Source organism: Danio aesculapii, chromosome 8 (genome assembly GCF_903798145.1).
Source record: "Danio aesculapii chromosome 8, fDanAes4.1, whole genome shotgun sequence".
Lineage (NCBI taxonomy): Eukaryota > Metazoa > Chordata > Actinopteri > Cypriniformes > Danionidae > Danio > Danio aesculapii.
Genome location: NC_079442.1, coordinates 31,626,139 through 31,770,317, shown reverse-complemented (window position 1 = coordinate 31,770,317; position 144,179 = coordinate 31,626,139). Strand labels below are relative to the sequence as shown.

At 35.0% G+C, this 144,179-nt stretch overlaps 1 protein-coding gene across 1 annotated transcript; it reads left to right on the top strand.

The window, feature by feature from the left end:
* Positions 1-42,826: 42,826 nt before the first annotated feature.
* On the top strand, positions 42,827-136,576 carry ajap1 (adherens junctions associated protein 1). Its single transcript, XM_056463721.1, has 6 exons — positions 42,827-43,561; positions 83,636-84,357; positions 126,377-126,464; positions 128,296-128,538; positions 133,018-133,140; positions 134,555-136,576. Exons 1-5 carry the CDS (start codon positions 43,533-43,535, stop codon positions 133,088-133,090), a joined length of 1,155 nt encoding a protein of 384 aa, XP_056319696.1. The 5' UTR covers positions 42,827-43,532; the 3' UTR covers positions 133,091-133,140; positions 134,555-136,576.
* The last annotated feature ends 7,603 nt before the right edge of the window (positions 136,577-144,179 follow it).

Genomic DNA, 144,179 nt, shown 5'->3' with positions numbered 1-144,179 from the left:
ATTTTAAAAATTTCAGTACCAAGACAACACCATTACATACAACACAACGGTGTGCTAAAGAGGACTGCATTGTTTTATCACTCACCGGGTTACATAGACTGAAGCAGGGAAGCCCCCCACAGTGTTTACCTGGTTCCATGAACTGAAGCTTAGGAGGACGCATTACTCTTAAAGAGATTGTGATTTTGTTTGATGCCTAATATGCTTTTATTTGTTTAAAATAAACTTTACTGAATGATAATAAAGTGATGTTTACACCATATCTGCACTTTGAAATCATACCAACATCTAGAGGTTTGTAGTCCACAGCAAGTTGCTGCAATGTTTACAGTGCTTATCCTATACTCCCAGGTTTCTTCTCTCCGCAGCCTTGCTTTTATTTTTTTAAATGATGGCTGCATGAAATGAAAGGTCCGAAAATGGACGATAATTGAATCTACATATGTGCCGGGGTGCATGATACATGTAACAATTGTTTAAAAAGAAATTATTCCCACCAAATAAACACATAAAATAGACATCCCTGCTAAAGCTACAGTGCTTCAGCATCAGTAAGCTGCCTGTGAAGTCTCTTATGTGAGCAGGTGATCTGGCAGATGATAAAATGTGAGCTGAAGGAGATGTACAGCCATCTGATGTAGTCTCCGAGTGAGGATTCTGGGCCCTGGGCCACTGTGGAGTGTGAATCTATGGTCTGCGCTGACAATTTTTGATTGCCTTGGGTAGAAACAGAGCGATGGCTCTCATACAGCGCCTGTGTAAAACACCACAACTCTTCAGTTTAGAACCACTCTGTTATATGCTTTATCTATTTTTTTTAGACCCCCCAAAAATGTTCTCCTTTCTTCTGCTTATCCCAATCTCGCTCTGACACCCGTGTGATTAATGTTTTTCATTTGATGTCCTCTTCTTGCTTCCACCAAGTACCAACAAATAAAACTCGCAGCCAGAGCGTGCAAATGATCTCTCAAAAGAGCTGTAAAAGAGGAGAGATAAACAGAGGAGGTGGGAGAACAGATGAGCGAGTGCGTGTTCGGCAACATAGGACAAATCGCTAGTTGCAGTCTGGCCTTTGGAAAGGAAAACATTCGCGGAGGAATGTGACGAAGGTGTTTCTCTGTGTACAGCACTCTTCCCTAGAGAAATTCCCTGGTTGCTAATCTGCAGTTATTGCGATTGCCAGAGGCACTTTCCAAATTAAAGCAGGAACTCAGGGAGCACTTTGAACCCCCTCCCCAATCCCACAATCCCACAAAATCGTCATTTCCACTCAGCTGTAACTCTCTCCAGCCTGTTGTTACGGGTAGATGAACAGTTCTTTGCTCCGTGGTCTGAGGTTTTTTAATAGATGCATTGATATGTTCCTCAGGATAAACAAAGATAATGAAGTGTTACTGATACAGACTCGTGGGCTGAGGACTGAGCTGATGATGTGCTGGTGTTCAAATTTAAAGGGATAGTGAATCCAAAAAATGAATCATTTACTCACTCTCATGTCATTCCAAAACAGCATGCAAATCACAAAAATGATGATTAACTTTTACTCCACACAACAAAAATTGTTGTTTTAGTAGAAAACAGGTAATATTGGTCTCAAATAAAAATACATTTGTTTTGTTCATATTTTGCATGATATCTTAAAGATGTACTGTAATTTAGGCCTTGGCTAAAAAACAAACAAACAAAAAGATGATAAATGTTGATTGATTTGATATTGATTGTGTAGGAATGCAGATTATTATATGCATTTGTTTGAATTGCAAAACATGTCTTTTTTACCAAGAAGGTCCATACAGATTCCAAAAGAAGATACTGATAAAATCAGGGGCTGGTTACTCTCCTGTTCTGAATTCTATCTTCTCTCACTCTACTGGTATCAGGCTCTCTTTGAGGCCTACTACCTGGGCTTTGACTCTCTCTCTAATTATGTGTATTGGCATGGAAAATCCAGCCTGATCTCACAAGAAAACGTAAGTATTTTACGTTTTGTCAGTTTACTGGCTAATTCGTATGAGATCAGTCGTATGAAAATGTACGATTTTAAAAAGGAGGCGTGACACCCAACCCCAATCCTAAACCCAACCGTCATTGGGCGATGAGAAAATCGTACTACATTGTACGAATTTGATTGTAAGAATTGATATGAATTAGCCACTAAATCAAAAAGTTACGAATTGCCGTGAGATTGTGTTGGAAAATATTTACCTGACAAATAAAATATTGGGTCACACTTTATTTTGATGGTCTGTTTGTTGAATTAAGTTACATTGCATCTACATGCCAACTAATTCACATTAGATTATAAGTAGACCACACCTGTCAACCCTCTTGTTTTTCCGTGATTCTCCCATATTTCATAGTTCTATCCCACAAAGGTATTTTCCCATATTTTCAGTCTTTCTCTGAAATAATAACACTAACTTTCCCTCACACTTCAGAGCACAGTGTCTTCGCGACTTGATTCAACCGGGATCTAATAGTGTTTGTCTTCCTGTTTTTCTTTCAACAGTGTTTGTGGCCGAGGGTTTCAATTTTCCCGGATCTGTACGCGCAACAAATGGATGGGGATTGAGTTCCGTAATGACATCACACCGACACGGCTAAAGACTCATTACTTCTAGAAAATGTAGAAAATCTAGAAAATGCGGGGAGGAGTAGGGGATTCTTCAAGACAAATATAACTAAGTTAAGAAAATCTTGTTATTTATAGTTAGTTTGGATTCATCTCATTGGTAAATCATGTGTATCAACTCAACAAATCAACTAATTCGGGACCAGCCGTGGTCAATCATTAGCATGTGCTAATCTCGAAATTAGTTTACAAATAAACTTCACTTATTAATTGTTGCAGAGTTGAATACTCTGCAAATCTGTGTCATCAATATATTTATAAGCAATAAAAAAAATATGCAGAAATAAAATTTTCCTGTAGTATTTTCTCTTTTTTATTTTTACATAAAAATGTAGCATTTTTACCCTGTAGGATTTAAGGAAAAGGCCCAGCACTGCCTTTCATAGTCCGCTGGTGCATGTTTGCCACAGAAGTAATTTCTTTTTGGATTATACACTTGTAAGCATAAAACTAAATATCCTCACATTCACAGTGATGGGTTGTTCAGAAGTGGAACTGGGAGAGAAAACTTACACTTATATATAACATATATAAAGTAGCTTAGTTTATAGTTGATCTCAAAACATGAAAACTCATCATGAGGCGAGTTGAAAGTCTAATAATAAAGTAAAATGACTAAAAACAGCATGAAGATGACAATGATTAAAAGGCAGTAAGAATAAAACAGTCTGAATTCTTGTTTCATGGGATGACCCATTAAAAGCAACTTGTATTCGTTTTTTTATCAAATCAAAATGCAGGTTGTCAGTTGGTATTTGCTAGGCATTCTCTCAGATGCGCTTACAGACAACAAAAATCAAGTATTTGAGATGTGCATCCAAGCATCAGAAGAAACACGCCCAGAACCAGTTCATAAACACGTCTGAGCAGATGTTTATATGCGACTTCTCTTGCACATCAATGCGTAACTTTCCAGCAGATGTTTACAGTCAGCTCTTGAAGGTTGTTACCAAACCAAGACTGTACAGTACTGTAATTTCCCTACCATGCTGGTATGAAGCTAGATCAGTCTCAAAAATAACACATTAATGAAATACAATTCACACATCCACAGCCCAATTCACAAAATGTACAATTCACAAAACACAATTCATTTATACAACACACAATTTGTGAATTCACAAGTAAAAAATTATAAATATTTTCACCTAATGAATTGGATTTGTTTACTGATGAATTGTGTTGAATTTATGAATTGGACTTGTGTGTTTTTGAATTGTGTTGAATTTACGAACTGCATTGTGTATTTATGAATCATGTTTTGAATTTACGAAGTGGATTTGTGTATTTTTGAATCGTGTTTTGATATTATGAATTGGATTTGTGTATTTATGAATCATGTTTTGAATTTACAAATTGGATTTGTGTATTTATGAATCATGTTGAATTTACGAATTGCATTGTGTATTTATGAATCGTGTTTTGAATTTACGAATTGGATTTGTGTATTTTTTAATTGTGTTTTGAATTTATGAATTGGATTTGTGTATTTTTGAATCGTGTTTTGAATTTATAAATTGGATTTGTGTATTTTTGAATCGTGTTTTGAATTTATAAATTGGATTTGTGTATTTTTGAATCGTTTTTTGAATTTATAAATTGGATTTGTGTATTTTTGAATCGTTTTTTGAATTTATAAATTGGATTTGTGTATTTTTGAATCGTGTTTTGAATTTATAAATTGGATTTGTGTATTTTTGAATCGTTTTTTGAATTTATAAATTGGATTTGTGTATTTTTGAATCGTGTTTTGAATTTATGAATTGGATTTGTGTATTTTTGAATCGTGTTTTAAATTTATAAATTGGATTTGTGTATTTTTGAATCGTGTTTTGAATTTATGAATTGGATTTGTGTACTTTTGAATCGTGTTTTGAATTTATAAATTGGATTTGTGTATTTATGAATAGTGTTTTAAATTTACGAATTGGCTTTGTTTATTTTTGAAAAGTGTGATGAATTTATGAATTGGATTTGTGTATTCATGAATCGAGATTTGAATTTATGAATTGGATTTCTGTATTTTTGAATCGAGTTTTGAATTTATGAATTGGATTTGTGTATTTATGAATAGTGTTTTAAATTTACGAATTGGCTTTGTTTATTTTTGAAAAGTGTGATGAATTTATGAATTGGATTTGTGTATTTTTGAATCGTTTTTTGAATTTACGAATTGGATTTGTGTATTTTTGAATCGTGTTTTGATATTATGAGTTGGATTTGTGTATTTTTGAATCGTTTTTTGAATTTATGAATTGGATTTGTGTATTCATGAATTGTGTTTTGAATTTACAAATTGGATTTGTGTATTTTTGAATCATGTTTTGATATTATGAATTGGATTTTGTAAATGTGAATTGTGTTGTGGATGTATGAATTATATTTTCTTAATTTATTATTTTTGAGACTGATCTGGCTCCATATGCTGATGCATATTATGCTTACAGCATTGTTTTTTCTCATCTCTAACCAGAACCATTCTTTCTGTTATTTTTAGACTACATGTGGTTAGGTGTAAATATGATTTGTTTTTACCCTTTCTTTAATGTCACTAAAGAATATTTATAAGCTTTGCGTTATACTGTAACTTAGAGTGGGCTATTTTTATAAGAGCCTCTGACTCATTACTTTGACAGTAATTTGGTTTATCAGGACACATATTATTGTCCACACAGTGTAAATCTTTTATCAGTCATGAATAATCAGCTTGGTTACTTTAACTAGATAGAGACAGATTAATAAGATAGAAACAAATTAATCTTTGTACAGAAATGGAGTAATCCCTTTTATCACTTTATACTTGTACTCGTAACCAGTAAGTTTCAGAATACCAACTACCAATCGCCTGATAGCAAAATAAGTTGTATTTCAGTCGGAAATTCTCCCAGGTTCAGATTAAGATCAGCACTAATCTAGTTTTCCAGTGATCCTAAAGGAAAAGAGTCTCTTTTTGAATCGGACACACTTGCCTTCTGTATTTCCACTCATATCAGGAAGCTGAGGTGATCATCTGGCAGTTCAAAGTCTTCTGCTCAGGCTTTAGATGTTCTCCAAGTGGCTTCATTCTGTTCTCAGTCTGTGCGGATGAAAAAATGCTGTGCTCATGCTCAGAAACTGCACTCGGCAGCACATCAGCCTGTCATCCCTCCATGGCAACAGCAGTGAAAGAGAGCTTAGAGAGTGTGATTAAACACTGCTTCTCATGTGGATGTTTCAAAAGCCACCGCTGCCCCACGTCTGCAGAAAGTCTGGCCCATTTAAGCTTATTATGGGCAAAAACGACAGCCTGCTCTAATAGGAAACGTCCATCCGGTGGTCTTGTCAAATATAGTTGGCTTTTTTGTATGACATTTACAGGTCAATTCTAAATTCTTTTGTGTGTAAAACAAAGTAGAAACGTTTACATGCGTTCAATACAACATTGAATATGCATACACATATATACCACATCAATGCTGTGAATGAAAAGATTTTTCCTATTGTCTTCTGGAAAACAGATGACAACATTGTTGAATTGATCCGGGTTGGATTGATCCGATGTCTCTTTGTAAAGTAAATCACCATAAAATCTCTCTCTCTCTCTTTCACACACACACGCACACACGCACACGCACACACGCACACACACACACATGCTCTTTTCAAAAGTTTGTAGTTTGAGTTGCATTTTTATTTTCCCCAAAATGTTGAGTTACGTAATTGAACTGGAAAAAGGCACATACATTTTCAATTTTTATTGGGTTTTATGTTAATTCCCTCTCTTTAAACAAAAATGTTCTCTTTAAACAAACAAACAAACAAATAAACAATTGTTTACTTTGCATATTATTGTATTGGCAAACATATCAGTTTCTTTGATAAATGTAATGCTTATGCTATTGTCAAGCTATATGGGGGATTTTGCGGTACAATTTCCATCAGCAACATATACCTTATATTACTTTTCAAAAACAAAACTTTAGTGGAGCAAGTTATCTCTAAAAATAATGTTTGTGTGTGTATTATTTATAAATGAATGAAGTTTAATTGTCCTAATTTTTGTGTTAACTCTACTAAGTTAAATAAACACTCATTCATTCATTTTCCTTCGTCTTAGTTGCTTATTTTATAAGGGGTCACCACAACGGAATAACTGCCAACTGTTCTGGCATATGTTTTATGCAGCGGATGGCCATTTAGTTGCAACCCAGTACTGGTAAACACCCATACACTCTCACATTCAAACATACACTCATGCACTATGATCAATTTAGTTCACCCAATTCACCTATAGCGCCTGTCTTTGGACTGTGGGGGAAACTGAAGCACCTGGAGGAAACCCACATGAACACGGGTAGAACATGCAGACTTCACAACAAAAATTCCAACTGGCCCAGCCGGGACTCAAACCAGCAACCTTCCTGCTGAGAGGCAACAGTGCTAACTACTGAGCCATTGTGTTGCCCCGTTAATTAAACACTTGCATAAAATGCTTATTTTCTGTATTATTTGTAATTTCAGTGATAAAAATGCACTACCTGACAAAAATCCTGTCACCTATCCAAGTTTTAGGAACAACAAATAATAACTTGATTTCTAGTTGATCATTTGGTATCAGAAATGGCTTATATAAAAGGCAAAGGCCTCTAGATTACACTTATTTTACCAAAATAAAATATATAACATGATTTTAATTATTTAATTTGGACAGTAAGGTCTGACTTTGTTTTGGCGAAAGTTTTGTCACATAACAGAAATAATGTACAGTATAGAATATAAAGTCATGGTGCAGTGGAAAAAGAATTAATATTGTGTTTGACTCCCATGAGTTTGGAGGACTGCATCTATACAGCTCTGCAATGACTCATATAACTGAAATGACTGAAATAACTTTGGATTCATCTTCAATGCCTCCTCCTCCATCTTATGCCAGAAATGTTCAATAATGTTCATGTCTGGTGACTGGACTGGCCAATCTTGTAGCACCTTGACCTACTTTGCTTTCAGGAACTTTGATGTTGAAGTATGTGAAGGAGCGCTATCCTGCTGAAGAATTTGCCCTCTCCTGTGGTTTGTAATGTAATGGGCAGCACAAATAGCTTAATACCTCAGGTTGTTGATGTTGCCATTCACTCTGCAGACCTCTCCAAACCACTGATTTCTATGAGAATCTTGGGTCCATGTGGGTTAAAACAGGTCTTCTGCAGTATTTGTGATGATTGGGATGCAGTTCAACTGTTGATTAATCTGAAAAATCTAACTTCTGCCACTTTTCCAAATGATCAACTAGAAATCAAGTTATTATTTGCTGCTCTTACAACTGGGATTGACGACAAGACTTTTGTCAGGTAGTGTACATTTTGTGTCTGTCTTCATTCTGGTCAACTCTTACATTGCTTACAATAAGGTATAGAAATTTTTAAAGCAGTAAGAGAAAAAGCATGTGACTTGCTCCAAATGATGCCACTTCTTCTGGCGGGAAACTCTGGAAAGCATTGAGGCATGTAATTTTTTTATTCTCCCATTAATTTGTACAAAATATTCAGGATACGACCAATACTAGATTAATTATTTTGTCAACTTCGTTACTGTGAAATTTCTGCGGATTTCTTATTTGCTTTTTTAAAACAATAATAGGATGAAAATACATACAATTCTGTTTTAGGCATGGCATTAATACCTGGTTTGAGGTAGAAAAATTGGTAAAAATGTCAACTCTGTAAGCAGTTTAAAAAGTTTAACAATAAGTTAACTTATGTAATTCCAGTTTGAGGAAAATGAATGGAAAATGCTTACCTGCACTTGTGGAACGAGCCATGTATACGAGTATGAACATGAACTAAGGCTTGAATGTAAGGTACAGAGATAAAGAACAGAATATACTTCTGTTTTCTGGATGGCATAGCAAGTACAAGAAGTGCAGCCTAATGGGATGTTGAAGTAATGATGCATAAAGACTGAACTTGCAGTTCAGTGAGCGAATCATACTGTACAGTATGTTGATGCAGTAGCTGCTCTGACTGATTAAGAAAAGGTCATTCAGTGAAGGATTCATCAGAAAGATTAGGAATTATTCTTTTTCATCTATTAATCAGGAGACCAACTTGTTGAAGTCTAGTTCTGAATCAGACTACATGCCCTGATGAACTTACAGTAAAGTTTTTAGTTTTTTGCACTTCATTTAGTGGTTGAAAGAAGTTTGATATATCTAAGCATGCAGTGATGTATGGTCAGTGAACTTTACATCTCTGCCCAGATTTACGAGAGCACCTTTTAGACAAATATGTAAATACAGATGAAGTCAGAATTATTAGCCCCCCTAAATTATTAGCCCCCCTGTTTATTTTTTCCCCAATTTCTGTTTAACAGAGAGCAGTTTTTTTTCAACACATTTCTAAACATAATAGTTTTAATAACTCATTTCTAATAACTGCTATATTTTATCTTTGCCAGGATGACAGTACATAATATTTTACTAGATATTTTTTCAAGATACTTCAATACAGCTTAAAGTGACATTTAAAAGCTTAAATTGGTTAAGTTAACTAGGCAAGTTAGGGCAATTAGGCAAGTTATTGTATAACAATGGTTTGTTCTGTAGTAAATAAATATATTAATAATTAAAATATAATAAAAATATAATAAAAAATATAATTAAAAATATATTAAAAATAAAGCTTGAAGGGGCTAATAATTTTGACATTAAAATGTTTTTGAATTTTTTTTTAATAAAAACTGCTTTTATAACAAAAACAAATACCAGATACAATAGCACTTAATAGTTTTGAAAGTTTTCTTGCTAACACAACAAATGCTGTTCGTTTTATTTCTAGATTTTATTCTTTTCTATACTCTAATATCTTTGTACTTTTGAACACAGTGGCCCATAAGTGGGAGGAAGACCTGTGTAATGTTTATATAGATGATGACTGGCAAGAGGCTTTGAGGTGTATTAGATCCACTTTTATTTGTAATCGACTTAGAGAGACTCAATATAAGATTTTACATAGGCTGCATATAACGCCAGTTTTATTGAATAAAATGGATCATACAGGGTCATACAGAGCTTGGAACATACGTTAATTGTTTCTGGAAGTGCAAACTCATTTCAAGATTCTGGAATTTTGTTGCGTATGAAATTTGCATAATTTTTAACATCAAATTAAAAAAAGATCTTTTTCTTTTGGGACTCCCTTCAATGTCATTGACCCTTGACACAAAAGGTTAGAAATTGTTAGATAAACTGCTACTTGTGGCAAGAAAATGCATCCTTATTAGATTGATAAAAAACACTCCCCCGACTGTGACACAATGCACTGAAAAAAGTGTTGCATGCAAAACTGTTGCAAACAATTTATTTGTGTTGAATTTAAACAAACAAATTAAATTGAGCAATGTTCAACTTAATTTGATTGTTTAAATTCAGCCAAAATAATTTGTTTACAACCACTCAACGTAAAAAAAATTGAGTAAATCCAAGGAATCATCTTTGAATAATTTTTTTCAGTGTGGTACAGAGAGATTTTTGCAGTTTTGCCCCATGAGAGGCTTGCAGCTGTGCTTAATGACAACATACAGAGTTTTTAAAATATATGGTCTCCTTTTATAGATCACCTGCCCTCACATGTGAGAGAAATGGTTTTGTGTGTTAATTAGGTTTTTTTTGTGTGGTGAAGAGTTATCGGAGGCTCAGGGAATGGTCTTTTGTTGTTTGTTTGTTACTTTTGTTGTTGTTTTTTATTTTCTTTTGTTCTGTTCTAATATTCTTTTTTCAAATGACATGTCTATAATATAGGAATGTGCTATGATGAGGAAAATATATATTTAGGTATATTTGCCTTTTCCAGAAACTGTATGACTAATTGGTTGCCAATATTGATACAGATGGTATGATGTTTACCTTTTATTCCCCTTCCCTCCATCTATCTGCTGGCTTACTTTTAAGGTTTACTATAATTTTTACAACTGAATGTACATTTTTTTTGTAAAACTTGCCTTTGACTATGTCTGTAAAAGCACATTGTACAATCATTTTGACACAATCAAACAATCAAAAACTGCTTTTATTCTAGCCAAAATAAAACAAATAAGACTTTCTCCAGAAGAAAAAATATTATCAAAAATACTGTGAAAATTTCCTTGCTTTGTTAAACATCATTTAGGAAATATTTAAAAAAGAAAAATAAATTCTAAGGGGGGCTAATAATTCTGACTTTAATTGTATGTGTTCCACATTTTCCTCTCAATAACAAAATAAACATGCAGAACAACAAATCATATCAAATATACAGCTAAACCAACCAACCAACCAACCAACCAACTAACCAACCAACCAACCAACCAACCAACCAACCAACCAACCAACCAACCAACCAACCAACCAACCAACCAACCAACCAACCAACCAACCAACCAACCAACCAACCAACCAACCAACCAACCAACCAACCAACCAACCAACCAACCAACCAACCAACCAAACAAACAAACAAACAAACAAACAGCACACTTCACCTGAAACACTTCCTACAGTCTAAATCCTAATCAAACAAAAAATTAGAATCAAAAGTACAAACAATTTGATTTACAAATAAATAATACGCATTTAAATTGGAATATTTAAATATTAACTTTGGTTAATAACATTTACAAGGTGTTTCCAAAAAAGAAGATAAATTAGTCCTGAAAAGACTAAATGTCTTAATTGATCTAAATCTCGGTCCTGGAGGGCCGGTGTCCAGAAAAGTTTAGTTCCAACCCCAATCAGAAACACCTGGGCTAGCTAATCAAGCTCTTACTAGGTTTTCTAGAAACAACCGTGCAGGTGTGTTGAGGAAAGTTGGAGCTCAACAGGACACCGGCCCTCCAGGGCTGAGTTTGTGCACCCCTGATCTAAAATGAGGAAGATTATTCCAGTCAAAAGGAGCTTAGCATTGAAAAGACCTACTTTACGGAAAAGTAATTCTGTTGCATATGTCGAAGAGAATATGTAGAGGTATATGGAACAACTGCTTTAAATAAGAGGGGAAACTAAAATGAACACATTTAAAAAGAAACAAATACCATTGATATTGTCTACGGAAATTTGTTTGAAGCAAACCAAGAGATTGGCATAATATGCAATGATGGGTTCTATCCGGACATCTTAAAACAAACCTACATAAAGAGTTGAAGACAGTATATGAAAGGTTTTAAATTATTTTCAGATGTATTGTTATAAATACTATCAGCATAATCAATATTATGGAAATTAAATGAGAAATATATATTTTTTTCTCACTTGAAATAAAAACAATTAATAGAATGATAGAGAGAACCTAAGCATCGATATGACTTTTTAATTATAAAATCAATATGGGGTTTAAATGATAATTCCCTATCGAGCCAAAGACCTATATATTTAAATTCGTCAACATTAATATTGGACCTTGATTGAAGAGTGAAAAGTAAGCTGGAGAAGACTTCTAAGTTAAAAAAAGCAGAGCCACACATTCTACAGTGGACACATTTGACCACTGTTTACTTAAGCAAACTTTTCTGGAAGTGAACAAAATTTTAAGTGATAAATGGTTTTTAATACTATTCTAAAATTTGAAAGGTGATGGGTGATTTGATTATAAAGGTGAAATGATATACAGTAGAGCTGCACAATGCTGGAAATACTGTAAATGACAGCAATATTTATTTTTCTGCCATACGAATACAATATTGAAATATAAAAACAATTTCAGCAGATGACTCAAAAAGCTCTGTTTGGAAAGAATTAATTATTTTAAAATGATTGGGATGAACTTTGTAGAAGGTGCATATATTATTATAAACAAATTACAAGCATAAATAAATCCATTTTATTTAAAGAAAGTCATTTATGATTTTCTGGGGAGACTAGCAGTATGCAGATATAGAACTTAATAATAAAATATAGGCTTCACTGCATAAATTAAACACTGTTTAATCTTTGTTAAAGCTCGAAGCATTATTTTTTCTTCCACCTGAAGGCTTTGCAACTCATTTGGAATGTTTACACAGTAGCAGGATTTACAGTAAAAACAAAAGCGAGTTAAACTTTTAGTTTTACAGTTTGACTTAATCATTTAATCCAACAATCACATGAATTTTAAACTGTTGTGCCTGGTCAACTAGGATCCTAGCTTGACAGTGCACATACACATGCACTTAGTACACTTCATTAAGCATGTACACATTGACATCACCTATATACTACAGAATATATTACTGCAGGTTAGCTATGTTTTTATATCTCAACTTGGTAATAGTTTATAATAACTACACACTATGAATAATTTATTAAGCATTAGCAAATAGTTATTCCATTATTTGTTAAGCATTAGCTCTACATTAACAAGATATTAGTAAGCAGTTTATAACTGCAGATACAAATGCTCTATTTTTGACTAAAAACACATATGCAATGTGTTTAATGACTGTGTTTTCATACTTTGTGAATTATTGTTTTTTCATTACAAAATGAAGTATTGCATTATTCACAAACTAGTAATATTAGAGAAGTTGCTGGTTTTTAATGATTATTTAGGATGCATAAGTAAAAGGTTATTGAACTATTCAAATTAACATTTATATCTGATTATTCGAGCATATATCAGTTAATTTGGTATGTTAAAAATTGATTTATTAACTTAACTTCATCCAGTTTTGTGACCTAATCTAGCGAGGACTATTTATCCTTTATAAATCACTTATAAATGACAATTAAAGGCTCAGTTATATTTTAAACAGAAACAAATATATAAACAACTTTATTTATTTTTATTCATTTGAAGATACACAAATGAATCTGTATCAAATGAAAAATAAATCTTTGCAATCTTAACTAAAATAAAATGACTGTGCAGTTTGAACATCGCTAGCATAATAACATTGAAATGTTGTATCATAATATACTGTTAAATTATTATATTGTTGTTGTTTTATCCAACTTTGTTATATTTTGACACTCCTGTTATTCTGCAATGTTTAAACTACATATATTTGACTTTTAGATAAGGTTGCAACGATGTATTGTTCAGTTAATACATAGCCTTTAATTGTCATTTATTAGGGATTTATAAAGCATAGTCCTCACTTTAGGTCACAAAACTGGATGAAGTTGACTTAATAAAGCATTTATTAATATACAAATCAATTGTTAGTATACGCCTGAATGATAATATATAAATGTTGATTTGATTTGAGTTTATTAATCATTTACTAACTCATTCTGAATGATCTTTAAACCCCCCAACTAAATACAAATGATTTGTAAATAATGCGATACTTAATTTAGTCATGAAAAATTAATAAGTAACAAATCATGAAAGTACAACAATTAAGCACATTTAAATGCATATAAATCAAGATTAAAGATTTATATCTGCACTTATAAACTGCTTACTAACGTCTATTAATGTAGAGTTAATGCATAACAAATAATGATTTCCCTATTTGCGAATGTTTAATAGATGATTCATAGTGTGTAGTTATTATAAAGTGTTACCTGCACGGTAAAAAAAAAATATTTTTTTTTCCATCAGCTGGGGTGTTGGAAAAAAAAAAGTAAAATAATGGCCATGAAGTTACAGAAATTGACCGTAAAACAACAGATGGTAAATTACAGAAATTTACCAGAAATTTTAATTTAAGGACATTTCTGTAATTTAACATTCGTTATTTTATGTTAAATGTCTGTAATTTAATGACCGATATTTTACTTTTTTTTTTTTTGCAGCACCCCAGCTGCCGGAAAAAAAAGTAAAAAGCCTAACAGAATTTTTTTTACAGACTAGATTGGTTAGCCTTAAAATTACAATTTTCTCATCATCCTTTGGTCATTAAAAAGAGTAAAAGAACAGAATTTATAGAAATAATCAGCATATTTTGTCTCTAATTTTTTTTTCAATAAATGTATCCCTAAAAATGTAAGTATTAATATATATATATATATATATATATATATATATATATATATATATATATATATATATATATATATATATATATATATATATATATACATCTCATGAACACTTGATGATAATAATTGCAGAACCAACATCACTACTTGCTATACACTTTTATACACATATACACTTATTTAACAACACACTTTACATGCCAATTTGCACATAACAGCTGCACATATAATGTTGTATATAGTAATAAACATGTACATACACTTGTCAATCTGTATATTTGCACTCACTACTTACTTCTATTTATTTAAAAATATATTTATTATCTGTTTTTTGTCCTGTCTCTGTTATCCTGTTGCACTGTAGAAGCTCTGTCACGAAAACAAATTCCTCGTATGTGTGAACATACCTGGCAAAAAAGCTCTTTCTGATTCTGATATATATATATATATATAAAATTTAAATGTAATGTATTTTCCTTCTCCTATTTTTGTAGCATCAGGTGGTGCTGAATGGAGTAATGAAAATTCAGCTTTAACATCACAGAAATGTACCACATAAAAAAAAAATCCATTCCAAAATCTTCTGGCTGGTAGTGTATGTGTGATTCTCTCATGGTGCATCATGTACATCAAGTTCTATCCACTGAGGAACTTGTTAATTGAATTTGAGAACTTATATTTTTCAAATTCCTGTCATGGCTTGGGCACACTACCGTTTTCACAATTTGCACGACCCACTTATTCCCACAGTGGGAGAATGGCAGTATTAGACAGTCTGTGAACAGCCCATTGGCGGTCTGTGGGTGGGCTGTGGGCGTGCAGAGACTACAACCTGCAAGACACTTCCTAAATATATTACCACACAATGACCAGAGCACACATTTCCTAAAGCCACAGAGCTGAAAACAGATTCGAACTAAAGCATAGCTGGACCATTGTTAAGAAATGAATCACTAAGGTGCAAATTTATGTTTAAACTTTACAACATTTAATACTCATTTATAAAATTTAAGAACTGTGCCTGATGAGGATGTTGCATTTTTTGGTTTCAAAGACCTGGGAGCATTTATGGAAAGTATACAGTAGATTCTTAATCAGGGAAGTGCTGGCAAGAGAAGCTGGTTTTATTTTAACAAGCCGTGAACCAATACATAGAGCACATTATAAATCAGCACCGTCAGTCAGCGTGCACTCTGAGGCCAATCCATCACCTCAATGATACTTCAGTCCATAAGCATAACACTGTAGAATCCAAGGGCGCTGTTCTGAGATCAGATTCCTGTCACTTTAATCATTAGAATGTTGGAAATGAGCTGATTTCATATCAGCAAAGGTACTGTAAGAAGTTCAGCGCAATTGTTTCTCTTGTGTCACTTCTAACTCCTTAAGCTTATCTAGTAATGTATACTGACATTTTGTTGACATAGAAGTGGCAAGGTTCTCTTCTCTCTCTCTTTTAAATTTTCCTTTTCAATTTTCCTTCACCTTAGTCCCTTTTTTATCAGGGGTAGGCACAGTGGAATGAACTGCAAACTATTCCAGCATCTGTTTAACACAGTGAATGCCCATCCAGCCACAACTCAGTACTTTGAAACACCCACACACTCATTCAAACACAGTCATACACTACGGCCAATTTAGTTTATCCAATTCGCTTACAGCGTATGTCTTTGGACTGTGGGGGAAACCGGAGCGCCTGAAGGAAACCCACACAAACACGGGGAGAACATGCAAACTCCACACAGAAATGCCAACTGGCCCAAGCAGGACTTGAACCAGTGACCTTCTTGCTGTGAGGCGACAGTGCTAACCACTAAGCCACGTGCCACCCCTCTTTTTTATTTTATTATCATTATTATTTTAATTAACACACTATGCTGTCAACCTCAACTTTCAGTTCTGACCTGTGTACACTCTCAGAAAAAGGTACACGGTGGTACAAATAATGTTCCTTAGGGAACAATTTTGTACCTTTGTAAAAGTTGTACCATATATGGTACAGAAAAGACTTCTTATGATACTGTTCTGTACCTTTCATGGTGCAATTGAAATGAAGGTACACAATTGTTCTCAAAAAAAGTGTTGGACAACTCCTTCTTTATTACAATATCTATAAAAATAAATATGTCTGGAAAGGCAAAGTGATTTTATGATTAATATCCATATTCATTCATTCATTTTCTTTTCGGCTTAGTCCCTTTATTAATCAGGGGTCACCACAGTGGAATGAACCGCCAACTTATCCAGCAGATGTTTTACGCAACGGATGGACTTTCAGCTGCAACCCATCACTGGAAAACACCCAAACACTCTCATTCACACCTAATATCCGTATTAAAACATGAATCATCACTTATATATTTAAATAAACTCATAAACATTAATTATTAAGTTCTATAAAACAAAACAACTGGTAAAACAAAACTATAGGTATTGTAAACTAAACATTTAAGGCTTTTTTAATGAACATTTGGGAAGCATTTTCTGATTAATACATTTTCATTATTCTTTGAGCTGGCAAAAGTCCTGCATAAGTAAAGTGTTCATGCAGACATTTTAGTATTGTAAAGCTAATCAAACATTGTGCATATCTCGTTACAATACTTTTGCATAATTCTATTTCTATTTTAAAATTAAGTACATTAAATGAACTTTCAAGTGACTGTAAAGGTATTGTGTGTACATTGAAGAAAAGATGTTTTATATTGTACATGGAAGAATGTGATTCTGTAACATTTTTGTATAAAGTGTTGTGAAATGTTTAGCAAAAAAAAAAGATCTTTTGATTTATGTTAAAGTATTTTTTATTCTTTATTGTAAATGGAAAAGGGGCATTTACACCAAAAGAAACTTTTTTTTTAAAAAACATTGTTTAAAAATGTATTTGATGTTTTATATTTACTGAAAATTAACTGACGCATTTCAGATATAGCAAATTGCCTTTAAATAGTTCTTGAAGGAACACATTTGACCCTGTTAAGGTACTAAGTGTCTTGTCGTAGTGGAACCTTCATGGATCAGATTTGTCCTTTTGATGAAGGTACAATATTGTATCTGCAGGTTTTAAAAACCAAAAGGTACATTTTGGTTTCCCATGGTACAAATCATGTCCTTAAAGGTAAACTACAATGGTACAAATTTGTTTCTTTGTCTTAAGGTACAATTCTGTCTAATGTACAAAAAGAAACTGCCTCAGTGACAAGGGTTTGTACCTTCTTTGGTACAACATTGTACCATTTTTTTCTGAGAGTGTATATGTTTAATTTGTCACACTTACTACTGTGTACTGTACTACTTTTTTTTAAATCATAAATTTTTATTTGTACTTTTATTTTCTCTTGTACTCTTGTTTGTTTAACTGTCATAAAAAATCTGATAAATAAATCTTTTATATATAAAAAGAAGTGGCAAGCTTGTCAATACAATCCCTGTTCACACAGATCCATTAAAACAATTTAAAAAGCTGTAATTTGCAAGCATGCTGTCCTGTAGTTCACCAGTTTTTTTTTTAAAGTTGTAAAATACTCACACATTCCAAATAAACATGTACAAAAAAACTAGTTAACACAAAAAATCCTCAATGCAAGAGTACAGATTTTTAAAGATAACCTCATCTTTTCATCTAACTCAAATTAAACAATACCGATTGAGCTGTAGATGTTGGACTGAAGCAGCTTATAATAATTTGCGATGACAAAGGGCAGAGGGTTGCTTTCTAACTACTCAGAGATTGCAGTTGCTGTCAGGGCTTTCCACCCTTTGCCACTATCCATTTCTTTATGTGTTTAATACTATATATATATATATATATATATATATATATATATATATATATATATATATATATATACATACAACAGTTCTGTCAAGTTCTTGAATCTGATCTAGTTCTTGAATTATTCTGCAAGTAACAGCATGCAGCCTTTTCACCCTTCACCCTAGTGTATTACTCCACGCACATACATTGACAAGCAGTGGACCCTCTGCAGTTTGACAAATATTTCTTTTTTGGTTGTTTAGATTGTAATTATGCAGTTTATTTATAAGAATAGTGCCTATTTTAAATATTTATAATTGCAGTGCTTCGGTGGCCATTTCCTTGTTATTAAGCAGAGCAAAGATGGTTGACGTTGTCTATTCACAAGATGGCACCAGAGACCACATTATAAGCCCTTAAAAGAGAAAAACAGCGTAATTTATAACTACAGTTGATCAAATGATTATTAGGGAGGTAAGTGACTTTCTAGGTTGATCTCTCTCTTTTGTATGTTGTAGTGCTGTATTTATACCATAATTGTAGTGTATTGAGTGTGAGATGGAACTCGCAAATCAGGAATGTGTGTTAAGTTGACAGAAAGAAGAAATGCCTGCATGTGTTTATTGTTTTTACTTATCATAAACACAACTGTAATCAGGTAGTATTTTCGCTGCTTTGGTTTTTTCGTGGTAATTATTGTGATCTCCCGACTGTAACAGAGAAATACTGGGAAATCTCTGTAGACAGATGGCATTTCATGCTGTTCAGCCTTAAAATCCTAAAATGTGAGCAAAATCACCCGTTTTGTCATCACTATAGTCATTACGATAGAGAATCATTCCAATATGAGCTCTAAAGTGACGTTTGTGAAGTAGCAATGGTTTCTGCTGTTCTGACGTCAGCTACAGATGTGAAGTAATGGAAGGAGAAAGTAGTTCCTCATACAAAAGGATTTTTAGATTCTCATGTTTGATTTTCTTTTTTTATATACACGATTATGCCGTCGAACTGTTATATATACGCAATATCACACTCGTAGCAGTGCGATATGGCTGTATATCATCACTGATGGGTCACTGAGGCATTCAACGGATGCTCCCACCAGTGCCGAGATACAGCCATATCACATTGCTATGTGATATTGCTCATATATATATATATATATATATATATATATATATATATATATATATATATATATATAAAATGCTCAATTGTCCAATAAAGTAAACCTGCTAAGTAGTAGTAGTTGTTGGTTTAGTCCTGCAAAACATGGTTTGACACTAAAATGCCATGCTTGATTAGTTTTGGTCAAACTTTTCAGTTCATGCCAGTATTTTATAAAATTCTGGCACCTCTCGGGAAGTGAGGATTCTGACTTAATCAACTATTATGTATCATGTTCTGCTTGAGCTCAGTGGAGAATATTTGAAGGCGGCTACAAAGAAACTCGTATGAGTCAAAGAAAATCTTTTTCTACACTCACTCTCAGTAAAGCACAGCGAAACAGCTTTATGACCAGCAGGAGAAGCACAGTGTAGTTTCTAATAAATACAGCCCTTAGGAGTTTTGCGCATATTTAACATTCAGCTAATTAAAGCCCTTCAAAGTTGTATGAAATGGCATGATGCAAAGCAAGTTTCAGAATTCAAAGTTACAGTTTTAAAAGAAAAACACCTTTAGGTGCTTCTAAGCATAGTTAGAAATGTAGATCATTTAGTGGGAGATTCATACGAGCAAACGAGGAAGGATTTTTGTCGATATATATCTCGGAGCGTGAACCTCACATACAGACTAAATGTCAATGTTTTGCCTCAACAAATTTCAGTTACGTTGAAAGGCAGTTTGTTAATTGAGTCAGGCGCTCACAGAAAACAGATGATGTAGAAACAAATTGACATTTCCGTTGCAGGACCTCCTAAGGGATCTCTCCCTCTTTCTCTGCCCATGGAATTGGGTTGTGTCAAAGTGTATTCTTAAGACAGGCACAGGCTTTGTTAGATAATCTAATAAATGTTAAGCTATTTGCATGTAGAGATAATCTTTCCTGATTTATTGGAGTGGCAACAGAAAACATGCATCAAATAAATCTAAATTATATGGTTGATTAGTGGCCATCACTGCTGAAAAGTCTATTGGAAGTCTGGGTTTAATACAAAGTACTGTAGCTGGAAAAACTTGTGAATATACTGGAGCTCATTGCCATCCTGTTTGAGATATTTAAAAATATAGTCTGTGCCATAATTCTGTCATAAAAATGCCATAACCCATTTCACCAATATGAACACATTTGGATAAACAACTCCTTATAAGCAGGCAATGCTAACTAACTGAATGTGTTTGTGTTTTCAGTTTTTTTTACTGGTTGTTATTGGGAAGTAACACACCATTAGCACTTTATTTTAAAGCATGTAAATACTGTATTGACGTTAAAAACAGAATTATTAGCCCTCCTAAGAAACTTCAATTCTTTTTCAAAGTAATGTTTAACAAAGACAATGTTTTTATTCTTGCAAAATAACTAGTATCATGCAGTCTTACCATATCAAAGACAAAAGAAATTAGTTATTAGAATTTAGTTTATTATTTTTAAATGTGTATTTTTAAACTACTATTATATTATATTATATTATATTATATTATATTATATTATATTATATTATATTATATTATATTATATTATATTATATTATATTATATTATATTATATTATATTTTAAATGAGTTGAAAAATCTTTGAACAGCACTTGGGTAAATTGGAAAAATAAATTATTTTGTAATAAATAAAATAATTAAATGACTAAAGTCCCTTTGATATATGAATCATGGAATTTTGTCTATATGTTTATCTAATTTAATTATGATTATTCATTTAATTATGATTTTGTATTTTATTTTGCACATTACATAATATTTTTAATGATTTATTTAAAAAGTGTGTTATTTATCAAATATTGTGTATATTTAATACTTGAATGATTTCATATCTGTACTCAATTTTATTAAGTGTCATGTAATTATTATAACAATTTATTTACACTCACCGGCCACTTTATTAGGTACACCTTACTAGTATCAGGTTGGACCCACTTTTGCCTACAGAACTGCCTTAATCCTTTGTGGCATAGATTCAATAAGGTACTGGAAATATTTCTCAAAGATTGTGGTCCATATTGACATGATAGCATCACACGGTTGCTTCAGATTTGTTGGCTGCACATCCATGATACGAATCTCCCGTTCCACCACATCCCAAAGGTGCTCTATTGGATTGACAACTGGTGACTGTGGAGGCCGTTTGAGTACAGTGAACTCATTGTCATGCTCAAGAAACCAGTCTAAGTTGATTCACACTTCAAGACATGGGCCGTTATTCTGCTGGAAGTAGCCATCAAAAGATGTGTACACTGTGGTCATAAAGGGATGACATGGTCAGAAACAATACCCAGGTAGGCTGTGGCATTGTCATGAATTGGCACTAATGGGCCCAAAGTGTGCCAAGCAAATATCCCCACACCATTAAAACACCACCAGCAGCCTGACCCATTGGTACAAGGCAGGATGGATCCATGCTTTCATGTTGTTGATGCCAAATTCTACAATCCGAATGTTGCAGCAGAAATCGAGACTCCACAGACCATTCAACGTTTTTCCAGTCTTCTATTGTCCAATTTTGGTGAGCCTGTGTGAAGTGTAGCCCCAGTTTCCTGTTCTTAGCTGACAGGAGTGGCACCTGGTGTGGTCTTTTGCTGCTGTAGCCCATCCAACTCAAGGTTGGATGTGTTGTGCTTTCAGAGATGCTCTTCTGCATACCTCTGTTTAACTTTATATGGTTGATTAGTGGCCATCACTGCTGAAAAGTCTATTGGAAGTCTGGGTTTAATACAAAGTACTGTAGCTGGAAAAACTTGTGAATATACTGGAGCTCATTGCCATCCTGTTTGAGATATTTAAAAATATAGTCTGTGCCATAATTCTGTCATAAAAATGCCATAACCCATTTCACCAATATGAACACATTTGGATAAACAACTCCTTATAAGCAGGCAATGCTAACTAACTGAATGTGTTTGTGTTTTCAGTTTTTTTTACTGGTTGTTATTGGGAAGTAACACACCATTAGCACTTTATTTTAAAGCATGTAAATACTGTATTGACGTTAAAAACAGAATTATTAGCCCTCCTAAGAAACTTCAATTCTTTTTCAAAGTAATGTTTAACAAAGACAATGTTTTTATTCTTGCAAAATAACTAGTATCATGCAGTCTTACCATATCAAAGACAAAAGAAATTAGTTATTAGAATTTAGTTTATTATTTTTAAATGTGTATTTTTAAACTACTATTATATTATATTATATTATATTATATTATATTATATTATATTATATTATATTATATTATATTATATTATATTATATTATATTATATTATATTATATTATATTATATTATATTATATTATATTATATTTTAAATGAGTTGAAAAATCTTTGAACAGCACTTGGGTAAATTGGAAAAATAAATTATTTTGTAATAAATAAAATAATTAAATGACTAACAAAATACTAAATAAATAAAGTATTAATAACTAATACTTTTTGTCTTTTATTGTATGCATCATAACTAACAAGCAAACCAGTTTATATAATATCTATCATAAACTGGGGAATGAAATTCATATTGTAGTTCTCTAAGTTGAAAACTGAATAAATAATAATAATAGTAATAATAATAATAATAGTAGTAGTAGTATTAATAATAATAATAATAATAATAATAATAATAATAATAATAATAATAATAATAATAGTAGTAGTAGTAGTGATAATAATAGAATTAATTAATAATAATAATAATAATAATAATAATAATAATAATAATAATAATAATAATAATAATAATAATAATAGTGATAATAATAGTATTATTGTTAATAATAATAATAATAATAATAATAATAATAATAATAATAATAATAATAATAATAATAATAATAATAATAATAATAATAATAATAATAAGTTGGCTCATTGATATTGATTAACCATATAAATTACATCCATTGTTTGTCCACCCATCCACTTTTTGCTTGTAAAAAGTGTCCTTTCATAGTCATAATTTTAGGTGAACAATTCCTTTACGCATCCTTCCCAGGACACCAAAACACCATCATACCATGCTGCGCATCAACGTATATGTCTTTTTCAGCATGCATTGATATAAACAAGTCCTGCATACATTTAAACAGATCTACAGCCCATAGCACTGCCAAACTAACCTCAATCTGTTCATTAAGATGAGGTGGAGAGTCAGTGAGCGAGACTGAATTAATTTCAATTCATATAGTCCACAGGTCATCCTGTTAGGCTGGACTAAATCATTCCCCCGAAAAGCTATAAAAAATGTCACAGCACAGATTTAAGGCACTCTTAGCATGAACTTTCCCTTTTAATTCTCTCTCTCTCATTCGGTCTTTTCTTCTCATTCGTTTTCCATACCATCCCGCCCGACTCATTTTCACTCTTTCTCTAACCCCATCCTTTCTGAGGTTGACATTTAGAAAGGAGCCTGTCAGTGTGTGTATGTGTGTGTGTGTCAGAGCGGGAAAGAGAGTGATCATCTCTGCTTTATAACTTTAGCCATGCACCTCATTCACCATTGCCTGTCAGAGAGAAAGATCTGGACCGCTCTGCTAAACATGGGCTGCTTTAAACAGCTTTTATCTGAGATTCGGAGGAGGGATTTTCATCTCAATGCTGTTCAACAGAATCCTGAACAATCTCCTTGGCATTTTTGCATTCATCTTCCCTCCTTTGATACTTCCTTCATGCCTTGAGAACAATGGCGCTCGCCGTGTGTGTGCTGCGCTCTGGAGTCACTGAGCTAAATTTAATAAATTGCTGTTTTGACGTAAATCAGCATCACAGTTTCTGTGCTTCTCTGACGTGCTTGCGGTGGCCGTTTATAATAAGCTTAAAGGAACTTGACTTTGAGTTGTGTATTTCAAAGATTATCCAGTCTTGTTTATCTTCATTCTTTATAATTTATTATTATCATTAATAATAATAATAATAATGATAGAGATAAGAAGTTTTCTCAAGTTTTGAGTATGTTTTTGCAAACAAATAAACCAATTACTTTTTTTACCTAAAGTCCCTTTAATATATGAATCATGGAATTTTGTCTATATGTTTATCTAATTTAATTATGATTATTCATTTAATTATGATTTTGTATTTTATTTTGCACATTACATAATATTTTTAATGATTTATTTAAAAAGTGTGTTATTTATCAAATATTGTGTATATTTAATACTTGAATGATTTCATATCTGTACTCAATTTTATTAAGTGTCATGTAATTATTATAACAATTTATTTACACTCACCGGCCACTTTATTAGGTACACCTTACTAGTATCAGGTTGGACCCACTTTTGCCTACAGAACTGCCTTAATCCTTTGTGGCATAGATTCAATAAGGTACTGGAAATATTTCTCAAAGATTGTGGTCCATATTGACATGATAGCATCACACGGTTGCTTCAGATTTGTTGGCTGCACATCCATGATACGAATCTCCCGTTCCACCACATCCCAAAGGTGCTCTATTGGATTGACAACTGGTGACTGTGGAGGCCGTTTGAGTACAGTGAACTCATTGTCATGCTCAAGAAACCAGTCTAAGTTGATTCACACTTCAAGACATGGGCCGTTATTCTGCTGGAAGTAGCCATCAAAAGATGTGTACACTGTGGTCATAAAGGGATGACATGGTCAGAAACAATACCCAGGTAGGCTGTGGCATTGTCATGAATTGGCACTAATGGGCCCAAAGTGTGCCAAGCAAATATCCCCACACCATTAAAACACCACCAGCAGCCTGACCCATTGGTACAAGGCAGGATGGATCCATGCTTTCATGTTGTTGATGCCAAATTCTACAATCCGAATGTTGCAGCAGAAATCGAGACTCCACAGACCATTCAACGTTTTTCCAGTCTTCTATTGTCCAATTTTGGTGAGCCTGTGTGAAGTGTAGCCCCAGTTTCCTGTTCTTAGCTGACAGGAGTGGCACCTGGTGTGGTCTTTTGCTGCTGTAGCCCATCCAACTCAAGGTTGGATGTGTTGTGCTTTCAGAGATGCTCTTCTGCATACCTCTGTTTAACGAGGGGTTATTTAAGTTAATGTTGCCTTTCTATTAGCTCAAACCAGTCTGGCCATTCTCCTCTGACCTCTGGCATCAACATTTGTGCCCACAGAACTGCTGCTCACTGGATATTTTCTCTTTTTTGAACCATTCTTTGTAAACCCTAGAGATGGTTGTGGTTGAAAATCCCAGTAGATCAGCAGTTTCTGATATACTCAGGCCAGCCTTTCTGGCACCAACAACTATGTCACGTTCAAAGTCACTTAAATCACCTTTCTTCAGCATTCTGATGCTCAGTTTGAACTGCAGCAGATTGTCTTGACCATGTCTACATGCCTAAATGCATTGAGTTGCTGCCATGTGATTGGCTGATCAGAAATTTGCGTTAAAGAACAGTTGGACAGGTGTACCCAATAAAGTGGCCGGTTAGTATATATGTATATTGTTATTTCATACATTTTATTATTCACAAGTTATTTATTTATTATGATAACTCCTTAAATATCTAAATGACAGACTGTACCCCATATTAATATTTCATGTCAAGATTATATAAGTAATAAATCATAATAATATTTGTCATGATATTGCCTTTTTCGCATTTGAGTGATTGAATATAGCACAGATCTGTTTTTTATTATGATTTATTATTTTATTATTATAACATTATTAACAATATCTAATCAAAACCTTATTATACTTCATTAAACTGCACTATACTGTTTCAGAAGTTGTACAGACTTTCTCTGCCTTATGCAGTTTTAATATGAATGTCTATAGTTCAACTCAAAACTAAAAACATTAACATCTTAATTGGCAAACTCTTGCATACAGAATTCTTTACTTCCAAGAAAGCCTCAATATGTATGAACTTAGTGTCAGGCTGCTTTGAAAATGTAGCTGATTTTGTGGAACTGCTGTGAAACTTCAGGTGCTTTTTGCATTAGAGAGATACAGCTTGATGAGCTTCAAGATGCCCAAAGCAGCTGCTATTTATTATATATGAAGGGAACTCAGCAAGAGCTGCTTGATTTTTGGGACTGGATTTGCTTTTCATGCTATTTAAAGGTGATATGCATACTTTCCCCCTCAGGCTTTCATGAAATTGGCCTCTGTTTTTGAAAAAATAACATTATACACCTGAAATATTTTAAAGGTTGCGATTTTAGTTTTGAAGGTCTCCTATTATTAGTTTTACAGTATATCTACGGTTGAAAGACCTTCATTTTCTCACAATATGCACAGCAGTCTTTTCTCACAGTGTCTGAAACAGTTCATTCAGTGATCTGCTCTTACTAAACACCACCTTTCTTTTCACCTTTCTGAAATAATTATTTTTCTTTTTTTAATTATTTCGCAAACTATGTTTAACATAGCAAGGAAATTTTCACAGTATGTCTGATAATATTTTTTCTTCTGGAGAAAGTCTTATTTGTTTAATTTCGGCAAGAATAAAAGCAGTTTATGATTTTTTAAAAAACATTTTAAGGTCAAAATTATCAGCCGCTTTAAGCTATATTTTTGTTCTGTAGCTATACAGTCTACAGAACAAACCATCATTATATAATAACTTGCTTAATTACCCTAACCTGCATAGTTAACCTAATTACCCTAGTTAAGCCTTTAAATGTCACTCTAAGCTGTATAAAAGTATTGAAAAATATCTAGTAAAATGTTATTTACTGTCATCATGGCATAAATAAAATAAATAAATTATTAGAAATTAGTTATTAAAACTATTATGTTTAGAAATGGGTCGAAGTAATCTTCTCTGCGTTAAACAGAAATTGGGGTGAAAAAAACAGCGGCTAATAATTCAGGGGGGCTAATAATTCTGAGTTCAACTGTAATCGCCTATGATTAATCATTGAGCCCTTTGTCAAAATAGATTTTTTCTTCTATAAAGAAAATATCTACATTTATCATGCACTTACAACTTTAAAGATTTGGAGACCTTTTACATTCACAAATGGCTAAATAGCACACTACATGAGAAGTGGTATATCGGAAAAACACTCTCTTCTGGCACCTTCCATAGCAAAACACACATTGAGGTGTGCTGAAATTGGTAAGGAGAGAGCTGAAAGGGACAGGGGTAGACTTAGGGTCATTTGGAAAAAGGGCTGGTGTTTTCGCACTCAGATCTCCTAAAGTATCAGGACAGGAAAAAGACTGAGGTCTCACAGGTGACAGTCTTTCCAGAGCTCAGCGCTAAAGTACAGCTGCCGCCAGCATGTTGAACCTGACCTACAGGGTCACCGCAGGGGTAAGAAGAAGCACCATACAACCCATTAACCACACCGATGCTGGAACATGAGTTCAGGAAAACACACGTGTCGATCTCTGCCTCTCTCTTACTTTAATGCATCCATTCTGTCAATGTCTGGATGAAAAGGTCACTAATGATCTATTTAAATGCACAAATACATCTAATAACCGTGTGCGATTCTCACCGCAGGCACTCCGATGAGTGTGTTTATTGCTTGCATTCATCAGGGAAGCTCTTGTTAGCACTGTCAGTGTGTTTTTAGTTTGTGAGCACTCTTAAATTGCAATTTTTTAAAATGATAATGGACAAGTGAGCTGTCAGATGGAGAAGAAGAAAGGATGTGGCATTATTTTCCACCCAAATGTGAATTACAAATTAATTTCCTTTGATTTTATTTGCATTCAGTTATAATCAGCTAACAGATATAGTAAATACAATTCTAAAAACTACTTCAGTATGCTTCTACAGACTTTTTGAAGGCAGCATTTCTGTGAGGAGAGTCATAATAAGCTGAAATGTGTGATTCGTGTGTGAAAATCAATCATCATTTATTGCACCCCAAGCACAAGTTTGAAAGTCTGTTTACTATAATTAATGGGCATAAGGTGGAAGAAAATGTAAAAATGCAATGAGTACACTGTAAAAATGTTGGGTTTACACAATCAATTTATGTTGGGACAACATGAAAAAATACAGTTAACTTATTGATTTTTACAAATTTAAGTGGATTGAACATTAAACAATTAAGTTGTCCCCCCCCAAAAACTCAACGATTGTGTTGTTTCAGCTCATTTTAAATAAGTAGTTTGAACAAACAGCAAATGTCATTTACAGTAAAAAATGTTGGGTTCCACACAATCGATTTGTGTTGGGACAACACGAACGGTTTAAGTTAACTTATTAGTTTTACAAATTTAAGTGTATTGAACATAAAACAATTAAGTTGCCCCCCCCCCAAAAAAAACCTCAAAAATTGTGTTGTTTCAGTCTATTTTAAACATGTAGTTTGAGCAAACAACAAACATCATTTTTGAGTGTTTTCTGAGTGTTTTTTCAGAGTTTAAATAAAATTGCAAGGAGTGCAATGGTTTTTTGGTTTCTTGTGAAATGGATTCAAGTACAAGTAGTCAGTTAAATTGTATTGTTGTTTTTTTTCAGTTTATTTATGACAATTTGCATTTGTATAATGTTGTTATTAGTAGCAGTATTATTTATTATACGCATATTAATATTTGTTTTAATAAAAGCAAGTTTAGATTTTTCCACCTGTCTGGTTTTGAAGACGTATGCGTCACCATATGGAGCATAAGAATAGGACGTGTGTTTGCATATAACTTTTTTTGACCACACTTCGTTTATTTGTTTGCTGGAAAAAAATCTTTGCGCTTAACAAACGAAAATAAATATGTAGGCTAATGGATGTCATTAGTGGAGTGCATACAACACCATTTCCTTAACCATGTAAGTAAAGGAGTAAAGTAAAGAGTAAAAGTAAAGAGAAGGTAAAGAGGCCGAATGGAGGAGACTCGTTCGTTATCCTCACGTTGTTTTCTCGCTAGCGAAGCATTCAATTTTTTCACTTACAAAGTCTGTCATGTAAATAGCAAATGCGCCATGGCACAAAGCATCTGACTCTTAAAGGGAATGGGAGATGAGATTCTGATTGGTTTAATACTCAAAACACACCCAGAACTCATTAAGAGAATAAGCACAACCCTGTTAGACTATGCACCAGGGCGCAGAACATATTTTTCCATTCTTAAAATTGCAAAAGTGGATTCGGATATGCCCTCAATGCTTTTACACCACAGACTTTGCGCCTAGATTGTTAAAAAAGAGCCAAAAGAGTAAGCACTGTTTGCAAGCAGCCGATGTCCATGGGCTGACATGATGCTAATATGAGCGTGTTTATTGCTTGCATACATCAAGAAAGCTCCTATTGTCGCTGTGAGTGTATTTTGAGTTCTTCATCACACACTTCACTTACAATTTTTTTTGAGGTGATAAAGGACAAGTGAGCTGTCAGATGGAGAAGAAGAGAGGATGTGACAAGACATGGGGTTAATGGGTGTTTCCCCTTTAGCTGAATTAAAATAGATGCACAGATTTTTTCCTCCCATTTCTGGCTCGAGTCCATGAAACTCACACATACAGGCTGGTAATATCAGCTCCTGTCCATCATTTGCTGTAACGCATTTCTGAGATTTGGATGTAAATATTCAATTTCACCTTTGTACCGATAAAGAAATTGCACGGAATACGCATAATTTTCTATTAAAGATTAGAAAGCGTTGAGTGTTTACTTTGTATTTTTGTGTGATTATGAAGTATTTGCGAGGTCAGAGAGCTTAAATATTTGCTGCGCTGTGGGTTAAAGCAGCCACCGTACATATATAATAAAATGATAGTTCATGATAAATTAAAAGAATGATGTGTAATTAAGTATTTTGCAGACCATAACTAAAAACAAACGCCTAAACTCTAATATTTGCCCATGCATTGTCATAAAAAACAATAGTACATTCTTAACAACATTCATATAGTGACATTAAGTGTCAGAAAATGACAAAATAACATACTGCATATGTAATTTGGGCTGAGGCTAAGAAATGTGAGAATAGCCCAATGCTAAAATAAACACATGAGAAAATCTAAAATAATTAAATCCATGCTTAAATAAATAAAAATAGAAATATTTTGTGTTTATATCTTCTTCATAATAATTTAGATTCTTTTAAGGATGTCTAAACGATTATACTGGAGATAAACAGTGTGTACGTTTTTAATGGTTGTTGTTGTTTTAATGATTTACTGTATATAGATTAATCAGATTAATACGGCATATAAAAGTGTGAACTGCACATTGATCACAAACAGATCGAGGTTAACGGTAATCCATTTTGTCAGTTATTCCGAATGACCTCACAGATCAAGCAGAACTATGAACAGTCTGTTTGCATATGTTTTATTCCTAAAGACTGACCCGAGTGCACCCTGTAATCTGCCTCCTTGTGTTATTTTTTTTCAACTGAATTTCTTCTCTTTCACTATTATCCCTGTTTCCATAGCAATGACTTTTTCTACACTTCAGCATTCAGACTCTTCCCAGGTGAGAACTGTGTTACACTACAGACTCCAGAGGCCTTGTCAGGAATCTTAATCAAACACAACATCAGATGTCGGACAATTTTGACATATGCCTTCACAGCCTGGAAATAAGCTATTAAAATGATCTGGGCTAAGACGGGCACTTAAAAACCACTGGAGGTGATCTGTAATATGTGTTCATATCTACTTCTTGTTTATGAGATTTCAGATCTGCTTGCAAATCAGATTTACACATTCGACCTGGTGTGTGCTGAAATGCAAAATGCAGCAGACAACGCTATTTTTTCAACAAAGTTTTGAGATTTTGAGCTGCTGCGCTTTCCACAAAGTATTTTTTTTAGCCTTATATAAAGAAAACATGCAAAGCACACATTTAGGTGTTTTGTTTGTTGCACGTTATCAGTTTATGTCTGTAAACTTAAATAGCAATACACATTTTAAAGACCAAACATTAAAATATTCAGCACTGACTCTGGTTTCAAAATAATATTCCAAAAATACGGTGGCTGAGAGCTTAACATGCTGCAATTTAAGAAAACATGTGCAATTACAAAAACGCCAACAAATTGAGAAAAGATCTTCATCTGTTTCACAGCACACATGCTGCAAATCCTCACAATGCAAACAGATTTTTAAAATGCTCTACATTTTCTCACAACACTTTCAAATAGTTCGGAACACAATGGAAATGTTTCAAGAAGACCCTAAAACATGACAGACCCGGCTATTTAGGTTATGGTTATTTAGGCTAATAAATACTGAAGACAAGGTAATCGGGATGTTACAATAAACAAACGAAAACTCACCTTTCAAAGATCACCTACAACTTCACTGAGCAATAGTACTAGCACAGAGGCATCCATCACGCTTTTGGGTTCACTAGAAACTTTCCTGTTGTGTTCCGTTCTTTTTGTGTTGTAAGAAAATCCAGCGCATTTTTGTAAATTGTTTGTATTGTGAGAAAATGCATCATATTTTATTAATTAGTTTGAGTTGTGTGAAAATGCAGCGCATTTTTTAATGTGTTTGCATAGTGAGGATTTGCTGCACATGCACTGTCAAACGGATGAAGATCTTTTCTTAATTTGCTGGTATTTTTTGTAATTACATGTGTTTTCTTAAACTGCAGCATGTTAAACTCTCTCGGTCATAAAAAAAAAATCAATAAACCCCCCCCCCTGGAGAAAATCCATGTAAACACTGGGAGAACATGCAAACTCTGTACAGAAATGCCAACTGGCCTAGCCGGGAGTCGAACCAGTGATCTTCTTACTGTGGGGCAACAGTGGTAACCACTGAGCCACTGTGCCCTTACATAAATCATAAAAAAAGAAAACGATAAATTCTAACCTGACTTTATCAAATGTTCAGATTTTTTGGTGATAGAAATGTATGCAAATTTGTGCATAATTAATGAAACAATGCCTCATTTACACATGTAAACATACCGATTTTACAAAATTGGTACTTCCCAAAAATTTTTGCAATTCTTAATGTAATCAATCTTGGTAAGTATGGTAATAACTGTTTCATTTTTACGCTATTCAGCTGTAATGTTTTGCGTTATAAGTCAATACTCAGAGTGTGTGTGCGTGTGTGTAGATGGGAGTGGTAATACGTCATGTCTTGCCCTTCAGAGTATAAATGAGCACAGAATTAATGCTCAAGGCCAGGGCTCACACCTCCTCATTTGGCTCATCTTTCTCGCTCGCTCACTCTGTCCCCACCTTTCAGTTTCATTCCCTCTTACACCGCCTTATCACCTGTGACTCTTCCCATCATCCTCTTAAAGGAGATTCAAAGCACCTGAGCGAGAGCTGTGAGCATCAAATATCAGTTCTGTGTGTTTTTGTCTGGAGGGTAAGGCCCAAGTTGGGGCTTATTGCGGGCCTGATACTCTTAAGAGGTTTGTAAGATAAGTGGCTGTTGAACCACTCACTATTCGCAGAACGACTGATGTAAAATGAGCTTTCTTTGAGTTCAAGCAGCCGAGACTTTCAAACATGAAAAAAAGAGCTTTATATTCTTCACCATAAACACCTGAAATAGAAAATGGATTCTCTGATGTGTACTAAATAGTACCATCTGTTGCTCAAGTTCCTATTCGAGGCTACTCTACTGGTGTGCATATTGATATTTCTTTATGATTTCTGTAGTCACTGCTTTTAATTAATCCAAGGTGATGTGGAAAAGAACCCAGCAAGTATTTTTTGTTTCTAAAAGATGTCTAATAAATGTCTAAACATAGCTGTCTTGGCTAAAACAAGGCTAAATTTGGGCTGTCAGTGTAAATCTAACAGATGTCTAAGAATAGGCCAAAACTAGACAGGTCATCATATAAACAGAAATGAATGACTACACATATAAAGTCTGTCTAATCTGTCTATTTGACGACTAGTCTAGTTTTAGGCTAGCCTTGTTTTAGCCAAGCTGTCTACATTTAGATGTCAATTAGATGTCTATTAAACACAAAACTGTTGCTGTGAAGTGTTTTCTGAAATGTGGTTTCTTTTGTGGAATGTGAAAGATGTTTTGGATTTTTTTAAATTAATATACAGGGTGATTCAAAAAGAATACCACAACTTTGAAATTCGAGAACTCTGCAAAGAAGAAAGGGAGAGCTAAGCTCATTCTGTTATCGATTTAAAGAAGCTCTAATATTTGTTAAGTACTCTTCACAGCGATTAATTACCTGATTTTATCATGTTTCTTTGATTAAAATACAGATTATCAAAGTTGTGGTATTCTTTTTAAATCACCCTGTAAAGCAAGTCAGTGTGGATCCAGTGGCAATTTGGATCCAGCTGACTTCACTGAATAGACAAACAATCAATCAATCAATCAATCAATCAATCAATCAATCAATCAATCAATCAATCAATCAATCAATAAATTAATAAATAAAATAAATAAATGTCAAATTTTGTTTGCCACATTCATTCTGAAACTTAATTAATTTTCATTTTTATAAAAGCTACTTTAGAAAAATATATATATTTTAACTGCCTTACAATATAGTTATTTAACTTAATTTGATTGTAATGCAATAATGTAGACCTTTTGTAAAGCTGCTTTGAAATAATAATTCTTTTAAAAAGCTCTATAAACTTGAACAGAAATGAACTTACAATACGAATATTACATATATACGAATATAATATAATGTGATTTTACAAAACAAAATATATGATATATGATATAATACTTGAATTGAATTGAACTTACAATACAAATATTGAAAGCGATTTAATGATGTGAAGTGAAATTATACGATTTCATGTGTAATTCAATGTCATTTTAAATAGTAAAATTTGTTTATACACCAACTTTTTATTATAGCTCTATGTTGATAGTATTTTTCTGTGTGTTTTTGTGCTAATATCTTAGCTCTTTTTTATGTTTTTCCTTGTTAAATAAATAAAGATGCAACTACAACTGTCACTATGTGGTGTAAAGTCAAGTCCCAAGACTTAATGAGAGATTCACTTAATCATTCTTTCAAATGAATCATTTAAAATGGCCGATTCACTTAGAAACATAGGTATAGTGACAAGATAAATAAGCATAAATTATTGAAACACTGATTCATTTAAAAACTATTTAATTTGAGAATAATACACTGCAGTGTTATTCTTGGAAATACAGACTATGGGCGATACTTAAAAATAAGATGGTTAAAAATTTATTTAGGTAAGCCTACAAAGTCTCTTTAATAACTAGTGCAGGAATAGGCAAACTCAGTCCTGGAAAAGTTTAGCTCCAGACCAAATTAAACACATCTGCCTATAGTTTTGTAGTGATCTTGAAGACACTGATGAGCATGTCAAGGTGTGTTTGATTAGTGTTGGAGCAAAACTCTGGCTGTTTCTCAATTCCGAGAACGCAGAGAATGGACTTGCATTCATGTGGAGAGCAATCTTGCCAGGTTACCTCGGAAGAATGAACTTGAGAGACCGCGATAACACAAAACGCATCCGTTGAGAAATGAGATGCTGCGTTCTTCCCGATGGTCACGACCTTCACGTATTTTTAACGGAAATTATTTAAACATAACAACATTCATACAACGATTTATTGTTTTCCCCTTGTCAATATATGCACAAAAACCTTACAAATATACTTTCCACAATACAAATAAAACCGATGTTAATGCAAATTCCAGCAGATAAAAACCCTTGTTTTTGTGTTTATGCCTTTATTAAGATTTTTATTGTGAATGTTTACTTTCACTATTTCATTTAGGGAAACTCCTGAGATAATTAAGTTATATCTTTGAATTTTAATAATAAACAAGTACACTCTCAAGGTACTCGAGCTGTCACTGGGGTGATACCGTTTTAAAAGGTACACATTTGTACTTAAAGTGTCCATATTAGTACCTTAAAAGTATATATTAGTACCTAAAAATTTTAAGAGGAACACTTTTGTACTTTTTAAGTACTAATATGTACCTTTGAGGTATTAATATGAAAAATATGGAAAAGGTACCACTCCAGTGACATCTCCCGTACCTTTATTTCTGAGAGTGTATAGAATGCTGCGCTTCCACCTCCTTTATTCAGTCGCAATGATTTCTGAAATTTCTCGAGCGAGATTTGCACTTAAGTCTGAATCCATGCATCCTCGATATCAAGAACGCATCCAGGAACTTTCACGCATCCTCCATTCTTGAGTTTTGGAACTGAACTTTAGTGGTTGACGATGATGTTACAAGATCGCTGAAGAACGCATACTGAGAAACAGCCTCTGTTTGGACAGAGTTTCCCTGGTCATTACCTGCCTATTATTCAGATATAGTAGTTTAATACATCTTATTTTACATCTGTTATCCAACCCAATAATCCTAACAGTCACCTTAATAACTGTTTACTAGTAGCAAATTAAGAGTTTATTGAGCTAAAATACAAAGTTTATGGTTTGTTAATAGTGAAAATTGTACCTTAAAATTAAGTTTGACAAAACAGACAATAAAACTTAAACAATGAAATCTTCAACAAAATCAATCTCCTTTTGCGTTAAAGCTCATTTGTATATACTTGAAAAAATAAGCTATAATGAAATAGCATATAAAGAAATATAGAAGAGAAACACCTCTAAGTTAACCCATTTAAAATTAATTGGAGCAATAATATATTTAGTTGCAATATAACATGCAACTAAGTGCTCAAAAGCAGTATATTGAGTTATATTCTTGTAGGTATATTCTTTTGAACTAAGTAGTACCCTTTTAAAAGTATGCTTAAGTGTACTTGTTTTTTAAAAAGAGTCTTTAGTATCTCCAGCACATTCGGGAGATTAATTCATCAAACCTAATGCTCAAAGAGTTTATGTACTGCCTGAGTAATGATTAAAACTAGCAAATAAGCTCTTTTGGGTGTCCATTGTCCTGTTAACTATCTTGGTCTCACAGCTCATTGTGTTCAAATAGGTCCTCTTGTTTCTCTCATCGGCAGCGTTTCACTATCAGATAGAAGAGATGTCGTCTCTTCAGTCCGGTTGTCATGGTCACTGTCTTATTGTTGTGCCAGCTATTTGTGTCTCATTCTGTGTTCAAAGTGAATTGCAATTATTCCACCTTTCAAGGGGTTATTAACAGCTGTGAATATTGAGAACATACAAAACAGAGCGTTCCTTGAAATACCAGAGGCCTGCGCTTCTCTTCTGTTTGATGAGGGAAACAATTGTAGTAGTAGGAATATGAAAGGAAAAAATAGAGCTGTTATGTATTCGAGAATGAGGAATGACCAGGCACATTGCTTTTGAATTATAAGTGTTCTGCTTGTGATTCTTTATTCATCTACTTTTTTGAAAGCAGGATTGTCATCTTGCACTGGATTATTGATTCGACCCTGACCGAAAACTTTGTTGGTTTCAAGGTGCTCCTCTAATAATTTACTGCATTGTGGTTTCAACTGAAGGATCAATAAACCATGCTTTTTCAGTTCTAAATAAGAGGCATTGATTAACCCCTAAAAATCTAAATAGATTGTGATTTATTGAGTATCTCATTAATGACAGTCACAGTTGGCAAACTGAAGTCTGGCATACTGTATGCTATACTGTAGGTGATGCTAAATAATGTATAAGGATTAAAGTAATGTACATGTAGCTGAAGTCAGAATTATTAGCCCCCCTTTTAATCTTTTTTCTTTTTCAGATATTTCCCAAATGATGTTTAGCAGAGCAAGGACATTTTCACAGTATCTCTGATAATATTTTTTCTTCTGGAGAAAGTCTTATTTGTTTTATTATGGCTAGAATAAAAGCAGGTTTTAATTTTTTAAAACCATTTCAAAGTTATTAGCCCCTTTAAGCTAGATATTTTTGAGAGTCTACAGAACAAACTATTATTATACAATAACTTGCCTAGTTAACCTAATTAACCTAGTTAAGCCTTTAAATGTCACTTTAAGCTGTATAGAAATGTCTTGAAAAATATCTAGTCAAATAATATTTACTGTCATCATGGCAAAGATAAAATAAATCAGTTATTATGAATAAGTTATTAAAACTATTATGTTTAGAAATGTGTTGAAAAAAATCTCTCCGTTAAACAGAAATTGTGGAAAAATAATCAGGGGACTAACAATTCAGGGGGGCTAATAATTCTGACTTCAACTGTATATGTGTAGCCTATTTGTGTCTAATGTACTAACAAAATGCTCTAGATATTTTAATAATAAGAGATGTAGGTGGAGGATACATAGAATGTCAAATCTGAATAAAAAGCCATTTTTAAATGTTTGTAATGCAAAAAATGTTCAAATGTATTTGCAAAGTGTATTATTGTACAATATTGTCAGTTTGTACAACATAAAAACAAGTATTGTAATGTTATTGCAGAATTTTTTATTTATTTAAATAAAAACCCTGATATCTTTTGATTACAATTTAGTAACTTAGTAACAAACATCACCAATATAGTGCCATTAAGATTTAATTAATGTTTTTAATTACTGTACTAGCAGCTAGCACTCTGCAACTCTCACATGGTCTCCCACTGAAGCTAAACAGGACTGCATCTAGTCAGTACCTGGATTGGAGACCACATGGGAAAGCTAGGTTGCTGCAGGAAGGGGTGTTAGTGAGGCCAGCATGGGGCACTCAACCTGCGGTCTGTGTGGGTCATAATTAGGCCCACACGGAATCTGCGCGCGCAGAATTCCACAGATTTTCTGCAGATTTTTAGCCCATCATTAATTCTGTTTATTTACTTGAGTAAATGTGTGTAAATCTATATTTATTCAGTTTTTAAATTAATTACAGTAATATTATTGACTAATATGAAAATGTTCATCTGATTTATGTACAATGCAGTTTGTACGGTAATATTTTCTGTCTTTTAATAGAGATATTATAGGAGAGACTTGCTTTGTTTATAAAGTGGATGTAATTGGATTTGCATTTTAAACATTAAATAAAAGTTTAAAAGAAGTATTTTTTCATTTCACATATTATATATATAAATATCTGCAGATTTTTACTAAAATTCTCCGCAGAAATAGTAAAAAACGTCCGCAGATACCGTCTGACCCTAGTCATAATGCCCAAATAAACTAAAGGGGACTCTATACTGCTTAGTGAGCAGCATCTTTCAGCTGAGATGCTAAACCGAGGTCCTGGCTCTCTGTGGTTATTACAAATCCCAGGAAAAAGAGTAGGGGTTTAACCCCAGCATGCAGGCCAAATTTGCCCACTGGCCTCAGTTCATCATTGGCCTCCTAACCATCCCCATACATCCCCTCCTAACCATCCCCATCCGTACAGAAAAGCGCTATGTAAATGTAAGGATTTGTTTATTATTTATTAACCAACCAACCATACAGATAAATTCATCTAAAATAAATATATAAATATATTTATAAAATAAATATAATATAAAAAATTTCCAAGAAGTGTTGTTCTTTAGAGTTATGTTAATTAAAAAATATAGAAAAAATAGGCTGTGACGCAGTGGCGCAGTAGGTAGTGCTGTCGCCTCACAGCAAGAAGGTCGCTGGTTTGAGCCCCGGCTGGGTCAGTTGGCATTTCTGTGTGGAGTTTGCATGTTCCCCTGCGTTCGCATGGGTTTCCTCCAGGTGCTCCGGTTTCCCCCACAGTCCAAAAACATGTGAGTTTTAAAGTAGGATATGTTTGTTGATTCTGAACTTTAAGAGAATAAGTAGTGGATTTATGGCTTTTACTGAAGTAAGTTTTGGGCTTATGAAAAGTTTATTTAGGATTATGGGGCATGGGGTTGGAAATAGTGATATTGAGGTGAAAACATTAAGGTTGAACACTGAAAATATTGAATTGCTGGTTTGGTTTTGTGTTAAGATGATTTTAGACATACATAGACCCCGTCTTTCAGATGAGATGTAAACCTGACTCTCTGTAGTCATTAAAAATCCCATGGCACTTCTTAAAAAGAGTAGGGGTGTAACGCCGATGTCCTGGCCAACTTTCCTCTTCCCTTACCAATCCTCCCAATCATCCCCATCCACTGAACTGGCTCTATCCCTGTCTCTCCACTCCACCTATAGCTGGTGTGTGGTGAGCACACTGGCGCCATTGTCCTGTGGCTGTGTCCTGTCATCCAAGTAGATGCTGTACATTGGTGACTGCATGGAGAGACCCCCTCATGATTGTGAAGCACAATAAATGAGCTATATAAATAAACATTACATTACTTGTTTACACAATTAAAACAAGAACAAACATCCATGTTGATTGTTCTGTCCGAGACACACCTGCTGTTCCGTTTTGCAGTGGATGTGGGTGGTTTGACTAGGGTCAGGGAATTGATTGATGGGATGTTGATCCCATCAAAATGTCTGTCTTGTATAAATCACATTGGACTCCTATGGACAGTGTAGTAAACAGTGATTCAATCTCTGCAATCTCTTTCTAGACCGGTTAAGAAAAATGTAATCATCATAAAACATGGAAGGCTGAAAAATTCTGCAGCTTCTTCAACAGACTATATCTGTACTGTAAGTATAAAATGAAGGGTTTAGCAATCCACCAAACTTTAATTCATTAGCATACAGTAGCCTCCGCTTTAAATTCATGACAAAAAAAATCCCTTGTCGGCGCCTTCACCTTTGACCTCCCGTACAATATACACTAACTCAGTCTAACCCTCAGTCTTGACCCTCGGTCTTTCAAATCAGAGGCAGCTAAATGAATGCAGTGCGATGTGGCTAATTACCAAAGACAATGCAATCTGAACTCCTCTTTATTTGCATATGATAATACAATTGTCTGAAGCTGAAGTAATGGCTCAATTAAAGCAAGACAGATAAGCCTGCAGTTTCTTGACAAGTTTAACTAATTACAGTTATCTAATTATTGCAGGTTAGCGGCATGTCCAAATTGTTATTGAACCTGGAATCTCTGTGGTCGATGTCGTTGACAATATGCTATTCTGAATCAGCATTTAGGGGTCTTTACTTTAGAGGTTTAAATCATCAGTGTAGGGATTACACAGTAATCCCGTGTGAGTAAATACCCAGCCTGATACATTCACAACGGTATGAATAACACACTCTACAAAACTGCACAACCGTTTTACAAGAACTGTGATTTCTGCAAAGATTTTGTGATTCAGAAAATGCTAAATTACATACTAAAGAGAGAATAAAGATTCTCAATATGAGAGACTCTCAATTTTTGATCTGTGTGATCAGTGGCGGATTTAGGCATGGGCGATGCACTGGGAGACAAAAAAAAAAACATGCCCCAGTAAAAATCAACTGTGCTCCAGTAAAAGATTTGAGATACGGTTTACTGGATTTACTTTACTATTTATTTGCCCAGTAGAGTTTTATGTTTAGCAATGCCCCTGGGTTTGGTTTACTTTAATGACCATATAATCGATGACTTTGCAACAAAAAAGGCAAGAATGGTCCAGATTGTAGTGAAATATTAGTCCATTTTCAGTTTGTTTGTATGCTGTCTGAATTGAGACGATTACATGTGTTTCAATAGGAGTAATAAAAATTCAACAACATAGTGTGTGCTTTTATTTTTTCAGTGGAGGGGGTGTATATGAGGTGGTTCCCCCAGGGTGCCGTTTCAATTAGAACCGCCACTGTGTGTAATGTGTAAACTTTTCCATTCCATTTTCTCACAAACAAACAATGGTTGTTTTAAGAACTTATCACTAAAATATTTTTTTTGGGGGGGGGGATCTAAAATGGTTCCTTAAGGACAGGGGTTCTCAAACTCGGTCCTGGAGGTCCGGTGTCCTGCAGATTTTAGCTCCAAGCTTGCCTCAACACATCTCCAACAAGGATGTCTCTAGAAAGCCTAGTAATGCTGCGGTCACACTAGAGTTTGTGCGTGCAAAATTCTGTGGTACGGTGCTGTGTAAAGGGGCAGGATTAAACAAGATGATTAGACATTTAAAAAGAGAGCGATTGGTCCATGTTTTAAATGTTTTGATCTTCGACTGGTCTCACGCAATCATGTGATGGGATTTCGCAGGTCAGAGTTCACCAAGTTTGCATTTCCGATCTGCGGCATTCGCATGCATATGAATGGAAGTCTATGGGGAGAAAAGTCCAGTGTGACCACAGCTTAAGAGCTGGATTAGCTAGCCCAGGTGTGTCTGATTGTATTTGGAGATAAAATCTGTAGAACATCGGACCTCCAGAACCGAGATTGAGAACTCGCAACTTGATTTTATCTAGAACATGGCCAAATGTACAGTTTTTACAGATTACACAGCATATTTATCTGTTTTCTGCTCATTATATCAGGTTTAAGTCCTCTTAGTGATATATACAGTACTTTAGATCCTAAGAAATGTTGTTTCTCCAAAATGCATTTCCAGTAAGATGGTGATGGCAATAAAACATTGAGCTGCTGGAATCTGCTTAACGTTTGCAGTTAAGGCTGGATTTGATATGCCGTACTGCTCTTTAATGACGCTTATTTATCTCTTCATTTTCTATTTCCGCACGCACACACGATTTTTACAGGCACAATTTAAAACAGCTTTGGCTGCAGATGTTGTAAAGCTTATATTTAGAAAATATGTCTTTTAAAGTTTGCTTTTCTGCTGTAGAAAGCGATAAGCGTATGTAAGCCTGCTATTATGTTGATGTTTTTCATGTGAGCTAATGATATTTTCTTTCCTTTACCCCTGTGTGACCTTCACATAAACCTTTTTGTATTTTTAGATTTTTATTAAGGCATTATTTATTATGTTTATTAAGCCGCTTACTCATGGGGATCATTAGCTGGTCGCCACAATATGTGTGATGGGGTTTAACTATCCTTCTGGGGACATTTTGGTCCCACAATAAAAGCAAACTGTGACACTTCATAACCTCCACATGCTCTATTTTTTTTTCTTCGTGTGTTTTCTTCATCAGGGTTGTTTTCACAAAACCAAAACCCTTCTCACAAACGCACCAGCTTAATGAGCTTTCCTGCTGCTGGCTGACACTTTACAGGCAGTTTTTTTTATCCATTTCCAGTCGTTCTTGAGAAATAAACAGATTTTAACATTATTCGACACCATTACTGTCTCTTTCTTCTTCCTACAGTAAAATAGATCAATCATCTTAACAACAAAAAGAGTTTCTCTTGTTCACAAGGAAGAAAAATGTGGCATTATTCTGTCATGTAATTTGCAGGATGAGGCTCTATTGCTTCAGTAAGCCCACCAGACACTGTATTAACCTTGGGATGAGAAACTGATCTCCCCCTTAGTGGAAAGTGCTGTACACTGGTTGAGCTTTTCATAGCGCGTACGCGGACTGATTTATCTCTGGGAGTCGAGATTAGGATAGAATTGGGTTTGGATGAACTCCTCTGAGGGAAACGGCGGGAAGGAGGTCTAAAATGTTACATATTTTACTTTAAAATGACGTCACGGGGTTGTCATCTAAAGCAGGACTGGCAGGTTGTTAGTCAGACGGAGGAGGAAAAGAGAGAGAGAGCGAGAGAGAGAGAGAGGGTGGATAGCGCGCGCGGTGGTGATAACACTATCTATCTATCCAAATGACGAGCGTTGCCTTCACGCGCTCCACTCATCACGCGCGTCCGTGAAGTGGTGTTTCGTTTCTCACTTTTCATTTTTTTCCCCCGCGTCACACATTTATTTGGGCTCTTGAAAGATTGAGAGAACTATCGAAGAGCTTTTGGGGCCGATAGGACATGCTTTTAAGCCACGGAAATCTCGATGTTTTATCTTGCGTTTTTGTCTGCGCTTGGTCTCATGATGACAATGTAGAGAAAGTGCGCCGTGACCGCGAGCGCAGCGCACGAGCGATGTTGACGCCGTCACCCTGCCGCCTGGTTCCCACAGCTTCTTGACTTTTTCCAGTGGAGTATATTGTAGATGAACTTGTGAATGTAACAGAAGACGGCTGTTGAGACGCAAGTGAACGGTCCAGCTGCCCACGCTGCCGCTGGGTCGCTCTGCACGTCTGTGCGCACTTCTGAGGAGAAAACAGCGAGCAACTAAAAAAAGGGGACAAGACGCGTCCTTGTTTTTCGTGATTTTTTTGCCCAGTCCTCGTTTGGTGAGCTCTGGAGAGACGTGGAGCTATTTCAAGCTGTCTGCTTCTCGGGATTTATAACATTAGAATGCTAACGTTTGGAGTAAGGTGTCTAACTTAAGGTGACCATTACGCTCGAGCGTCGACGTTTGTTGGAACGCATAAATGGACGAATATCAGGAGGACTGATTCGGAATTGTTGTCAGGAAAAATGTGGCTGAAACGGTGTGTCACACGCAGGTAATAAATATCCCTTTTGGCATCTCTAAGCTAAGAGCTGAATGCATTAGACGCCCAATAAAATCCTGTCACCGTGCAAGAGTTTTGTGGCAAGTTGATGCGCGTCGCGCTGTTTTCACTTCTGCCTGTGATGTCTTACTTAAACCTCACAGCTTTGAGTTGATAATATTCCCGAGGAAACGTTTTAAGTGATGCTGGTTTTGTGTGAATAACTAGAGGGCTCGTAATTAACAAGATAGCGAATCAAGTTGAAGTTATGAACGCAGCGCTCGCTAGGGGTCGCCAAATAACCGCGATGCGCTTCCAAAGACTTGACGCGCGCAAATTAGGTCGAGTATCAGCTAAACACACCCTCACATACCACAGTACACGGTGCCAGAACATTTTCTGTGCGGTCAAGACATTTATGCCATTTTATGAATCACATCTCTCCCTGTTAGAGTGACATTTTGATCATATGGTTCAAATGGTGTGCAATTTGCCAGTGGAATGTCAGGTTGAGTCAGACTTGAGAGCTGTAATGGACAGGGATTTATTTACGGTTTACAGGAGCGCTTAACACTTAATGTTGACTTCATGTATGGCTAGAGTAGCATTAAATCGAAAACGGACATGCATGCAACAAATCGTTTTTATACATTGCATGTGCCAAATGCTATGTAAAACAGAACCTACAAGTATTATGACAGTATATGAGTAAACATGGAGAACTAAATAGTTTCATGGCATTTAGAAAGACCCATCAAGAAAACAGATGAAATGTGTGGACCTTCAAGTTTAGGTTATTCGAAGTGGCAGAACTTGACAGCTGTCCTTGTCATTACATCTTTTTAGCAGCTGTTTCAGAGGCATTATGAGAGCTTACTTAAGGTGAGAATAATGGTGGAGTCAGGCGAGCATCATTGTTCATTATCTACCTGATGTAGGATGTTGCAACATCTTGCATTCACATGTTCTCCAAAAGCTGCTCTTGCCTCTACGGTGCCACGCAAGTGTATACTTGACATATTTTGCTGCATGTTCTGTTTAAATATTCCTCTTACTGTTTGGCTGGTCATTCAGCTATTTGAAGATCTCGAATCTGTGTGAAAATCCTTGTTATTTTAAGTTCTGAGACAGAGAAATTCAAGGATATTGTTTTCTGTCATCTTCACTGTGATGCTTTATTTTAAAGCACCAATAGGAATGAAATCTAGAAAATGTAATGCTTGAAGATCAGGAACAAAAAGCTTGTGCCAACATTTGAGACATGGCTATTGGAGTGTGGCAGTTTTTTAATGTGGAGTGAGTAAAGTATGAAATTGCTGGATTTTGTCAGCAAAAATTCCTATATACACACACAGCCATGTTTTATGAGAACGCTTGAAAATTTTAAGCTTTCTAGACAAGTGTTTAAGTAAATCTTTTTTTGTTTTAAATTTATAATGATATTTCTTCCAAATTTAAAATAAAATGTTGATATTTTTCACATAAAATAAGAAGGTGGCATGTTAACAACAAAATACCAATGTTTTAATTTCACAAGAGTTCAGGAATCAGAAATCTGTTTTATTCTGACCAAAATGCTCTAATGTTTTAAATATTTTATTAGACCTTTAAAACAAATATTACCATTTTACACAAACCTATACCTAATGTGTGTGTGTGTGTGCATGCATGTATATTTTGTATATACAGTTGAAGCCAGAATTATTAGCCCCTCTTTGAATTTTTTTTTCTTTTTAAATATTTCCCAAATTATGTTTAACAGAGCAAGGACATTTTGACAGTATGTCTGATAATATTTGTTCCTCTGGAGAAAGTCTGATTTGTTTTATTTCAGCTAGAATAAAAGCAGTTTTAAAATCTTTAAAAGCCATTTTAAGGTCAGAATTATTAGCCCCTTAAAGCTATATATATATTTGGATAGTCTACAGACTATATCAGTGTATCAGTATACAATAACTTGCCTAATTACCCTAACCTGCTTAGTTAACCTAATTAACCTAGTTAAGCCTTTAAATGTCACTTTAAGCTGTGTAGAAGTGTCTTGAAAAATATTTAGTAAAATATTATTTACTGTCATCATAAAATAAGATAAAACATATCAGTTGTTAGAAATTTGTTATTAAAACTGTTATGTTTAGAAATGTGTTGAAAAAAATCGACTCTCAAAAGTCTCTCTGTTAAACAGAAAAATTAACAGGGGGGCTAATAATTCTGACTTCAACTGTATGTACCCTAAAAAAATGAAAAGGGTTAGGGTTAAAAAGATTTATGTGTTGAATTTAAGCAAACAAATTAAATTTAGTAATGTTCAACTTAATTTGTTTGCTTAAATTCAACCCAAATAATTTGTTTTCAACCACTTAAATAAAAAAAGTTAATCCAAGGAGTCATCTTTGAATATTTTTGTTCAGTGTATATATTGCATGGATTGAAGAGGATCCAAAATACGATACAATAGGGAATCTCCCTTTAGCAGTTTGATAACATTCCTCTCGATTCCAAGTACTGAACAGCCTTGATGAAGATCATTAGTTGCATCTCTTAATTGCTCCATCAACTACTTTAATATCTTCACATCAAGGTTATGCATCCTCTCACGGCTTCAGCTCTCTCTCGGGAGCCTTGACTCTTCAGCGTACCTTGCAGGATATTGCTGATGTTCTCATATTAAGCGGCCTGGCAGAATGGGTCTTCGTATGCAACAGACTGGCCATGTATTTCAGTGTCCAGTTCACTGACCTGGAAGCCGTTAGAATTGTAAATGGTGAGATGGGATTGTGGGGAATATAAGTCCATGTGCTGATCTGAACAGCAGCTGGTTCTTTACGAGCTTTGTCGCTGCAAAGAATTAGCTTATTTTTTGCCTTGACACAAACCGTTGAATACATTTTATTTCTGTGAAACTTTTAAACGACCTAATTTGACTTAATGTTTCCCCCTCTTCTTCCTGTCAGACGAGGTTTTCTTAAGTGTACACTGTACAGCCGTCAATGTCTTAAATGGCAGCACACAACTATCTCATTACCATGTACACTGTAGCGTGTAATAGCATGACACTTCTGTCATTTTATACCATTTTTCCATGGATGTATCTTAGTTAGATTGTTTGTTCAGGCACAGTACTGCATGCCTGGTTAGTGTGAGGAGTGCCTTTGCTCTTCATTTGACACTCTTGATGGTCTGATAAAATGGCAGGACGATTTGATTGCATCCACCCCCATTTTAAATGGTTATATAACAATCTTCTTCAAGGGTTCAATAAGCCAAAAGTGACTCTCTGTACTGCAGCTAATAGTACAAATGTCAGAAAAAGAAAAGTGTCTTAATAAGGAGAGTTTTTAAAGGGTAGGTTAAAATTTAGACAGATTTCTCTTTGCACGATTCCACTCAGGAATAGTCATTCTAAGGTTTTGACTACTTCAAAGGCATAAATAAAACTGAGAGGCCATGTTTTAAAAGTAGAACTCAACAAATTCCGCTTATGTAACTTTTGCCTTTTCACAGGGGGATAGCAGCTGGTATAAGCATATGTACATTTAGAGAGTTTCTTCAAAGCATTGATTGTAGTCAAGTTAAATCTTTTAGAGCATTCTGACAGTCCAAACATGCAAGTTATAAAACAGTGGGATTTAACCAGTGGCGGTTCTAGACCAGAGTAGAGGGGCCGGGCAGGGGCCACTTGTACTTTTAGGGGGCACACTTTAACGTACATCTCAAACTACTTAAACAATTATTAAATCATTTTTTATGCATGACTCCGCAGTCTTCATAAACAAGCTAATTAAATAACTTAAACTCAAATAGTCTTCCATGTTAATTTATTTGACAAGTAACTTTGTATTGTAAGATAACACTTTTTTAACATTTAAGTACATCAAGGCACATTTTTGCACCTGTAAACTTTAACAGATGCAGTTGAAGTAAATTATTTTGCCCTCCCGTGATCTTTAACAAACCAAATAAATGTTCACAGTATTTCTTATAAAACAACAATAATTTATCTGGAGTCATAATAAGTCTTATTTATTATAGTTTGTCTTGAATAAAAGCAGTTTTAATTTAAAAAAAAAACAATATTAAGGTCAGTATTATTAGCCTCCTTAAGAAATATTTACTGGATATATTTTGATTGTCTACAGAACAAACCAGTTATGCAATAACATGATGAATTATTCTAACTTAGTTAACATAAGTCTTTAAATGACAGTTTAATCTGAATACAACTAGCTTGCAAAATAACTAATTAAATATTATGCACTAACTGTCACCATGGGAAAGACAAAAAAGTAGTTAATTCATTTTTTTAAAACTATTATGTTTAAAAATGTGTTCTAAAAAATAATGTGTCTGAAGACTAGTGCTTTATGTTTCTACTGAAGACGAAAATTAATGAAGGCACAACTAAACGAATTGAATGTTACTTTGACATGAGCATGACTGAAAACTAAATTTGATCAATGTGTTACATCTGTTCTCCGGTACTTCTCGACTGTTTGTAAATTCAAGACTGTATTTCCAAACGTAAAACTATGAACACTCAATTTCTGATTAAAAATAGCCTCTGCATAGCCGAGGACTTCCTATAGGCCTATTAAACGTTTTAAAAACGCTATTGAAAACAAAAGTGTAATATAATCTACAGTGAACATTTTGATAGTGTTTCACAATGTGAGCATGACTGAAGTTGAGTTTTTTATTATCCGTGTCAATTTGGGGCTTAACTTCTGACGAATGTGGGAAACTGATGCGCCACTGACAAAAGTCAAGAAAAAGCAGACAGAGCGAGAGCGCACGACACCGAGGGCGAGTCCGCGCTACACTGAGAGCGTGTGAGAGAGGCCTGTCATATCTCCGTCTACCACCGATGATCTTGCTCCTCTGTGGTGTTTTAGATGTGACACAAAAATAAGCATCCACATTTAGGGGGGCAAAGCTTTGAAATAACTACTGGTTTGAGCCTTGGCTGGGTCAGTTGGCATTTCTGTGTGGAGTTTGCATGTTCTCCCCGTATTTGCGTGGGTTTCCTCCGGGTGCTCCAGTTTCCCCCACAAGTTCAAAAACATGTGGTATAGGTGAATTGGGTAAGCTAAAATAGTCCGTAGTGTATGTGTGTGAATGAGTCTGTATGGATGTTTCCAGTGACAGGTTGCAGCTGGAGGGGCATCTGCTTCGTAAAACATATGCTGGTGAAGTTGGCGGTTCATTCCGATGTGGCGACCCCAGATTAATAAAGGGACTAAGCTGAAAAGAAAATGAATGAATGAATGAATAAAGAAATAGATCTGTAAGTTGTGATTTCAAATTTTAAAGCTAATACACAGCTCATTGTGTGTTCTAGTTAAACTTATATTTAAAGAAAACATTCATGTATTGCTGTCATTTCAAATTCAAAAGCCTGCCACACACTAACCTGACATGAAAGAACTAGTGGCAGTGAAAACCAATTGTGTTGTTATCGAGCAAAGACTGTGTCTGGATCTAAAAAAGCTGTATGTGAACACACCAAACAGATGACAGACAACTGGAATGAGAACATACGTTGTGCGCCTGGATCAGAGAATGTACTTACAATACCCACAGGTAGCAGTAGTCTGTATCAAGGGGAAATCCTAAACTAGTGATGTGCACATACAAACTGTTGGCAAGCAGTGTTTATGGACCACTTTCACAGTATTTCTGAGGGACCATAGAGGGATTCACTCATGCAAATATGTCTGATAATTCATATCTTTGGCAAATGTTAAAGAAATGCGTCAAAAATTACATTGAATTTCTTTGTGTTCCCTCTTGATTTGTGTCAGCCAATCAGAGGGCTCTTTTTCACCAATGACCTATGCCGATTCTACATGCTGAATCAAACTCCCAAACTCCCTCTACGCAAGTTGGACAAGAATTGACATGTGGAATACACCAAACAAACTAGCCTGAAAGATGCTCACAGATGGCCCAATGGCCGACCGTTGGCTTAAACCTCGTGTGCTGTTGGGGATGTTTTCATCCACTCTGGGTTGATTTTGAGTCTTAAATGGCCACAAGTTTCTCTGTGTTTTAGCAAATAGAATGATTTTTGGTGACAAATCTTATTTTGACACATTTTGTGAAAATGCTTCGAAAATGTAAAAAAAAAAAAAAAATCAACAATACACTTTATTTTTGCTCCATTGACTCCCATTATAATCACATTTTTTGATTGCAAAAGCCATGACAGCATATAATCATACATACTTGATTGTTGGTGGTTTTCTCAGTTGGGAAGACTGGGCAAATTTACTAATTTTTACTGTTGATCATTAGTTGAAGTGCAAAAAAGCTTAGTTTCTGGATGAAAAAAAAAGGTTATATGGAGTGTGTGTTTGGGTGAGTGTGAGAGTGTGAGTGTGTGTTTGTGTGAGTGTGAGAGAGACCTTGAGTGTGTACAAACCTTGATATGTTTGAGAAAATAAAAAATTAGCAGCTCAGCTCTCAGAACATAATAAATATAGTAAGTGTGTTTATGCGCACACACATACCATAATCTGCTGTTTATTTCCACAGAACTCCATATAAAAGTCTGAAACGTTTTTTGCACAGGCCTATCTAAAGGGTTTATGTTGCCAACTGATGATCAACAGTAAAAATGAAAAGTTTTACCTTCCAACAGGAAAAAACACCAGCAATCAGAAATGCTTGATTATTTGGTGTCATTGCTTTGCAATCAAAAAATGTTGTTACAATGGAAGTCAATTGGGCAAAATCAGCCCACAACATAAAAAAAGGGTAGTCAATTTGAACAGTACACAAGGGTTAAATTTACCTTTATAAAACGATACATTGCTCAAGCTTTTTTTGTTTTATAAACACCTTATTAAATATTCATCTATGGAATTATCCATTGCAAGGTTTTTTTTTATAGTGCATAAAGTCCATTAAATTTTAAAAACATACACACTAACAAGTTTTCAGGGAAACAAAAAATGGTTCTTCAATGGGAAAATGTAATGGGAAAGTGACGCTGACAAAAGGGGTACTGATCCAAATGCAGGTTTATGGTCAACACAGGAGCAAACAGATGTATAAGGGCATTTCAGAGTCGTAGTCAAAATAACAGGCAGATATTCAGAAGGCAGGCAGCAGGCAGGGATAAACAGATAAACAAGGCAAGGATAAAAAAAAAACAGCAAAGCAAGACAAAGGAAAAGCGTTGTAATGTCACTTAACAGTAAACAAGACTCAGCAACAACTGTGTGTTAGTGTGCTGTATTTACAGTATAGTGCAGTAATCAGTCCAAAAGCAGCTTCAGCTGTGAGTGTCTAATCAATGGTGACTTGCAGCAGGTGAGTGTGTCTGTTGCATGACTGGATCTGTAGTCCATAACATGGCAGATTTGTAGTTCATGTAGATGTGAATGTTTTCCAGCGATCTATGGTGGTTAGATTGCTGGTGATTGTGACAGATAACTTTCTTTTTTAAAGCTGAAAATATTCGGAATATATTTCTTTTATTTCGGCTAGCATAAAAGCAGTTTTTATTAAATATTAAAAAAAACATTTCATGGTCAATATTATTAGCAATCATTTATTTTTCAATTGTCTACAGAACAAACTATTATGTTTAGAAATGTGTTGATATTTTCGTTAAAAAGAAATTGGGGAAAAATAAGGGGGCTAATACTTTAGTAGGGCTAATAGATTTGATTTCAACTCTATAAATATTTGCTTCCTCTGTGATGTTATTGCTGTTTGGACTCTTTTGGACGCTTTATTCTTTTACACAAAGAATGATTTTATTTAGTGATCGTCCTTGGTGTGAAATGCTGTTAGTTGACCACGTTGAGTCACCATGGCAGCCGAGTGCCTGGCACCCCTCACCATGGCTTTTCTTAATAGGGCAAGAGTGGCCCACCTAAACCGCACACACACAAACGCGCACACACTTTATGTAATTCCTTTGTTCAATCAATACCACCTCTCTAAAGCCTCAAATTTATCCGTCATGGCACAAGCCCAACAGTGCCTGCTAACCCTCCAGGGTTGTGTCTCTCTCCCTCGCCTTCTCTTTCCACACATGTCTTGAAAATGAACAGTAAACACTTTTATATGAGGTTAAAAGGACTCTGAGGATTTCTCCGTACATCCACAATGTCTAGCTTCGGCCTGTGAGGAATTCGATGTACATGTAGCAATGCAAAAGTGTAGGGTTTTCATTGTTTAAGCCTGCATGTATGCGCGCATGTTTTATTGAGCCTGTGGGTCGTGTACACAGTTGTGCAGAAGGGATTTTAGTAATGGCTCTTTAAACGCCCGTGGCTGTTGAGGCTCTTTTATCTGCAAACTTTCGGAAGATCCCTGCAGTACAGATGCAATGCAGATCTTTTCATCCATAATAACAGCTGATCCTTTCCTCCAAGCTATGTCCTGTATTACGCACAGATAGAGACTTGGTTTATGTGTGTGTGTGCAGTTTTGCTGTTGTTTACTGTGTAGAAGAGCCACTTGACTGTACTTACTTGACCTACTATAACACAAACACTCATATACAAGTCATCCAGCAGCGGACCCTCTCTGTTATTGTCCATTACAGGAAAGTCAGTAAGTGGTTTACCTAGGCTCAACTTAACCTTAATGAGGAATAGTATTTATTGTATGGATTATTTGAGCATTAAAGTCGGTGAATCAGCATTCATTTTCAGCAGAACATCTGCTTGACAAGCCATAAAATTGCATCTGGAAATATTCTAGTCTTAATAAAAGTGTTTAGATCCTGAACTGATCCTCATAACTTTCACAAATCAATTTATAAGCCATTACAATAGATTTTTTGGTTCTTATTCACGTATTTTTCACTTTTTTTTAGATGGAAGCTCAATTTCCACTTAATCCACTCAATGGATTCATTCTGCCAATCAGCATAATTATTGGATTAAATTTTGGATGCTTCCTCAGGTTGCTGTTTGGCGTTCGCCGGAGTATTGGTTGGATCTGATCTGAGCATTGTCTTGGCATTTTGGATTTAATGGGAGTAAACAGAATGCACAAATATGACATTTCACGATTCAGCCAAACAGCTGTCCTGGGGGAGACGCTAGTGGCATCCGTCCATTATTCATTTCACTCAAGAGGAAAGAAAAGCATTACATTTATTATGATCAAATTATGTCATCTTTTTTTCCACTAATCTGCTCCTGTGAATCTGCAGAGGTGGCAGCTTGCGGTAATGGCTCAGAAATTTTTATTCATTCGTTTTCAATCACAGGCCATTTCTTTGATTTTAACAATGTATAATAACTTGTGTTCTGTTTCACTTTCATTTATGATTGGTCGTTTTTGGAATATTTGATACACACACGCACACACACACATTCATACACACACACACATATATATATATACAGTTGAAATCAAAATTATTAGCCCCACCTCCCCCCCCTTTGATTTTTTTTGATTTTTTAAATATTTCCCAAATGATGTTTAACAGAGCAAGAAAAAATACATACATACACACACACATACATATATATATACATATATATATATATATATATATATATATATATATATATATATATATACATACATATATATATATATATATATACATATATATATATATATATATATATATATATATATATATATATATATATATATATATATATATATATATACATACATATATATATATATATATATATACATATATATATATATATATATACATATATATATATATATATATATATATATATATATATATATATATATATATATATATATATATATATATAAACTGAAACAAAAAAGAACTAGCTAGTTTCTACATTTAATAATATATTTTCATTTAGATTTTTGCTAAATAGACTATAGAGAATATAATAATAATAATTCCTTACATTTATGCAGCGCTTTATCTGGACCCTCAAATCGCTTTTACATATTTTACATATTATCTCCTTATCCACCACCAGTGTGCAGCATCCACCTGGATGATGCGACGGCAGCCATATTGCGCCAGACTGCACACCAGCTGATTGGTGGAAAGGAGACAGAGTGATGAAGCCAATTATGATATAGGGACAGTTAGGAGGTTAAGCGCGCCCTGCTGGCATCACTAACATCACTTCCAGCAGCAACCTTGATTTCCCGTGTGGTCTCCCATCTAGATACTGATTGGGCGCAACCCTGCTAAGCTTCAGTGGCAACCATGTGAGAATTGCAGAGAGCTAGCTGCTAGTAAAAGCTATTTAAATGAATACATTTTATTAATATAAATTGTTATTATATGCAGTGATGTAAATGGCAATTTAATTATTAAATAATAATAAATATATCGATTAACTGTTAAAAAAATCATATATAAAAAATAAGTATTTAATTGATTAAATGTAATTATTAAATCATTCATTATTAATCTGAAAACAACCCAATTACTTAAACTAAATAATTTTCAGTATATGGAATAATACAGGCAAACAAACAGCTATATTTAAGAATTATATATATTTATTGTTTTACTAAAGCATGTCAAAATACTGTATGAAAAATAAAAGGGACTAAGCCGAAAAGAAAATGAATTAATGTAAAATATAAATTTTATTGAGGTGAAAACTGCAGACAGTAATGGTGTAATGGATTACAAATCTCACAGTTCAGAACACACTACGGTTTTTGAGTCAGGGGATCTGACCATTTTTCGGATGAGCAAAAAAGGGAGGAGACAAATGTCATTTGCTTTCCATCTATACAAAAATATTACTGCAAAACCCTAATAAACATAACTTAAAACCTGTCATTTTAATAAAAATCAAAATAAAAAAAACAGCTAAAAAAGGAAAATATTCAATACGAAAAATCATCTTTGCTACTATTGCTGAAAATGCTAAAAATAGAAATCGAACATCTTGTACAACAGATCATATTTGTTTTCAATTAATTATTTAACAGGCGACGCAGTGGTGCAGTAGGTAGTGCTGTCGCCCCACAGCAAGAAGGTTGCTGGTTCGAGCCTCGGCTGGGTCAGTTGGCATTTCTGTGTGGAGTTTGCATGTTCTCCCTGCATTCGCGTGGGTTACCTCCGGGTGCTCTGGTTTCCCCCACAGCCCAAAGACATGCGGTATAGGTGAATTGGGAAGGCTAAATTGTCTGTAGTGTATTTGTATGAGTTTGCCATGCAGTACCATGCTATGGTTCATTCTGCTTTGGCGACCCCGGATTAATAAAGGGATAAAGCCGAAAAGAAAATGAATAAATGAATGATAATTATTCAACAATTCACACATAAGACTTGAAGTTTCATTTTAGGTGCTTATAATAATAATAATAATAATAATAATAATAGGTGCCATAATTTTGATGGTTGTTTGTCGCCACCTATTGGTTACACAATGTAATTGCTACAACATTCACCAGCGTCAAGTTCCATTCAATGGTGATTTCAATCTTTAACATAAACATGAGTGTTAATATCTGAATTATAAACTTTTCTCCCAGTACTACAGTGTTATTTAATTGTTTGTAAATAACTGAAAATGTGTAAAAACTGAATCACGATTAGATCACGATTTTAATGTTCAATTGTGCTGCTTTACACTGAATGCATTAACGCAGACTAAATAAACAGTGACAGAAAACACCTTGAATTAATAACCTAAGAATGCATTTAGGTACAGTAGGTGCCACCAAAACTTTTTCTGTCATCATTATATTTTCTAGGAAGCCAAAACTCATACACATACATGATTTGAATGACACGGGAGGCGATCTCTCTGCATTTTTTATAAATATTGGGTGAACCTACAAGTTCAAAAAAGTTATTAATCCGTGGGTCATGTGCGTTCCAAACTGTGGGTTGTGATTGATACCGTGATCCGTTACAGCCCTAGCAGACAGTCAATGTTTGTTTGAGTCAATTCAATGAAATAGATTCCGTACAAAAAATTTAAAACACTGAATTAAAACTTTTAATTCCAAGGATACAGACTTTCTTACTTCTTTCAATTACATTTTATTTCAAATCCTCATTTAATTTGTGAATTTTTGCTACATTACCCAGTCCTAGCTTCAGTTTGTGAATAAGTAAAAACTTTGCCTGAAGCCCCTCACTCTTAGATTTTTTTTCTGGTCCGTGTTTTTCCAGTGATAATGACTTGCGCTCGAGTTCCCATAACGCCACATCAGAGCAAGCAGACAGGGGAACTTTAGCTTACATGCTAATTACAAGTCTCAGATAGTTTAGAAATGTAATTGGACAGTGTAATTGCTAACTATGCGTGACAGCAATATGGACACCAGGGACACATAAACTGCCACAGAGACTTCTGGAAGCCCACTGGATGTTTTACATACACTGTGACTTATTGAGGTCAAGCAGGGATCGTTTATTTAGCGTGACGAGGCATTAATTTGTGCTGAAATGCAATATATCATGTTAGTGCAAACATGAGCGTCTGTTGGTATAGAAGTGAACAGGCGAGATAGAACTTACTGCTGTGAATCCTAAGAGTCCATAGAAGAGTTGTTTGCATAGTCATTGGCTCTTAGAGTCTTTGCACTCAGAGCCACTAGAGATACTAATACAGTCATTCTTTCACATTCAACACAGTGCAAACAAAGGTAAATCTGATGGGATCAACACGGTCTACCATAGCTTGAAAGGGATTCATAATGTTTTGATAGGTAATAAGGATGCTGATTATTCTTTATTAATATTTGGATAATCAACGTTGATCAAGAGCCTGAAATCATAAGGATTTTTCATGCTTTTTATGCTAAATGCAGTAAAATTGTGTCTGTGTGTTGTTGTTGTTGTTGTTTTTTTGCAATTTAAAATAAATGTTTTCTGTTTTAATACAGTTTCAAAATATATAATTTTTCCAGAACATTCATTCCAGTCTTCAGATTCACATGATCCTACAGAAATCATGCTATTCTGATTTGTTGTGCCGTCTAAAATTTATGTAAACTGTAATACATTTTTTAAAGGTGCTGTATGTAAGTTTTTGACTGAAGCATAAAAATACCATAATATGTTTGTAGATATTTAAGAAACATGCTAAGTGAACATACTTGTTTATCTGAAAAACAGCTGAAGTCAGATATTTTGCTTTGAAAATGTCTGTTATATGCCGGAGCGCTGTCTTTGTTTTGGTTCTTTTAACCTGCCCAATGCTACTTTAGCCAATTATATTCCAGTGTATTCCACGTTGCCTTGATGGAAAACTGCGTATTTGATTCCTTCAGTCAGGAAGGGTCTCAGAGCACATGTCTGTGACTGAAATGTGACCTCCGGTGGACAGTAGCGGACTCCAAAATGAGATGCAGATTCAGAGTTTCACATGAGGTGATTATTAATTAGCAAATAATATAAATATTATGAATGTAAACATTAGGTGAGGAGGTTACAGTATATTGTAACTCTGTGTCCTAACAACACGCTACGTGACAGGATTTGGAGTCCTAAGTTATTGAGCTGTTTGCACCAGACGGAACAACTGAAATTTAAATACATCCATTCAGAAGCACAGAATATGCACTCAATCACGAAATGGTAAGGTTTATAATCTAATTAATACATATTAAACCTCTTTAACATTATTAAATGTAGATGCTGAATCACTGATGTGTTGGTTTGCATTATTCCACAGTTCTGAAGTTCAATTTCAAATGGTTTATTTTATTTTTAAGATCTGAGGTGAACTGCTGCTGCTGCTTTCAGAAGGGTCTCAATAAACGTCCTGTGAAATGGCATTTAAACTCATATTGTTAGCATTTAACACTGAATAAAGCACATGAGGTCTATCTGAGGTGATCACTGTCATCATGTTTTCTGTTTTTCAGCTGCAAAAAATAGTAACCATAAAATATTAAGTCCAGGTATTGGTTAGGACAAAAATTTAATACGGAAATTAAAATCCTTTTAATATGGAAAATATTCCTTCTATTGCATGCCGTTGCTTTTATTTAGAACACTTTTAAATCAAAACATTTAAATCAGCGTTTAGGCTTTATGTCACACTCCTGTTGGTTCTCAATCTGGCAACCTGCGCTTCCGTTTGTTTTAATCCAGAAATGCAATACCTAGTTCAACCACTGGGTATCAAACTTACATACTGCACCTTTAAAAGCTAAAATAATTGTAAGTTACGATAGTTAAAGTATGGTGAATTTAAATGACTTTAAATAAAAGAGTGAAATAAATGTGCCCGAGCAATCAAACATAAGTGATGTACATGTCCAACACTAAAAACTAAAACACTTTAATAAAATTAAGTTTCTGAGGTTGTGTGTGTGTGCACATATATTGTTTAACCTTTTATCATATTATACTTGTAGTTATAGCACGTGAAATTCTAATAAATTAAATTGAACTGTTCCTAGAGTATGTACAGCGTTTGGTAAAACAGCATTTTCCTCCTCTGGCTGTATATTATAGAATGAAATGCAGAGTGTTATCATGTTAGAAACAATTCCATCTCTAAATATTTAGAAAAAATCTTTTGAAGTTTCGTGTAAATTTTAATAAGCGTTTTTACATATTATATATACATATATATATATATATATATATATATATATATATATATATATATATATATATATATATATATATATATATATATTTTTTTTTTTTTTTTTTTTACTTGTTAAAAGACAAGTAATTATTAAAATTGTGTATTTTTTTCCAATATTTAGTCATGTTTAGTTTTTGATTTTGTCCAGCACACGCATATTCACAATTTTACTTCTGTCTCAAAAAACAATGAAAAATGTAGGGGTTTTGTAGCATTTTTTTCACGTAAGTACATTATTAATACTGACAGTGTATAAATTTTAACAGCCCTTTTCCGGCCCACTAGGCCAAAACCCAGAATTATCAAGTCAAAATGAATTCGGCAAACTTGTGCTGAAGCTTATGATGTCTCTATGGAGATTTGATTGACATCATATTTGATTGGACATGAGCAGCAATGACAAAGTGGTATAGCGTTTGGCAGATAGCAGTAGCAGAGGAGCATGATAGAGAGAAAATAGATGAATCTGAGTGTCTGATGGACACTTCTGAGGTAAAAATAACCAGCTAGAGGGTCAGCAAGAGTTTGATCCAGTGGTAACTCATATTCAATGCTCTGAACCTTTAAAAGGCCCTAAATGTTGTAATGAATCTCAGCCCTATGAAACTTGAGATTTTGAGTCGTGACCTTGAAAGCAGACTGAATTTGAGCTTCAGTGAAGGTTTCGGAGCCCCGCGGCCCTCGCCACACTCTGCCATAATTGCCTTCAATGGGGAGCTTTCTGCTGAAATATGATTCCATCACACTGGCTTAATGCTTGGTTAAGCAATTAATTTTCTACTGAGGACTTCAATATGAGGACGATTTAAACATCCTCACATGGGCAAAGCGAAATATTTTTCTCTCCAAGAAAAGAAGATGGCAGTGTTCCTTGACAGAGCTCAGCGGTTTGTTCTCCGTGAGTGGATAAAAAAATCCTGTCACATTGACCACATTTCTGAGAGTTTGCCAGAATATTCTGTACTGAAATCAGTTCTTGCTTTAGTGATATGGAAGTATGCTGTTTGACATTAGATTGTGCATTGGGGATGCTGGTGTTGTTCTTTTTCTCACAGTTATGCAATACCATTACATGATTCATTTATTTGCCTGATGACTGATTGCAGTTTGCTATACCAGAAATGAATCAATGCCTTTTGTAGTTTTACAGAGATTAGTAATTTTAATAATAATTCAGTACATTATAAATAATTCACTCTTACATTTGCTTATTATATTATCATTTACATTTGATTAATTTATTTTTAGCATTAAACACTTCCCTCTAACATGACTAATGAAATAAAAGATTGCTTACTTATTTCTACCCCAATTTACACTAAGAAAATGGCAACATAGCCTCATACTGAAAACATAGCCCTATATACATTTCTGGAGATCGCGAATTATGCAGCCTTAGGTACGTATGGCTGCATTTCGTCTTTAAAATGAACACAATGGGGCGATATGATGCTTTGCTTAACAGTTGACCGATTACCTCTGTATGGACAGCTTTTCCGCTGTTATCAGTTTGTCCAGTGGCTCGACGTGTATGTTGGCAGACTTGTGACATGGAGTAAGTTGACCGCAACAATGGGGTTCGAGTCTGATGAAGAACGGTTTTAGGAAGCAGGTAAAACAAAAGCCAAAGCATGAAATAAACAAGTAAATAACAGGGTGAGAATGTAGTAAAATCTGAAAGTGTGGTAAAAATCAGGCTGCCGTATGGCTTTTGAAAAACTATCGGTTGGGTTTAGGGAAGGAGGAGGGTGGGTCAGTCGATTGGTCAGTCAGTCAGTCAACAGCGCCCTCTGGTGGATTTACGCAAAAAGAGCAGGCGTGAATGGCACTCGCGAGAGAAATTTGAGACCTCAAAAAGCGTACACAGCAGCCTCTGATAGATTTGCGAAAACAAAAACTGCAAAAAACGTACTTCCTGGGACGTATATGACTCGCTCCAGAAATTTATATACAGTAGGGGTGTGTAAACAGAATGAGCCTGTGTTCAAAAATGACATTTGACATGACATGAGTTTTTTAGGGGGACAACTTAATTGTTTCATGTTAAATCAAAATAAATCATTTGTGTGGAACCCAGCATTTTTTTACTACATACAGTATATGTATTTATTTATCTATTCATTTATTATGCTTATCATTTACTATGCATTTATTATTTTGCTACACTTTGGCTACTACATAAACCATTGAATTTACTTATTTACTTGCTGAAGTAATTAACTACAGTAATTAATTTGCTCTTGCATGACTAGTGAAAAGAATTATAATTTGGACATTAATTACAAAATTTCCATATATAGGGGTATTTAATTTAGACCCTAATTTATTTATGATCGGCACATTACACTACTATTAGACATGCTATGATCAATCAGTCAGAGATCAGTATCGGCCGATAATCACATTGAATGACTCGACTGGGACTCGCTCTACCCGATCTCATGAACCGGTTACAAGCGTTTGTGTTAGTAAAATATTTTAAATATTTAGGCCTTTTTACATATAAGAACTGAAAGAACCTCTGTGTTTTTGACAATATTGCAAGTTCACTAAAACCTGGCTGTAAATATTGTGAAATAAAACATAAAAATATATATTTTTAACATGAATATTATTAACATAAATAATATAACTTCTTGTAATATACTTATTGCAATAATCAGTAGATTATAGGCCTGATTTCTTTTAGTAATGTATTCATAGCTGCGCATTTGAACTTTTTATGCATAAAATATGCACTGCTAACTTTTTCTTTATGGGAACACATTGAATTCTTCTTCCATCATTTGCAGTGTTTCCAAATTGCATTGTTTGTCATTTTTCTTAGCAATTTTTACATTTGTTTTATCTATTATTTTCTGTAAAGCTGCTTCTGACCATGACATGTTCACACCTAAATGTCTATAAGAGACGCGTTTAAGGGATTATATGCAGCATCCTTAATTTATTCTCTTAGGTAAGGAGAGCTCTCCACTTAAGTATCATACTTGGAGGGAAAACGTGTTGGTAATGGTATGGTAATGGTAATGGTAACGTGTTGGTGCATGGTAAAGCTTGAAGCATCAGAATCGGTACTCGGTATCGGTCGATCACCATGATCGATCACTCGGTATCGGCTGCAAAAACCTTGATCGAAGCATCCCTAACTACTACTAAATATTTTATTCTTGGATAAGAAAAATAAAATATTTAACCATTTAATTTCAAATTCTGTTAAAAGTAAATTCTTTTTTATTGACAAATTACACTAAGAAACTCGCATAACATCTCTATTCTTCTTATGACCTCAATAAATCTGCTAATCTTAAAGAGCATCCAGCAGGTCAGAGCCGTAGAGGCCTCTGGGTAACAGAAAAGCGTGCGGATGAATATTGTTCAGGATTACTCTCTGAGATGCAGGCTCTCTCATCTGTGTGTAATTTATGTATTAATGAATTTTCTGGTATGGCGAGTCGTAAATTGCTTTGACCATCAAATCCCGATGTGGCATAAGGGCACATTATACACACATTATACGCACACGCACACGCACACACACACTCAGCTCAGTTTCTGCATACACTGATCTTCCTCTGTGTTTATTGGTTTTTCTGTCCCTGTTTGCCTGCTGATCTGAGGTCAGTAATCTCATCTCACAGATCTGCTTAGGGAAATTCTTTTTCTCTCTTGCTGTGGCTTCATTAGTGACTTGTCTTTACTGCTCCATATGTGTGTTGAAGAGTAATGGCAGGATTAATGTTGGCTTGAGAAAAAGGGAGTCTGGCCTGCTCACGGTTTGCCGTTGTTTCCTCTGGACAGACATTTTGCTCGGACGCGACCTGAAGACTTTAAAGAGCAGTGGTGTTGACCTCTCTCCTTCAGCCATTATTATTCTGGTCCACTCTGTCTTACAGGTGCAAACTCTTATTAAAGGCAGAAAAAAGAACAAGTCAGTGCTTCTTATCTATTGTGAATCCTTCTCTCAGCTCTCACTGGCTTTCTCTAAGGTCAAGTTTGGGAGCTTTTTGGAGACCTGACCAGCATTTGTTTCGAATGAAAGTAGTTTATTTATTAACAGGGCAACAGGACAGGAAAAGTTACAAGGGCTTTAAATGAACAGTTGTTCTGGAGATTTCCTGGACTTTAATAAGTAGTAATAATTCATTATTAATATATCAATAATTAATTAATATTAATATATTAACAATTACTTAATCCATAAATTAATATTAAATAAACAATCAACAAAAAAGTCCAGTCCAGTAAGATATGGATATAGATTTTTTTTACAAATATGCACAGCTAGGGCCCTATCAAACACACGGCGCAGTAAGGTGCAGAATGTCTTTTATGTAATTTGTTGCTATTTTCAGACCTATTTTCAGACCTTTTTCAAGTTTTGCGCCACGTTGTTTATAATAGAAAATCAATTTGTGCCACTTTGTGGACTAATTGGTGTTCTGGTCTAGAAAGGAGATGTGTTAAAGGTACATTGTTGGCGCATTGCTAATTTGAGAAACTGAACCGCGCTGTTGACCAACTGAAAGCAGGTTCCAGCGCAAAAGTTCAGCGTAGAGCATGTCAGTTGTCTGCCTATGCATCTAAACGCTTACACATTGCTTAATACACACAGGATGTACAGCAATACACAAATATCTTTACATATGAAAAAAATAGGGCGACACAGTGGCGCAGTAGGGTAGTGCTGTCGCCTCACAGTAAGAAGGTCGCTGGCATCTGCTGCGTAAAACGTGTGCTGGATAAGTTGGCAGTTCATTCTGCTGTGGCAACCCCGGATTAATAAAGGGACTAAGCCGAAAAAAAATCGAATGAATGAATGAACGGAAAAAAATAAAGGATTAAAATGTTATAAACATCTCAGGGGGCTTTCAGTTTATTCATGACAATTTGCTTTTGTATAATGTTATTAATATTATTAGTAATATTATTTATTATATGCATATTTATATTTAAAAGAGTAAGGAGTCAAATTTAAAAGAGTAAAATAAAGAGTAAAAGTAAGGAGAAAGTAAAGAGGCCGAATAGAGCATGCAATTTTAAACAGAGATGGTTTGTTTAACTGGTTTCTTTCTAGTGAAGCATTCAGTTTTTCCACTGACAAAGTTCGCCATGTAAATAGCAAATACGTCATGGCGCAACGCAACTGACTCTTGGGTAATGGAATGGGAGTTGAGTCTCTGATTGGTTTAATGTACGTTATGTGTATTAAGACATACGTTATGCATGTTAAAAATAAGCACAACCCTGTTAGACCATGTGCAGGGGCACAGAGCGTATTTTTCCATCCTTAAAATTAAAAGAAAAAGTCGATTCAGACATGCCCTTAATGCTTTCGCATCATGCACTTTACGGTAGTTTATATGTGTGTGTGTTTTCCTAATCATATCATTAATTTACTGTACATAGGTGTTTTCCCCTATTTAGTGCTCCCTCACAGCTTTCTGTGCCTCAGGGTGTCTCAGGCAGGTTACAGGTGAGCTCTTGATTTTCCCGTCCTGCTCCCGTTGCATGAGCCGACCTCATAATGCAGTGGAGCTGAAAGCATAGATTATTAATAGAGCAGATACAGCCTGTGGTTTCAGGAGGAGAATAAAACAAACGTTGATGCTTGTCATTTAGAATTACACTGAGCCACTGAGCATTAAAGACAGTGGTTTTACAGACAGGTACTCAGTGATCCGGGCGAAGCAAAGACGTGTGGAAACCACATGTCATTATTATTACAGCTCTTTTAGCATCATCTTTAATTGTCAGTATTATTCCTGTCAGGCACTGAAAAATCCAACCTATTTTTTTTTTTACCTGTCTTGAGTTTGCCAAAAGCAAATTTTAAAGTCTCATTTCATAATGAAAGAAGAGCCGGATGAGCCGGATGCATTGGAGGTCATCGGTTATCTGTTTTCCATCAGACTCCTTTCGGAAAAAAGCAAATATCACTGTCAGATAAAGAGAACGGCTGATGTGCTTGTCTCTCTGTTTCTTTCTTTCTATCCATCTTTCTGGATTTACTTTCAGGCGGCTCCATCCAGTCAGATGAATAGACATGTTTGATCATGAAGAGTTGCCCCTGGAGCAAGAAAAGCGTGAGGGGAAGAAAAAGAGAGGGAGAGCAAAAAGACCCTCACAGAGCTATTCACCAGTTTCTTCTAGCGCAAATGCAAATGAAAGGGTTCTTGTATCTGTTCAGTTCTATTTTAGGTGTGTGAAAAGCAGCATGCAGACACGCTCAGGGAGATACTCACTATACAGCCCAGGAAAGGAGGACTGAATGGACAGGAAGTGTGTGTGAACTTGTATTTATTAGACTTTGGAGACCAAATATCCCTACAAATATAGCAATACAGTACTTTTTAGGTCCCCAAGTGGGAAATGGCTCCTAAATTACACAGAAAATATTCTTAAAACGTACGTCAGAGGGAAGTTCCCATAAAAATAGCTATACAAGTATGTGTGTTTCAGTAACATATCATGACACACATGGGTATAATGACATATTACACAGGATTTACAAGAAGATGGTGAATTATGAGGGCATTATTGATGTCCTCATTTTTCAAAGAGGTTATAAATCATACAAAATTATTTTTATTATTATTTTTTTTTAAGTAAAACTGTATACTGTTTGTACACAGTAAAAAAAAACAATGGAAGCTTATGGAATGTCCCCACAATCCACAAAAACAAATGTGTGTGTGTGTGTGTGTGTGTGTATTGTGAGAGTGTTTGTAGGATCTAAATATGCCAGAGCTGCTTGACCCACACTTACAGGCGCTCTCTTGAAACAACAGCCATAATATTAATCTCAAATCTCCCTCCACATGATGGGTTATGGTGATGCAGTTCTATTCAGGGTTACCTCCAACAGACGTGTCTTTTATAAACCAAAGCTTGAAGCATTTTTAAAATTACCTTTTATATGCTCTGTCAATTCATTTATACACTCTTATACACACTGATTTAAGTATGTAATTTAATGTGACTGATTTGTGCTAAAAACATTTTTGTGCGAGCTACGTTACAGAGAGGATTTTTGGAAAATCATACCCCCAAACCATTAACCTACATCAAATATTATGCAACTTTAAACTGCTATTTTCTATGTGATAATGTTTTAAAATATTTCTGATTATTCTTTTAGCATTACTACTCCAGTTTTAAGTGTCACATGATCCTTCACAAATCATTGTAATACATTATTCATTTATTGCATTATCAAGGAGAAGCGTAGCAATCAAGAAAGTTAGGAAATGTTTGCTGCTTGGTCAGAGGGAAGGCTCTGTAAAATTATTCTCTGACAGTAAACAAGTCAAACCAAGGTTACTTTTCTAGAGTGGGATTAAGTTTTATAATGTAAACATGCAACTTAAACACAGCCTTGCCTTTTTAACCTGAGGAATGTTGTTCAAGACCCAAACACCAGAAACCTGTGCTAAATAGAAAATGAGTTTCAGATTAAATAATGGTAATAGTTAAATACATGTGTTGGATTCAAGGACAATAGTTATGTTATGATTTCTTGTCGACTTCTCTGTCGAGTTTATTTCAATGTGCATGTTGAATTTTTAGAGCATGGAAGAAAAAACTCAGTGAATAAATGCCAGTTCACAATGGGTTATGTTTAATAGTGCTTTAAGATTACAGCTTGTCAGCCTGTACAAACATGATCCCCATGTCAATCCATGACACAATCAGTAACCTGAATTCTGAAATGATATCTCACAGAAAACAATTCCTTAAAACAATTTGAATTGTTAATTATACTCATAAAAATGATAATAAATTTCAACTTTTCCCAGAGGAAGTTGTTGTAGTTGTTGCAGAGATTGCATCATTAGGTTATATTTGGTTCTTGTTTTGACAGTGAAGTCAGATTGCAGGAAAGGATTTCAAAACTTCTGAAGCTTTTAGAATTTCATCGGAAGGAATATTTGATGACAACAGCCAATCCTAGGATTAAAGGAATCTTTAAGGATTTACAACATTTGTCTCAGGCAACCAAATCGGGTCTGAAATTGCAATATGTGGGCAGGACTTTAGATTTAAAGGTGACAATGTTTTGGAAGTAACCCTGGAGTAAATGCTTGCAGCTCTAGTCAATACCTGGAGGAGAAGTCTGAAAATGAGCTTTCTCTCTACTCCAGTACCCTCTTTGCAGAGCTACGATTGACATTACGATCTGTGATGATTGGCCACCCAAGCCTTGTCCTGACATTCTCTTCCCAGTGTTGTGCTGTTGTGATGGCGCTGTCCACGGTGCTGAAGAGAGACCTGCTGCTCATTTGATTTGAGTCTGTGCTCCAGACAGCTTCAACTGTCTGACACGTCTCTGAAACAACTCCAGGAAATGTTGTTCAGTGTAATCCCTCTGCACTTTAGAAACCTTTTAGGTCTTACCTCTAAAGGTATGACACCATTTTTCTTTTTCTTCTCTTTCTTTATTTAGGTGATTCTAGGAATGGATGATATTTTGTTTGCAATATACCAGTGAAAAGTCTCTCCACATTAACATAGTGCTTGTGTGATAATTACGATTAAACCTAAAATCTGTCTATAGAACTGGTTTGAGTCGAGGTTGTACAGTGCACAAAAAAAAACAAAACCAATAATAATAAATAAATATTCTTCAGTAACATGTATGTGATACTGCTTTGAGTGTTGACCCTGTTTCCAAACTAAGAGATTTTCTGTGTACTCCAGATAAATTCATAACATCAGTTGAGTGTTTGACATGACTTCTCATTGTGACCAAACACAATATATCTCAGAAAGAGGACGAAAAACCATATACACTCACCGGCCACTTTATTAGGTACACCTTACAAGTACCAGGTTGGTCACCATTTTGCCTTCAAAACTGCCTTAATCCTTTGTGGCATAGATTCAATAAGGTACTAGAAACATTCCTCAGAGATTTTGGTCCATATTGACATGATAGCATCATGCAGTTGCTGCAAATTTCTGGGCTGCACATCCATGATGCGAATTTCTCATTCCACCACATCCCAAAGGTGCTCTGTTGGCTTGCGATTTGGTGACTGTGGAGGCCATTTGAGTACAGTGAACTCATTGTCGTGTTCAAGAAACCAGTTTGAGATGATTCTCATGGTCATAAAGGGATGGACATGGTCAGCAACAATACTCAGGTAGGCTGTGGCATCGACATGATGCTCAATTGGTACTAATAGGCTCAAAGTGTGCCAAGAAAATACTCCCCACATCCTTACACCACCACCACCAGCAGCCTGAACCGTTGATACAAGGCAGGATGGATTCATGCTTTCATGTTGTTGACGCCAAATTCTGACCCTACCGTCCGAATGTTACAGCAGAAATGAAGGCAATGTTTTTTGCCATCAAACCAGGGAATGTTTTTTCAATCTTCTATTGTCTAATTTTGGCGAGCCTGTGTTAATTGTAGCCTCAGTTTCCTGTTCTTAGCTGACAGGAGTGGCACCCGGTTTGATCTTCTGCTGCTGTAGCCCATCTGCCTTAATGTGTTGTGTGTTCAGAGATGCTCTTCTGCATACCTCGGTTTGTAACGAGCAGTTATTTGAGTTACTGTTGCCTTTCTATCAGCTCAAACCAGTCTGGCCATTCTCCTCTGACCTCTGGCATCAACAAGGCATTTGTGCCCACAGAACTGCCCCTCACTGGATATTTTCTCTTTTTCGTACCATTCTCTGTAAACCCTAGAGATGGTTGTGCGTGAAAATCCCAGTAGATCAGCAGTTTCTGATATACTCAGACCAGCCTGTCTGACACCAACAACCATGTCACGTTCAAAGTCACTTAAATCACCTTTCTTTCCCATTCTGATGCTCAGTTTGAATTGCAGCAGATCGTCTTGACCATGTTTGCATGCCTAAATGCATTGAGTTTCTGCCATGTGATTGGCTAATTAGAAATTTGCGTTAACGAATAGTTGGACAGGTGTACCTAATAAAGTGTATTGCCACAATCATGTGTTTATCATCTTTGTGTTTGATCAGTTTAAGCATTTCTCTCTACTTTTTAATTCAATACAATTTTTATTTATATAGCACATTTAAAAACAACCATCGCATCAAATTTCACAAAGTCAGAAAAAAAATAAATAAATAAAATTTAAAAAACACTTCATTGTATTGAAAATTAAAAGTAAACGCCAAAGTATACAGATGTGTCTTAAGCATTGATTTAAAAAGAAAATCACTTTGCGAACTAATCCGAGTGAGCAAGCTGTTCAATAAATTTGGAAAAATACCAGAAAACATTGGATTAATTTAAGCACATATGGCCTGCATACATCACATAGTTTACTGCTGATTCACAAATCTATGTTTTTAAAAACAACTTTGTATCATCTATGTGCTGAGGCATGTCTTGGAGAAAGCATGAAGATAATCTCACTGATTTGCTGTACTACCTAAGAGCTGTCAGCAGATTAATGTGTGAAATCTTTCCTATAGCGTGGTAATGGCAGGGTTTTGCTATGACGTCACATCGCGCTCAACGAGAGAGCAGGGATTTGTCCTTCTCCTTGGCTAAGCCTCATTACACACTCTCACATACGCAGACAACCCTGTCACGTCTCTCCAGTCTGCTGCTGATACCTCTATATGTGTAAACTTACTACAAGATCCCTTTCTTCCTTGGCCTTTTCAAAGTCAGGCAAAGAAGCACTGCGTTTCAAAATGAGTACTTATTTTAATTTGATTTCTTTACAGTTCTCATCTTTCCTGGCATATTTAAAGCTAAGTTTTCAGTTTGTTTTGTTAGCTTAGCTGTTTTTGCTGGTAATATTTTATTTTAACAACAACTTACTGGCATTTTAACCCCTTCGGACACTCTATCCATTACATTAGACATCACACGTCAGCCCATGTTTTTTGTGTTTCCTGAGCATTTCATCTAATTTAAAGCCTGCAGTTCATGAGAATTAGTGATTGCCATCCAATCAAATAACAGTAAGGCTCAGCATGATGTCATTTGAAAAAAAAAATCTACTACACTGAAGAGCAGCATGGCATCACTTCACTCCAGACACAGACTTACAATGGTTTTATTCATATTTATTGATATGTTTGCCAATATTTCACAGATTGTACAGTATGTAAAAAAGAGGAATTGCACTTACTAATGAATGTTTAAAATCTTATGTAACACTGCAAGCTTTAGATCAGGATTTTTCAAATATCCCTGTCCATTAGGATGTACAATGGGTTCAAGATCTTTTACTGAAATTAAATCTCCAGTAATGCTGATTGAACTATATATATATATATATATGTATATATATATATATATATATATATATATATATATATATATATATATATATATATATATATATATATATATATATATCAATGTACTAATTCATTGCTGACACAATTTCATATGCAGAATATACAGATCTTGAAGTTCTTGAGCATACAGAAAATGGAAATATCTCAGATGTGGACATTATGTGGAGGGATGAGGAAGTTGAAGATAAAATTTGTTATAAAGATGCAATCTATACAACAAAAACCTCAAAATTAAAGTAAAAATGTTACAATGTTAATGTTTGTGATTTTGAAAATGAATGTCAAGATTATACCACACTGTAAACCCTAATAAATTGAGACTACTTAAATAATTTGAGGAAAGTGATTCCCTCAGTTCGTTTGAGTAATGGGAAATTGACAACTCAATTAACTGAGTTGACCAAATGTGGTCTGTTTATTGAGGTAACTTAAATGTTTAAGTAAAGATAACTTAAAATGGCTAATAGACTAAACTTCCAAATATTCAGCTTTTATATTCTTTACTTATTTACTTACTCCCAGGGCTGTTTATATTGAAGTTGATATTTAGCCGCACCATGTTGGTGTTTTGTAACATCTCATGTTTACAAGGTGGGTCGCTACCCAACGCTCACCCCCCACCCCGGAGGACAAGGATATACACACATACACTATGGACAAATTAGCTTACCCAATTCACCTATAGTGCACATATTTGGAATTCTGCATCACAAGCAAAATGACCACCTTGTGTCATATAACATATATCGACCAATCAGCGCAGTTGTGAAGGCAGAATTTCAAGCACAACTAATCATTTTAAACAGAGACAAGGTGAATCGTGTAAAGAAATGAAAATGTTAAGTTCATAGAACTTAAAATATTAATTAAAAGTTTTTTTCTGCCTAATGAGTAAGTTAAACACTATTGTTTAGGTTTTCATGCCAAAACTTGGTATTTTATGTATGTCAAGAGATATTAATTATTATCTTCAGTTATGACAACAGTGGGTTTTACAGTGCAGCAATCATTTGTATTTTATGTTGGTATAATGTTCAGGAAGTAAAACTGTTCTGACATCATATCCATTGAAATGGACAAACAATATACTTAATAGGTGTTGAATTTTTATTATTATAATTTGGTCTTCATGAAGCACGAAGAACTGTGAAAATATACACAGAAGATTGTATAGAAATTTTTTTTTAAAAATTGGAACATAATTCGGAGCTGAAGGGGTTACATATGCCTATCATATAAAATAAAATACAATAAAGACACATCAATATGACATTTAATAGTTACAAATTAAATTAAACAATTTTACATTACAAATGCTGACCAAATAATTCTTAGTTTTTAAGAGAAATGACAAGCCTGTTATGACACGTTTAACAGTCATTAGCATCTTAAATCCTTGAAACTTTTTAATATTTTGATAAAAAAAACGTATGAACATTAATATGTATTTATGTATACATTATATCATCTTTGCTTCAAACTACAAAAAACTAATTACCGCTTGTGTGAGGCGTTTCTAATGCAGTGTCTATGGAACATGACAGTAAATTTGACTCTATTTTCCTCTCTGGCTGCCATCATCAGTCTCACACAATTTTTTCTTTATAACATCATCGTGGAGTTTTTCTTTTATTATTTGATTTTTATTATTTATTATTGTTGTATTCTAAGTTTTCCCAACTATGACGACTTCTGCTACTGAGAAATTCAGAAATGTGAAAAGAGTCTATACATATGCCAAATGCCCAGAGTAAGGAAATTTACAAATTAATAAATAAAATGAGCACAAATATTAATAAAATACACATTAATGTTCAAATCGTTTAAGTTATCTTTTCCCCTCTTTCTAAACTTTAATTTAAAAATGGTAGTTTTCAATTTAATTTTCAGTAAAATATCAAGAAACGACTTTGAGAAGTGTGACATTTTGCTGCAAATTGCATTATCATAGATGCCCTATGAAAATTGTATTATCATTGCAAGCCTTTACTCTTTAACTCATCTCTCTCCCTCTCTTTGAGGTGTGCATGTGTGTGTGTGCGCGTTGAGAGGGTGTATGTGTGTTGAGAGGGTGTATGTGTGAAGAGGGAGTCATGTTCTGTCATCATTGTGGCAGGGATATGAAATGTCAGTGCAAGGCTGTTGGAAATATCTCCCCCACAGTCACAACACACACACACACACACACACACACACACACACACACACACACGCAGCTGAGCTCTCCGCTGCTTCACTCACTCACACACATACGCACAGATCAGAGCATGTGAAACAGCCATTTACATCGTAGTGATCCAGCAGGAAGCGCTGCTCTTACACGCTCGTGTGCTAATGGGCCAGTGCGAGGATGACAGCTGCCTGTTCATTACTGCCAGTCTCTAAATATCCAATGCAAAATCCTTCCAGTTCATTTATGAACCACATATGAAAGACAAATGCAGTCATTTCTAATGGCAGAATGTTTTGAAAATGTGATCTGGACACTATTCAGAGATGTTTGTATAGTGTGAATTGGTACTTAAAATGTTACTAAATTTTTGATTAAGGCCCAATTCCATTTCTATTTTTTGTTTTTACTCCTACCCCTTCCCCTTGGCCCTTGAAACAGTGTGAAAGTGCTTCAAATTTAGCCCTAAGAAATGGAACAACACAACAATATCTGCACACGTTATCATATGTTGTCGTGAGATCTTACATCATACAAGATTGACAATGGCTTCTGCTGTAGTTATTCCAGTTATTGTGCTTATAGTTTTTTTTGTATTTATCTTGATGATATAATTGACACCTAAGTTTGCTGGTTTATGGTATATATTTTAAGAACCGTTCTTTTTTTAGCATGAAAATGTATGAGACTCTGTGTTAACACAGGAATCAAACAGAACATAGGACTGGTGAATAATGTAATAAACATGTAACTGTATTGTGTATTTGGGTGCCCAAACATTTTCTTACGAAGGGCCAAAAACCCAACTTGATTGAGGCCAGTGGGCCAAAGGTAAATACAGTTGCCATGGGTAATTTCCTAATTTATTTAATAATATTAAAGATTGCTTTATATTAACTAATACAGCATATTTTTTAAACATTTTATAATAAACTTATTACAGTAAAAACAAAAAGCAATCTCATTTATAACAAAATGGAGTTTGTGCCTTAATTTGCTCGCCGATGTCTTCTGCATGGTCCTCTATCCATCTAGTGACAATATTTTAAAAAATCAGATTCATTTACAAACATTTAATTGAAACATTTCATTTCAGTTTTTTTTTTTTTTTTGTAGCTCAGCAACAAAATAAACAAACAAATAAAGGTCCAGTTAGAAATAAGGATCTCTTTTAAAGGCATTCACCCCAACCCTCTCCATCATTCTCACTCTCTTCTCAGATAGGTGGGCCAAATCAAAAGTTACATTGGGCCAACTTTGGCCAGCAGGCCCTACTTTGGCCATCTCTGATTTAAACAATAGATATTCATGTATGTAAACACACAAAAACAACATTAACTTTATACCAGACACTGTAAAAAGATCACTCCACTTGTCTTTTCTAACAGTGTATTTGAGTGTCATCGAGTGATCGATTTAAAAATATGTTGTGGGACTACTTTTACTTCCCGTACGAGCGAACGCAGCCATTGGAATCTGTTTGGCTTGATTCTTCTGGTTTCATTCACTTCCATTGATTTTTGACAATAAAAATGACTCGTTATGCTGCTTGATGTTGCAAACTGATATTTTCTTATTACATTATTCTACTTTTTATGTACAACCATTAACACACTTGGTTGTAGAGCAAGTAGATTGACAATTTTCTGCTGATTATTATTCACAGTCATTTTACCCATATGCAATTAATTTGGAAGTTCAAAAACAATTGTAAAAACGAGCGCACTTCCACATTGCAGAATAACGTTAATATAGTAGTTATTATGAGTTATAGGTTATCACCCACACAGAATCTGCGCACGCAGAAATCTACAGATTTTTATCCCATCGAGTCTATATATTTACTTGTGTAAATTTATATTTATTCAGTTTTTAAATTAATTTAAGTAATATTATTAACTAATATTAAAATTTTCACTTGATTTGTTTACAATACAGTTTGTAAATTAATATTTTCTGTCTTTTAGTAGATATATTATATGAGAGACTTTCTTTGTTGACCAAATAAAAGGATCTAATTGCATTGTATTGTAATGCATTGTTTATTTATTGTTTATTTGCACTGTAAGTTTTTAGTTACAATACTCCCAAAATTATTTCACATAAATTTTCTGATTTTCTACAAATTTTCCGCAGAAATAGCAAAAAAATATCCGCAGATTATGTCTGGCCCTAGTTTTAGGTAGCGAAATTTAGCATTTTTAAAAGCTTTTTTTTACCATCAAAAAACATGAATGTCGATATGAATGTATTAAAACATATGCTTGTTTGTTGTAAAAAAATGTATAATGCCAAAAATACATGTATGCATCTCCTTAATCAGATTTATAGGATATACCCATTCAAAACAGACTCTTACTCGGCACTTCAGCTTCTCATCAGATCCTCTGATCAATCAAAAGCTCTTTAGAACCTGAAGCATCACATCTCCTAGACATTTAAAGGGGATAGTTCACCCAAAACTGAAGATTCTGTGATTATTTACTCACCCTTCACTTGTTCCAAACCTGTCAGACTTTCTTTCTTCTGTTGAACACAAAAAAAAAGGTATTAGGAAGAAAGCTGGATCATTGCCTTCTATAGTATTTTGGTTACAGGTTTTCAGCTTTCCTTTTTCCTTCAACAGAGGAAAGGAACTCAGAAAAGTTTGAACCTACAGTTAAGGTCAGAATTATTAGCCCCCCTTTGAATTATTTTTTCTTTTTTAAATATTTCCCAAATTATGTTTAACTGAGGTAGGAAATTTTCACAGTATGTCTGATAATATTTTATCTTCTGGAGAAAGTCTTATTTGTTTTATTTCAGCTAGAATAATAGCAGTTTTGAATTTTTTTAAGAACCATTTTAAGGTCAAAATTATTAGCCCCTTTAAGCTATATATATTTTTGATAGTCTACAGAACAAACCATCGTTATACAATAACTTGCCTAATTACCTTAACCTGCCGAGTTATTCTAATTAACCTAGTTAAGCCTTTCAATGTCACTTTAAGCTGTAGAGAAGTGTCTTGAAAAATATCTAGTTAAATATTTCTGTCATCATGACAAAGAGAAAATAAATCAGTTATTAGAAATGAGTTATTAAAACTATTATGTCTAAAAATGTGTTGAAAAAATCTTCTCTACGTTAAACAGAAATTGGGGAAAAAATAAACAGTGGGGCTAAAAATTCAGGGGGGATAATAATTCTGACTTCAACTGTACATCAGGGGGTAAAGTCTAGATTGGATACGTGGCCGGCCGGAAGTACGATATGCACATCAATTAAAATAGCATTTTTTATGACACTGTATAACAATAATTAATATTTTTACAGTACTGTAATGGTTGGGTTTAGGGTTGGGGTGGGGTAGGCGTTAAAAATACAATTTATTGGGTAATTTAATAGATAGCATAAATAATACTCGGTACAACTGCTGTTTTTACAATACTGTGACGGTTGTGTTTAGGTTTGGGGTGGGGGTAGACGTTAATAAAATACAATAACTGGGAAATTTAATAAATAATATAAATAATTCTCGTTAACTTCCGGCCGCATCCATATCTGATCTAGCAACAACCACATCGGGGTTAGAAAATTGTGAGCTTATATGAATTACTGGGTGAACTATCCCTTTACGCTGAGGCTGAAATCAGTCACTTATTCACACAATGGCTGTTTTCTATGGTGAACTGCTCATTTACACTAAATACGCTTTCCATTGGGGTGAATAAAGTATAGTTTGATGTTACTGCCACACAGAATGCTATACAGAATGCTATATTTTGATGCAATAACAAACGCTACTGGCTATTTTTTTTTTTAAAGGGAAAAGAACGGCTTGTTATGCCCAGCCTTTCCATCACGTTTAAAAAAAAAAATGACATCAACACACCAAGACATAAGCGTTTTAAGTCACCTCAGGTCACCTTTCACCAATATATTAATTATGACAAGTGTCATTTGACCAAGTTTGGTGTTTTCACCATTACAAAACGTTATCTTCTAAAAACAGATTACTAAAGTATGCAGTGTTTGCAAATACAGATAAGTCTCCCTGCTCAATTACTTTTCCATTATTTTCACTCTGCTAAGGATAAACCGACTGACTGATCCAAGGATTCAGTCGGCTGTATGAGGATCAGACTGACTCACATATAAGCTACCCGCTTATCCAAAATACAGGCAAGGAATCCATATTTATTTGCAACACTTCTCTGAAGTGTAATTCAGCTGAAAAATCGGCCCATGAGTCATATGTCAGTGAGCATTTGGCTTGCCGTCAGAAAGCATCCTGTTCGGGTTTCTCAAGTTTCGTCTTGTGTCTGGAGAGTATGTGTGATGATTCGTAACGAACGAATCAGATCACAGCTTTTGATTGTCTTGTGTGAAGACATTCACTCATCGGATGTGAACACAGCTGAGTAACTAGTACTGAATGTTCCTGTTTTTTCCATCAGCCATATGCTCGTCTACCAAACCTCTGATGTCATCAATAGTAACCTGCAGGGACATTACTTACTGTAATGCCCCTGGATATATAAGGCTTGCATGTGTGCCGGTCAATACTTGCTTAAAATAAATAGGAGGGAAGGAATAAAAAAGATGTAATGCACTGAATACTATAATGTATGTACAGTGTGATGTAATTACATGCAGTTAACACACAATGTGTACACTATAATTTATTTTATCAAAATATTATACTAAAGGTTAACACATTATTGTTAAAGACACCTAAATTACTTAGAAGAACCAATCATTTAAATTAGACATGGACATTTTAATGGATGGTAAAATGTTTTTAATTCAAATGTAGCTCATTGTGTTCTTTGAAACATTTTAAATCATAATGCTGTAGATCACTGTAGATTTTACACAAAGCTGAGCTCTGCACAATTATGTGTGTGCATTACAATGGGGACCTACCTATGAAAAACAAAAAACAATTCTTGGTATTTGCTTAATTTTTTAGCCTATTTCTGCTGAAGGATGGATTGATAAGTTGAAGTCTATATAAGAATATACAGTTGAAGTCATAGTTATTAGCCCTTCCCTTAAATTGCATTCTTTATATTTAGCTTCCGAATTTCTGTTTGATGGAAATATTTTTTGTCAAGAAAGCTAGACATAATTATTTTAATAACTATATTACCTATAATAACTGATTTATTTTATCTTTGCCATGGTAACTGTACATAATATTTTGCTAGATATTTTTCAAGATACTAGTATTCAGCTTAAAGTGCAATTAAATTTGGCTTAAGGCTTGGCTAGGGTAATTAGCTAGGTTAATAAATTGTATTGAATTGAATTGGATTTTTTAAAGTGGGGCTAATAATATTGATGTTAAAAAGGTAAAAAAAAAATAATAAAACCCTTTTTTATTCTAGCCAAAATAAAACAAATAAGACTTTCTTTAGACGAAAAAAATAAAATATAGGAAATACTATAAAAATTTATTTGCTCTGTTAAACAGAATTTGGGAAATATTTTATACTTTTTATTTCAGAAAAAAAGAATTGTGATATAAATAATTGTGAGACGTAAATGTTTTAGTTACCTCACTTATCTTACATAACACATGATTACAATTAACTAATTGCATATTAGCAAGTTGGCTATTTGTTAATGCATTTAATGTGAGTTATTGCTTTGCTCTGCATGCTCTACAATTCTTAACACAGACTTTGACCTAGATAACTTAGAGACCAAACTAATACAACAAATACATCAATAATCAGTAATTACCTATTTGAGGAAATATAGTGTAATCAAACAATCGAAACAGTATTATTTTTGGTAACACTTTATTTTGATGGTCCATTTGAGTATTAGTAGACTGTCTGCATAATATCTGTTGATACTGCTCCTTTAACAGACATTTAACTGACTATAAGAAACTTTGCAAGTGCATGTCAACTTACACTAACCATAACCTTAACCCCAACCTAACAGTCTACCTACAATCTGATGAGAATTAGTTGGCATGTAGATGCAATGTAACTTATATTCAACAAAGAGACTGTCAAAATAAAAAGTGACCTTATTTTTTTGTAAAGAATTGTACTTTCAAATAGAGCACTGTTTGGCTAACTCTTTGATTACAAAACATTAACGCTTTTTAAAAGAAAAAAATATATATTTTCTGTATAATTTTAATATAGCTTTTTAAGTATTATTTGTTATTATTCCACCAGTACAGTACAGTTTATGAATGAATGAATGAATGAATGAATGAATGAATGAATGAAGGAAGGAAGGAAGGAATGAACGAACGAACGAATAAATAAATAAATGAATGAATGAATGAGGCATTAAAATATTATGTTTTATGGCAGGGTTTTGACATCTAATTCCTAAGAGGGGCAGTAAATGGCTTTCCATAAGAGGGAATCATATACAGTAAGACCATTTCCTTCCTGCAATCAAACTAAATGAGCAACATAATGAACCCAGATGTTGATGTAGAGAGGAACAAAGAAATGGACTGTGAAGGAAAAGATGGAAAGTTCAAGTGGTCAAAAGAATGAGCTCTTTTCTGTGTGTTATTGGTAATAAGCCTTTTTATTATTGTATCATTTCCCTCCTTGTTGCATCATCAAACAAGAAGTGTCTGTAAACTTTAGCTTCAGAGAGCGCTGGGAAAATGTGCCTCTGTGGTTACAGATTCGGAATAAATCAATGGAAGCACAGTCGATTTAAGAAGGAGCCAGATCATTTATTCAAATCTAAATAGGAGATACTGCTATGAATTATGATCACACTAGATTTTAGTCAATTTCAGATCAAGTAATAATTAAATAAAAAAATTGAATTTTAAAATGTATTTTATTATATCATTATTTATTTTAGCATTTAATTATTTATTATAATTTATTCAGTTTGCTTAAATTTATTATATTATATTCTCTGAAAATATCTACATTTCATTTATTTTGCCTCTAATAATTTCAGAAATCACTCCTTGAATTATGTTTTTCTTAATTTTTCTCCTACACTACCTGACTAAAGTCTTGTTGTCGGTCCCAGTTGTAAGAGCAACAAATAATAACTTACTATTATTTATAGCGAAAAAGGGGCAGAAGGTAGATTTTTCAGATGAATCAACAGTTGAACTGCATCCCAATCATCACAAATACTGCAGAAGACCTGTTGGAACCCACATGGACCCAAGATTCTCATAGAAATCAGTCAAGTTTTTCCAGTCAAGGAAAAATCATGATTTGGGGTTAAATTCGGCATGGCATTGATGGATGGCAACATCAACAGCTTGAAGTATAAAGACATTTGTGCTGTCCACTAGATTACAAACCACAGCAGAGGGTAATTTTTTTACAGCAGGATAGCGCTCCTTCTCGTACTTCAGCCTCCACATCAAAGTTCCTGAAAGCAAAGAAGGTCAAGATTGGCCAGCCCAGTCACCAGAGATAAACATTATTGAGCATGTCTGGGGTAAGATGAAGGAGGAAGCATTGAAGATGAATCCAAAGCATGTTGATGAACTCTGGGAGTCCTGCAAGAACGCTTTCTTTGCCATTCCTGATGACTTTATTAATAAGTTATTTGAGTCATTGCAGAGATAAATGGATGCAGTCGTCCAAGCTCATATTAATTCTTTTTCCACTGCACCATGACTTTATATTCTATACTGTACATTATTTTTGTTAAGTGACAAGACTTTTGTCTTAGCAAAGTCAGACCTTACTGTCCTAATTAAATAATTAAAAATCAAGGCATGAAATATATTTTATTTTGGTAAAATAAGTGTAATCTAGAGGCTTTTGCCTTTCATATAAGCCTCTTCTGATACCAAATGATCAACTAGAAGTCAAGTTATTATTTGTTGTTCCTAAAACCTGTCAAGTACTGTAGTGTAGTACATCAGGCAAATTTTGTCTATAGAAATAATATTTCTCACATTACATATTATTTATTTATTATGTGTTTTTAAAATGTTATCTTTACAGTTTTGGAGATTTCAGACTTTTCACAGATCTGTCACAGAAGAAGTTTTTAGTCTGTTTGATAGAAAGTAGCGTTTCAAAATGGCCTGACAGGGCTTTGGTGAAACTCATCATCAGTTAAGTCAGTGTTTATAATGTTATTCCCTTTACTTTTAACAGAGCGAATATAAGCGAGATTAAATAGAAAGGAGATGGTCTTATCATTTTCTTTCCGGCTCTTTACATATCATATATTTTCCATTTAACTTTTTAGGAACTCCCAATCCTCATCCTTTAACTTGCTTGTGTCAGGAAAAGTGTTCCTTTAGCTCTTTCATTTATGAAGTAAGAATATTTTTTCCCCTATTATCATGAATATGTATGAGAGAAGAAATTATACATTCCCACTGAGTCTATATTTGTGATGCTGCTAAATCTAAGCAACTAAGCACAAATCTTATGCAAGCTTGCAAACATAGTGAACATTTGCCTAATTAATATTTAAAAGGGGGAAATCTTCTTTATTCATGTACTTTATTCTTGTCTCTGTCTCTTGTAGTTTGAATTTATTGCATTCATTGTTCTATTGATTTAATTAAATTATTCAATTTCGAATGTTGTCAATTTTACGACTTAGTAACTTTATTAGGAACATTTTCTGAAGTTAATTTGCAAGATTAGATGTTTATATGTGGGTCGATGATGTAAAACAGCGCTTTCACTTATTCTGCTTCCTATGCATATACAATGACTTTTGTAAATGTAATTCAATATGGACACCAAATTGACATATGCTAATGCAATTGAATAAGGTCTCCTCCACACTAATCAGTTTTAATTTGAAAATGGATTTTTTTTTTCATTTCGGCCTCCTTTTCACACTGATTAAAACAATGTTTTAATTAAGTGAATACTACGAAAAACAATTCATTTCTGTAATGAAATGAGCTAGTTTGGGCAAGAATAAAACAAGAGTAAATTCAAGCTTGTAAATTAGACTTTTTAAAATTGTTTACATTTACAATGATTCTTTGGGTAACTATCCAAGTAATACAATTAAGTAAAGCTTACTTAAGTTTCTGAAAGGAGAGGTTTCTACCATTATTAGTTAGGTTAATCACTTGCAATTTTCTGATGCCTGCTCGACCAAATGGTTGACCATATTTTGACTGTTTTAAATAATGACTGATAAAGTCATTTAAAGAATGACTGTTTTAAATAATGCTTTACACTACACAGCATTGATGGTTTACAAAAACATCAAGCAAACATAATCCTGTTGCACTACTACACTTAATTTTGGTTTTATTGTAAGTATTCAAAAATGTTTTATTTATTTATTTATTTATTTTTAAATTGGTCTTGCGCTTCATATTTTTCTGATTTTCGTAGTATATTTATTAATTCCGGTACTTTAATAATAAACCAACATATCTACCATTTGGTAGAGGTTGATATTTTATTTATATTAAAGGGTTAATGTGGATGAAAAACTACGTATATGATTAAACAACTCAAGTGTAGACGGTCACTTGTTGGGGAAAGAATTGTGTGAAATGATGTATAAAAAATGCAAGTCTTCACATATGAATGAAAACGAATGGGACAAGTTTCATACAATTGGATGGTGTGGTGAAAAAAAAGCTACTGTAGGTCCCACTTTATATTAAGTGGCCTCATCTAATATGTACACAAAATAAATTCATTTATTCATTTGCCTTCAGCTTAGTCCCGTATTTATCAGGGGTCGTCACAGTGGAATGAACTGCCAACTATTCTGGTATATGTTTTACGCAATGCATGAGCTTCCAGCTGCAACCCAGTACTGGGAAACACCCATAAACTCTCTCATTCACACACTCGCACAGTACAGCCAATTTTGTTAACCCAATTCACTAATACGGTCCAATGTATTGGACAGAAGGGGAAACTGAGAGGAAACCCATGCAAGCATGGGTGGAACATGAAAACTCCACACAAAAATGCCAACTAAGCCACCATGCCGCCTAATAAAATGAATAATTCGTTAAAATGTAATTATTGTGTAAATACATGTTTTTACATTGTACTTATGCCTAAATACCTGTATGTAATTACATCTGTAATTAATTTTTGTAATTACATTGATAACCTCACTGTTGATCTGTGCTTAACTCATCCTTAAACCCTTTCCACCACACCTTTCCCTAACCATACCTGTATCCCTCCTCAATAGCACCAGAAGTGTTGTGCAGTACATTATGAACACATTAAGTACATTGCATTTATTTTTTGATGTAAGAACATATTAGTTAAGGTCACTTAATATAAAGTGAGATCAAAAGCTAATTTTGGACTCTATGTTTAAATTCTATGAATTCAGATCGGTTGCTTTAAATCTCTAAATAGAAACAAGACCTTTGCTTTTTGGATGATATGTTGAATTACAATGCAGTCTAAATAGGCTGCACAATGCTGAACTGACCGGAATAGTAGCTGATGCGTTATAAGTAAAGAGCAAGGAAGGGTTGTTCATGCAGAGCTGTCCTCAGTGGTTTTCCCTCTCATTCACACCCTGTCTTGCGTGGCCCTTAATTTAGCCCTCATTAATATCACAGCAGCCCTCGTGAATTCTCAATGTGGCCACCCAATTTCATCAAAAACTGGTGGATTGGTGATTGTTAATAGCACAACATTGTCTCCTTAAGTAAATACATTGATGCTCGTGACAGGAATTACATTCTAATGGAACACATTAGCACAGGGAGTGTGAGTCAGGCCCCAGGGGCCCTGCCCAATGGGATTGAAGGACCTTATTAGTGAGGTAAAATCTCTCAGATGGCTGACCAACCCAAGGTCCTGACCCAGATCAGTCAGAGCATATCCCACAAGAACATTTCTTTCTTTCCAACAGCAAGGGAGAGAAATGTAAAGAGAAGCTAGAAGAGGGGAACTGGAGAGCACGAGCCCTCTTTTAGTGTGCTCAAGAAATTCATCCTATTCATGAGCAGATGAAGCAGTACTCCAGCTCTTAAGTGTACTGTAGATGAAAGAGAATTTATATCCCTTTAGAATGGTAGTTTTAAAAAATACATGATGTTCAAACATGACTCACATTAGACTTTGTGCATTGGACCTGTTGGTTCAGACATGCTGGTTCACCACAGGGCCAGATGACTCAATAAAATCCATCACCTTTGAACTCAAAACGATGCCAAAGCCTTTGCAAGTATGTGTGGCCATGCTTGGTCTGTTTAATCCCTTTAAATTAGCCTTTGACCGTGACCAATATTGTTGAAGGACATGTAAGATTACAGATATGCCTTGATGAAGTCTCTGGATCAATACAAATTCTTGGCCTCCAGACATGTGCTCATATAGGGGTATGGCAGCTCATTTTAGTGTGTTTAAGGAAACGTCCAGCTTTAACAAACTGAAGAAATAGAACCAGACTGGAAATTTATTATTTTTTTTCACATCTTAATATCTTTTAACTCATTAATACCCTTTTAAAAAGGTGTCACGAACCCTCAGGGGACCACAAGGGGGTGCTAGAATGTCCCTGAATTGAAAGAAATTGTACAAATTGCTAAATAAAAGGCTGTCATAACAACAAAGTATTGTAAAAAATCTTATTTAAATATCAGTGAACCAATATTAGATTACAGACGAAATTTTCAAAACATTTGGCAGATGTTTATCCAAAGCAATATACATTGCAATGCATTTTAATTGTATTTAAGGTGTAAACCCATGACCTTGATGTTGCTAGTCCCATAAGACCAATTCAGCTGGAGGAACGTTTGTTTACAAAATAAAGTAATTGAAGAGTGTGAAGTCTTTGAGAGTAAATGTCTTTGAAAATAACATTGAAGTGTGCTTTCAGCATCTAGCTGTTAAGGGGGAATCACACATCTAATTAATATTGGAGTTCAATTTATGAGAACTTAGTGAGTCACAAAGCAGAACGAAGCCTAGAGCGAAAATCGCTAGACTGGAAAATGGTGCTGGAAATAAGGACATTACAAATAGTGCCATAAAGCAGGATATACTGTAGTCAGTCCTTGAAAGATCTGATAAGAGAGTCTTTTAGCTGAAGAAGTTGTGTATGAGCATGCACAAACACAAATTCTATATTCTCCAGTGTTGCTGATTTCTCTCTCTCTATTCCTTTCCAGTTCTTTGGTTGCTTGGAGACCTGGAGGAATTCTGGGATGTAGAATGTGGATCCTCTTCATCCTTGTCCATCTCACAATGGATCTGTCTCTGTGTGCACCGCCAGGCCAGGGGCTCACCCTCAAACTACTGCCCAGATCAGTGCCCCGCCAGCAGCTGCATCCTCCGTCCGCTCTGACTGGCCAGCACTTGAGGACTCTGGGGGTCTTGCATCGTGTTCTTCCCCCTCCCTTGCCATCAGTAGGCAACCACGGGGAGCAGGGGGGCACCAAACTGTGGGGGCGGAAAAGCCGCCGGTCAATTCAGAAACGGCAACTTTGTGCGGAGTGCGAATTGACCCCCTCTGACAAAGGGAAGTCGGTAACATTACCAGAGGGGAGTAAATCTGATTTAAATCTGCATTTATCTCGCTCACGGAGGCAGCTGAAAGGGGACAGCTATGACTCCCTGGAGGGAAGGACCACCACAGTGGCGGGATTTATTGACTGGGGCCCTACAGGGGCTGACGAGGGGATTGAGGAGGAGGCGAAGGTGACCCCAAATGCCACCGTTACCTCTTTAGCTCCCTCCACCACCACAGTTACCATAACTAGCACTACCACACGCAGCCCCCAAAGGACGTATGCGGTAATTACAACCGCACATCCTAAGAGGCACAGCACCACACAGCCAAGCAACTCCAGAGTGACTGCCAAACCACCGAAACCTTTTGGGGACACACCAGGTAGGGCAATAGTCTGAAAAAGCATATTTTTTCATGTTCCTTTTCTTTTGTAATGGAGGTATAGATTGGTCACTTCAAAAACTTAAACCAAGGCTGGGTTTGATTCTGATGGTGTCATTTCTAATACTTTCCCTCCATAGTGGGAGCTTCAAAGAGGTGGTTGGGTTTGATTCTGAAGGTGTCACATCCATAGTACACCCTAATCCTCCTAATCCCTCCATAGTGGGAGTTTCGAAGAGGTGAAGGGTGTATTGAGCCAAAAAAATGCAGTGGAATGCAGTTTTGTGTCATCTTGCATCACAAATTATTCATGAGTAAATAATCATGAGAAACAGAATCATCCATCACTTGTACCTTCCAGATTCCTTGATTCTGAAGGGCCCTTGAAGTGGCCAGTTTTGAGCACTTTAACTTAGAATGACCATTCAATATGGCAACCATGATTGTCCCATTTTGAACACTAATTGGGCTTCCATACTAACATTAAATTTACTATATTCAGTAATTTACTATTCAGATGTACCATCTGATGCTTTAAAAGTTCCTAGGATGGATTTTGATTGGCTGTCATGTTTTGGCTGGACTTAATTCAATTGATTTTGAAATTTCTTTGTAGTAGCCCTGGCTGGGTCAGTTGGCGTTTCTGTGTGGAGTTTGCATGTTCTCGCTGTGTTTGTGTGGGTTTCCTCCACAAGTCCACAGACATGTGGTATAGGTGAATTGGGTAATCTAAATTGCCCCTAGAGTATGTGTGTGAATGAAAGTGTATGGATGTTTCCCAGTGATATGTTGCAGCTGGAAGGGCATCTGCTGCGTAAAACATATGCTGGATAAGTTGGCGGATCATTCTGCTGTGGCGACCCCAGATTAATAAAGGGACTAAGCCAAAAAAAATGAATGAATGAATGAATGAATGTCTTTGTTGTTATAGTCATTGTGAATTGGCATTAAGATACTTCATCAGCTTATGTTCGATCATGTATTTCAAAATCTGAGGTGGTGAAATGCACAGAGATATTTTAAGGCACCGTTAAGGCAGTTCAAGGTTATTCGTGAACAAGGCACAGAGGTCTTTGGGTCTCGAACCACAATGCAAGTCTTCAAAAACACTGTGTGGGTTGTTTGAAAAACTGAGGGTGGGAAATACTCACGAAGCTGTAATTGGCACGCAACCCCTTAGCAGTTTACAGCAAAGAAGGTGGTTAAATTGTCGAAGGACCAACAGCGTGCATCTAGCTAGCTTTTTTGGTCAAAAATATTGGCTTACTCTTAAAATATTTCTGAAAGTTTGGTTTATATGATGTTATGGAAAAGTGATGAAAAATAGAACTCTGTCATTTTGAAAGTGGTGTTATTTCAACATAAAAAGGCCAGTAAAACAGAGAAGAGATGGCAATACATTGTTTGCTTTATTTCAGTGTTAATGTGAATTGAGAATGAATTAATTAATATTTAATCAGAATGACGTGTAACCCACCGGTCCTACTGCACCCAACACTTTTTGAGCTGGGATTAAACCGGCGATTCTTTGCATGGGAGTTGGTTACTCTAACAAGGAGGCTGAAGACCATGGCCTCTAGCGTATGTCACTAAAGCATCTTTAGAAGTCAGAAGAGTGAGGTTTACCTGCACAGCACTTCACTAGCTGGCCTCTGTTACACTCACCCCCCTTAACCTCACTCCCATCCCGGACGAGCCCCCACATGTAACCCACCTACTGCACCCAACCCAGGCTGAGCTGGAATCGAACCAGCGATTCTTTGTATGGCCTCTAGCGTCTGCAGCTAGAGCATCTTTTGAGGTCAGAGGAGTGAGGGTTACCTGCATAGCACTCTACTAGCTGACCTCCGTTACATACGCAATGTGTGCATTTTATAAAATATATTTTAAATAAACGAAATAGTTAGAATATCAAATTTACTTTAATTGTTTCTGACAGTTTTTGGATTCTGTTTCATGGTCTTTGGTGATTCATAAAATGCAAGCCAACGGCTAACAGCCTTTTGAGAGTTAAGAAAAAAAAACATATACAGGAGAAACTAAATTATGGCCGCTGATTATATCTTGAGGATTTATGAAAAATAAAATGTTAGTTTATACAAAAGGCAGAATATTATTACGAACGTAAAAACATTTACTCTGCAGATTCTGCCAATTGATCTCATCCCATTTCATAATACATCAACATATTGTCAGGTTCTATGGGTATTAATTTAGTTTTGCCTGTATATATGATTTGACTCTCAACGTTAGGCCTGTCACGATATCTATTTTTCATTGTACGATATATTGCATCAAAATATAATGCAATAAACGATATTATTGTCATTTTATGCCACTCATTTTATAATGCCAGAATGACAATATAATAGCACCATAATGCAAGTACACTCTTCCAAAGAACACATAGTACTTTATTCGTAAGAATATTTAGTTTTATTTAATTGTAGTCATTTTAACAAGTTATTAATTAGGCATTGGAATCAGAATGTGAAAACGTAACATCTTAAATAATAATAAATGCTAACAAAAATCTACAATGTAAAAAGAACTAGAAAAAAGTAACAGATCTAAAGTATTTTAATTTGTTAGACATTTACATGAAAATAAGTAATTTGTAGTAAACACTAGCAGTGTTTTTTAAGCATGCTGATACTGACACCTCTGATAGAGCTAAAATGTTGCTGATATTGTTTTACAGTTGAATTCAGAATTATTAGCCCCCTAAACTATTAGCCCCCCTGTTTATTTTTTCCCCCAATTTCTGTTTAACGGAGAGAAGATTTTTTCAACACATTTCTAAACATAATAGTTTTAATAACTCATTTCTAATAACTGATTTATTTTATCTTTGCCATGATGACAGTAAATAATATTTGAATAGATATTTTTCAAGACACTTCTATACAGCTTAAAGTGACATTTAAAGGCTTAACTAGGTTAATTAGGGAAACTAGGCAGGTTAGGGTAATTAGGCAAGTTATTGTATAACGATGGTTTGTTCTGAAGACTATCGGAAAAATAATAATAATTTTGACCTTAAAATGGTTCATAAAAAATGTAAAACTGCTTTTATTCTAGCCGAAAATCTCCAGAAGAAAAAACATTATCAGACATACTGTGAAAATTTCCTTGCTCTGTTAAACATCATTTGGGAAGTATTTAAAAAAGAAGAAAAAATACAAAGGTGGGCTAATAATTCTGACTTCAACTGTATATTGCATCACTAAAATGATTGAGGTCATGTTCATGTGTTATGCGATAAGTCGATATATCGATTATTGTGACAGGCCTTCTTAACGTACTAAAACCCTTTTTTGAATCACCATAGTTTCAGCTAAGAAACCAGCAAATATGTGAGTGAACTGTCCCCCAATACATAGCAATGATTACACCTTTTCTGCTTAATAAACACTGTAATCCTTATATGCTGTATCTTCTTGGTTATCTTTAAAACCTTCAAAATGTGTTGCTGCCTTTGAAGCCTAAAACTGTTTTTAATTAGCAAAAATGTTGCCTATTTAGCCATTAAATGACTGGGTACAGAAGCATCATGATGGTTTTAATACGCCTCTACTGTCACATTTATCATCTTTGGCTCAGTTGCATAATCTAGGCTGGATATCATGTTGGTGTTTGACAGAGTAGCCTACATATGGCAAGCTTAGTGTCTGTCAGTTGTGTTTGTGTATCCTGCCGAGATTATTCTATTCTCTGTCCTAGAAGGATGATGATTGACATTAGCTCTCATGTTTGCCATTAGGCTGCAATCTGTGCTGTGTGCTTGGTTTTGCATAGTATTAGGCTAGTCATCCACTCAATGCAAACTCCTCTGGGCAGACCAACTATTGTGCTCCACAAATCTGTGGGAAAAAAGGGGGAATGTCTTGACACTTTCTACAAATTGGCTTGACACTATCTGTGTACGCCATGCATTCAGATCTGTTACAGCTTGCAAAGTTTAACGCACAATTAAGTTTCCACAAGAGCCTGGTTCAGCGGCAGACATAATAAAAGACAGATAGCATGACCCCTAAAACCGACACGTTGATGATTTGCAGAAAAGAAGATGTTTTAATCCTCTAAGTCTACACTACGGATCTGCAGCACTGTGAAGTTATTAATCTTCAAGTTTTTGCACATTAGCATGTCATAGATTACATTAGCTGCGAAGGATATTAACAATAAAGACTCCCATAAAATTAGATTCATGGTGAGTAATATATGGGCTAGAGCAATTTTACGACTCCCCTGAATGGAAACATACATACGTCCATGCATGTCGAATTATGGTTCAGCACAAAGGTCAAACTCCAATCAAATGTCACGGCCTCATTAACCGTAGGAATGATTAGCAGAATGAAGTCAATCTGGAGTGACGACAGCAGCGTCATTACATCTAAAGGCCAGTGCAAGGTTTCCCTTAATCTCTAAAGTGCTGGTCTAATAATCCTCTCTGCCTTTTTCCTTCTTCATTGCTTCTGATCTTTAGAAAGGCTACGCAAAAGATCAATCGCCTCAAACTGACAGTAGTCCACAGCCACACAGTCTAACAGCAGTAGAGGAGAACTGTAGGTTAGTTTCAAATATGTGTACCATATTGTGTGTGTGTGTGTATATATATATATATATATATATATATATATATATATATATATATATATATATATATACATTTTTACATATACAGCCAACTGTATACACTTTTTGTAAAGGCTTAGTTCAAAAACTGTCAACATTTAAGCCCCATTCAGAGATGACCATTTAGTTTAAGCTCCATTCAGTTTTCGTTGATTATGACAGTCACTATATTAGTCACGCAATAAAGCGCAGGACAGGTGTGGCACAATTTGTTGCTAGTTTTAGACCAGCGCAAACCCTAATTTTCATGTATTGAGCCACATTGTTTAAACAGAAGATCCATTTGCACCACTTTTTGGACTCATGGGTGTGCTGGTCTATAAAGGAGATAAGGTGCATTGTTGGCTCGTTGCTATTTTGAGGAACTGAAATAGACTGTGCAATTGACCAACTAAAGGCTGGTCTAAAGTCCAACACAGAGTGTGTTAGTTGTGCGCCTATGCGAATCCAAACACGCGTACACATTGCTTAATACACACAGGATGTACAGTAATGCACAAATATATTTACATATGAAAATATTAAAGGATTAAAATGTTACAAAAATTATTATTTACTACATAGACATAAAAAACACTACCTCCATGCATTCTTCTCTTCGGTGGGGGCTTTTTCAGTTTATTTATGATCATTTTATTTATTTACTCTGATAAGTTCAATGCATGTTATAGGCAAAACACACCCATAACTCATTAAGAGAATAAGCACAACCCTGTTAGACAATTTCACGTTTTTCTGTTCCTAAAATGCTCACCCTTGTGCTGTTTTCAACCCTCATTTCTGATCTAAAAATGTTGACATGTTAAAGGTATAGTTCACCCAAAAGTTAAAATTCTGTCCAAATTTACATACCCTATACTTCTTTCAAACCTTTATGAGTTTCTTTATTCTATTGAACACAAAGAAAGATATTCTGAGCAACGATGGAAACCGTTTGACTTCCATAGTATTTGTTTGTTCAGCTTGTTCAGTCTTCTTGTGTGTTCAACTGAATTAAACAAAAAAGTCAAACAGGTTTGGAACAAATGAACAGAGAGAAAATGATGACAGAATACTCATTTTTGAGTGAACTATCCCCTTAAGTTAAAATCTTAACTATTCAGACAAGGTCAGCATATAAATAAATCCTGATTTCTGACTAAATGTGTGATGCTTGCTTTACAAATATCAACAATCAGTGCTACCTTATTTAAATGTGTTACTTAATATAAATAATTCATATAAACAGTGAATATATTTGATAGTTATTTTATGCTTTGTGGGAACCCCAAGGCAGTAGCTCAAGTTCATCACAACATGTGCAGTAAGCAGTTAAATCTAATATTTGCTGCTAAATTAATTTGACTGGTTGGTGTTTTTTGCTCCTGCGTGCTGAAGCAAGTGTAATGGCTCAGACAGACAATGCTGCTACATTTATGCATATTTTAATTATCTGGTGAATAGAAAGAATACTGGTGTTAATTGCAGTTTTAATATAACTGAGGCGTGAAAATTAAATAATTTGTTTGCTGCACACAGTGTGTATCGCTCTTTAGGAGCTATTTTGCCGTAAGGGGAAACAGGAGAAGTCACTTGTCAGTGATTTCAACAAATAACAAGCAATCTGAGAATAATAAAGGGAACAGCGTATACATCTTTTCACCTTTGGTGTCCCTAAAACGTATATCAAGTTTCAGTTCAAAATACATCACAGACCCTTTATTATAGTTTGTCAATTTCATCCTATATTGAGTTTGAGCAAAAACAGACTGTAGTTGTGTATATCTCTTTAAATGCAAATGAGCTGGTGCTTTCCAGAAGAAGGCGGAGCTTTTACATTTGGTTTTGACAAAAAACAACGAAACAAATAAATCTCATCCAGCTAAAATGGCAGACATTTTTTACAATTTGTGCTGAAGTCCAGCCTTACATGACTTTCCCTGAGTCAAACACTTATGGAGAGGAAGAGGTTATAACTTTTAGACTGTCGGGATATTTCTGAATGGTTAGTGGATACATTTATGTAATTGTTGTGTATTAAAGTTGATTAAACTCACCGACTAGCATGTTACTGCACTGTTCTGTTGTGCTGGCATTTGCAAATAAACATTGCACAAATAGTACAATTCTCTAATTTTTACAGTAAATGTAAAAGGTTTGTCACCTGACTATACAGTGTTTTAATTAGGCACTTTTACATGGCTGTATTGGAGGCACAGAATGTGATAATAAAAATGATGATCAATTATTGTCATGTTTTAAGAGAAGAGTAGAGAGAAAACTGTCTGAGGAACAACAGGTGTTTTACAGGGCAAGAATTTCAAACTTCATGTCTGCTATTATTTCCAGTCAAGTAAGTGAATTATTAGGCTAACATCCTAACTACAGTAATACTGCTCAGTGCTCATACATATCTTTTACCATCTTTTAAATTCGGTTTGTCAAAACATTGCACCCTTTCCTGCTTACTAAGTGCTTCACTATATGACTTGTCAGTGGTTTAGAAAGAATAAATAGGCAGAACCATGTTTTCAGTAATACATTAGCATGCTTTTGTTTACTGAATTCAACTACTGCCAAAATGGCTGCACATTCAGGTTACTGATAAGGTCTTGACATAAATCCATAATGAATATCAGTGTATGAATTATGCTGAATGTGAGCATTTTCTGGGTGAATCTAACAACAAATATTTGGTTTCTGTTAATTCAGTTCCATTCAATAATGACTTAAGTTGGAGCAAAATTTGACATTATTAGTCATAATTAGCCCTTAGTTATTATAAAGCATATTAAGAATCAATTGAAGCAAAGTGACACTTTCTATCCGCTTGTTAAGTGGTGATGTGTTGGTGACGTATGTAATACTGTTTCCGGGTCCAAGCAGCCACTCATTTGAACAGAAAAAATATTCATGATCTTTTATGATCACTTTTTATTCATATCACACATTAAAGTGAATTTTACATAAAGGAATAGTGTACACAACAATCTCTGGGCTTGCTGCATCACAAATACCAAAATTGAAACAATTTATAAAAAAAATAATTACCTTCTGGCCATCGGATATTAGACATGGCCATATATATTGCGATCGTGATTTTCGTAAGTATTACATCGCTTTGTAAATGTTTATAGTTAGCATTTCATGAGTCTCCCCATACAGTTTGATAGAGAGCTTGGACCCGGAAGCCAATGATGCCAAATTCCCAAATGATGTTTAACAGAGCAAGGAAATTTTCACAGTATGTCTGATAATATTAGGAGAAGGTCTTATTTGTTTTATTTTGGCTAGAATTAAAAACAGTTATTAAATTTTTAAACCCAATTTTAAGGTCAAAATTATTAGCCACTTTAACCTATATATTTTTTGAAAGTCTACAGAACAAAACATCATTATACAATGACTTGCCTATTTACCCTAACCTGCCTAGTTAAATTAATTAACCTAGTTAAGACTTTAAATGTCACTTTAAGCTGTATAGAAGTGTCCTGAAAAATATCTAGTCAAATATTATTTACTGTCATCATGGCAAAGATAAAATAAATCAGTTATTAGAGATGAGTTATTAAAACTATTATATTTAAAAATGTGTTGGAAAAAATCTGATATCTGTTAAACAGAAATTGGGGAAAAAAGAAACATATATAACATATATATATATATATATATATATATATATATATATATATATATATATATATATATATATATATATATATATATATATATATATATATATATATATATATATATATATACATATATATACACATATATACACATGTATACATATACATACACATATATACACACATATATATTTTTATATATATATATATATATATATATATATATATATATATATATATATACATATATATATATACATATATATATATATATATATATACATACACATATATACATATACATATATATATATACATACACATATATACATATACATATATATATATATATATACACATATACATATATATATACATATATACATATATATATATATACATATATATATATATATATATATATATATATATATATATATATATATATATATATATATATACATATATATATATATATATATATATATATATATATATATATATATATATATATATATATATATATACATATATATATATACATACATATATATATATATATATATATATATATATATATATATATATATATACATATATATATATATATATATATATATATATATATATATATATATATATATATATATATATATATATATATATATATATATATATATATATATATATATATATATATATATATACATACATATATACATATACATATATATATGTCCATATACTCTATGGACACAAATTTTTGCTGGTACATTCAAAAGCCTTCGCAATGTTTTTCCCCCTTTTTTGGTGCAGACTAGGTAAGTACACAGTAAGTAAACAGAAATGGTGACTCCCGCCACTCACTAAGGGAAGATCTACTGTTTGCTAAATAGTCTTCTGTGCTCATCTTTAAAGCCAAACGACAGAGGATGCTTTACATAAAAACAAAATGATGGTGCTGTGGTTGTAGATGTACAGATTAAGGGGTGATAATGTTATATGTCCCCTTCTGATGTCATTAGTGGAGCAAAACCTCATTCTTGCAGAGAAAGTCTTACTAAGACAAAGTTGTGGGTTGTCCTTTTTTATGTTTTCTGGGTTAGTAGATACACCAGGGACCTGAGTGTAGCACTTAAGGAAAGACACTGCAGGTGAATTAACTAGTTGGGTATCTCTTTTGTTATTGCATAATTCAGATTCAGATAATTCAGATCAAAATTTAATGAAATAAAGTTATTATTATTATTGAATGTACAATATCAAAGAAAGACATCAGCAAAAAAATTATTTGGCCGAAAATTAATTAAATCAATTAAATTTAATATATTTATATATTTATATATTTAATTTTACACCATATTAATTTCTTATACTTGAGTTTTTTTGTAATTATAACAATTTCATTATGTTATAAATTTGGGCTGCACAATATTGGAAAAGTCTGATATTGCGATATAATTTTTTGAGATAAATTTTGCGATATCAATAGTTTGACAAGATGGTTTGAATAGCACTAATGGTTGACAGTAGTCAGGTACAGAAATTGAATAACCTTTCTTACCTTGAATAAATACTTTTCTTACTTTCTTTTTTCTAATTTCCAGTCCAAATATCTAAAAATTCTTAGAGCAAGTAAAAATATTGTTTTGTTTTCAACATCAGAAGAAATGAGTCAAAATTAAGAGTTTTACCTTAAAACGAGCTAAATTATCTGCCAGTGGGGTAAGTGAAATAATCTTGGTTTCACTTTGAAATGTAGATATTTGAACTAGAAAAAGACTAAAATTCTAAGTATGATTTTTTTGTAATGCATAAATCATATTAATTCTGTATAAATACAGTAATTAAATACGATTTTGTAGCTCCTGCTCAACTATAATTCAGACTCAACACTGCATATCTTTGCGATGTGACTATTGTGGATGTGCACATTGCGATATTGATGCTAAAGCGATATATTGTGCTGCCTTATTATAAATAATGTTTTCCAAAACAACATTTGAGCTATGAAAATGGATTTTCTTTACCATGCTTTTTAATATAACACATTGAAATATACATTTAAATAACATAATATAATATAATTTTACTATGTGACAATTACGGATGCACACATTGCGATTTCGACGCTAAACGATATTTTGTGCTGCCTTATTATAAATAATGTTTTCCAAAACAAAATTTGAACTATCAAAATAGATTTTCTTTACCATCCTTTTTGATATAGCACATTAAAATATACATTTAAATAATATAATATAATATAATATAATATAATATAATATAATATAATATAATATAATATAATATAATATAATATAATATAATATAATATAATATAATATAATATAATAATATAATATAATAATATAATATAACGATGTGACTATTGCGATATCGATGCTAAAATGATATATTATGTTGCCTTTTTATAAATAATGTTTTCCAAAACAACATTTGAGCTTTGAAAAAGGATTTTCTTTACCATGCTTTTTAATATAAAACATTAAAATATACATTTAAATAAAAAAATAACATAATAAAAATAAAAATAAAATATTTAAATAATATAATACTTTTTAAAAAATCTTTAAAACGATTACATTAATCAGTACTAGTTTTATTATGTATTAATTATTTTATTTTAAACAAAATCATTAAAAAGGCATCAATTAAAAAAATTATATATATATATATATATATATATATATAGTGTAATAAAATGTTTGTATGCACATAAGAAAGAGAAAAAAATTATTTTGGGAAAACAGCCTTTAAAAAACATGTCGAATTTTAAATCTACAAACCCCGATCTCTATAATGTGACACAAGAAACAAGTTTATTTTAATGTTTAATGTTTTCTTTGTATTAGATAAAGATATATAATAAACGGGTGTATATTAATATATTAAAAGTCCATATTAATATATTATGTGTCCCTCTTAAAAATAGAAAGATTTTTAGATAAATAGAAAAAACAGGTTGATAAGCGAATCCCTGATTTATACAATCCTTCACCCTGTACTGTGCTGTCCAACATCAAATGTCTTTTGAAGGTGTTACAAATACACTATCTGGGATGTGAGTGCATTATATATAGCATTTTATATACTGTAACGCTGCCTTGGAATGTCTTTCATATATGGTATCAAAGTGAGTGGTACAGTATGTATCGCCCTTAAGGCATACCATAATCATCCATCTCTGTCTAGCTACACCCCAAACCTGTCTGATGAAACAAAACAGCCATCAAGGTGAAATCCCTCCACCTCCTCATTCAGCGAGTAAATTTAGCCCCTCGCAAACACGTGCACCAGAACTAAACTGCTTCTGACATGCAAAGTAATGGGGGGAAAATAAGCAGTGGGCTGTGAATACCAAACACCAGCATTACACACACACGCACACACACACACACAAGCTGGAGTTGATGTCATGGAGGTCAGTGTTACTCTTTACATGCCTGATTAAAATCCAGGACACCAACAGCTTTACGCCTGCCATTGTCGAGCTGTTGATAGTTTACTGTTGTTGTTTTTTTTATTTAATTTAATTACTTTTTTAATCAGGGCTATTAAAGGAAGAGTTCGGCTCAAAACTACTGTTGTACAACCAAAACAAAAATGCTATCAATATTTTACATTTTATACACTGTAAAAAATTAAATGAACAAAAAGCCACAGCAACATTTTTTGTTTGTGTTACTTTTTTTGTGTTTTTTGTGTTACTTGTGTTACAAAATAAAATAGTCCATTTGGCCAATTTAAGTTGAGATGACTAGAAAAGTTAATTTGATTCAATTAAAAAATAAAGTCAGAAATAATTTTTTACAGTGTACCATATTTAAAAAATATATATATATACAAAGTTACATATTATTATTATTGTTGTTGTTATAATAATGATAATTTAAGAAGGTAAAAATAAATGTTTTTCAAAACTATATTTGAACTATGGACGTTTTTTAAAAACTTTATTTTTTAAATATTATTACTAGGGTTGGGTACCCTGTGTAACCGTTCTACCAGCCTGCTCTCACGAGAAAACATAAGTATTTTACAATTTGTCAGTTTCAAACGAATTCGTACGAGTTCAGTCGTACGAAATTGTACGATTTTAAAAAGGAGGCGTGGCACCTAACCCCCCCCCCTAAACCCAACGTCATTGGGGGATGAGCAAATCGTACTAAATTGTACGAATTAGATCGTACGAATTCGTATGAATTAGCCACTAAATCAAAAAGTTACGAATTGGCGTGAGATTGTGTTGGTTCTACACCGGACCGAATCAGCATATGAATTTCAGTATGCCTAATTTCGGTGCCACTGGTGCTGCGACAAAGACATAAGAAGCATCAAAGGGTACATCAAAGGCACACATAGGTACCGTATTGATGTGTCACACCATCTCTAAACATGTAATACTAAACAACTTTGAGGGATACGGACACGTCGGCAATGTTAGGTGTTTGTTCAGGCAACGCGCGCAGTACAGCACATCCAGTGAGCGACTCCCTTCAGATTCGCCAACACGCATGATCGCGTTCATCAAATTAGCTCAAACTAAGCATTCTAAAATATGGCTATATTTTACAAGAATTCTGACCCATCAATGTGAAGCAGATGCTTTACATGTAAAGTTGAAATGAAAATTGAAAAATGAAACACCCGAAATTACATGAAACTCTGGAGGAAACGTTAATAGCCTGCTGACACGACGCTAATCAATTTATGTGGTACATGTAAAACGGGTTTATAAAAGTAACAATCAAAAAGCAACTCATGTAAAAACCGTTATCATATTATTGTCTTATTCAGATTAAAGAAAACAATTAGATTACTGATGTCCATGTAAATGTAGTCACAAGCCCCAACCCTAAAAAAAGGTGTTGCCTGATTTTGATGACTGCCTTCACAGGTTAGTAAACCAATAATGCAAATCTTAAATTCATGCTAACAAACAAATGATCAAAAGAAATATATGACTGCAATTCAATTATATAAAATATGAATTGTGGTCTACTTTAAACTTTAATTATATTGTTCAATTAAAATGATAAAAATATATATTTTTTTCAAATAACAGATTTTTCTAGAGTCATTCATCATATTTTGTGGCTCAAAAGTATTGGTTCAGGCACCATTTTGGCATTGATACTGTTTTTAAAAGTATTTAAAATGATATCCTAATGACATTGCTAAGTACCAGGAACTGGTACTGGGAGGAGTGCAGGGAGAGAGGCTGGAGAACTTTCTATGAGCTCATAGAAGTTGGTTGTAGAGGTTTTGCAGGGCGTATAGGACATAATAGTGTGATCTGTTGGACGTAGCACAGTGCTCATTCAGTAAAAGCACAGCAAAACAAGTGTGTTTTAAGTCTTGATTTGAATCTGCCTAATGTTGCACATATGATCATTTCTGAAAGCTAATTCCAGCAGCGGGGGGCGTAATACACTGAAAAAAGTGTTGCATGCAAAACTGTTGCAAACAATTTATTTGTGTTGAATTTAAACAAACAAATTAAATTTAATAATGTTCAACTTAATTTGTTTGTTTAAATTCAGCCCAAATAAATTGTTTACAACCACTCAACGTAAAAAAAAAAAAAATTCAGTGTAGCTGAAGGCAGATTCACGCTGCTTTGACTGAACTACTAATTTACTTGATCCTAATGATCTGAGTGACCTGTTAGGTTTGTAATCAGTGAGCAAATCTGTAATGTATTGAGGTCCTAGGCCATTTAATGATTTATAGACAAGTAGCAATACTTTTAAATTTATTCTGAATGTAACTGGGAATCAGTGTAAAGACCTGAGGACAGGTGTGATGTACTCTGATTTTCCGGTTCTGGTCAGAATCCTGGCAGCGGCATTCTGGTTGAGCTGCAACTGTCTGACTGTCTATTTGGAAAGGCCAGTGGGGAGTCCATTACAGCCATCCACCCTACTGGTGATACAAGCATGAACAAGTTTCTATAAGTCTTCACTGGAAACTAAGCATCTAATTCTTGCAATGTTTTTGAGATGATAGTATGCTGATTTAGTTACTGCTTTGACATGATTATTGAAATTCAGATCTGACTCCAGTATCAGTCTAAGGTTCTTGTTCTTATGTTTTGTTGTTTGACCCCAATAGAGCCAAGGTATGCATTCATTTTGAGAACCTCATCTCTGTTCCCAAATGCAATGATGACAAAGAACGTTTTGGCACATCCAACTGTCAATTTCATCAATGCATTGGCAGAGGGAGTCAATGGGGCTGTAGTCATTGGGCAATAAGGCTAAGTATATGTCTATACAGTTGAAGTCAAAATTGTTAGCCCCACTTGAATATTTCCCAAATGATGCTTAACAAAGCAAAGACTTTTTTCACAGTATGTCTGATAAAATTTTCTGGAGAAAGTCTTATTTGTTTTATTTCGGCTAGAATAAAAGGAGTTTTTAATTAAAAAAACCCAAAACATTTTAAGGTCAAATTATTAGCCCCTTTAAGCAATTTTTTTTTTTGTCTTCAGAACAAACCATCATTATACAATAACTTGCCTAATTACTTTAATTTGAATAGTTAACATAATTACCCTTGTTCAGCCTTTAAATGTCATTTTAAGCTGTAGAGAAGTGTCTTAAAAAATACCTAGTAAAAATATTATTTACTGTCATCATGGCAAAGATAAAATAAATCAGTTATTAGAAATGAGTTATTAAAACTATTATGTTTAGGAATGTGTTGAAAAAAAATCTTCTTTCTGTTAAACAGAAATTTGAAAAAAAACAGGGAAGCTAATAATTGAAGGGGGCCAATAATTAAAGGGGGCAAATAATTTGGACTAATATATATATATATATATATATATATATATATATATATATATATATATATATATATATATATATATATATATATATATATATATATATAAATAATATGGCTGTAGTTTCCATCCACTTTCCTAATACAAAAATCAGCAACTTGTGACAAAATAACAATAACTTTTTATAAGGGGAGAAAATCATACAAAAAACAAGTATATGGTGGCCATAATAATATTTTGAATGAAATATTCCTCCAGGTTTCCTTAAATAGCGAGCATCCAACACAGCCTAGAAACCTTTCACTCAGTTTAATGATGAACTATATCAGGCTTTTCCCCAAGGACCATTGCATTGCAACCCAGTGCAATGCATCAATTACAAGCTTCTTCTCTCCATCCACTCACTGCTGACTAGACTATATTTCAGAGTCACGTATCAGTCCTGCTGGTGACAGCCTTGACTTTGCGGGTCTGTTGATACAGCAAGGAAGATTTTTATCACCGAAGAGCAAACATGATTCAGCTGTTTACCCATCAGTCTGTGTGTGTGTATGTGCACATATATTTGTCCATGTGTGCTTTCAGACAGGTCAAGGATTGGCTTCTTGTTAGCCCCTTCTAAAAACCATAAACTACAAAAAGCATTTTTTCTTCCACTGCTGTCCAACCGCAAGTAGCTTTAATAAATAAAAAAATAATAACTTTGATAAATAAAAAATATATATAAGCAATATTTCTATCACAAATTATTTTTATATATTTTTGTTAGTTTTTTTATTTGTTTGTTAAATAATATAATTAATTTGATTTATTTTTTATTTATTGATCGAGTGATTATAACAACAACAACAACAACAACAATATTAATAGTTAATATTTATTTATTTATTTATTTATTTATTTATTTATTTATTTATTTATTTATTTATTTGTTAGCTTTTTTTACATCCAGGGGTTATGTCATATGTTTCTCCTATATTTTTAAATTTTTTAATTGATACAATTTTTAATTAAATTATTTTAATTATTTTTTTTATTAAAGAAGGTAAAAAGAAGGTAAATTATAGTAAATGCAAGCACTCGTGATCAAAGCGGCTGGATATCTAATCTCATGCTTCCATGCTTTCTATTCACAAGTGATTAACGCAAACTGGAAAGAATCTCTTTTTAACGCGTACCTGAATTAGTGTATGGTGTGTATGTGTGTTTCCTTTGTTGCCATCTATAGATTCTAGAATTACCATGAAGATCACAGAAGGAGGCATCAGATTAACGATGTGCGTAAGTTGATTAAAGGGCGTACAGTCCTGCTGCTCAGCCCTCGGAGCTCGTTATCACCTCCCCAGGCTCAAAGGTTAATTGAACATTTAATACGGAAAAAGCTAAATTATGCAGTTCTCCAAGCCGGACTGTGCTTAAAAGTTAATGGTTGGAAAAATACTTTTTTTAGTTAATTTAGTGAAATTATGTTGTGACATCTTAATAACTTCTAATAACGCTGTGCTCAATGAAGTGTGCTCAATGGTAACATACAAATTATAATAATTACTGGAGAGCTGGAAATATCATTTCCATATTCCACTCAGATGCTCCCATCTAAACCTACTTTTGGAGAAATACAACAGTGAAATCTGACCTGGGTGAGTTATGGGTGAATGGTGAAACGTAACAATAAAACAACAGTGAAGATTGTTTAGGAGTGTTGCTTTTAAAACGTAACTTGTTACAATATTGTATGTATATATTAGGACTGCACAATATTAGAAAAATTTGACATTGCAATATTTTGTTTTTCTGCGATATTTATTGTGATATGAATATATTTATGTCACCAGTTGACTTGAATAGCTCAATTTGGAACTTATAATTTTATAAAAATTTAGATGATTTCATAGGCTTTATTGTGAGTATAACTACTGTATACATTGAATAATCAAATGTACAGTAAGCAAATAAAACAGCAGTCTTAATTGTATAAAAGTAAAATCGTTATAATTTCTTGAACACTAAATATTTATATGCACTTGAAATCCTACAGTCATAGGCCATAAAAACAAATCAAGCACTATTTCACTCTATTAAGGTTAAACTTCACAATCACTCAACAATATGGCTCTTGGTCAGCTATAATTCCACTTTAAGTTCCAAAGGGATGATAAACTGAAGCTGAACTTGACATTGCAGATCCTGTGACTGTTGCGGATGATCACATTGCGATCTTGATGCTAAAACTATTTATTGTGCAGCCCACGCACACGCACACGCACACACACACACACACACACACACACACACACACACACACATATATATATATATATATATATATATATATATATATATATATATATATATATATATATATATAAAACAGAGCAATGAAATTTTCACAATATGTCTGATAATTTTTTTTCTTCTGAAGAAAGTCTTATTTGTTTTATTTTGGCTAGAATAAAAGCAGTTTTAATTTTTTTAAACTATTTTAAGGTCAATATTATTAGCCCCTTTAAGCTATATATATTTTTTGATAGTCTACAGAACAAACCATCATTATACAATAACTTGCCTAATTACCCTATCCTGCCTAGTTAACTTAATTAACCTAGTTAAGCCTTATATTTAAGCTGTATAGAAGTGTCTTGAAAAATATCCAGTAAAATATAATTTACTGTCATCATGGCAAAAATAAAATAAATCAGTTATTAGAAATGAGGTATTAAAACTATTATGTTTAGAAATGTGTTGAAAAAATCTTCTCTCTGGAAAAGAATAAACAGGGCGCTAATATATATATATATATATATATATATATATATACACACACACACAGTTAAAGTCAGAATTATTAGTCCCCAAGCAGGGAAACCACTATAGCAGATAGTTAAGTACCTGTCTGGTCACCCTACAAAATGCTGAAGTTTTTCCCTTCAGTAATCTTCGTCTTGAAAAATCCCCCATCCACCCCTACTCCTTCCCATTTCCAGTGGTTAGCAGTGTTGCCTCACAGCAAAATGCCACTGGTTCAAGCCCTTTTCGGGCCATTCGGCCTTTCTGTACAGAGTTTGCATGTTCTCCCCGTGCTCGCATGGGTTTTCCCTGGGTTCCCCGGTTTCCTCTCACCATCCAGACATATAATACAAGTAAATTGACTAATCCAAAGTGGCATCATAAGACAAACTCTTTGCCAGCTATATGTCTTAGCTATACCTAACACGTTCACAAGCAGCAGAGTTTTTAAGACCTACCTGAGCTCAAAATCCCCTCTTGCCCTTCAAATGGCAGGGAGCCCCAGGCTCAAGGATGTTCTGAGCTCAGGGCTCTCTTCCGGGACAGCATGCCAAACATGCTTTATTATCAATCATCAGCTAAGTATGAACTCTTGAATCTAATTTTGAGAGGAGCACGTGGTATAATTGATCATGACTGGTCTACCATCCGTAATCAGATTGATCTAAACCTACAATAAATAAGACCGATTTCATCCTACTGCCTTATCCTCGTTTTGGAAAAATCCTCCTTTTCCTCTTTTACTAGGGGGACCTCTTGAGACCTACCTGATCTCGGGCCCCCTTATATGCCAATCGACCAGGTGGGAGCCCTGGGCTCAATTATCTTTGAGGTCAGGGTTTTATCCCGGGACAGCATGCCAAACCTGCTAATAGGGTCAAGCAATATCTAACTGTAAACTCTTGAAACACATACAGTACTTTCTATCCTTCAATGTTTCTGAACTTTGCTTTTCTACACCCTTAAGGCATAAATATGTTTAATTTATCAGTAAACGCCTCAAAAACATTATATGCATAACTTAATTGAAAAGGTTTAAATGTAACCTAATGTGATTAGAACATAGTAACACCAAATGTGAATTTCATGCAAAAGGCGAATTTCCGCTGGGTGGTGCGAATGACACTGAATGTTTGATGCGTTTGCCATGAAACAGGGGAATTCACCTTAATCACATCTTCCATGCAAGTTCAAAAAAGATCAACACCAGAGGAAAAAAAATTGTGAGAGGTGAAAAACGTAATTGCAAGTGACGCAATAACCAGTCCACAACATCATCACACAGAATATAAAGTAATAAATTAAAAGAACCAAAAATAAAAGGCATTTTCTGTGTGCTTGGATGAACATATTCACTATATGTGTATATTTTTATCAGTTGAGAACTTGCCGAAGAGCTTATAAAAAGAGTAAAGGTGTCTAACAGAGCCAAGAATTCATCCGTCACACACACTAAAGAAGATCAGCTTTAAAGGCATATGTTTCTGATGCCTGCATTGAACTGTAATCTTGTGACATCTCTTGCTCTTGGTTTGTTTAGATGTCTTTGGTCTGTTCATATTTCAGTCAAACTGCACCAGAGGTTGTTTGAGATATAAACTTGCAAATGCGAGTAACAAAGTCCCATTCTGAAGGGAAAAAAAGACCAAAAAAAGAAGCAAAAAAAAAGTCTCTCTTTCAAATGCGAGTTTATATTTATGAAAAAATGTTTATTTTTCACATCTCTAACTCTATAGCACTATTGCGAGTTGATATCTCACAGTTTGGAGAAAAAATGTTCTATATATACAGTTGAAGTCAGAATTATTAGCCCCCCTTTGAATTTCTTTTTCTTTTTTAATTATTTCCCAAATGATGTTTAACAGAGCAAGGACATTTTCACAGTACGTCTGATAATATTTTTTCTTCTGGAGAAAGTCTTATTTGTTTTATTTGGCTAAAATAAAGGCAGTTTTAAAATTTTTTAGATCCATTTTAAGGTCAAAATTATTAGCCCCTTTAAGCTTTATTTTTTTCGATAGTCTACAGAACAAACCATCGTTATACAATAACTTGCCTAATTATCCTAACCTGCCTAGTTAACCTAATTAACCTAGTTAAGCCTTTAAATGTCACTTTAAGCTGTATAGATTTGGCTTGAAAAATAATGGGGAAAAATAAACAGGGGGGCTAATAATTCTGACTTCAACTGTATATGTACATTAGGGGTGTAACAGGTCATGGTTGGTCTGTGATCCGTACGGATCACAACCCACAGTTCAGAACACAAGTGACCCGCGGATTAATAACTTTTTTGAACTTGTAGGTTGATCCAACATTTATAACATTTGCAGAGAGATCGCCTCCCGCGTCATTCAAATCACGTGTATGAAAGCATTTTAGCTTTCCTATAAAATATAATGATGAAAGAAAAAGTTGTGGTGGAACCTACCTAAATGCTTTCTTAGGTTAATGTCTTAGGTAGCGTTTTTTGTCACTGTTTGTTTAGCCTGCATTAATGCATTCAGTGTAAAGCTGCACAATTAAACATTAAATGATCGTGATCTCAATTCACACCCGCGCAACATGAATAATAAATGATAATGATCTGCATATGTTTCATTAATCCTTCGATGCGCTGCATTACAATCTATGTTTGAACGAGAGAGATTCAGTTTTTATGCTCTTTCAGTTAGTTACAAGCAATATATAACACTGTAGTACTGGGAGAGCAGTTTATAGTTCAGATATAAACACTGATGTTTATGGTAAAGATTAAAATCACCATTTAATGGAACTTGACGATGGTGAATGTTGTAGCAATTACATTGTGTAACCAATAGGTGGCGACAAACAACCATCAAAATTATGGCACTAAATAAGTTTTCAAAAATGATCTATCTATAATAAAACATCAAGTCTTATGTGTGAATTGTTGAATTGAAAACAAATATGATCTGTTGTACAAGACGTTTGATTTCTATATTTAGCATTATCAGCAACAATAGCAAAGATGATTTTTCGTATTGAATATTTTCCTTTTTTTCCGCTGGTTCTTTCTTGATTTTTATTTCTATTAAAATTACAGGTTCTAGGTTATGTTTGTTAAAACCTGTATTTTTGTTTAAATGGAAAGCAATGACCTTGAATGTCAGCTGCAGCAGGAGAAGGTTTGTAAATGTTTTCAGGTTCCCTTGCTTTCAGTTTGGTGTGTTCCAGTTTTATTAAAAGGGAACATATTCCTGGTCGAAGGTGTGCTAAATTCACTTACAGTTCACTTTAGGGAGCGTCTTATGCCTGCATTGCAATACAAGCATTGTACAATAGAAGTGTTGTCTTTTTTTATTTGTATTTTTAAAATGTTTCATCCAATACGACTGTTCAGTTTCACAAGGTAAACCGTTTAAAGGCGTGAGCAGCTCACCAGGGCTGCTCTGACAGACAGCGCAGTGAAGTAGTTCCATCCAAGACAACTTCATTATCTGTTAAGTAATACAATCACAGCGTCTACTTTGACCACCTCTCGCTCCTGCACTGTACAGAGCGATTGAATTATGCAGGGAAGCCTTTGACACCGGGAAAAGGCATTTAGAATAATTGCCTTTGATGCCCCTTGTCTTTCGTTTTCCTCTCCATTTCTCTCTGCCTTCCCCGCAGTAAAGCTTTGGAAATGCTGGAGCTCAGTGGAAGTCAAGTGAGATTGACATCTTGACATGTGCGTTAATTGGCAATCGTGAGTCATCAGCAGGTGCAATGAGAGTTCCCCCAGCGTTCAGGTGGGGTTTGTGGGAGGACAACAAACGGAGCAAAGGGGGAGAAGGTTAACACCTGGGGGAGGAGAGACCTCCCCTACAGATCCAATGCATTCCAAATTAGAGCTGGATGGTTGCCGGTTGTGGTTGTCGGTTGGTTGGCAAAGATTTTCATCAAGGCCGCTTCCACAAATGAATGAGAGAGAGCCACTCAGCAGGACTCTGAGAACAGAAAGCTGATGCAATCAAACGTAAATGTGGCTAGATTCACAAAGAGCAAAAGGATGTGACTGATGGAGATTTAGTCAGTCTCACTGGTCTGCGAGAGGAGAACCGGTGCAGAAATAACAGTTTTTGTTAAATAATATACTGAGCAAATAGGGTTTACACATGAGGAAGCCTCTGTATTGCTGTTTCTGTTATCGTGCATGAATAAGTTACAATTTCATTCATAAGTACTGTAGAAACCTCTTGTTCACATCCTTTTTTTTGGTATACGTGCTTTTAAAACTTCTCAAGCAATAAAAAATCAATGGCAATGAAGCACATACTGTGAAACTAAATGCAGCCTGTTCCTCTGCTGAAATATAATGCATCATTTTAATGTTCTGGCTGTTCTGTTACATCATACTTGTTTGCAATACAAAAAAACAGACATTTTGAAGAATGTCAGGAATATGATATATGCAAGGGTCAATTTAATGTGTTAATAAAATTAGGTAGAGAGTCAAGTCTTGCTTTATTGTCATTGCACTATGTGAGGACATTCAGTACAGTACAGATAAATGAAATGTTGTCTCTTCTAGGACCACACTCTCAGAAATAAAGGTACTAAAGCTGTCACTAGGGCAGTATATTTTCAAAGGGTATGCATTCATACCTAAAGGGTCCCTTTAAGGTATTTCAACATGTACCATTAAGGTACAAATGTACACCTCTTAAAAATGCACAGCCCCAGTAAGAGCAGAGTGCACGATGCTACAGATTATTTAACCATAAATAAACATACAACAATAGACTACAGCTAAGCTCTTTAATTAAACCGTGAATATACAGTTAAAGTCAGAATTATTAGCCCCCTTTGATTTTTTTCTTTTTTAAATATTTCCCAAATGATGTTTAACAGAGGAAGGAAATTTTCACAGTATGTCTGACAATATTTTTTTCTTCTGGAGAAAGTCTTATTTGTTTTATTTTGGCTAGAAAAAAAAAAGTTTAAATTTTTTTAAAATCAATTTTAAGGTCAAATTTTTAGCCCCTTTAGGTGATTTTTTCTACAGAATAAACCATCGTTATACAATAACTTGCCCTTACTTGCCTAGTTAAGCCTTTAAATATCACTTTAAGCTGTACAGAAGTGTCTTGAAAAATATCCAGTAAAATATTATTTTCTGTCATCATGGCAAAGATAAAATAAATCAGTTATTAGAAATGAGTTATTAAAACTATTAAACTGTATACAGCTGTACTGCAAAATGTGAGTAAATGGATATACATGAATATGAATTGACATTAATTAGGTAGTTATATAGTCAAAAATATAAAAATAACTCATCGATAATCATAATTGATTTATGACATGCACAGAATGCACTTACGTTCAAGACATGGGAACAAAAAATTGCTATATGCCATATTAGTATGAAATATAGCTTTTATTTCAATTTTCTTAACTGTCCTACAGTCAACACACAACAGTGATTGAGAAAGCCAACATACTGTTATGCTAACTTAAACAATTCCTTGTTCTGAGATAAAAATGTACCAATTCCGTATCTTCCTATGGCTTCAATGCTATGACCACCAAACTTCAGCCAGATCTTTAGACTAGTCTGACTCGAGTTTCTATGTCTTTTCAAACTGATCTGGCTTTCGGTTTTCCAGAAACTGACCCAGGAAACTTGGAAAAATCCTATTGACTTAACATTGGACCAAACTTTGACGACGCATCATAACTTTGAAAGAGAAATTCTTAGAGACATGTGATCTTCCACAATTGAGGAGGCTGCCAAGCTGTGTAAATCTACATAACCTCCTTGGGCTGAGTGTCAGCATACGTGGACAGCACATTTTAGCTCTTAAGTGACTATTTAAAATACATTGAATGTTTTATATTTTTACAGACATACAGTGTCATCCTGCAACTGTTTTGCAGCATATGAAATGTCCCAAACCCTATTTTAACTGTCCAAAATGGGAAAAAAAAATGTTTTACTCTCTGATATTCAAAGCAAGTACAAAAAAATTCTATGCTAAATATGCATAAAAAAATCATGAAAAAGAGTTTTATGTAAATTCTGACCATGAGTCCACTTATATGGACATCATTTTTCTATAATGTACATCATATCAAAAGATGATACTTAGGGTTTTATTCTAATTATTTTCTAATATGCCTAAATAGCAAAGAGAAATAAAAAATGCATGTAAAAAAACACCTTGGGCCTTAAGAGGATATTAAACTGGGGTGTAAGTTGTAACCCTGAGGTGCAAGAGTTCCCCAAATTTGCCTATTGACTTACAATAATGAAGAAACTTCCATTTAAAACATAGGGACTTAAAATATTCATTGACTTATCATTGGACCAAACTCCCTCTTACTGGCTCTTTACCTTCAACACCCTCCCTCCTCACCACCCACCACCTTTGTTACCTTTTCAAGTCTACATCAGAATTTGTCAATGAACGTTCTAGTTTCTTAATGAATCCCCATTTTGATTGAATCGAGCAAACTAGTGAATCAATTGCTCATTCATAATGCAAGCAATTCATTCGTTCATTGTGATTGTTAATAAATGATAACCCACTCTCTGTATTAGTTAGGGTTAAAAACCTTGTTACATGTTGTAACATACTCATCCATGCAGTAGTTATCCAACAGCAGGCTCTGACCTATTTGTTTAGTTAAATGCAGGTGGTGACTCTTTTTGATTTGTTTTTTTTGGATAAGCAGTGTACAGTACTTTATATACTGTTAAATTAAGAGAGGGTTTAGACCTCTCAACCTAATCAATATCAACACAATATGTGGAAAAATAAGTAATACACTATACATCAATGTAAAAGCAGCTTAAATGGTTAAAAAGTTCATATGCTGCATATTCCTACATCTGTTATTATAAAGATGCTTCAAATAGGACTTGATCTTGAATCTGACTTTTCCACTGCAAATCCCCATATTACAGAAAATGTATAATTGCTTTTGTAAAATGATTTACAAATAGATTCCTAAACCCCAGACTAATCATTTCTAGCACACAGTAAAAAGGAACATTTTAGTGGCGCACCGTCGTCATGGAAAAAATGATTTTCTGTCTCGTCATGCACTCGCTGTCTGCTCTCTCTCTTTCTCTGAGATTTCACTTATAATGAAATTACAACATTCCCATTAAAACTAAATCGACTTCTTAGATTACTGTGAAAAATTTCTGACGTTAGCGCTGGGATTTGCAGCGAACAAATTCCAAGGTGTGATTTTGGCAAGATTGTTGCTCCTGTAAAGTCAATTTAAACTTGGCGGCCGCACAGCAGCTCATTTGAAGTTTGATGGATCTGGATACTCCTGCATACAGATTCGAAGGTCCTTTTCTGTTTTCACGCTCTTGCCTTTTGAACGTGCAGTCAAAGCTGTTGCCTTGCCACAAGCGCTCCTCCAGCCAAACCACAACATGATTGAAAGCACTCAGTGAAGGCATCTCCTTTCCACTCCATCTCACTAGCCCTTTACAGCCATCTGTAGCTGCAGATGCCAGGCCTGGGCTGCACTAATAGAGCATTTAGCTGACAGATCCACACGACGTCCCGCTCCAAACCTCTAAATGTCCTTTAGGTGGAGAGAGGAGTGTCTGTCTCTACGGTCTGGGCTCTGTGGGGCCCAGCAGCACAAACTCATAACCTTCGGTTAAAATACTTCCTCCTGTGTATATGTCTCCTTTGCATATATTTTTCAAGGTCCTGTCTGATAAAACTGTGCTATTTGGGTTTTATATTTGTCCTAGTTTTTTTTTTTGTAACTCTTTTTTTTCCACTACTGTCCTATTTTAATACCAGTCTCATAGCTTTACACTTTGTTAGGCCTAATTTGATTTTATCTGTACCAGTTTACCCTGCTATATGTTAGTGGCCACTAGTGGATTTTTGCTTGTGTGTTGTCATCATAAAGGCAGTTTGACAATACATATGCAATGAGAAAAGTCAATGATTTTCCTAGTTAAAAAGAATAATCAGTAGATTAGAATAAGATTGATTGAAAGCATATTTATTTATTTATTATTATACACTGTAAAAATGCAGGGTTCCATACAAATAGTTCATGTTTTCCCAACACAAATTAACTTAACAATTTTAACAAATTTATGTAGATTGAACATAAAAAAAATGAAATCTCAAGAATTGTGTTGTTTAAGCTCATTTTAAATAGTTTGAACAAGCAAAAATTTTTTGAGTGTAGATAAATGTATTTTTAAACAATATTTAACAGAGAGAAGATTTTATCAACACATTTCTAAACATAATAGTTTTAATAACTCATTTCTGATTTATTTTACCTTTGCCATGATGACAGTAAACAATATTTTATTAGATATTTTTCAAGACACTTCTATACAGCTTAAAGTGATATTTAAATGCTTAACTAGGTTAATTAGGTTAACTGGGCAGGTTAGGGTAATTAGGCAAATTATTGTATAACAATGGTCTGTTATGTAGACGGAACAAATATATTGACCTTAAATGGTTTCTAAAAAATTAAAAATTGCTTTTATTCTAGCCAAAATAAAACAAATAAGACTTTCTCCAGAAGAAAAAATATTATCAGACATACTGTGAAAATGTCCTTGCTCTGATAAACATCATTTGGGAAATATTTAAAAAAGAAAAAAAAATAAAATCAAAGGGGATTTGATTTAATAATAATTAATTCGATTTTTAATAATTCTGATTTCAACTGTATATACTGTATATATGTTATAGTTATGTGCTGGCACAGAGTTAGAGCTCTTTCTTGACTTCACACAGAAACCACAACGCGTACGGCATGACATCACTTTGTTTCAGAGACGCTATTGATTAAACGCCGGCAAAGTGGAAGCAGCTTGAAGCGGAAAACACGAGTATGTCTGCGGTCTGGAGGTATTCTAAAGTTGACGACGACAACATTGTCATAGCAAAATGTGGGATATGTAAACTTGGGATTGCCTTAATGTATTATAGAAGTATCAGATCAGGTTTCGGTATCAATAGATACTCAAAATCAAATGACTCGAGGGCAAGAAAACCTGTTCAGGACATCACTAGTGGTAAGAGTCAGACTTTTTGTCACTGGAATAATTATGCACTGTAATTGTTTTTCAAAGTAAAGACTATTACAGTATGTTTAACAAAAAAGTAAATTTCTTAGAATCCAAAAAAATATTTTGGAAGAAAACTGTTGCAATTTTATAAAAGACTGCAAATGCAAGCATTTCTTTTTATTAGAATAGCATTCATATACAAAATCTGCTAGACTGAGAAGTCTTTTTTTCCCATAGAATAACATTCAATGATAAACCTGCATAATTAAAGCAGGAATGTTAATTAAGAAAGCATATCATGTCTGTTATGCATTTTATATATTTATAAAAGATACTACCACATTTTCAATGAATGTTAATTAAAAAAAGGTGTTTTTTGAAACAGGTGATTAATTCACAGAAACAAGCAGAAGCTACAAGTTATGCTATTTGCGGGGTGCAAACTTTTGCACTCAGCGCCCACTGAGATTTCTTTTTTTTTTTTTCCATTTTTCCTGAGATTTCCATTTCTTATCATCTAACACTCATCCGCAATACATGCGACATTGTAAATAAAATAAATGTTGTAACTAAAAAAGATAGAGCTTTTGCATTTTGAAAACACCTTTTCCCTTTAGAATAACGTGCATGCATAAAATCTGCAAAAAAACAGGAACTTTAATTAAGAATGCTAGTCATTTTTTACATTTTATGTATTTAAAAAAAGATTAGTTAATTAGTTCACACATAAATGAATCGTTACTGTTAATGTACTCACCCTCAGGCCATCCAAGAAGCAGAAAAGCTTTTTTATGAATCTAAAAAAATCATCTTTAATGTTCTACAGAAGAAAAAAAAATCACCTACCTCTTGTATAGCCTGCGGGTGAGTAAATTAACAGCAAATGGTACATTTCTGTAATGAACTATCCATTTAAATAAAAAAAAAATGTTTTTTAAACATATGATCATGCTAACAAGTGAACAATTTTTATTAACAAACAGCTAAATAGTTTAAAAGTTCAGCTTGCTTTAGGTTTAACAAACATTTAGCGGTATGTCTGGCACTAAGGACTTCACATCTCTGTGGTTTGGGTAGTTGGGGGGGAAGTTCCATGTCTCTAAGGGTTGGATTCTTTTGTCCCGGTTATTGGCAAGGTGCCCAGGGAAACAAAGGCTCACCCCGAGAACCTGAAACAAGGTGACTCCATCATTGGCAGAGTTGGGGAGGAGGGTGTCTGGTACCACAGAGCCAGGCTGTTTGCCTCTTTTGACACTTTCCCTGATTGGAATTGGTGTGCCTATCTCTCTCATTGCAGGTCCAGGTGAGAGTAGGTGATATACGTCCTGTTCTCACAGCCCGGGCGGCTGTAATAAGAATATAATGGGGATACATTTGCATTCGTCTACTGTGGTATTATAAAGCTCTATATTACACAAATGTGATGGGTTCGGGGTGAAAGAACGGAGAGGAATGAATCTTTGGAAGTGGAATCAATACATAAAACAACAGGCCAAGAAGCCAACGAGAGTTTAGACTCAGAGCAAGGTCGAGGACGAAGAGCTGGTCTCATAAAATTTCACAGATGCATAAACACCTGAATATATCACCCGACACACTCTCTCAATTCAATCTGCTGCCTTCCATCTCGGCGCACGGGGGAGAGAGGGGGAAATTTAAATAGCTGTCCGATATGTTTATGTGTTGGTGTATCTAGGGGACTCCGTGCCAAGGAGCAGCGTTGAGGCCAGGGACTGAGATAAAATTAATCCAGCTCTGACCCCGGACGCAGGACACAGGAGTGAAGTGAGGCGAGCTTTTCCCAGATGCATCTGCATGCTTCCATCAGTCATAGTGCCAGCTAAGCAATCAGGACGGGTCAGAACGTCAATATAAAGAAAACGAGTTCCTGAACTCCTCTGAACCTTGACGAATTCTCCTCTGGGTTAAAGAGAAAAAAAACAAATCAGTAAGGTGCTGCCTTGTGAATCAAAACTGCATCGGATCAATCAGATTTTTTCCGAATTGGTTTATGCAATTGGCAGCTGATTCTGCTTTGGCGACCCCTGATAAAGAAGGGAATAAGCTGAAGAAGTTCTTCATGCAGTTTTGTATAGTTGTTCTTATATGTTTACATACCTCTTGCAGAAAAGGCAAAAGTGTCAATAAATAAAATTATAATAATAATGATGAGGATGAGGGTGATGATAATATGGCGCCAAGGTGGCTCAGTGGTTTGCAAAGGTTGCTGGTTTAATCCCCAGTTGGGTCAGTTGGCATTTCTGTGTGGAGTTTGCATGTTCTCCCTGTGTTTGTGAGGGTTTCCTCTGGGTGCTCTGGTTTCCCCCACAAGTCCAAAGACATGCGATATAGGTGAATTGAATAAAACGAAATTGGCCGTAGTGTATGAGTTTGAATGAGTGCTTATAAATTTTTTCCAGCACTGGGTTGCAGCTGGAAGGGCATCCGCGTTTGTGTGTAAAACATAAGCTGGATAAGTTGGCGGTTCATTCCACTATGGTGACCCCTGATTAATAAAGAGGACTAAGCCCAAGGAAAATGAATGAATGAATGATGATGATGATTGTTATGAAGCGGACAGGAGACAGAGGTAAGGAAACGTTAGGGTGTTTATTAAATGACAACAAGGAGCACATGAAGGATAGCCAGGAGGATCAGGAATGATGTTGGGGTCTTTTCCTCCGTGGCTGGGTAACAGGAATACACGAGGATGGACAGCACACACCAGATACAGCTGACAGAGGATGACACAGACTTGGAAGGACTGGAAGACAGGACGATTCGGGAGGACCAGGAAGACTAGGAGGAATACAAAGAGAACAAGTAAGTAAATCGTTTGTTTTAGCTGAGGATGACTACGCTGAGTGGTCGCTCAGTTGTCCGCTTTCGTCGAGACGAGCCCGGACAATGAGCGACTGGAGTGCTGTGCTTTTATCTGGTGCTCGTGAATGTGATGCAGCTGTGTGCTCATTAGAAGTCAGGTGATGGTGATCTTCGTGAGTGGGGGTCGTGAGAGCCTGACCAATCCATGACAGTACCCCCCTCCCCAGGGCCCGCTCCTGAGGGCCGACACCTCCGACGCCGTGGTGGTCTCCCTCTGCCTCTAGGCGCTGGGAACTCAGGGTGGCTCTCATGAAACTCCACCATGAGACTAGGATCGAGAATATCAGCTCTGGGAACCCATGTCCTTTCTTCGGGGCCGTACCCTTCCCAGTCCACCAGGTACTCCAACTGGCCACCACGGCGTCGGGAACGCAAGATCTCCTTCACTGCGTAGACGGCTCCTTCTTCTAGGAGCAGTGGAGGAGGGGGTTCCTCTTCGTGGTCAGGCTCTGTGGAGGGAAGAACAGGATCGTGATAGGGTTTCAGGAGTGATACGTGGAATGTAGGGTGAATACGGTAGTGAGAGGGTAATTGTAGTTTGTAGGTGACGGGGTTAACCTGTTCCACGATGGTGAAGGGACCAACAAATCGGGGACTTAACTTGCGAGAGGGCAGTCGCATGCGTATGTCCCGGGTGGATAGCCACACCTTTTGTCCGGGTGTGTATCTGGGTTCTTCAGACCTTCTCCTATCGGCGGTTACCTTGCTTCGACGGACTGCCCTCTGCAGATGTTGATGAGCCTCGTCCCAGACTCTCTCGCTCTCCCGGAACCAGTGATCCACTGCGGGGACATCAGATGGTTCGCCATCCCAGGGAAAGAGCGGTGGTTGGAAGCCCAGGACGCACTGGAATGGCGTGAGTCCGGTGGAGGGTTGCCGCAGTGAATTTTGGGCATATTCTGCCCAGCCCAAATACTGGCTCCAGGAGTTCTGGTGACCACTGCAGAAGGTCCTCAGGAACCGTCCCACCTCCTGAATCTTCCTCTCTGTCTGCCCGTTGGTTTGGGGATGATATCCAGAAGAGAGGCTGACGGCCACACCTAGGAGCTTGAAGAAGGCTTTCCATAGACGTGAGATGAACTGTGGACCTCTGTCCGACACAATATCTTCTGGAATACCAAATGACCTGAAGACTTGATTAAAGATATTGTCGGCAGTTTCAAAGGCTGTGGGAAGACCTTTCAGAGGGATTAGTTTGACAAACTTTGAGAATCTATCTACTATGACTAGAATACAGGTATTACCTTCTGACGAAGGGAGGTCAGTGATAAAGTCCACTCCTAGGTGTGACCAGGGACGGTTCGGAATCGGCAAGGGATGGAGCTTTCCAGCGGGTAGATGACGTGGGCTCTTGGATTGGGCACAGTCCTTACAGCCCTGAACATATTGCCTCACATCCCTTGCCATGTTTGGCCACCAGAATCGTTGGGATACTAGCGAGAGAGTATTGTTGATCCCTGGATGTCCAGTGCCTAGCGAGGTATGTAAGGAGTGGATCAGATCTACCCGGTGTTCAGGTGGTATGAACTGCCGATGAGGAGGGCATCCCGGCGGAGCAGGGGCTTCCGGAGTGGCAACGACTGGAGGAGCGTTCCAGGTGATCGGACAAATGGAGATGTGTTCGGGAAGAATCTTCGTTGGGAGTTCTTCATGATCGTGATGCTCGTGTAAACGAGAGAGAGCGTCTGCTCTTAGATTCTTGGGTCCTGGACGATAGGAAATGGAGAAATCAAAACGTGAGAAGAAAAGTGACCATCTGGCTTGACGTGGACATAGTCTCTTGGCCTCTTTGATGTATTGGAGGTTTTTGTGATCTGTGATCACCTGGAACGGATGTTTGGCTCCCTCCAACCAGTGACGCCACTCCTCCAAGGCTAGCTTGATTGCTAGAAGCTCCCTGTCTCCTATGCTGTAATTCTGCTCCGCCGGGCTCAACTTCCGAGAGAAATAGGCACAGGGATGCAGTCGGGGCGGTGTATCATGATGTTGAGATAATACTGCCCCGACGCCGGTGGTGGATGCGTCCACTTCCACCACGAAAGGAAGATTTGGGTCAGGATGAGTCAGGAGTGGGGCCCTTGTGAACTCCTTCTTAAGAAGGCGGAAGGCTGCGGCTGCTTCTTTGGTCCACTCCAGTCCTTTGGGTTTACCCTTGAGGAGATTAGTGAGAGGTGATGTAATCCTGCTGTAGTCCTTGATAAACCGTCTATAAAAGTTAGCAAACCCAAGAAACCTCTGGAGCTCCTTAATGGAAGTGGGTTCTGACCAGGATAGAACAGCCTCAATTTTCTTCCCATCCATACGTATACCGGTTTGGTCAATGATGTATCCCAAGAAATGAATCGACTTCTGGTGGAATGAGCATTTCTCCGCTTTGAGGTAGAGGTGATGTTCTCTCAATGTGTGTAGGACCTCCGCAACGTGTTGGCGATGTTCGGCCTCACTCCGGGAGTAAATGAGGATGTCATCTATGTACACTATTACACAGTGGTGAAGAAACTCCCGGAGGACTTCATGAATGAAGTTTTGGAATACGGAGGGGGCGTTGACCAGACCGTAAGGCATGACCTCATATTCATAGTGGCCAGTAGGGGTCACGAATGCTGTCTTCCATTGGTCCCCCTCACGTATTCTTATCAGATTATACGCGCTGCGGAGGTCCAATTTAGTGAAGACTTTAGCTTCTCGGAGCTGTTCCAAAGCGGCTGGTACCAGAGGAAGGGGATATCGGTATTTTACTGTACCGTTATTTAGGACCCTGTAGTCGATGCATGGACGCAGCCCTCCGTCCTTCTTGGCCACAAAGAAGAAGCTTGAGGCGGCTGGTGATTTTGAGTGACGTATGTACCCCTGACTCAGAGCCTCCCTTATGTAATCTTCCATTGCCTGATTCTCTGGAAGCGAGAGCGGGTAGATCCTACCTCTTGGCAACTGGGCATCTGGAACTAGGTCGATCGCGCAGTCCCATGGCCGATGCGGCGGTAGCTGGGAAGCTCTCTTGGGGCAGAAGACATCATGAAAGGAGCTGTACTCCTTAGGAATGTGGATAGACTGCTTCTCAGGAGGGCTCTCGACCGATGTTGCAAACAAAGAAATGGGGTTCCGACCTTGAAGAGGGAGATTTGGAAAACAGGCAGGTGTACATCCAGATCCCCATTTCTTTATCTCTCCTGTGCCCCAAGAGATGATGGGATCGTGCTTCACCAGCCACGGGCGCCCTAGAATGATGTCCATATTTGCACCCTCCAGAACCAGAAATTGAATCCTCTCTTGATGTAACAACCCCACTTGAAGAAGGATGTCTTCGCATTGTCGATGGATACGGGTCGAAGATCGAGTGCACTGGGTTATCGGTTGTATCTGGTATATATGCGAGGACGCCTCAGTACGGAGGTGGAGTTGACGACAGAGGGATTGGGAGATGAAGTTCCCTGCTGACCCGGAGTCGATGAGGGCTGTGACAAGGAGAGAAATAGAGGCAGTAGTTATTTGTACGGTGGTAGTAAGTGGTTTACATTGTTCAATATTCGTACTGAATACACTCACTGAAGTCCGAATGGGACGAAGGGGACACTCCATACGGGTGTGTCCACTGACACCGCAGTATAGACACAGACCCCGGGTCAGCCTCCTCTGTCGTTCCGCTGATGTCAGTCTTCCAGACTCTATTATCATGGGTTCTGGTTCTGGAGAGGCTGTTGACTCAGGCGATTGGAGGAGTGCAGACGAGGGGGTGATGGTGTCCTGTTGATAGGAACGGAGACGATCGGAACATCGGAGAGAATGTTGGATGAATCTCTCCAGACCCATTGTATCATCTAATGTGGCCAGTTGGATTCGGAGAGTGGGTTCCAAGCCGAGCCGGTACGTGGTCAACAACGATCTCTCATTCCATCCACTTGCAGCTGCTAGAGTGCGAAACCGGAGAGCATATTCCTGTGTAGATAGAGTACCTTGCTTTAGATGATACAGCTGCTCTCCAGCGGCTACTTCCCCATCAGAACGTCCAAACACCTCTTTGAAATACTCCGTGAAGGTAGTGATGGAATTCATGACCGGCCCGGCTTGGTTCCAGATCGTCTCAGCCCATTTAAGTGCAGGTCCAGAGAGTAGAGATACGATGTAGGCGATCTTCGACTTATCTGTGGGATATAGAGAAGGTTGCATTTCGAATATGAGGGAACATTGTAACAGAAAACCATTGCACTCCCCCGCTCCGCCTGAGTAGGGCGCTGGTCGGGCCATGGGACTGGAAGGAAGGGCCGAAGAAGAAACTGTGGAGGCGGAAGTGCTCGGTGCTGGTGGTGCGTTGGAAAGTGGAGCTGGTGGCTGTAGAATCCGCTTCAACTGGTCCACCAGCTCTTGAAGGTGATCGGGGGTGCTCATGTTGTCGTCGTTATAGGTCCGGGCTTCTGTTATGAAGCGGACAGGAGACAGAGGTAAGGAAACGTTAGGGTGTTTATTAAATGACAACAAGGAGCACATGAAGGATAGCCAGGAGGATCAGGAATGATGTTGGGGTCTTTTCCTCCGTGGCTGGGTAACAGGAATACACGAGGATGGACAGCACACACCAGATACAGCTGACAGAGGATGACACAGACTTGGAAGGACTGGAAGACAGGACGATTCGGGAGGACCAGGAAGACTAGGAGGAATACAAAGAGAACAAGTAAGTAAATCGTTTGTTTTAGCTGAGGATGACTACGCTGAGTGGTCGCTCAGTTGTCCGCTTTCGTCGAGACGAGCCCGGACAATGAGCGACTGGAGTGCTGTGCTTTTATCTGGTGCTCGTGAATGTGATGCAGCTGTGTGCTCATTAGAAGTCAGGTGATGGTGATCTTCGTGAGTGGGGGTCGTGAGAGCCTGACCAATCCATGACAATGATGATAATGACAACACTATTAAAATGAATAAAAGTTTTTACTAAAAGTAATTTGTCATAATTTCAGATTTTATATTTTGAATTTTTAAATAACATATTTTCAGTTTAGCTTGTCATAATTTTAAATTTACAAGAATTGTAATAATTAGATTATAATTGAATTTTAAAGTCATAATTTCATCTTTTTAAGTCATGATTTTGTCTCAGTTTATTATGGTTTTGACTTTATCTCATAATTTAGAATATAAAAGTCAACTGAAGTCAAAGTTTCAATTTAGTAAATCAAAATGTAATCCTTTGCCATATTTCCAATCATTTTAAATTTGTTATGGCAGATTTTTTTTCTTATATGGTGAAAATATGCTTTCATTAGTGTGAAAATGTCAAGGCCAGATGCTGAGCAACCAACAGCCAAGCATGTGCTTCATATTCACATGCTTAAGCTTGAAATATAGCCTTTAAGTAAACAGGTTTGTTCATAATTTATCCAAACAGTGAATTGACATCACAAATATGGTGGTGGATGAGGAGATACCCCCAATGTTTAAAGCGCTTTGTGTGTCTAGAAAAGCGCTATACAAATTCATTCATTCATTTTATTTTCGGCTTAGTCCCTTCATTAATCCGGGGTCGCCACAGCGGAATGAACCTTATGCAGCGGATGCCCTTCCAGCTGCAACCCATCATTGGGAAACATCCATACACATACACTACGGACAATTTAGCCTACCCAATTCACCTATACTACATGTTATTGGAATTGTTATTGGAACACGGGGAGAACATGCAAAATCCACACACAAACGCCATTTGACCCAGCCTTGGCTCAAAACAGCGACCTTCTTGCTGTGAGGCGAACGTGCTACCCACTGCGCCACCATGCAGCCCGCTATATAAATGTACGGAATTATTGTTATTATTAAATATACAAATAAGGATTGCTATTAGCCAATGGTTTAGAAATGAACAAAAATTGTCATCATATGAATTTACAGGATTATTAAATTATTAAGTGTGATTATAAACATGATGAAGCTGTATAAGTAAGCTTATAAGTTACATTTGTAACATTTAATGTCTTTGACACTTCTATAGACCAGTTTAGCTGCATGTTAGCAGCTGTCTTTTCAAAACAAGTAAAAGCTTATAAAACTGTTTTACTGATATTTTGTCATAGAATAAAATGTAAAAACAATCTTTCATTTGTTTTAAACACAGACATTATTTCAGACATGTAACCAAAACCCCATTGCCCCCTGGCTGATGAACCCAGGAGTGGTTATTTTGCTATTCCTGCAACAGTCTAGCAAAACAGTAGTTTTAAATAATGTAGTTTAAAACTATCACGTTTGACAGCAAGTCGCTGAGTTCAATGCACAGCAAGCATGAATTAAAGGTGAGTACAATAATTCTGGCTAAAATGCATGGTCAGAAACGGGCCTGTAAGCTGAAATTAAAAGCTAAGTACATTGTAAATATGCTGTTCAAATATTTGGCAGAATTTAAAAGGCATTTAATTTGTTTTATTAGTTTAGCACAAACATAATTGAAACACCTTGACTGTCAGTCTAAATTTGTTTTGTCGCATTACAGTCTACTTTCCAAGACATAAATATTTATTCTGCTCAATTATAAAGATTGCTGAATCCAGACTAGTTAATAAAATCAGTTTACTGGGAATGAATACTCGTACATGTAGCATTAGAAGCACAGCTCAGCCTGAGCCCTCTGAGTTAATGAAATCTGTCAGCACTTGCCCAGAAGTGTAACGTCACATTCACACATACTATATATACACATGTACAGGTTTGTAAACATGCACACATGTGCACAAATGTAAGGCATTTAACACACTCTCTCTCTCTCTCTCTCCCTCTGTTTAAATGCCTGTCTTCTTTTTCTCACACACTCTTCCAGTATTGATTATTCAGCTAGAACTTGAAGGACTCAGCACCTCACAGGTCGGTAGGGTTAAGTAAACCAATCCAGTGTTTTTTGTACAGCAACACAGTATAGCACAGCTTGGCTCGTCCTGCCAGCGCTGAGACGTTTCTGTAATTGACTCTAAAATGAGTCACATCTAATATAAAGGCACTACAAAGAGAAACGATGTGCAAACTGACAGACACGCTCAGCTCAGTGAGCCCTTATATTTGCTGTCCTGTAAGTTAAATCAAAGAAGTGCATTAGGAATATGCTAATGTGAGCTATTTGTGAGGTATGATATTGCTTTCATTACTATATGCTGAATAATGCAAACAGTCCAATGGTGTGGTGGCTGCGTACTGGAGACTGTGGTGGAACTGATTATTATGTTTATCTCTGAAAGGGGAGAAGAAGGACTGTATATTTTCACTTCTTTCTCTCCCTGGTACAATATCAAATCAAGAACAGCTTTTTGTTCAGAGCCTGGATATGATACAGGCAAAATGAAAGCAAGTTTCAGTGTATGATAGGGGTGTGCAGTATTGACAAAAACATCTTGATGTTTTTGAGGATTATGTTTCAGTAATGATCATAGGATTATGGGATGCTTTTCTGATTATGTTTTTGTACTCGCATCTTGGCTGGTTTAGACATTTCATGGACAAATAAGTAATAAACTAAGTCTATTGCGTAATATCAGCAGACTATATGAGCAGTAGGGCTTTGCCAAAACTAGTGAGTTTTTTCATGGCCAAAATTTAAAACACAGGTCTTTGTGTACCTTTTTATTATTTATCTTAAATATCAGCATCAGCGTCCCAAAAGCAAATTCAACTCATATACACTCACTGGATTGTATTAATTAGGTAAACCTGTCCAACTGCTTGTTAACACAAATTTCTAATCAGCAAATCACATGGCAGCAACTCAATGCATTGAGGCATGAAGACATGGTCAAGACGATCTGCTGCAGTTTAAACCGAGCATCAGAATGGGGAAGAAAGGTGATTTAAGTGACTTTGAACATGGCATGGTTGTTGGTGCCAGAAGGACTGGTCTGAGTATTTCCGAAACTGCTGATCTACTGGGATTTTCACGTATAATCATCTCTAGGGTTTACATAGAATAGTCCAAAAAAGAGAAAATATCCAGTGAGCAGCAGTTCTGTGGACGCAAATGCCTTGTTAATGCGAGAGGTCAGAGGAGAATGGCCAGACTGGTTGGAGCTAATAGAAAGGAAACAGTAACTCAAATAACCACTTGTTACAATCAATGATCAACAAGAGCATCTCTGAACAACATGTTGAACTTTGAGATGGATGTGCTACAGCAGTCAACTAAGAACAGGAAACTGAGGCTACAATTCGCACAGGCTCACCAAAATTGGAAGATATTCGGAATAGAAGATTAAAAAATTTTTGCCTGGTCTGATGAGTCTCGATTTTTGCTGCAACATTCAGATAGTGGGGTCAGAATTTAGAATCAACAACATGAAAACATGGATCCATCATGCCTTGTATCAACGGTTCAGGCTGGTGGTGGTGGTGTGATGATGTGGGGGATACTTTTTGGCACACTTTGGGCCCATTAGTACCAATTGAGCATCGTATCAACGCCACAGCCTACCTGAGTATTGTTGCTGACCATGTCCAACCCTTTATGACCACAGTGTACCCATCTACTGATGGCAACTTCCAGATGGATAACATGCCATGTCATAAAGCCTGAATCATCTCAGACTGGTTTCTTGAACATGATAATGAGTTCACTCCACTTAAATGGCCTCCACAGTCACCAGACCTCAATCCAATACAGCACCTTTGGGATGTGGTGAATCGGGAGATTCGCATCATGGATGTGCAGCCGACAAATCTGCAGCAACTGCGTGATGCTATCATGTTAATATGAACCAAAATCTCTGAGCAATATTTCCAGTACCTTATTGAATCTTTGCCACGAAGGATAAAGGCAGTTCTGAATGCAAAAGGGGGTCCAACTCTGTATTAGTAAGGTGTACCTAATAAAGTGGCCGGTGAATGTATGTGACCTTATAAAAAATACAAAAATACATTACATAGATAAAAATTAAGAATTTTTGAACATTTGAATATTAAGTAAAGATCATTCAAAAAATACATTTGGTAATTGCCCTACTGTAATTATATCAAAACTCAACTTTAGATTAGTTGTGTGCATTGCTAAAGACTTTTTTTGGACAACTTTACATATTTTCAAATAGTAGAATCTCTGCTAATATTGTCCTACGGTATAATAACAAAATAACCATCAACAGAAAGCTTACTTATTCTGCCTTTACTGTATGTATAAAACTCAATTTCAAAAAAATCTATATTTATGACTGGTTTGGCATTTACATGTTCATGCACTTGTAGTTGACAGTGGTAGCATAAATGCCTTTACAAATGAAACAATAGTTAAAATATAAAACAAAAACCTCAAAGCGAGTAGACAGATAACAATACAATAGAACTGCCATAGCACATAATCTCTGCCCCATATTGAAGATGACCCTTATCCCCATGTGAAACCACTGCGCCAGGTGAACCGGGTGTTATAACACTGTGAATAAATTAATGCTGGAAATGCGCTGCAAACGAACCACTCACTCAAATGTGCCAAGCCACATGCTTTAATAAGGAAGCTGCAGTTCCTCGCAGAGCCGCGCACAAACACTTTAATATTGATGGGCAAATCCATAAAATTGCTTCCTTCACTCTTATCAGCTCCAGCAAGAAATGGAAGTCGTGGCACTCTTTATATCTAAAAGTCTGTAACTGTGGCTCCCCGCGGGGCTTCATTTCTATCCATTCGGGAGTGACGGACTGAGAAAGACTGCGCAGCTCATAGTTCTTTATTCAGGAACAGAGAGTTCTTGTTCTGCATTAATTGTTGTTTGCTGACCTTTAGCCAGCTGGTGTGCTCACCATCTTCTCCCTGTTGCTTTCCGTCAAGCTGTTTCATGGTCCAGACTTTGAGAAATGGTCAAATGGAGCGATTGATGCGCTGTAACGATGGCAGACAGGCTTTTGAAAAAAACACGGTTGCTTAGATAGAGCAGTACATGTTAAAGTCTCCTAAAGTGCCATGAAATGCTTTGTTTGATGTGCGATGGAAACTCAGCTGAAACATAATGGCAGGTGTTACAGAGTAGACCCCTGGTGCAGAGCGTGTTTTTCCATCCTTAAAATAGCAAAAGTAGATTCGGACACATCCTTAATGCTTTTGCGCCATGCGCTTTAGACTTTGAGCCTAGATCATTAAAATAGAGCCTTTAGTTTGTTCAAGAATGATCTTCGCTGCCTGATTGAGATACAATATAAAGTGGGTCTCAGACTGGATAAGAAGCACTGCATATTTATTCCATATTGCTACGCCAAGTCTTTGGAATATATAGAACTATGGAAAATAATTTTACAGCAGTATTTTCAATGTTTTTTCTGCACTCCCCTACTCCTGATGGCACTTGCATTTAAACAGCGTTTTATCTCAACTGAATTAATGATTAGGTCTAAATAACAGACTATATTTTCATTCAATTATATTTTCAATGCTGCAAAAGGAAAAAGGAAAGAAAAATAGTCAATCTTCCCCTGGATGTTTATCGGTGGCTGAAAAACACTTACTGTGCATATAGCCCATTAGCTAAAGCACATCTTGCTTATGCACTTTATAATAGCAATGCTAAGTCTGTTTATCCTCTTTAAAATACAATAATCAGTGGAATTCAAATGGGTCAGGTACATTTTTACGTTTGTGGCAACTAGTAAATAATGCATAATATTGTTTCTGTTTTACATAAAGTAATTGTGTACTGTAGTCTGTCCTAGGTTATGTGTATGGTTAGGTGTTTTTAAATTATTTTTGTGTTGATGAAAAGAACTTTTGTTGGTTGACCGCTTTGTTGTTTGTTTCAAATTGATCCCTACTTGAAAAGTTATACAAGTGTGTATTTGTTTGATGTTTGCAATAGTGTTTTCTTTGTCATTTGATTCCTGGTTTCAATTTTAAACATGACTGATGGTGGGAAAAGATGGTATTTTGGCGTGTTATTTCTCAATGATCAGTCTTTGTATGAACAGTGGTTTAATAGGCCATTGTAAGGTTTCATGCTTATCATTTTGTTATTTTTATGTTTGTTTGACTTAGTTGACAGTGAGATGCTGTCTGGCAACCCAGTATTTATAACTTTACAAACTATATGTTTAGTTAGTAGTACAAATAGATTACTTCTCTAGTTTGTTAGTTACAGTATGTATAGGTTTAAAAAATTGCTCTTATGTCTTGTGGTTGCAATTTATGTTTGTTTATGCTGCACTGAGGTCCTGTGAGACACTCCCTTTCATTTCACTTTATGTCCACACATGTAGGAGAATGATAATAAAGCTCAACCTGACCTGACTTGACCAGTACATATGGTTCACTCTCTACTGTTATGCCACTAGACATTTAGGCTATGTTCACATTAACGGCAAATGTAGCTCAAATCTGATCAAGATCTACTTTTGTCATGACAGTGTGAACAGCACAAACTGCATTTATTCTGATCTTTTCGGTTTCAATTTGCATTGTGAATGGTAATTCATGCAACATTGACATCATTTTCAATCATCATTCTGCACTGGCACACGCTGTACTACAAACATCCTCTTGCAGTTGTTTTCAATAATAGTTCTTTTAGGTTTCAGAAATTGAAATACACAATTGTAATAGAAAAACAACTATTTATAATTCATGAAATATACTGTTGTTGTCTGTGAAAATGGCAATAACAATAATAATATTAAACAAAACATGACAACGTGCATACTGTACATACTGTAATCAGAAAGGTTATGCTGTGAAGAGTTGTTCTTTTGTGCATGTGGGTCAATATCAAACCATAATCAGATCACAGGTGTGTGTGTGTGTGTGCGCACACAATGCATTTTCCCTTTGATCTTGCTATATGGAGGTGAATATATAAAACATACGCATATGCCCTTCAGCAACCCAACATTTTTTGCATTCCTCACATCAATTTTTTTTCATATTTGCAAATGTTTAGGTGAACCGTTGGTAAGAATGCTCTGTTACAGTAGACCCACATGTGAATTACTGGTTTCAGTCGCAATTTTAGTGTCTTGTAAGGAAGGAGATGCTTCAGTCGATGAGATGAGAAGCTGAAATATAATGTGATGTCATAAAACACTGGCAGAAAGAATAAACTTAAAGGTTTCAGATATTTAGATATTCTAGATACGAATTTTATAATTGTTTGGAGCACACTAGCTAACAGATGACCTCATAAGTATTGAAAGTAACACCCCCAAAAAACTTGATCATTTCAGGAGGACTTTAAGATGCAGCTCCAGTGTTATTGCAATCAAATGCACAGTGTAATGAAATCAAAAGGCTGTAACTGATAACGGTTTTATTTTTTTCTCTTTTAGGTCTGGCTGTTCACCAGATCATCACCATCACTGTGTCCCTCATCATGATCGTCGCAGCCTTGATCACTACTCTAGTCCTTAAAAACTGGTAGGATACATTCTTTTCTTTCAGCAGAGACTTTCCTGTCTGTCTGTCTCTCCCTATTCCTGTCCTTCTGTCTGTTTATCTTGTTTTCAATCTGTCCTTCTCTTGCAGTTTGTTTGTGAGAGAGCTCATATTGCACAAATCGAACACTCGTACACACAAGCATGTTCCCAAACCTAGTGAGCCTAAGATATCTTCTACTTGTCACATTTTAAGATCTGCAGAGTGAGAGAGAGAGCAATCGCAGAATGCACTGAAACATGGGTGGTGAAAATAAAAACAGTTAAAATAGCTCCTGAAAAAGATAGTAAATAAATGAATAAATAAAAATAATAATATATTTTTTAATAATTGACTAATAAAAATTGTTGAAGAATTACTTGAAATTGAAATGTTCATTAATGAATCTTAAAATTTGGGTGGAAAAAGTAGCTATGATAATAATAAAAACGTTTTTATTAAATCTTTATTGCTGATTAAAAATAAAATGCTGAAAAGTTTATCACCTCTCAATCTCACTTATTGGAAAATAAAATAAAAAATAATAATGTGTCATGGTGGCACAGTGGGTAGCACGATCGCCTCACAGCAAGGTCACTGGTTCGAGCCTTAGCTGGGTCAGTTGGCATTTCTGTGTGGAGTTTGCATGTTCTCACTGTGTTCACGTGGGTTTCCTCCAGGTGTTCCAGTTTCCCCCACAGTCCAAAGACATGTGGTATGAATGAATTAATAATAATAATAATAATAACATAATTATTATTAGCTTCTAAAATGTGACTTAATCCCAGTTTATTAAATGCTGAAACATATTAATGTCACAAATGATAAAGTGGTACACATTTTTTATTGAAAATAATTTAAATATATGTGATGTTGTAATTATTATTGATATTATTTTTGTTGTTATTATTTTTTTTATTATTATTATTATTACATAAAAACAATTAGAAACCACACTGTAAAACGTAACACCCTATATCTACTTAATAAAAATTGAGGTAACAGATTACAAGAAATATTATTAATAAAATTCAACAAATATGGATTGAGTAACAGTTAATTAAATTGGCTTATATAAAAGTAGCCATTTAAAATGAGTAACTGCAAACAGTGCTTAAAAAAATGTGCACATTTTAATCAAAATGATTGATTTAATTATTGATCGTTGTAACAGAAAATGATTGTGAATTTGAAAATGCTCATTTTAATCACGTTGGATTTAATTAATATTTTCTCTTTTTGAAATTATTCAAAAATATTAGCTGAATTCTTATGATAAAATTGATTAGATTTTATTACAGACATTTTTAAGTAATTTCAAAGCAAAAAATGTCCTAAAAACAGGAAATTCATTTTATTAAACAAAGTGTGCATATTAACAGGGCCACAGAATGACTGTTTACAGTGCAATTGTTTTATAGTTATTTGTTAGTTAATTGATTTACAGCTTTATAGTTATAGTTCATTTAACGAAATTTTCATACAAAAAAGAATCAATTAAACTCATCTTTGGTTTATATATTATAAAGCATTACATTAGAACCTATGTTAACAGATGAAGAACTACATATTCGCCCCTTCTCATCAAATTGCTCCACTGAAATCAGTAGAACAGAGATGCTGTCTATGTAGAGCCCTCCAATCAGTCAATTCTGAAGCTCCGTTTCAGTCAGGCTGCCTATGAAACCCGCAGTGAGACGGCTCACTAGGTTTTGGAACACAGCTTAAATATGTCTGTGTCTGTCTCCCCAGTCCATGTTCAATGTAGGACAGACACAGCGGTTCAAGGTATGATTTTATGTTGGCTTTGTGAATTTGGTGCGTGTTTTTGTAGTTGTGCACAGTCCGGGAATGGCCGACACAGCAGCCATCAGAGAAAGATCAACCAGCAGGAGGAAAGCTGTCAGAATCTGACCGACTTCACGCCGGCTCGTGTGTCCAGTAAAGTGGACATCTTCACCGCATACAACGACAGTTTACAGTGCTCGCACGAGTGTGTGCGGGCCGGCATACCCGTGTACACGGACGAGATGATCCAGCACACTCCCATCTACAAGACCTCCTACAACGGAAACAGGTAAGAGTCTAACATAGATTTATTTTCAGGAGGAACAACTGGGCTTGAGGTTGATGAGTAGTTTGGACACTGACAGTGCTGTCTATACTTTGACTGGGGGTTACTCACTTATAAAATAGAGTAAGTTTATTGTTGTCAGAAATAATGTTCATTCCAAAATCTTAAACACCGGACCATAGTGAAGCAGAGGACATTACACAATAATAAAACGCATCTTAGAATGTCTAGATATAAACTCAGAATTAGAAGAAATAAACTCAGAATTATGGGTACGCTAACTTGGAATTACAAGAAATAAATTTTTAACCTTCAAATTGGAGATGTAAATTTAGAATAAAGTGTGTTTCATAATAATGGCTTTACTCAGAATTATGACTTGCAATTGTTAGTTCCTAAGCTAACTTGCTGCTCTGACTTTATTTCTCACAATTCTCACTTTTTCCCTAAAATGACTGCTATATCCTCAGAATTGATTTGTCTTATAACCAGGCCAGACAGAATCTGTGGACAGTTTTTGCTATTTCTGTGCAGAATTTTGTAAATAATCTGTGGATTTATGCAGAATGATTTTAAGAGAACAGTAGCTAAAATCTCACAACATGAAATAAAAACTATAACTTTTTAACTTTTATTTAAGTTTTACAATGCAGATCCAATTAGATGTTTTGTAAACAAAGCAAGTTTCTCATACAGTATATCTACACTGTAAAACCCAACAGTCAACTTTATCAAATGAAATGAGTGTAGTCTCAAAATTGACTGAAAGGTAATTCTACTCATTTGAAAAGAGTTTTGAACTCAGTGTTGAAGGTGATGAGTTGATTTAATACCTCATCACTACAACTTAAATGGAGTAAGTTCACAGTACTCAAATGGTTTGTTGCAATCGGTTTCCTCAAACTGTTTGAGTTGCTTATTGGGTTGCAGTGTACTAAAATGCTAAATATTTCTTTGCAAGTTGTATTGTAAATAAATCATATAAACATTTGCATATTAGAAAATAATTTTATGATAATTAATTTAAAAATGAAACAAATATACAGTATATTTACACAAATTTACCTAAGTAAATAAATATACTCGATGGGCAGCTTGGGTCTGGTTATACCACGCAATTCTGAAAAAAAATTATCTTCTAAGTTCAATTGTTAACTTGTAATTGCAGAAACAAACCTGAAGTTCTAAAAAAGCAAATATTAAATTGTTAGAAAAAAACCTATGGCGACAAAGTGGCTCAGTGGTTAGCATTGTCGCCTCACAGCAAGAAGGTCTCTGGTTTGAGTCCGGGCTGGGTCAGTTGGTGTTTCTGTGTAGAGTTTGTATGATCTCCCCGTGTTGGCGTGGGTTTCCTCCGGGCGCTCTGGTTTCCCCTACAGTCCAATGACATACGCTATAGGTGAATTGAATAAACTAAATTGGCCTTAGTGTATGTGTGTGTGAATGAGTGTGTATGGGTGTTTCTCAGTACTGGGTTGCAGCTGGAAGGGCATCCGCTGTGTAAAACATATGCTGGATAAGTTGGCGGTTCATTCAGCTGTGGTGACCCCTTATGAATAAAGGTATTAAGCTGAAGGAAAATGAATTGATAAATGAAAAAAAAAAAAAAAAACATCTGCAAGAAAAAATTAAGACAAAAGGTCACATTACCTTTAATCCATGGCACTAACCGGCTTATAAACTTCTATGTTAACACTAGAACTACCAAGGCAGTCTTTGTTATGTTATTAAAATGACAGAGTTGAGTATTTCTCCCTTGAATGCTTGAAACGGTCAACGTGACCACATACATTTTGGCATCTGCTTCTTTTCCCTAGACCTTTAAATATGTGTGCTTCTGTTGCCTAGCAACTTTCTGCTAACAAAACATAACTTTCTGATAGCAAAAAATAAATTTGACTTCAGACATATCTTTCAAAGGTAACTGCTATGAAAATGTTAGCTTTTCTGTTTGCCTGACAAAGAGAGGTACACACTTTATGTAATAACATGTACAGAAATATAGGCTATATTATTGTATAATATATTATTTTCAGGGTAATTAAAATATTATATATTACTTAAAATAAATATGACAACAAACATTCAAAGCATGATTCCAAAATCTCAATAGGAGTTATGAATGTTAATATTCACTCATTTTCCTTCGGCTTAGTCCCTTTTTTTAACAGGGGTCGCCACAGCAGAATGAACCACCAACTATTCCGGCATATGTTTTACACAGCTGCAACCCAATACTGGGAAACACTCATACACTCTGCCAATCACACACACTCATACACTATGGCCAATTTTGCTTACCCAATTCACTTATACAGGGTTTCTGCAGGTTTCACTTAGAGTAAATTTAAGAATTTAAGACATTTTTAAGACCATTATGAATCAAATTTTAGACACATACAGGGCTAAACGCTATTTGGTGTTTTTCAAATGGCCCAGATGTAAAATAATTATATTTGTCTTATCAAATTTTTTTTTATAATTTAATAAATTGAATAATACAATAAAAATATTATAATAATAATAATAATAATAATAAATTGAAATTTTTAAGTATTACTTAGCAAAATATTTAAAATATTGTGTCAAAACAAGCAAGCTCAAGTTGTAAACATCCACTTTTTTTAAACATAAACATTATTAAAACCTTATTTTAATTTTCAAAATAAAATAAGGAATATTATTATAAGGTTCTGCTCATATAACCCCAATCTTATATGACCTCCATTGGCTCCCAGTTCCATACCGTATTAAATTAAAATCTCTCCACCTTGCATTTAGATCCTTAAATGACCTAGCTCCCTCTTATCTTTGCAGCATGCTTGTCCTCTACATCCCTACATCTCTCATTACGTTCCTCTGACTCTGGCCTTCTTGCTGTCCCTCGGTACCACCTCTCTTCAATGGGGGGCAGATCATTTAGTGTTATTGCACCCAAACTTTGGAACTCTCTACCACGCTCACTCTGTTCTGTTAATAATAGCTCAGGATTTTAATCTTTACTTAATCTTTACCTGATTTGATAAACAGACCACTTTGTTTGATCAACCTGTACTCTTGTCTTCTAGGTCTTGTTTTGTATTTTTAGTTTGTTATATTTGACTTCTCGTATGTTTGGGAACCTAATGTTTTCTCTACTTGATTACTGTTTCTTTCAATGTCTGTTTGTACTATCTATTTTGTTACATTCATTGTAAAGTGTTCTTGAGCTCTGGAACGGCGCTATAAAATAAAAATGTATTATTATTTTATTATTAAATCAATGAAACCATTATGTTACATTTTTAAAATGACATTTTAAATAAAAAGTTACGTTTTATTGAGATGGATTGTTGGCTATTGCAAGGGTGTTAATGGCCAGATCTATATCTTGGGTATCTATACATGAACAAAGGAAAATGAAGACCTGTTTAAAAAAGATTTAAGACCTACAACACAATATTTCAGCAAATTTAGGACTTTTTAAGGCCTAAACTTCTATCTTTGAGATTTAAGACATTTTAAGACTTTTTAAGACCCCGCAGACGCCCTGCTTATAGCGCATGTCTTTAGACCGTGGGGAAACCGGAGAACACAGAGGACACCCACGTGAACACGGGGAGAACATGCAAACTCCAGACAGAAATGTCATCTGGCCCTGCCAGGACTCAAACCAGCAACTTTCTTGCTGTGAGGTAACAGTGCTAACCACTGAGCCACTTGAATTTACGTGCCGCCCGAATGTGAATATAACAAACATCAGTTTGGTCTTATATGAACAGTCAGAATAACCACTATTCTAGTAGTTCTAGAATTCTGGTAGTTCCAGAATTAAAACCATTTCAAAAAAGTTGCATCTCTAAATGAATTCTCTTTAACACACTACTGTTGCTGCCATTCACATGCAGGCAGACTTTCTGGCAGTTTCATCATGTTTTTTATTAATGAGCTTTTTTTTTTTAGCTATTTATGACAGCTTGTCAAATTAATAATAGTCTGCCTTATAAAAAGCTGTTTTCTCAAACCTAATGCATTCTGTTCTATTCATAGCGTTTTAAATATGTCTTTGTTTGAAAACATACAATATCACCATTCTTAAAGTGCAGCATTTACCACATTTTTCTCTGCTCCAATCTCTAATAACAGAATAATTTAGCTTTTAATGGGCATTTTGGAAATAACCAGTTTAATCTGCCAGAAAGTCATTATTTTTCAGATAAGTATGTTGTGACAATTGTGTAGTCATGTTTTTTTTTTGTCCTTCCATTACCCTCGCCTATACAAAAGACTGAGCTTTAAACTGTATGAATAATTTCACTGCTGCTTCATTTAATACTGTATGCTTGAGAATACAAAGCCAAGATGAGAGGCTTTGAAGGAAATGTAACTGTGGGCACTTCTGTTTGTGGTATAAGACATAAAAAAAGGAGTGTTGAATGAGGGAGTGGGATAGAAGTGCTTATATCTGCAGGATTGAAGAGCTGATCTGTCTGTCTATTCCAGACCGTCGCCCACTGAAAGGCAGCTAATCCCTGTGGCCTTTGTGTCCGAGAAATGGTTCGAGATCTCCTGTTGAGGCCCTTTTACTACCTTTGGGTTGAGCCCACGTCTTCAATTTGTGCCCTGGTATGTATTATATTTCATACGGTTCTGAAGTCCGCATGGTGCATTTCTGGCATGTTTTCCCAGCGCTTGTGTACTTACTGGAAAATCACAGCTCTTCAGGGTTCAAAGGGGGTATTTCACTAGTCATAGAATGGAAATGAGTTGCAGACTATGTGCTCAAATTTGTGCAAAAATTCTGCTGAAACAGGAAACACGCCGACAGCTGAAGTAGAGTGTGATGTGAGAATGCTAATGGTACCACAATTGCATTAAAACTAAAGATAAATATTTTTTATTTTTACAAAATTGATTGGTAACATATAATTAACATTAGGTAATATAGTTAGTAACATTAATGTAGTTAGTAAAGTCTGCAAATGCAGATATAATTGATTAAGTTTTTTTCAATTATTAATCTAATTTATTTTAAAGGGAATCTACTGTATGATGAAAATCATCTTTTGTAAGCTGTTTGGACTGAACTGTGTGCAGGTATAGTGTGTCCACAGTCATATTGGGGTGATAGAAAGACAATAAGTCTCTTTTTTTTTTTTTTTTGACATTAAAATAGGATCCAAATACCTCCCATTTTGAGTCTGACAGCAACGTGACGTAGGAGTGCGGTTTTCCCACCCACCGAATTGATTAACAGCCACATATTTACATGTCTCAGAAGTAACGCGTATAATCATATCAACAAGACAGGAGGTGTGCAAAACAACTGGGGCTAAAATATCTGTTCAGCTCTCTGTGATCATCAGTTGTTATCAAATGTGATCAAGAATGAGTTTCACAAGTTTAAAACGGTTTTAAAACTGCATGTTTGTAATGAATTACAACGATTTTACTGTCCTTATTACCACAGCTGCATGTCAATACAATTATAAAAGAAGACACTTTAATCCCGGTTTGTGGACGTTAAATCGGGTTTATTTTGTACATTAACATAATAATCCATGTTCAAATTTATTACAGCATATCGTAAAACACGCAACAATCTATTTAGTTTCAATTTATATATATGTAAAACTGACAGAAGGACAGAAAAGAAGTAAATAACCTATATTCAAGTATACAGATTTCTGTTTTCCATGACTTTTCCAAAACTTTGTGGGTTTTTCTGTTTTTCCAAAACTTTTCCAGGCCTGGAAAACGCCATGTCAAAATTCCATGACTTTTCCGGGTTTTCCATGACCGTATGAACCCTAATTGATAAAAATATGTTCGATTAAATAGCAATGAAGATTATTTGCTACTGAAATGTATTAATATGCTTTTTAAAAACTTTCAACTATTTAACGTGCTATTTATGTATATGCTGTAATTTATATTTATAGGATGTAAAAAACCCAGTTATATATTTAAACCATCAGATGACTATCTGTGACATCAGTTTAATATTTCCCAACTAAAATGCAATTTTCTCTCCTTTCAGGATCTCATTGGAAAACCTGTGAATCAAACACAAAAGACTTAAAGAAAACACACACATACACGCACACACACACAATAAAGCAAAACAAAACCACAAGAACAACAACGACAAGCAATTACAGCGACGGGAAGCGAGACGAACAGGCAGTTTTGTACAAATGTGGGATCACACTAGAAGTGGACTGAAGATGTTTATTTTTCTAGACTGATGCAGTGCTATGGATACCACACCCAAATTATTTTCCATAGACATGTGCTCATTTTAGAGATGCTATACCTAGAGCTGATATATTCTATACGTGTATTACTGCACATGTGGGTGTGCTGGAGCGGAGACGATCTCTGACACGATACGTCTGCTTGTGTGGAGAAAAGACTCTCCTGAACTTTGTGCCAATAATGCCATTATGTGCCACTACATATATAGATGGGACGCGTTCAGTTTTGTGGAAAATTACAGACACAACATCGAGTAATTTCAGTGACTGTCTCCCAATATCAATCCGTCATCCGTTTTTGTACAAAAAGTATGAATATGTATTTGAAATATGTTTTGAAATAGCAGAGGAAATGTGTTACAAATGTCCAAAAATATTTATATGGAGCACTATTCATTTAGATGATGCAGAAAAACAGGAAAGAAAAAAAAAACAGAGAAGATCCCAGCGAGGAATAGTAAACCCAGGTTTTAATTTCGCTACATTGTTACTAGGCCCCGTTTTAAAGGAATAGTCTCTATTTTTATACAAACGAGGTTACTATGAGTCAGACAGACCCAATTCAACTGGACTCTTGGGACTGTTAATCTGCGAGCGGAGGTTCAATTATCATTAGTATTTAGCATTTTTTTTTTAAAGCTACCAAACCATGTGGAAGCCAGATTCTGTATTCAAAGCTTTGATTTGCCAAAGCCATGCTTCAGACGCTTGTCGAGTTTCCATTTTTTTATTATTATTATCACTGATGAGAAATACATGTACGGGTTAATCATGTTTACGGACTCACAGACCCCCAGAGAGGTTGTTTAATACCAGTATTACTGGGTTGATCTGAAATAACACACAATTATCTATAAAAGCATTATAAAATAGCTAATAAACCTCCTTAATTTGAATTAATCACTATGGTGGTCGAGAGAGCTTATTGTGCTGCAATTTAAGAAAACACATGCAATTACAAAAACACCAGCAAATTAAGAAACAATCTTCATCAGTTTGACAGCACATGTGTTGCAAATTCTCACAACACAAACAACTGAAGGAACACACTGCATTTTGTCACAACACAAACAACTGAAGACACGCACTGCATTTAACAAACGTGCTGCATACTATTAAAACAACGTTTCACAATAAAACATTAGTTTATTTAGGCAAATAATTTACAAAAGACAATGGAATCATGTAATCAGGATATTAAAATAAACAAATAAAACTCACCTTTAAAAGACCACCAACAACTTCATTGAGCAACAATAACACATCCATATCTCAGCAGGGTCGGTCATGTTTTTGGGTCTCCTTGAAACATTTCAGTTGTGTTACGTGGATATTTCTTCAGTTGTTTGTGTTGTGACAAAATGCAGCGTGTTTCTTCATTTGTTTGTGTTGTGACAAAATGCAGCGCGTTTTCTTCACTTGTTTGTGTTGTGACAAAATGCAGCGAGTTTCTTCACTTGTTTGCATTGTGACAAAATGTAGCGTGTTTCTTCAGTTGTTTGTGTTGTGAGAATTTGCAACACATGTGCTGTCAAACTGATGAAGATAGTTTTTTAATATGCTGGTGTTTTTGTAATTGTTTTCTTAAATTGCAGCGCGTTAAGCTCTCTTGGCCACCATAGATAGCAGTTATCAGCATTGCATATAGACTTTTAAAAGAACAAAATATTGTGTTCATTTGTGTGCCTAGTAGTTTATGTGAAGTTGATTTCATTGAAGTTTACATCTATATTTAAAGAGACAGTTCACCCAGAAATGAAAATTCATTGTTAATTTGCTTTAATTCCTCAGGTCATCCAAGATACAGTATGTCAATTATTCATTTACATATATATATATATATATATTTCTCATTTATATAATCCAAATCACTTTGAGAGTTAAAAAACAAACAAACAAACGGTCAAAATAAAATTAATCAGGATCAATTCCAGAGGTTGTGGTAAAAATGTTGTAAATAATATTCACATTCTTGCACAAACTAATAATTTTTCTTCACAAGAAGAAGCCACGGTTATTTATTTTGTTTTGTTTAATTTTAAACTCTCAAAGTGATGTTAGCTGTTGACTGTTCGCATTTTATGAATTGCCAAAAACCACAATTTCAGCGAAAATTAAATCACCTACATCTCAAATCTCAGTTAGAATCTGAATACCATTTTTTTCTTATTTAATTTTTTGGTGAACTATCCCTTTAAACCATGAATGTCCATTTCTTTGTGTGTTACTTGTTTCTTTTTTATTTAAGCTACAAGTTCATTATTTATATTTTTTCACCGTTTGATTTATTTGAACAGAACAGACTGAAAGGCGAAGGTTCCATCAGCACAATTCGAAACGTCTAGTGCCAATCATTTTAATAGCAATCAGAAATGCAGTAATATACATCAGCACGAAACTTGCCAATCGGTTTCAATTATTGATCAAGCCAGTGGGAATAAATGACACTTTGGATTAGTGTGTTTGCCGCATGCGTGTTTGAGAGAGAATGTGTGTGTGTCTGAGCATCACTACACCAAAGAGCTAAACAAAAAGAAAACAAAGGGGAGGACAGCTTTTATTTGATCCCCAAAATGATGTGTAATGGTTGCAGTTAGATGTTGTACAAAAGGCAAACACTGTGACTAAGGAAAAATAGTTGTTTGCAATAGTCTTAGAATAAATTAAATCATACGTTTTCAGGTGTTGCTCAAAACCAGACTTGTGGTTCCTGTTTTCATTTACAGAAGACAGCAATACATATGAAGTTATGTCAGTTTTTTTCCCCTGTAAAAGTGGTCTATCATTGACAGGTTTTCCTGATCATTTGTACCGCACTGGCCCTTCATGGAAGAAAGATTTAGAAGATTATATACCGGAAGACTAAAGCTCTGTATGTACATGTGTAAAAGTGTTTTCTATATATTGACCTCTACTCTATCGTCTGTGGTTTGAAGCTCTGTTTTTCAAAGGATCAGCAGTTAAGTTGGAACAATTTTTTTTTGTTGTTTTTGTCCTTACATTGCATAAACCTCTGCAGACATTACTAACAGACATTGTGCACAAGCCTCAAAAAACACTGTTGTTTCTGTTGTAGCTACAGTCAGGTCCATAAATATTTGGACATCGACACAATTATAACAATTTTGGCTCTATACACCAACAAAATGAATTTGAAATGAAGCGAACAAGATGTGCTTTAACTGCAGACTGTCAGCTTTAATTTGAGGGTATTTACATCCAAATCAGGTGAATGCTGTAGGAATTACAACAGTTTGCATATGTGCCTCCCACTTGTTAAGGGTCCAAAAATAATTGGACAATTGGCTTCTAAGCTGTTCCATGGCTAGGTGTGTTATTCCCTCATTATCCCAATTACAATGCACAGATAAAAGGTCCAGAGTTCATTTTCAAGTGTACTATTTGCATTTGGAATCTGAATCTGTCAGCTCTCAAGATGAGATCCAAGCAAGTCATCTTTAGGCTGAAAATACAAAACAAATGCACCAGAGAGATGGCAAAAACATTAGGTGTGGGCAAAACACATTTTGGAACATTCTTAAAAAGAAAGATACACTTGTACCAGAGTGATGGGAAAGGAAGAGTATGGAGAAGGGAAGGAACTGCTCATGATCCTAAGCAGTGGAGCAAGATGGTAGTAGTGACATTGCGTGGGCATGTATGGCTGTCAACGGAACTGGTTCTCTTGTATTTATTGATGATGTGACTGCTGACAAAAGCAGCAGGATGAATTTTTAAGTGTTTAGAGCAATATTATCTGCTCATATTCAGCCAAATGCTTCAGAACTCATTGGACAGCGCTTCACAGTGCAGATGGAGAATGACCCAAACCATACTGCAACCAAAGAGTCTTTGAAGGGAAAGAAGTGAAATGTTATGCAATGGTCAAGTCAATCACCTGACCTGAATCCGATTGAGGATGCATTTACACTTGCTGAAGACGAAATTAAAGGGAAAATGCTCCAAGAACAAGCAGGAACTGAAGACAGTGACAGTAAAGGCCTGGCAGAGCATCAACAGGGATGAAACCCAACATCTGGTGATGTCTATGCGTTCCAGACTTCAGGCTGTAATTTACTGTAAAGGATTTGCAACCAAGATTTAAAAAGTGAAAGTTTGATTTCTGATTATTATTCTGTCCCATTACTTTTGGTCCCTTAACAATTGTAAGGCACATATGCAAACTGTTGCAATTCCTACACCCTTTACCTGATTTGGATGTAAATACCCTAAAATTAAAGCTGACAGTCTGCAGTTAAAGCACATCTTCTTTTCATTTTAAATCCATTGTGTTGGTGTATAGAGCCAAAAATGTTAGAATTGTGTAGATGTTCAAATATTTATGGACCTAACTGTACTTTTCCTAGCAATTAGGAACTTTTAGATCATTTGCATTGCATTTTAACACTATTAGACTTCATGTATTTCTCTTTTTTTTGTAACTTAACTCTGACAGAGCCCAAATATGTGCTGCACTTTTGGTTCAATTAAAAAAAAACACTTCAGGTGTTTGTCATTCTCCTTCTCCCAGAGAATGAAAAAAACCTAAAAACCTTTATAACCTGTAATAGATTACAGCAGATATTTTTCCTTAAATACAACAAAACGAAGGTGTTAGCTGAAACAACAATATAGGATGCTACCATAGTTTAAAAATCCATAACAGTTAAAACAAATTTGAAAAAAATATATATCCCATTTCATATTCCATATGAAAAAAACAACCCGACACATGTCCTGTTGTTGCCATAGAAATAAAAACTTTGTACTTTGTGTACCTCAACTTTTTTTTTTATATCTGTGTCTAATATATAGACAAGTACATTTAAACACTTTGCTCTTTTTTGTAATTTAACTCTTGCAGAGTCCAAACATGTGCTCCACTTTTCTTTCATTTTTGTTTAAATAAAAAAAACACTTCAGGTGTTTTGCCATTCTCCTTTTCCCAGAGAATGAAAAAAAAAGCTCCAAACCATCTCAGTCGACAGCTCAATAAACTGAACGTCAATTAAAAGGAAAAAAGAAAAAACAGCCAACAGACGCCTGGTCTGTGTGACTGCCGGCACAGGAGGAGATTTGTGCTGTGAGTCTGATAAACATGTCTGCAGTTTGACTGAATGTTGATTTGTTCTCCAGTCTTGACACAGAGCTCTGAAGCAGCTCAACAGAAATCAGTTGGATTAAAGGTTAATTGAGTGTGAGGAGCCCCGCCTTAAACCAATCCTTACTGTTTGCTAATGTAGATATACATATATAGATGCCTTATTGATTGAGCATCAACAATTGTAATCATACAAATCTTATAGACCATTTCAAAATGCTGATATCATTGGTCCATGAACAGTTCATGCTTGTCTTCAAACTATTTCAGAATTGTTACAAGAGACGATACACTAATAATGAACGCTAACACAGCTTTCATAAAAAAAGGATCAATATGTGGACCATTTTGGATTAGAAGCTATGGAAATTAAACATCTAAAATAGGAAATACATTAGGACCATTGTTATTGTTTACATCCCTTAAAATGGTCTATACAGGACGAGCATTATCTGTCATAGATTTCAGCAGATATTTTGTCCTTATTTACAAAATACAACATAAAGAAGGTGTTAGCTGACACAACAATAAAGGATTCTACTATAAATTAAAATCCTGTAATAGTTAAAACCTATTTCTTGAGGACTTTTATTTTTTTAAACAGAGGCTGCACAATTTTGTGGCATATTGGAAAGCACATTGAGTGATGAGAATATTATTCCAAGACAAATATGGTATCTACATTTGCAGCTGTGGAGAAAAAAAGAATTATGAGACCACTTGAAAATTCTCATTTGCTGTTGATTTACTGAAATTATTATGTATGGGTTTTTACAAAAGTTTGATTTCTTCAGTAAATGTCTAACAGCATTTCTCCTAAAATTAAAATAACAATATTGTAATTTAGTCTTTTCAAGAAAAAGACTATTTGAGAGAATAACATATGTGTTAAATTTTGTTACTCCAGAACATAGAGATTTTCTAACACTAAAAATAAATATAAACATTTATGAAAAAAGCTTTAAATGAAAAGCTTTATATTTTGGATGAAATGTCATCTGTAGTTTACAAAATAAAATTCCAACATTGTTCTTCTCAAACTTAATTATAATATGTAAATTATAAAGAGAAACTGAGAATTTTCAAGTATTTTTAAATGTTTTTTCTCCATAACTATATGTGCATCTGTGTATACCATTGCTTAAATCCGTGGTTCCCAAAGTGAGAGTCGCTTGGTGATTTCCAAAAATCTAATTCATTTTATTAAACTATTAGAATTACCATATTTTATCCATAATCTACAGAACCACAACATGCAAATAAAAAGCCAACAGTGTTTTAAATTTTTATTTATTTATTTATTTTGGATTGTGACCCCTGTGGAGATTACTTTATATTAAAGACACAGCAATAGCATCAGATGCAGAAGATTAATTTTATACTCACATATATTGAAAATAAAAACAGGCAACGACTAAACATGGAGGTCTCAAATTGGCGTTCTCCAAAATTAGACAAAGAATAGATCTGAGCCTATTGGTGTGTGTGCACCGTTGCGTGTAAGGTTTGTATATTTATAACCACCTCAAAGGATATAACGTGTCACTGGTATTGATATTCAGGCAGTCGTGAGCTGAAAAGTTTGGGAACCCCTTGCTTAAAAATCACGTCATCCCTCCAATATAAGTTTATTGTTTATTATTATAATCATATTTTTTAAATCTAAATCCCTTTCATCTTGCCAGAGTGAGCAACAGTAATCAAGATGGTGGAGTTTAGCTAAAGAATCACTGTTTTCATATGTGCGTTACACCTGAATGTGCTTTTTTTCATTCATAAAGAGTCTTTGAATAAATCCTGCTGAATCCAGTGCAATATTAAATATTTTTTTTATATACATGACTTTTAGATCAGAGCCCTTCTCATTGTTGACATGTAAATTACAGACTGCTCATTGTAAAGGCTTATTTTGTTGTCATGTGTTTATTTATTTATTTATGTTTTTCTACGTGATACTATTCTCAGGCATCATGCATCTATGAACATGTTATTTTATAAAAGACAAGTATCTAATGTTTACGAACCCATATCTTCATCAGCTTTGGTTCTGTCTGTTATTATTATTTATTTATTTATTTTTTATTATTATTAACATGCTTATTATTATTATTATTATTGTTATTATTATTATTATTATTATTATTATTATTATTATTATTATTATTATTATTATTATTATTATTATTATTATTATTATTATTATTATTTAATAAGCAATGCACATTTGCAGGGTCATGTTTGATGTGAACATCTTTCATATGGTGCAGAACGTACTCCAAATGTCCCCCAGAAGCCCAGGGCTGTCAGGAGAGATTAGGGCAAATTGCTCCTTGTGTGACAGAGATCCGTAAAAAAAAAAAAAGAGCGTTTAAACTTAATAGAAAGCTGAAACTCTTTACTGAGGCTTAGTCAAGGAGTATCTGAGATGGTCTTTGTCTTTTGATTTGCTGCAGAAACAATTTATGACATCGCTCCATATTCCATACGAAAAAAACAACCCGACACATGTCCTGTTGTTGCCATAGAAATAAAAACTTTGTACTTTGTGTACCTTAACTTTTTTATATTTGTGTCTAATATATCGACGAGTACCTCTTTTTTCTTTTATATAAGATCTATGAATATAGTACACAACACAATATACAAGAAAACACATACACACACATGAAAACTTACACGGATGCTGTATGGACTAACAGTCTCTGTGTCGAAATAGTGCTGTGTACTTTTATTTTGTGTCTTTGAGTCTCTCTCTCTCTCTCTATTTCTCTTTTTGTAGGTATTGGTAAAGTTACATTTCCAGGTGACATTGATTTTGATTCTTGTTCTAAAGCTCTCTGTGTTTTGGCCACTGTAAATGCAGCTGTCATCAGAATGAATCTGTACATTTAGTACTCTCTCAAGTTGCTATTAATAAGATGTTAAAAATGAAATGGGCTGTCTTTCTATAAACACCATCAAATGTTTGTAAAATGATTATGGGGTGTTATTTGGACTGGGAAAATGATATTGAAAATAAAAGTCATTCAAAAAAAAAAAGAGAGCAAAAATGATTGTATGCTGGCATATTACTGCTGATTGTTTGGTGAAAATATTCTTTGCAGGTTCCACGCAGTCGATGCTATTTGCGAAAATTGCATTTTGTGAGCAAGATTATTGTTTCCCGTTTCATATTGACTGAACCAGACAATATTGTTTGTGTATCTTTTTGAAACAGCTAAACCATCAGGACTAGTCATAAACCAGCACTAAGACATCAAAGTGTCCAACCAGATGGAGCACTGTATGATTTCCCCCCAAAAATATGACGTTGTCTTCCCATTTATCAAAGGACTAGGCCTAATGAGCAGCATTTCTCTGATGATGATGGAGATGAAAAATGAAAACACTCCATCATGCTCCGAGGAACAACAGGAGGCTGAGAGACAGAGAGAGATTGTGTAAAGGATTGCGCCGTGAAATCAACACGACAGAGTGCCAAAAGAGTGTCCATATTGATGGATACCCCAATAAGCGGGGACTCTGAAAAGTTGCTTCAGTTCAATGAAAATGCCAGACGAGTTTCTGTGAAGCTCAGGTTTGATACGATTCTGTTTGGCTCATCGAAACAAATCAACTTGAAATGATTTAATTTGATTCTACTGTATATCCCATACACTGGAAAAGAACAAATCTATTGAACCTATTTAATGAACTGGACTTTTTGTATCTCAGGATCATTTGAGTCAAGCACAGAACACAAAACTGATGAGATCCCTAATATAACTATTAATATAAAGTAACTGTTCATATAAAGAAGCAATACACATTAAACATTTATTTATGAAGCATAAAACCTAATCACAAGTTCTAGTCTTCTGAGCAATGGTAAACTCATTTACTCTACTGATCCAATTCTGCAAGTACACAGCATGGTGGAACTAAAGATCCATGGCCCAGGGGTGTGTTTCCTAAACAACGACATACCTTGTGGCTGAACTATCATAGTATGGTGCATCGTTTGGGAAAAAAAAAAACAATGTAGTGACGAGTTTTCCTGTCACAGATCCATCGTTTGAACCATGTTAGTTATAACATAAAACATTCACAATGGCGCTCTAAACAGGGTGGAGTTAGTAACAACTTCTTTAGAGAATATCCCCATAACTTTTTTTGCAAATTGTTTTACATGCACACTGATTTTTTTTTTAAATCCAATATTTGTTTTATTAAAAATGTGCACTTGTTTTCCATATTAATTTAAATATATGGAAACGGCACATATAGAGCCAACAGTATAATCCATCTTCTATTCTAGAACATAAAAC

What these genes read in the sequence shown, in the direction of transcription:
- ajap1 (XM_056463721.1), top strand. Translation starts at nt 43,533, where the DNA reads ATGTGGCTGAAACGGTGTGTCACACGCAG. An exon ending in AAACGGTGTGTCACACGCAG is followed by an intron (nt 43,562 to 83,635) that starts GTAATAAATATC and finishes ATTCCTTTCCAG; the next exon opens with TTCTTTGGTTGCTTGGAGAC. An exon ending in ACCTCCTACAACGGAAACAG is followed by an intron (nt 128,539 to 133,017) that starts GTAAGAGTCTAA and finishes TGTCTATTCCAG; the next exon opens with ACCGTCGCCCACTGAAAGGC.